The 113,407-nt window shown below is 45.2% G+C and overlaps 2 long non-coding RNA genes across 4 annotated transcripts; both read left to right on the top strand.

The window, feature by feature from the left end:
- Positions 1-1,209: 1,209 nt before the first annotated feature.
- Positions 1,210-23,210, top strand: LOC111092257. Of its 3 annotated transcripts, none has more exons than XR_005377390.1 (6): positions 1,210-1,394; positions 4,250-4,402; positions 4,709-4,869; positions 11,146-11,359; positions 14,913-15,022; positions 23,177-23,210. It is a non-coding gene; the product is annotated as an uncharacterized LOC111092257 (long non-coding RNA). The 3 variants fall into 3 exon arrangements; XR_005377389.1 differs by having other exon boundaries at positions 1,210-1,428; XR_005377391.1 differs by lacking the exon at positions 11,146-11,359 and having other exon boundaries at positions 1,210-1,428.
- An 84-nt stretch (positions 23,211-23,294) lies between these two features.
- LOC119877478 lies at positions 23,295-74,897 on the top strand. Its single transcript, XR_005377891.1, has 4 exons — positions 23,295-23,346; positions 23,840-24,019; positions 66,094-66,383; positions 74,038-74,897. It is a non-coding gene; the product is annotated as an uncharacterized LOC119877478 (long non-coding RNA).
- The last annotated feature ends 38,510 nt before the right edge of the window (positions 74,898-113,407 follow it).

The raw sequence follows: 113,407 nt of genomic DNA, 5'->3' as shown, positions 1-113,407 counted from the left end.
CTCCACGGGGGCAGGGGTTTTTGTTCTGCTTGTTCACTTCTGTGTCCCCAGCACCTGAACGGGGCCAGGTACGTAGTAGGTGTTCTAGCAATGGTTGGTGGCTGAATGAATGAATAGACTGGATTCTCTGGAAGGGCCTGGGCTGGGTCTGTCTTGTTCATCCCCGTTTCTCCAGCACCCAGAGCAGTGCCTGGCTTAGGGTGAACCCTGTGAATGTCGGAGGTGGGGGAGGTGGGGAGGTGAAGGGGGGACACCCAGGGGAGGACGTCAGGCACAGGTTGCCTCAGGTGGGGAGCCCTGGGAGCTCCCCGTTCCCTGGGGACACCCTCCTGCTAACGGACCCCACGTGGCACCGTCTGCCTAACTGTGATGAGCCCATCCAGGCGGCTTCTGGATTCGAGTCCAAGAGAGGAGGATGCTGGGTGGGACGCAGAGAGGGCACGGTTGAGATGGATGGTGAGGAGAGCCTAGGGGCAAAGCTGGAGCGGAGAGAAGCTGCCGAGGGAACAGTTCTGCAGGATTCCCTAGCTCCTGGCGTGAGGGCCCCGGAGGACTTAGTGGGGAGGCAGGGAACACTTACCAAAGCTCAACCCCAGCATGTAAGCTCACCAACAGGAGAGCCCTCGGCTTCCTGGGCTGCATTCCCCTTGTTCACCGAGGTCTGTGTTGCGTTGGGGTTCCCCTGAGGTCCCCAAACTGGGCTTTTCTCATGAGCTTGAAGATCATGTGTAGGTGACGCTTCCCCTTAAGAAAACAAGTTCCTGGGATCCCTGGGTGGCTCAGAGGTTTAGACTGCCTTCTGCCCAGGGCGTGATCCTGGAGACCCGGGGTCGAGTCCCACGTCGGGCTCCCTGCATGGAGCCTGCTTCTCCCTCTGACTGTGTCTCTGCCTCTCTCTCTTTGTGTCTCTCATGAATAAATAAATTTCTAAATAAATAACTAAATAAAAAAGAAAACAAGTTCCTTTGCCTCCAAGGCGTCCAGCTCTTCTAGATTCTGGAAAGCTGGAATGTATTGCAGAGTTTCTCCAGCAGGCAGACCCCATTATTTAGAGAACCCCCACCCCCAGGCCCCGGGGCCTCTCTTGGGGGGTTGGTCTTGCCAAAGGAATCCTTCCTCTGACTCGTCTCTGTGGGTTAGCTCCATGTGCACCTCGTCAGGCCACTGGCGTCTGGATCATGAAACAGTCACGTATGTTTTCCAGGGAGCGGAGGGGGACACATCCACAGGCACGGCTGGGGCCCCGGACTGGAGCTGGAGCTGAGAAGCAGCCTGGACCATAGTCCAGGGAGAGACCCGTGGATGTGGCTCCTGAAGCAGACTCCTTGGCTGCCACGGAACATCTGCCCACATTAGGGGCGTCTTCACCGCCTCTCTCTGCCCCAGCAACGCAGGTATCTCCGATTGAATTAGTGACTCCTGAAGCACGTGAGTAGGAGACCAGGGGAGGGACAGTGTGGAGGGGAAAACAGAAAGATGGGCTGCACCAAGACGTTCGTTGTGGTAACACGGACACGCGGTGGGATAACTCACTGGGATTGCTCTGGGCTTTGTTGATGCTGCCACAGTGGGGTCGGAATGTGCAATCTGCTTTGGCTTTCTGGGTTTTCTTCCTATCCACTCCCTTTCCCCAGAGGTGTCTTCTCGCCTCCAGTGGGGTGAACTGGACTGTATCTCAGGTAGGTCTGCTGGGAAGCTGCAAACGCCTCCCTCCCTCACCTGTGCTCCCAGGCTCCCTTAGCTCCTTGCTACAGGCTCACAGCCATCCCAACCTCTCTGTACTTTACTGTCTCCATCCGAAAAACAGGGACAATAGTACCTACTCTCATGGGGCTATTGTGAGGATTAAATGAACTAACGGGACAGCCCAGGTGGCTCAGCGGTTTAGCGCCGCCTTCGACCCAGGGCGTGATCCTGGAGACCCTGGGAGCAAGTCCCATGTCAGGCTCCCTGCATGGAGCCTGCTTCTCCCTCTGCCTGTGTCCCCACCCCTCTCTCTGTGTCTTTCATGATTAAATAAATAAAATCTTAAAAAATAAAAATAAAAAAATAAATGAACTAACAATCCATACATTCAGATACATATTTATATACCTAAATTTATTTCAAGGAATTGGCTCCTGTGATTTGGGGGCCTGGCACGTCTGACACTGGGGAGCAGGCCAGTAGGCTGGGGACTCAGGCAGGTGCTCATGCCATGGTCTTGAGGCAGAATGTCTCCCCCCGCCCCACCGAGAAACCTGTTTTGTTCTGAAGGCCTTTCAATTGATTAGATGAAACCCACTTACATCATGGAGGATAATCTCCTTTACCTAAAGCCACCTGGTTGTGGATGTTAACCACATCTACAAAACACCTCCACAGCAACATCTAGATCGTTGATTGCCTGAGTCAACTGGGTACTCCAGCCAAGCCAAGCTGACATACACAGCTGGCTGTTAGAGCATGATATCCTTAATCCAGCTAACCTGTCTCCATGCAACCAGGTCCACGGACTGGCTGGGTCTGACCTCTGGGGAAGCTTCCTGCTTACACTGCGATTCCTGAGCGCCTACATGGCTCTTCTCTTTCTTATTTCTCCCATGGGTAGGAGAATTTGGAGGGGGATGTCTTTGGGGTTCTGGAGGGGACAGAAGGGGAGAAGATGGAAGAAAGGGTCTGGTTGCATGATGGCAGCTTGCTTCTCCTTTCTTCCTGTGACCCTGGTTATTAGAGAGAGAAGTCGGGCATTGCCCACTGCCCTGGTGCGTCTTATGCCAGTATTCACATGACTTTCCAAAACTCATTAAGTGTCTGTCTCCTTTGCTGTCTTGAATTACATTAAGCAGCCCCTTTCCTTGCCCCTAGCTCTGTCCAATTTATTTCCCTTGATCACAATAGATGGCGGAAGGCAGGGCTGCCTTATCTTCATGGCTGGTGACTGTCACCCAGCCTGGAGTTTGGTTGGAAGATGGGGTAGTGACTTGCATTTCTCAATCAATTATAAAGTGTCTCCCACCTCCCTCCCCCACAGGCTTGTGGCAAACTCCTTATTATTTGCAGCTTGTCACAGTCTCCCTGGTTGTAAAATTTTATTTTAAAACAGTGTATGCTACATAATATTTACAGAGGAAATTATATACTGTTCGAGATTTGCTTCAAAATAATGCAGGAGGGGGAGGTGGGTGGGATACAATTGAAACCAGATCAGCCATAAATCGATAATTGTTGAAGCTGGGTGGTGGGCACGTGGGGGCTTATTATATTTTCTGTGTACTGTTGAATATGTTTACAATTTTCTGTAGTGAAAAAATTAAAAAGATTTTGAAAAGCCTACATTACTATATGAAATCCTTAAGTATGTTTTCAAATAGTGCTCCTCAAGAATATACTCAAGGTTCCACAGATGTTTGATTAAAATTTCATTTTCTAATATATTCTTAACTCTTTAATACTTGAAACAACAGGATGTAGAAATCTAGAGCTGGGGTTGACACACTCTGCAATGAATCATTTGGCTTTGTGGGCCGTATAGACTCCTGTTGGAGTGCAAAAGCAGTCATGGCATTATGCCAATAAATGTGCATGGATGTGTTCCAATAAAGCTTTATTTGTGAACACCAAAATTTGAATTTTATATGATTTTCACATGTCACTAAATTGTCTTCTTTTGACTTAAAAACATCATTAAAAAACATAAAAAGAGGTGCCTGGGTGGCTCAGTCGGTTGAGTGTCTGAGTTTTGATCTCAGCTCAGGCCTTGATCTCAGGGTCATGAGTTCAAGCCCTGTGCTGGACTCTACACTGGATGCAGAGCCTACTTATAAATAGACAGACTGCTAGATACATACATACATACATACATTCTAAGCTTGTGGGCTTAACAAAAACAAATGGTAGCCTGGATTTGGCTTGTGTGCCATAGTTTGCAGACCATGACATAGATGACAGTTTAACACACTGAAGGTGACCAACAGGTAATTGGCCTTCCAGGGTCAGTTTGTTTTCTTGAACAACCAGGAGAATAAAACTTCTCTCATCCCTGGGTATGATGAGAAAGCAAAATATCCAAGCCAACTACAGCATATATTATTTGAAATAATAAGCTTCTGGCCATGCATCCCTCTTAATAAATTAAGATGTGACAAAAGTATAAAAATAAAAGTCCTTTCCTTATTGCCCAGCCCTGGCGTACTGCCCAGAGGTAATATCTGGGGTTCTTATCCTTGGTGATCCCAAGACTCACCTTTCTATCCTCCTTCCTCCCCAGAAAGCCAGATATACATCAGTGCTGCTTTGGTGATCAAGCAAGAGACATAGATAAGCTGACCACTCCCCTAAACATAAAGAGTTACACACTTTACATTTTGAGGATCAGCCCACCCACTGGCAGATGAATTCTTGCCCTTAGCTGATAAACCAGGTAAGAAGGGGAAGGTTCTATGTCTGAACTGAACTGACAGGTGTCAGTGTTGTTTTAAACAATACGTGATTCATGACACCTGTGAGCAGGATCCCACTAGCGAACCTTGGGCAAACCTTTCTTCCTGCTTAAATTTCCTCACTCTGGCCCTGTTGGGATCCCCAGCTGTGGGGCACTAAGTTATCTGGTTGATCCATGTATCTGATGTCTCCTGTGTTTTGTTTTGTTTTGCTCCCTCTCTACTTTTCGTTTTGGTTTTCTGAGAGTGGACGCTAATTTGACTCTCAGCTTTCTATTTTTTCTTAGGGAATCAAACCAGGTTATTTTTGTTCATGAGATGGTGAAATACATTGAAAGTAGCGAAGGGAAAAAAGCGTGAGAGAGAGAACGCCTGCTGCTTCTGCTGGGATCCTCGCTCGCTGTTCCGGAGTGTTCCATGGAAAGCACTTAGATATTAAGAACAAAGGGTAAGTGGTGTGTGTGTGCTGCATTTTTTTTTTTTTTTTTTTTTAGAACCAGGAGGGAGGAACCTCGGGGAGTAGCTGGTCCAAACCCAAACCTTATAGGTGGGGGAGCCAAGATTCCAAAGGGTGGAAGGCAGAACATAGAGGAGTGTTGTGTGAATGGGGGAGAGATATAGTTTAGGGAGGATGAGCAGGTGAGGAGCTTGAGAAGGGCGGAGCAGGTGCTGCAGGGTGTGTGCTGGATGAGAGGTGAGGGTGACAGGGCCAAGCCAAGATGGTTCTTGAATGCCTAGCTTGAGACATAGCCTCCTCTTGGCGATTAAAAGCTACTGGAAAGTTTAGGTAGAGGGTGTTGGGTTCTATTATGCTTCAGAAAGACCTTTCTGTGGTAGAGGGATGCATGGCCAGAAGCTGGAGGCTGGGGGTCCTAGAGGAGGATGGGAAGGCTGGACAGCAGATTGTTGGTAGTAGAAGAAGGGATGAGAGGACATGGTGGCTTGGGGAAAGGCAGAGCCAGGGCAGGGGGCTTCTGTCCGGATGGGGAGATGAGCGCATCTGAAGGGTGGCATGAAGGAATCTGTGGAGGGGGAGAGACTGGAAGACAGAAGAGTGCTGCCCTGGCGGAGTGAGGCAGTGGGGGTGATGACCCAGGGGTAGGGGAGGAGAGGAGGATTGAGGTGGCAGGGGTTGTCCTTGACAGCTGGGGACCCGGCCTACAGAGGCTGATCTGTGACACCCCTGTTCATAGTTGAAGTTCTGGTGTCAGACGCCCCTGGCCATAGAGGCATTGACCATTGAGAGGATAAGCCAGGTGGAAGAGCTCTGGACCCCTGGGGTTTCTGACTCACCCTCCTTGCTCTTGGAAGGAGGTAGAATCAAGTGGTGCTGGTTACTGTTTAGTGATGGTTGATGTGAGAAAGTGGAAAACCTAATGACCAAAATGAAAAACCCTGCTCACTCGATGTCTGGAAGCATCCTCTCAGCATCCCTGCATTTAATCTGACGGTCCTTGGCCAGGTTCCCTACATGACATGAAATGCCGTATTTATTTCAGACCCTTTCCAATTTCTGACAATTAGTTTCTTGGCCATTAAGCTGGCCTGGAGCAGGAATTCTTTAATGTGCTTATTTATATCTCGTTGGTTACATAAGTTCCCTCGTAAGTAAGTTCTATGATCCCCAAAAGTGTCAGTGTGAAAGCTAAAATGGACTCATCAGTTTCTCAGCCTGTCTTCCTGGAAGGTCAGCCTTGAGGCAAATTGCAGCTTTGTCACCACTGATCTCACGGCCCTTCCACCACTTTTGCCCCATTTTTGAGCACGAGGACCTTAGAATCTTGGGTTATGATATTTGAATCAATTGGAGAGGGGATGTGGGGGCAGTGGAGGGCAGGCCTTCCTGGTGGAAAGGGAGCCCGGATGGACCCCTGGAGAGTCCCCAGAGCCTGGGCCTTCAGAGAGCTTCTGCTTGCAGTCGAGGGGCTGAGACATAGATGGGACAGGCTGAGGGTGGAGGAGTTCCAGTCACGGGAGGATTTTACCTAAGGAGAGGCATGGCCAGGCTTCTCCCAGGATAGAGCATTTCAGCTGCAAGCTGAGGGCGCAGGGAAGGAGGGGCGGCAGGGAGCAGTCCCATTGGAGCGCAGCCAGCTCTCATACCCCCATCAGAGCCAGCTAAGACCAGCTTGGTGATTTCTGAGCCCACTTCAAAGTGAAAAGGAGAAACTTATTCAAAATTTAAGCACAATGGAATATTACTCAGTCATATAAAGGAATGAAATGCTGATGTGTGCCCCAACATGGACAGACCTCATAAGCATTCTCCTAAGTAGAAAAAGCCACACACGAAAGGTCACACATTGTATGATTTCACTCCTGTGAAACATCCAGAACAGGTAAATCCATAGAGACAGGAAGTAGATGGGTGGTTTTTGGGGGCTGGGGGCTATGAGGAATGAGGAGTGACTTAGTGGAAGTGGGGTTTGCATTGGGATGACAAAATGGTTTTGGAGCTAGGTAGAGGTGGTGGGTATACAAGACCATGAATGCCCTAGGTGCCTATATATATATATATACACATACTGTAAAATGATTAATTTTATGTTCTGTGAATTTTACCTCAATAAAAATATATGTTAACATATATTAAAAATATATGTTAATATATTATTTTATAATAATAAAAATATATGTTAACTATTTTTCAAAATAAAAAATAGTGTTATTAATTCTGGTATCACCGAAGCACGAAAAAAAAGAAAAAAAAAAGAGAAAAAGAAACCACCCTTCCCACATTTCAGCCCCAGGTCCAGGGCAAGGGCTGCTGCCTCTGAAGGCAGAGCAGGCCCAGGGGCCAAGTCCAGTCAGTTTTGGCCACTGGCTCGAAGCAGGACCAGCCCATGGATTTGGCTTTTAGGGCCTGGCTGGGAGGCTGCTTGCCTCAGTTTTGGGAGCCCAGACCCTGAACTAAGGATGAGAGATCAGGGATCAAGGTCAGAGGTCTGGGCCACTTAGTTCTGATACTCTGGCTAAGGCAGCCAGAGGTCAGGGTTCAGATGTGGAAGCCAAAGCCACTCAGTTCTGTGATCCAGCAGAGAGGGCCAGGGGCCGGGGATCCAAGTTACTGAATCCTGGGGCTGGGATCCTGGGGATTAGGATGAAGACATCATGTAGGGGACAAGGAGGGGAGAGCATTATCTTGCCCACCCCACCCTCCTAGAGTGATGTTGCATTTCTGACCCAATAGACATAGAAGCAAATTCTTCCAAAAGGCTTAATTCCTTGATAGGGTTCAGATGTTCTTTTATACTTTTTAGATAAACTGTTCTGCTTGTGTGTGTGTGTGTGTGTGTGTGTGTGTGTATGTATGAAGATCTGTTGATTTACAGTAGTAGCTACTATGAATATATAGTAGGTAGCTTGGACATTTTGGATGGATGTCATGAATTACATGCCAGAATTATGTATCATTAACTACTCTGAATTCATGTAGTGTGGAAAGAGAGAGGCTGGTGTTATAGCAGCCTGAAGGATCACAAGGGCAGGCTACGAGCTAAATTATGTAGGCTAAGTCTCTTATTTGATACATTACAGGATTTGAGAGTTGCAGGAAAACATCTCTAACTGCCCTGATGATCTTCCAGCCCAGATGAGACACTTTGCATGAAGGGAGGTCGCTGCTGGTGGTAGTAGATTACTCCAAGGTTAAACACGTCAGTGCCTACAACATTTTTATTTTCTTGCACCTGAAAGATGCCTCTCTTTGGTTTATACCAGCAGGTCCAGTGTTTCCTCTGGGGCTCATTGGTTACCCTTCTGCAGGGAGGTGATGACAGAGATCCTGTCCCTTTTTTTTTTTTAAGAGACAAAGTGAATCTGATTTATTAATGCTCTGCTCATTTGAAAATTTTACAATTTTTAAATTACAAGCATGGATTTAAAAATGCCAGAAGTCATTAGAATTATTCTTTAAGGATTTTTAGGAAGTTGGAAGTATAGCTGTTTTAGGAGTCTTCCTTGTATATTGAGTTTTCTATCTGAATAATGCAGTTTTCTGAGCAAAGAATTCTTGGCCATTTCAAAAGGCCCACCTCCCGGGATACAGGACTATTGATATCAGAGATTTTGAAAACAATCATGGACATACTGAATATTTTGCAACTATTTGCAAATGGGTTTTGGTTTGCATACACTAATATTTTTTTCTTTTTTTATTGTGGTAATATATGCATTACATAAAATTTACCATCTTACCCATTTAAAGTGTACAGTCTAGTGGCATTTGTAATGTTGTACAGGCATCACCAACATCCATTTCCATAACTCTTCTCATCTTGTAAAACTGAAATTATGTCCCCATTAAACAATAACTCTAACCGCCCCTCCACCCCCGCCCTGGCTCTGGCAATCAGCATTTTACTTTCTGTCTCTAGGACTCTGATTACTCCAAGTACTTCATATGAGCAGAATCCTACTGTATTTATCTTTTTGTGACTGGCCTATTTCACTTAGCATAATGTCCTCAAGTTTTGTCCATGTTGTAGCCCATGTCAGAACTTCCTTCCCTTTTAGAGTGAATAATAATCCACTGTGTGCATGAAACCACAATTTGCTAATCCATCTGTCAGTACCTGTCCCTTTTTCTGAAAGCTAAATATCCCCCGTTATCTTGCAAGCTTCTTCATAGCCTGTCCCTCCCTCCTGGTCACACTTCCAAGGAAATTTATTCACATCCATGTTAAGACCTGGTGACCGGATCTCTTTCCCCCCATCCCAGTGCCCCCTGTTCTTCCCCTCTACCCAGGCTCCTTCTCGGGGTGTTGGTCCTCCTTCTTTAGGGCCATTTTGCACAGACTCCCTTCTTCTGATTCTTTAGTCCATGGTGGGGCTTGTTGGTCTCCTAGGAAAATAAAATCCTGCCCTGTATGAGGCATACTGACCTTGATGACTCTGAAAGGGAATAGGTCAGTTATTGGCTGAATTGTAACCCCTGTCCCCAGTTCATATGCTGAAGTTTTAACTCCCAGGACCTCAGAATATGGCTGTATTTGGAGATGGGGTCTTTAACATAATAATTAAGGTAAAATGAGGTCATATGGGTGGGCCTTGATACCCTAGGACTGGTCCTTAAGAGATTAAGACACAGGTATCCACACGCAAGGAGGAAAGTCCACGTGGAGACACAGGGAGAAAGAGTCCATCTGCAAGCAAAGGAGGGAGGCCTCCACAATAATCATCCCTGCTGACACCATGATCTTGGCCTCCTGGTCTCCAAAACTTGGAGGAAGTCACCTTCCGTGGTTTGGGCCACCCGGTCAGGTCAGTGGCAGCTGTAGCACGCTAATCATCAGAACCTCCCCAGCCGGGCTCTCCTCCTCCTCAGAGGGGTCACTCCCTGCACCGCTGCCACCTCCCACCTGCCCAGGAAAGAGAAGGTGACTTCTGACTGGACTGGGGCAGAAAAAAAAACCCCAAACCCCAGAAATCACAGCATGGTGTAAGTTCCCAGCAGGCTACCTGCCCACTGGATAAGTCATGGCAACGGTTTGGCAGTACCCTTTGCTTTTCCAGGAACCTGAATTCTACTTTTAGTGTCTTGTTCATAGATTCTCTCAACCCCCCCTGGACTGTGGGGTTATTGTTCCCAGGTGCCCACAGTGGCAGCTCTGACTTAACTGCTAATTTCTGATGGAAATTGGATTTAATAAAGCTACCAGCAGGGGCATGCTGGTAAATAACATGGATTTGGCCACACTCTAGGAATGCTTCCAGATGCTTGGTGTCCAGGGGTGAGATGATAGCTACCAGACATCACCCCCACGTCAGCACTGGACAGCAGCCCAAGGGGCTGGGTAGGGCCTGACCTCCAGAATGCAGCTAGAAGGAGATAGCTGGGGTGGGTTTCAAGCACCGGCGGCTTGGCATTCCCACCCAGGCAGAGTAGTAGCCACATGGGGTCTTGCATGTGCCCTCATGGGGATCATCTCTCTCCGGTGCCGTACTCTGAAGCTTATTATTCGCTGGATGCCTGCGCTACATTAAGAGCAGAACAAAGTTCATCTTTCTGTGGCTTCATTCTAGATGGTGTCTCGAGACAGGCATTGATTAGAAATTGAGAGAGGCCAGTGCAGAAAGCAAACATGGCCCTCTGATTGGCTGAGTGAGGTCACTGGGAGCAAACAAGGCGGAAGGATGGGTGGTGAGGGGTCTGGAAGCAAGGGTCCCAAGTTGGACCCTTATTACTGATAGCCAGCTTCTTTCCATGCTCACCGCTGTAGGGCAAAACTAATTGTCTTGGTTACAGAGCCTGTTTTCTTACAGGAGCAAAGGGCAGATGTATTAATGTCTGTTTGTGTCAAATTCAGGAGATGGGCAGGAAAGTGAGGGATTCAGATAGCTGGAGGTGGGGATGTTTGACCTGGCTGGGGCTGGTGGATTTCGGGGGTGGCAGGAGGGTCAGCAGTGTGCATATAACTGGGGGTCTCCATCACTCACTCCTCAGGCTGAATGGAGAACAGCTCTTAGCCCACTTTGGGCAGCACAATGAGCACATTGTGCATATTAATGAACACATTCTGAGATTTTGTGCATGTTGAAACCACCTGAGCCAATGCTGCTAACCAGATGAGGGTTGCGGCTGCTGCTGTCATCCCTGGGGCACATTCTGTGGTCTAAGGTCTAAAATTAAGGCACAGTGTGGTGCGCTGTCTTTATATCTGGTAAAACTGGGTGTCTTTGCCTGTCTTGACTGCAAATTCCCCTTTCTACTCTGCTTCCACAGGTAAGGTCCCCTTGCTGAACAACCTTCCTTATCAAGGGGACCGGGTACAGTCCCTGCTTATTCTGGAGTAGCAGATGTCCTTGCCAGATTGTGGAATCATTCAAAGAAGCAAATCACATCTTCATTCTCTTGATAATACAGGCCTGCCTCCTACAGGCCTTGGTGGTTCACTCTGTTCCAGAGTACAATGCCCATGTGGCTTCCCACCTGGGCTGTGAGTATACGTGGTCAACAACTGCTGTCCATCCTGTCTGTCCAGTGTCAAGTGTTGTGTGTTTGGCCATCCATCCCCATCATCCCAGGGTAGGAATATCTCCCCTATAAACAGGGGTGGTTAGAGCATACCCTCTCCCTAGCCATGCCCGACAGCTGTCATGTTAGGCTCTCTGGAGAATGGAACTTGGTTTAATTCACTCAAACTTTTGAGTTGCTCAGACCAGGTGCCAGAGGGCACCGTCCAGTGACAAGCCTTCATGCGCTCACCTCTGAGGTCATTTTCTGACGCTTCTCTGATCCAGGGCACAAGGTCCAGCACCTCAGGAGCTCTGCTAGCAATCCCTAGACCCTCCTCCTCTTTTCTCCTCAGAGGCTCTGATAAAATAAAAGCCCTGGTGGCTGTCTTGGTGGGCCAGCATTCCCATAGTTCAGATGCTTCTTTCCTAGATGAATGAATGAGCAAGAGGGAGTAATAACTGTGTAATAGGGAGTTTGGCTTGTTGCTCCCTAGGGGTGTATATTAGTTATGATGAAAGGCACAGCACAGCAAGCGCTGATGATGCTTTGCCCACATCCCCTACACTCGAGACTCTTGAGCATGCTGATGGCTTCCTATGGCAATTTCCTGCAACTCTGCCTGATGGTTTTTGCTGGCTGTGGAAGCTTCTTTGTACGTGGGACAGGTTGTAATGCTGGGGAAATTACACCCCTGGGAGCAGCACTCAACCAATGATGCATGGAAATTGGTGGGTAGAACTTCAGCATCCTCACCCTTTGGGTGGAATAACTCTAAGGTATGCTCTACATCAGAAATGAACAATAGAGGGCAGCCCGGGTGGCTCAGCGGTTTAGTGCCGCCTTCAGCCCAGGGCGTGGTCCTGGAGATCCAGGATCAAGTCCCACGTCGAGCTCCCTGTATGAGAGTCCCTCTGCCTGTGTCTCTGCCCATTTCTCTCTCTCTCTCTCTCTCTCTCTCTGTCTCTCATGAATAAATAAATGAAATCTTAAAAAAAAAACAACAAAAAAAAGAAATAAGCAATAGAAATATAATATGAGCCATGAATGTGAGCCAAATATGTTTTTTAAGGCAAACAGAAACAGGAAAGATTAATTTTAATATATTTTAACCCAATATATCCAAAATATTGCCATCTCAATACGTAAGTGATATAAAAATCATTAATGAGATATTTTACCACTTTTAATACTAGGTCTTCAATATCCAGTGTGTGTTTTACATCTACTCTACATCTCAGTTTGGACTGGCCACATTTTAAGTCCTCAGTAGCTCCACGTAGTAGAACTGTTGCTCGTGTATTGGCCAGCACAGTTCCCTATCATCTTCTAGGGATTCCCTGGTGGGATTAAGCAAAAATTCCCCACAATGGTAACCTGTTCATTAATGTCACCATGTTCGCTTCCTTCCTTTCCCTATCAATTCCCCAGTCTCCAACTATGAGGTTCCTAAAAGCACCTTCAGAATCAGAATCAGGATCTGCTTTTGTTGATTCCTTCCTAAGATAGGCAGTCATGAGACCAAGGACGCTCCATAGAGTAGCACCAGGACTCCTGGGTGAAAGTACCAGAAGAGTTATTAGAGCAGGGCCAGAGATATTCATTCATTCATTCACTCATTCAGAATTATGTATTGAGTTTTTGTTATTGTGTGTTGTGCTATGCTGGCTACTGTCCAAAAGGGGAGTGGGTATGAAGCTCCTTATTACAAGGGGTGGTCCAGGAAGATTCAGACTGGCTTCTTGGTGGAGCAGTTCCACAGGGACTTTATGAATCAGACTAGGAGTTTGATCACATGCTGTCTGGCATCCTTTCCAGCCTATAGACACTGCCTTCCATGATTCATCTATGCCTCTGAGAAGCTTCGCACGTTGTTAATTGCCCGTCTCCCATGGCACGCTGCTCCCTAAAGCTGCAAATCAAGGTTTTTGTGACATTTATTCTCTAGCAGTGGCTTGTGATTAGGTTGTTGTTCCTAAAAAAGGTTCATCCCTCATCATCTTTGCAATTTCCCTTTGATTTTCTTGTTTGGCAAATTGCGGTTCTCCAGATAAAGACTGGTTTGGAGCCTATTCACTTTCCCCCTTCATTACTTAGCCTGAAAACACACCTAAGCCTCCTGCTGCTGGAAGGGACCTCAGAGACCATCTGGTTCAATATTTTCATTTCAGAGATTGGGGGACTGAGGGCTGGAAAGGGAGAATTGTTTACCCAAAGCCCCATGCTAGAGCAATAGTACAGCTGAGATGGAAGGGAAGTGCCTGAGGTCTCTGTGGTCAATTCCTTTACTCTTGGCCTCAGCCATGCTAGCTGCCATCTATGGGACTGGCCAGGCCCTGGCTAATGTTGCACATTGGGAGGAGGGAACTGGTGTTGTTCATGATGGGAGAGAAGGATTTTAGTCCTGAATCACCCTGAGGCCTCTGGGGGAGGCCACACTGTAGCTAGGACTTGAATCAAAATTCTAGCTCCTCCTCTGGTGGCTGTGGGACTCTAACTGGCTGGATCTCCTGGCCTCTCTGGGCATCAGTTTCTACTTCTGCAAAGTAGCAATGATGACCATAATAACTGTTACCACACTTCGATCTGTTGATAGAGGAGAAATAAATCCCTGTCTCAGTTTGCAGGGTCTGGGCTCTGCTGAAATCAGTGATTTCCTCTCATGCTAACCTGTCCTTTGGTCTCAGGACTCAAGCCTCTTGGACTTTTTCTCAGTCTTTGAAGCATGCTAGAGTTTTTCTGCTCCTGAAGTCTTTGTTTATACTGTTTCTTCTTCTAACAATGCCATTCGAACCACCTTCTCTTTAACTGCTCTATGTTATGGCTTCTCATCCTTTAGATCTTAATTCAAGAATGACCTTAGAGAACACTTCCTGGGCCCCCAGATGATCCCAGGCTCCTTGTTACATCACCATGCCTCTCTCTCTCCCAGTGCATCTGCTTCAGTGCTTCACTGTACTCTTGGTACTCTTGGCATAATTATCTGATTTTTGTCTGCCTCATGTATTAGATTATAAGCTCTGTGAGGGTATACTTAGCATCAGGCTTAGCAGACAGAAGCTGCACAATACATATTTTACTGAAGCTTAAATGTTAAAAGTCCTTTTGAAATATAATTGTTCATCTAATCCTATGAGTTACCTTGTGAGGGAGGGATTCTTATTGTACCTTGTGGCAGAGACAGTGTTGCTTACCAAAGATTCCATTTGTTTTCTTGTATTTCTTGGCTCTTTTGGAGTTAGGCAGAGTCAGGTGACAGTTCTGGCTAGTAAAACATGAGTGGGAGTCACGCATGTCACTTCTGAGGTAGTTAAAAGCCTGCGTTAATTTAGTTCTTCCTTTGCCATATGAATACAGATGCCCATGTTCCAGATGGTTCAGCCACAAGACGGTAGAGACTCAGAACTCCTCACAGGCTTACCTTGGATATTATGAACAAGAAACAAATTTTTGTGGTGTAAAGCCATTAACTTTTGAGCTTTGTTATGCAGCAAAGTTTAGCGGATCTTGACTAATATATTCCTATTTTTTTTCAGGCAAGAAAACTGAGCCTCAGAGAGGGGCGGTGACATGCTCAAAGTCACTGGAACTATGGTCAGAGCTGAGATTTCATCCCTGGTGGTCTTATGGGGCCATGTGGACAAAGGTAAAAATCCATTGAAAACTGTAAACTACTGTGTAAGAAGAGATTTCTAAGATGTTTTTCCAAAGGTCAGGTCTAGGGTTTCCATGCCCCACATTGCGAGGTGGAAGTAAAGATAGATGTCACTGTGGACCTGCTGGTCTGAAGAATTTTGTGCTACTTTCCAAATTTGAGGTTCTTGCTTCATGGAGACTAGTGAGTAGCAGTTGATAGCTATGAACACTTAGGGTGAACACTGGCCTACTTTTCAGCCCTCCCTCCTGTCCCCACCATGGGGCTCTTTTGTCCTAAATTCCGTAAGACCCAAGTTTTTTGGATTAGTTAGTCCAGCTCTTTACTAGCCATTGTGTCCCCTGGACCAGATGCTCAACCAGCAGTCACTCAATCTACATGGTAGCACATTCTGCCTTTCCAAAGCAGACTGGAGGTGAGTCAGACTTTTCTAGCTCTCCATTCTTTTTTCTCCATCCCTGCCTCACTCCTGCCTCTCACAACACAGATGCTAGTCCATCCAAACGCCTCTCAAAAGAAGTGAAGTGCATTCTAGGAAGAGGAAACAGCTTGAGCAAAGGCAGAGAGAGATCAGAGAACTTGGTGCAGCAGAGACAGCAGTTATGAATGAATATTTTTAACTTACCCTGATTCTACAGGGAAGAATTCTGGTCTGCTTGGTCAGTTCCTGAACTTACCTTTGTTTTTAGAATCCAGGGAAAGTTGGAAATGGACAGAAGGCACCAAAGCTGTGAGAGGGTTAAGGTGGTCCACTCAGTGAAGAGTTCATGTGGGAACATACGGAGAGGGTGAGAAATAGAAAAGCCTCATGGTCTGGAGGTTGAGAATGAGTGAAGGAGAGAGAGAGAGAGTTTTGGGGAGATGCTATGTGAAAGATAACGCAGCAGTAAAGAGGAGGTTCTAAAGATGTTTGTAATGTACTAAGAATGCATGTCTCCCTTTGAAATTCTTGGAGAGGCTGAGTAAATGTTTGAAGTACTTTACATTGCTTTTTGGTTGCTGGACTGTTTCTTTCAATAGAACAGTGTGTTGAGACTGGACCAGATGGTTCACATCCATACTCGGGTTACATGACGTTTGGGATTGGACTTGTGAGCAGCCAGTATCAGGATCATGGTTGGGAGTGGTATTCAGGGCAGAGAATATCACTATGTGAAGCTGTAGGGGATGATAAGAGTTTTCAGAGCAGTGCTGAATTTTTTTGTATTCCCGAGGGCATCTAGGTCACCCGAGTCCTGCATGCTACTGTCTTCTTCACCTAGTGATGGTATGTGGAAGTAACAGTAATAATATTTTCTCACATTTACCATGAACTTACCACATACCTGAAAGATTTCTAGGAAGTTTACCTATATTTTCTCTGTAATCCTTACAACTACCCAATGAAGCATGTATTATTATCATCTGCATTTTATAAATGAAGGAATTGTGGCATGGAGAGGGTAAGTGATTTACCCAAGGTTATACCACTTGGAATTGGTGGAGTCTGTATTTGAGCCCAGGTAGTTCAACTCTTAATAACTATGATAAGGTTCAAAGCAATTGTTTTTAAAGGGAGGGAGGCTTTGGAAATCTCTGCAACATTTTTTCCTATTTTTTATTCTCTTTCTTCCTTTCCCCTCCCCTCTCTCTTTTGTAAAGGCCTTACCATAGCATTATGTGAATTTATTGGATTTATAATATGGTTTACAGAGGCAACAGTTTTAGTTAAAGAAAATTGGCTTCCTTTTCAAAATGTCATGTTTCTCATTTTCTCTCAGCATCTTGGGCTTTTTTCAAGCTCCCCTCAGCTTCTAAGTCATTCAGAAGCATGCTTCACAATTAGAATGCTAGAAACCCTCAACCGGCCAATTTAGGTTTTGTGATTTGTTCAATAGGGCACTTAAAATAAACCCAGGAGTTGATTGTGAAGGAGAAGAATGAGTGGGAGCCAGAGTGAAGAGGAAAAGAAGCAAGTGTGAGGTAGTTAGGTGTCCATGGGGAGGAGGGGCTCCATTCTCCATCCATAAATGATTCAACCATCTGTTTACATACCCTTCCAAAGGTACAGATATCCTCATTTCTCTCTACCTATCATCCATCCCTTCATCCATCCATCCACCCAGTTATCCAAACAAATCCCTATATATACTTCATCCATCCATCTTAGCTTTTGGCTTATTCTCAAGTGGAGTGATGCTTATACTAGTTCTCAGGAATCCATCTGGAATGGCTGATCCCTTATGATTTGTTGAATATCCTTTGCATGCCAAGATTGTCCTAGAGAGTTTATTAGCATGAAGTATGTTTGTGCTCTCAACATTCCCAAAAACCCTACAGAAGTGAAGCTCAGAGAGTTAAATATTTTTCCCAAGGTCACACAGCGAATGAGAATCAAAACAGAAACAGGGAAGGTGGCAGGGGGAGGGCTGGGACCTGGCCCAAGTTTTGCTTCTGACATGGACTAGGTTTTGGGGAACTGATTTAGAGAAGATAGGGACATGGGAAGTTCAGTTAAGTGGGATATGCACTAATATCCAGAGGTGTATCAGTCAGCTATTGCTATATAACAAATTCTCACTCCTATCTCCCAGGAGATTTTAAGGACTTAGAGGTTACTTTCTAGGAGTCCAGAAAAAAGGCCAGAATCTCTCCTTGGGCAAAGCTAAATTCTTTACTATATGAGATTAAAGTTTGAGAAGTGTTGTTTAGGAAGTGGGGTAGAAGAGAGGTGGACTCATGTTGCTTTTATCCTTGGGTGTCTTTTCCTTTGGGTAAGCTCAGGAAAAGATGGCATATTAATAGGTTCTTCATCCACGGTTGTTAAATTTCCCCCCTCCTGCTCCTTATTCTCCCCTTCCAAAGCAGAGCCCCTAAACTTATTCTTCTCTATGGACCTCTTCCCACCAACAGTCAGGTGAAACCTATGGACCTCTGTTCAGTAAAAAAAAGGGTTTTAAATGCATAACAAATACACAGGATTCCAAAGGAAATCAATGATATTGAAAGATAGTTATCTAGAGGCCCCTGGGTGGCTCAGACAGTTCAGTGTCTGACTCTTGATCTCAGCTCAGATCTTGATCTCAAGATTGTGAATTGAAGCCCTGCACTGGGCTCCATGCTGGGTGTGGAGCCTACTTAAAAAAGAAAAAAGAAAGTTATCTACATATTAAGAAAACAATTTTATGATAAGTGTTCCTCCTTATTAACACTTTATCAAACCAGTGAAGGGTTTAAAGTAGTGTCAAATGTAAATATATCAAAATATCTGAGATATATAGCAATTTAGGTCATATGAAAAAAATCCATGGGGTTTAATTGGTGAAAGCCCAGGTCCTTCTAATAGTACTGTGGTTTGTTGCCTATATTCATTTTTAAAAAAAGATTTTATTTATTTATTTGAGATAGAATGAGAGAGAGAGAGAGAGAGAGAGCATGAGCATGGGGCAGAGGGAGAGGGAAAAGCAGACTCCCTGCTGATCAGGGAGCCCAACGTGGGGCTCAATCCGAGGACTCTGGGATCATGAACTGAGCAGAAGGCAGATGCTTAACTGACTGAGCCACCCAGGCACCCCTGTTGCCTATATTCATACTAGAAGAAAAGATTAAACTTTAGTCATAGGTTGGTGGGAAAAAAGTAATTTTTTTCCTGCCTAAGTTCACATATCACTGAATTCTATCCATAGACCTGTAGAACCCAGGCAAAGAATCCCTACTTCAAAGTCTTGTATGATATGAACTTATTTTTAGTTGGATGCTGAATGAAAATTCAATTCGTTTTGAGAAACTTTTGAGAAGTTTGCAAGAGTCATCGAGATAATTAGACGTACCCTGGAGTTGCACACAACTTGAACTGAGACTTGGTACACTGGGGACTGGTGGGTTTATGGATAAGTGGGAGGGGGCCTGTTGATGGCCTATAATCTCCTCTTCTGGAAAGTTATATTCTGTGGCATGGCTCAAGGTGGGCATGATTTTCCTATTATCAGTAATGACATTTAAATTTATTCAACCCAAAAGCACTGGCCCATTGCCAGTGTTAGGATGGAAGAAAAATAAATGAAAATTAAGAAAAGCTGAAAGAAAACCAACTGTGCACAGCCTTTGGGAAATCCATTTGTAGCCACCTAGAGTCAGTGAGTCCATCTGGACAAAGCCAAAATTTCCACACTTTTCAAGACAGAAAAAGAATGGACGAGACCCAAGAGCAAAACTAATGTTTTAAGAAAAGGCATTTCCAGCATGACCCACAAAGATTTTGATTATGTTAATCTTTTTTTTTTTTTTTTGCATAATTTTCACTGGCACTGTCAAACCTTCCACTCACAGAAGGGTTTTCCTCTATGTTCCTTTTTAAGGGATATGAAGGCAGACGTTGACTGTCGGATGCGTGCCAGTGCTGTCAGAGCAGAGCATTTCCTCAGGAACTCAGGGGCCAGGAACCCTTTCAATATTTTTTATGTAATTAGCACCAGCCCCTGTCCCGCAGGTGATAGACAGGCTCTAGGGATGGATCCCCTTAGGGATACAGTCAGGATAGAAGCCTAGTGGTGAGGTTGGGGAACATTCTTAGCCAGGCCACTTGAATTGTCAGAAGTTTGACAATACAAAGGTGAGAGAGAGAGAGAGACCTTCCTCTCTGTGCTTAGGCCAACTTGCTGCTTCAAAGCCCACCTGACAGCCTGCAAACTAACATTTGAGTTACTGGAGGCTTCCTGAGAACCCAGGGAATGCAAGAAGCAGGGAGCCCTCTGGGGGATCAAGTCCATGTACACTGCCCTGGTGTAGGGCTGAGTCCAGCATACAGAGCCCCAGGAAGAAATAGAATCAGCATCAGAGGAGAACTGAAAGTGCACATTATTCTTTGAAGGTTGGGTTGTTCTTTAAATGCATTGTGTCCAAGATGGAGCTCAACTCCATAAATATTCTGTCAATGCATCCTACCATCCTACCAATTTCAACTCCTAATTATCTTTGAAATCTATCCACTGCTGGGGCAGCCCGGGTGGCTCAGCGGTTTAGTGCCACCTTCAGCCCAGGGCCTGATCCTGGAGACTGGGGATCGGGTCCCACGTCGGGCTCTCTGCATGGAGTCTGCTTCTCTCTCTGGCTCTCTCTCTCTGTCTCTCTCATGAATAAATAAATTTTTTTTTTTTTTTTTTTTTTAGAAAGTAATCTATCCACTACTCTCCATGTCCTCTAACCACTCCCTAGTTCCAGCCACCACCGTCCTTCTCCAGGAGTGTTGTATCTAAGTAACTGATCTCAGTCTCACTCTGCCCATTGCATTGATTTTCTTGTGAACCTTTATAAGCAAAGGAGAGAAAATGTGTCATTGAGTAGCCACTATAGTTAACTGTAGCGTTAATCAATTCATTTAATATTTGATGAGTACCTTTGATGTCCTACAAGCTCATTTTGGGGGCCTGCCAACCTGGGAGGTGGGGTCACCCTACCTCTGGTGGCATGAAGTTTTAACCTGCAACCATCGCAAAGTTAAGTGTCTCTGTTCTTAGTAAAGGATGATTATCAAAGCTTAATCGTTTTACTTTCTTAGTGTAGTGATGAAATATTTAAAACAAAATGAGGAGTTTGGAAAGTAAGAAAACCAAGAAACTCCCACTGCAAATCAACACACATGAACATGTAATCATATTTGCTTTAAATAATAATGATAATAATAATAATAATAATTTTGAGAGAGAGAGAGAGAGAGAGCGTGTACCTGCATGCGAGTGGGGGTGGGCAGAGGGAAAGGGAAAGAGAATCCCAAGCAGGCTCCTTGCCCAGTGCAGAGCCCAATGCAGGGCTTGATCTCATGACCCTGAGATCACGACCTGACCTGAAATCAAGAGTTGGATGCTTAACTTGCTGAGCCACCCAGGTGCCCCCTGCTCTGAATATTTCTTAAAAAGATCAGTAAAATGCTGTGCTCAGTGCTGCAAGTGCCTCTTTGCCCCTTCTCAATCCTACTCTCCTGTCCTCCAGGTAGCTCCTGTGCTCAGCTGACAGTCTTCCTGTTCATGTTTTAATATCTCTCTTTGCCTTTGTGAATTTAAAAAATTAACATGAGCGATACCATGCTGTAAATATTTGTAGCTTGATTTTTTTATGATTTATTTTTTATTGGTGTTCAATTTGCCTACATACAGAATAACACCTAGTGCTCATCCCATCAAGTGCCCCCCTCAGTGCCCGTCACCCACTCACCCCCACCCCTGCCCTCCTCCCCTTCCACCACCCCTAGTTCGTTTCCCAGAGTTAGGAGTCTTTATGTTCTGTCTCCCTTTCTGATATTTCCCACACATTTCTTCTCCCTTCCCTTATATTCCCTTTCACTATTATTTATATTCCCCAAATGAATGAGAACATATAATGTTTGTCCTTCTCCGATTGACTTACTTCACTCAGCATAATACCCTCCAGTTCCATCCACGTCGAAGCAAATGCTTGATTTAAAAATTTGAACATTAGGGGCACCTGGGTGGCTCAGTCAGTTAAGCATCTGCCTTTGGCTCAAGGTCCTAGGATCTAGCCACCCCCTCTCACCTTGGGCTCCCAGGCTCCCTGTCAGGGAGCCTGCTTCTCCCTCCCTTTGCCCCTCCCCCCACTCATGCTCATTTTCCTTCTCTCAAATGAAAAAATAAAATATTTTTTTAAAGGCCTTATGTATTTATTCATGGGAGAGAGAGAGAGAGAGAGAGGCAGAGACACAGGTAGAGGGAGAGGCAGGCCCCCCACAGAGAGCCGGCTGTGGGACTCAATTCCAGAACTCAAGGATCACGCCCTGAGCAGAAGGCAGATGCTCAACCACTGAGCCATTCAGGTGTCCCTGAGCAAATAAATTCTTAAAAAAATTTTCAGGGCGCCTGGGTAGCTTAGTTAAGCATCTGCCTTTGGCTCAGGTCAGGATCCCAGGGATCCTGGGATTGAGCCCTACCTCAGGCTCCCTGCTCAGCGAGGCGCCTGCTTCTCCCTGTCTCCCTGCTCCTCTCTCTCTCTCAAATGAATAAATAAAACCTTAAAAAAATTCAAATACTGAGCTTTAGAAATTCATCCATGCTGATGACATAGATCAGGTACATACATTTTAACTGCTGTGTAATATTCCAACCTATGAATCAGTCACAGTTTGTCTCCATGTTTCCCTACTGAGGGATATTTAGGTTGTATTATCCATACTTCTGTTTCTGATGACAATGCTGCAGTAAACATCTTTATATCTCTCTCCTTGAGCACAGACACAGAATATTTGTCTTCAGTCTTTACCAGATACTGACAAAGGGCTTTCTAAAGAGGCTATCTTGTTATGTGGCAGAGAAGATCTAGGATTGGGAACCAGGGGACCTCATTCTTTTTTTTTTTTTCAGGGGATCTCATTCTAGTCTAATTCTGGCATCAACTCCCAATTTGATCTCCAGCTTCCCTTTGTTTGGCTTCAGTTTCCCCATTGTTAAGGTCAAGGTCTGGACTAGCAGCTTTCCACAGTTCCTTCCTTCTGAATGGATTAAAAAAAGATTTTTTAAAAGATTTTATTTATTTATTCATGAGAGACAGAGAGAGAGAGGCAGAGACACAGGCAGAGGGAGAAGCAGGCTCCATGTAGGGAGCCCAACGTGGGACTCGATCCCGGGTCTCCAGGATCAGGCCCTGGACTGAAGGTGGCACTAAACCATTGAGCCACCCGGGCTGCCCCCAAGAAAGATGTTTTGTGGAAATATCTGTTCTCATAGAAACAAGAAATGTCCCAGAGGTGGGTTTGCTGTGAGCTCCAGAGAGGGGTTTATCATGGAAGACAGTTGACACTTTGAGCTCCTACCAAGTCGGGCACTTTAGTTTTTCGTTTACTTGACTCAGGAGATTAAATGGCTTGTTCAAGACCACGGGGCTAGGAATGATCAGACTTCACCCAGGAGAGGAGGATTCCAGAGCCTGAGTTCTGTCCATCACACAGGCTGCTTTGGCTTTGCCATAGGACAAGTTCTTCCCCAACACCCATGTCTGGGTTGTGGAAATGGTGCTCTTCTTGGGAGTCAAGGGGCAGGCCTTTGATGCCAAGGGGCCCCTTCCCTGAACCCTGTCCCAGGAAGGGAGAGCTGAGCCTTGCATACATGAGGAGGGTGTAAGAAAGAGTCTTGCTTACCTGTATCCCAATGTTTATAGCAGCAATGTCCACAGCAGCCAAACTGTGGAAGGAGCCTTGGTGTCCATCGAAAGATGAATCGATAAAGATGTGGTCTATGCAGACAATGGAATATTACTCAGCCATAAGAAACGATGAATACCCACCATTTGCTTCAACGTGGATGGATCTAGATGGTATTATGCTGAGTGAAGTAAGTCAATCGGAGAAGGACAAACATTATATGGTCTCATTCATTTGGGGAATATAAAAAATAGTGAAAGGGGATAAAGGGGAAAAGAGAGAAAATGAGTGGGAAATATCAGAGAGGGTGACAGAACATGAGAGACTCCTAACTCTGGGAAATGAACAAGGGGTAGTGGAAGGGGAGGAGGGGGTGACTGGGTGGTGGGCACTGAGGGGGGCACTTGATGGGATGAGCACTGGGTGTTATTCTATATGTTAGCAAATCGAACTCCAACATAAAAATATAGAAAAAAAAGAGTCTTGCTTTGGAGGGAAGAGAAGGAGCAAGTGGCACCGATGCAGAGGCTGAGGACACCACAAAAGCATGAACTCTGAAGGCATTTATCCTCTGACCACAGCCAATGAACCAGTGAGGAACCGGTTTCAATAAGAAACAAATTAAACACGGGCTCCAGTTAATTAGTAAGCACAGCTGCTTGCTTTCCTGCATTCAATTTCAGACTCACATTATGAATTGCCTCCCCGGAGAAACCAACCCCTCCTCCCCCAAAAAAGGCCTCGATCCAATAAACCAACTTTTAACGGAGCAGCATCTTTCAATCGAAGGACGATGGCAACTTATCTCTGGATCCTAGCTTGGTGGTGACACGAATTCTCTGAGCTGCCCAATCTCACTCAAGGTTAGTAATTAAGGCATAATTGAAATGAAATTAATTGCAATAAATGTGTAATTAGCACAGCCATTGATTAAGGGCATTTGAAACACGATCTGTGCATGAGACATTGATTGCCATGCTTTTTTTTTTTTTTTTTTTTTTTGATAAATGTAATTGCAGTGATATCTTCTGTTACTCCAGCAGGTCTTTTTTCTGTAACGCATTTCCATAGGGAGGACTGGCCTTGAAGCCATCTGACTTCCTGACATTCAGAGGTATATATAGAGAATGTTCCTGGCTCCAGCTGTGTTAGGTACAAGCTCTTTTGCCCAGATTTTGCATACAGTCTGTTTCAGGGTGGCCCCCAGGCCCATAGGCATCTTTATTCAAATTAGAGAAAGGCACTCCTTTGGGTAGATCCCAGCCATTCTGGGTGCATAGGTTGGCCAGTGGAGCATGGGCTAGATTTCAGTGCTCACTGTTCCATCCAGCTGGGCACCTTTACACAGAGAACAACTTTTACATCCATACATAGCAGACTTGGTATCCTTCTTCATGTAGGGGGAAACGACAAGGAGGCAGAACCAGACCTTATTGGCTTGAGGCTTGCCTTGTGAGCAAAGGCTACAGGTGACTTCCTCTCCCAAACCACTTTAATTGATTAGATGTTATGCAGAAATGGCCGTCTGACATGCTGGGACTCCAGCAGTAGCCACGAGGGAAGACAATAGGACTGGGCTAGCTAAGGTCTAATGGGGTGGGGCATAATCTGGTCACAGGGCTGAGTGGTGGGCAGGCAGTAGCAGTCACGGGCAGTCTGTCCTAACCACACCATTGGAGGAAACATGTTGACTTTAGGACAATCAGGGTGAACAATGCAGGGGTCAGATGTGGCAGAGGGATGGACAAGACCTGCCGGAGGAGTTGGTGAGTAGTAGGACTATGGTTTCCTGGTCTGGGACAGGGAACCACTGTCCCTGACTGAGTCTGGGACAGTGGGTCCAGGTCTGAGTCAACTGGGAGGGAATATAGTATGTTAGGGAAGCTGATCTGCTCCAGGCCCTACCCCTGGTTGTGGCTGAGCCCAGGCTGGGTGGCAGGGGGCTGAAGGTCATGTCTACTGCTCAGTGATGACCATTCCTCCCCAGCTTTCTGGGTTTGGCTGGTCCTGAGCGATCCTGCGGCCTTCCCTCTGTGAGTGTCAGCTCTTCCTATTGAGGCATTTACTCATTTATTCAACTTTACTTTTTCATTCATACGCCCTGTAAATATTTAGTAGGTGTCTTCTATGCACATGTGCTATGCTAACTGCTAGGAATAAAGTCATGACCTAATCCCTCATGGAGTTCAAGGTTGAATGGGACAGTTGGGCTTTAAATAGTCAGACCTGTAGATTTGTATATCTCCCTAATTGTAAGGTGGAACCGGGTATGCTGGATGCTTTCTCTTTTCCTCTCCAGATCCATACTCTACCTTCCTCCCTCTGTGCCCTGGAGGCTGATCACTGTGGACTTCATCAGTGCTTCTTTGTTCCCTGGCTTTAGAGACTGGGCCAATGGAGGCCTGGCCAGAGACTTGAGGGAGGGAGGGAAAGAGGAAGAAATAAAGGGAGGAAGGGAGGAAGGGAAATGAAGAGGGAGGGAAGTGGGGTATTTATTTCCCCAGATCACTGGGACTTGGCTGTGTTCTTCCTGAATGGCAAGCTCTCCACCCAGCTCTCAGGCTCTGGTACAGCTTCGTTCCCATGAGGCCAAGGGGTATTAATGATGCTCCACTGTTTCTAGCTCTGGAACACTGTGTGAGCCTCTGTTTCCCTTCCCCTTGACCTATCTTTGTCAACGGTCTCTTTTAAACCTTGGGTTACCCAGCCTGACTGTGCCATATGTCTCTCCTGGGGGACCAGCTAGGTTGGTAGAAGTATAAGGGACCATGAGACGGGCCCGTGGGGAGTACTGACTTGATCTGGTGTGCAAGTGCGTGTGTGTTGTGTGTGTGTATGTGCATGCACATGTATATGAAGGAATGCTTCTTTGCAATTAAAACTGAGATCTGTAAGAGGAATAAGGGCTAAGCAGATGTGAGAAAGTGAGAGATAAAAGAAATTTTCCTATAGAGGAAGAGCAAGTGCAAAGGCCCTGAGGTGAGAGGGGAGAGTGAAATATCCTTGAGGCCCAACATGATGCTGAATTCCTGTTGGCATTTGTTGCCTCTTCTGGCCAAGATCAGGAACACCTGTGGTCCTGAGGCTTGCAATGCCTTTTGGACACAAGCCTTTTTGACTTTCAGGGCTATATTCTCTACCTGGTGGCTGGCCTAAGCCCCAGTGGCATGGCCTCGAGCCCTTTTAGCCACTTCTTGCAGTAAGAGAGTCTCTTTCCCGAAGTCTACATGAATCTTTTGCTGTGCTTCTTGGACAAGAGATGAGCTTCTTGCCTCCCTGAGGGGGCCAGTGAACTATGTGAAGTTGACCCCTGGTACCAGACTTCTTTTTTTTTTAAGATTTTATTTATTCATGGGAGGCACACAGAAGAGAGGCAGAGACCTAGCAGAGGGACTCAATCCTGGGACCCTGGGAATCACAACCTGAGCTGAAGGCAGATGCTTAACCACTGAGTCACCTGGGTGTGCCTCGAGCCAGACTCACCTAGAAATGAATCCTCTCTACCTGACCTGCTGCAAGGTAGATACGTCTGAGCCGCATTTTCTCACTTGTAAAATAGGGCTCGTAAAATCTGATTAAACAAGGCATTTTTCAGGTCTCCACTCTGGGCCCAGTTCAGGACTTCAGAAGCTCTGTCCATCTTGTCTATCTCCCAACTTCAGTTTTCATCTTACGTGACCCCTTCCTCCAGGTTTCAGTCAGCTTGCTCCTTCGGAAATGTAGATTCGATCTCCTAAGGCTCCTAATCGTAATTCCTCAGTGGTTCCCCAGAGCTCCTGGTGGTGGGCCATCCAGTACACCGGGAAAGTTTTTATTTTTTAAAATTGTGGTAAAAACACATAGCATGAAATTTACCATCCTAACCATTTTTAAGTGTACAATTTGGTCATGTTAATTATATTTACATTGTTGTGCAATACAAATACAGAATTTTCTCAGCCTGAGAAATCAAAACTGTGCCCATTAAACAACTCTGTACTCCCCCTCCCCAAGCCCTGAGCAGCCACCTTCTACTTTCTGTGTCTGTGAATTTGATTACTTTAGGTACCTTGTGTAAGTGGAAGCATACATACCATGTTTGTGTTTCTGTGGCTTATTTTACTCAACATACCAGCCTCAAGATGGACATGTTCATCTATGTTGGAGCCTATGTCAGAATTTCCTTCCTTTTTTTTTTTTTTAAGTACTTTATAAAAATTTTTTATTTATTTATGATAGTCACAGAGAGAGAGAGAGAGAGAGGCAGAGACCTAGGCAGAGGGAGAAGCAGGCTCCATGCACCAGGAGCCCGACGTGGGATTCGATCCCAGGTCTCCAGGATCGCGCCCTGGGCCAAAGGCAGGCGCTAAACTGCTGCGCCACCCAGGGATTCCCTCCTTCCTTTTTTAAAGCTGAATAATACTCTGTTGTATGTATAGAGCATGTTGTCTTTATCCTTCCATCCATTAGTGGACACTTAGATAGCTTCTGCTTTTTGGCTATTGTGAATAATGCTGCCATGAGCATGGGTGTACAAATCCCTTTTTGAGACCGTGCTTTCCGTTGTTTTGGTTATATACCCACAAGGGGGATTGCTGGGTCATGTGATAGTTCTGTTTTTAATTTTTTGAGGGATCACCATACTGTTGGAAAGGCCTTAAGAAATATGAATGCCTGGATCCACCCTGGAAGATGCTGGCTCAAAAGGTCTAGAGGTAATGTGGGGGGAGGGGGAGGGTAGATTGAGTATCAAGGCCAGAATCTTGATCTTGGCATACAAACTCCTTGATAGTCTACCTTCCAGCCTCTGCCACTGTCTGCTCTTCATACATATACCCAAGAAATACCCATCTGCTTGTTTCCTGGACACAGGAAGACCCTTCATTCCCCCAGGCCTTTGCACATGCTCTACCTTCCAACCAGAGTTCTCTCCCTCTCTTCTGTGCCTGGAACATTTCAGTTCATCTGGCAAATTTCAGCTTGGATATTTGTCACCATCCATTAGGAAAGCCCTTCCCTTCTTGGTCTTAGCTCCTCATGGCCAGCAGCCAAGCTAAGCTGCACAGAGGAGGGAGCAGAACCAGCTAGGTCCTGTAAGGTCCACACAAAAAGCTGTTTCTTCATCCTCATCTGCAGATCTGGAACAAAGTTTGAAACACGTACATATGCCATGGTTGTCATGGTTACTGTAAAGGCATTCTAAATGTAGATGATTACATAATCAGCTGGAATAACTCTTTTGGGAAAAAAAAAGTTTTGACCCTCTTGCAATGAACCCAAAGACTGTGGGTGGTGACTCTACATAGAGTCACTGTGGAATGATGCATTTGGGCCATGGGCAACAATAAGACTTTCCTTCAAAGTACCCCATGCTACTATCCAGGACAAAGATTTCATTCTGCAGATGGCAAAACTGAGGCCCACAGAGGAGAAATGACTTTCTATGAGTTCCACAGAGAGCTAGAACCTGAGCCAGGACAAGGTCCGGGTCACTAGGGGCATGGTGCCATGAAGGCAGGAGTCCCGAACTTCATATGAGGCAGACTTGAATATAAACCATGGTTCTTGGAGCCTTGTTTTTAAACTTGGGCTATCACTTGTATTAGTGTAATGCTGATTGCTATAATAAATAACTTCAAAATCTTAGTGGCTTTTCAACAATAAAAGTTTTGTGTTTTGCTTATGATACAGAACAAATGGGCATTTGATAGATGAGATTCCATGTGATGACTGAGGAATGTAGGCTCCTTTCATCTCTTGGCTCTACCATCTCCAAGAGTCATGAAGAACAGATGACAAAGAGCCTCCCTCTGCCATGTTAACATGGTGACAAGCATGGTGGATCCATAGGACAGAACAAGGGAAAAAGTAATCCTCCAGCCAGGAATATCTGCTAGGATTGCCACATTTTTGAGGTCTATTTATTACTTCAGCCAAATTTAGCCTAGTCTAATAAAAGATTGATAGTCTCTGGGGGCAGAGCAGGGAGATGATTAGCCATCCTGGGGACCTATTAAAACCTTCCACTTCCACATGGCTCCATCCCCCAGAGGCTGCGTTGGAACTCATCTTTTAGAGAGGCCACCAGATATAGAGAAAGATCAGAAACTGGAATCACGCAGACCTGAATTTTTTCTTTGTCTCATGGTTTATTTGCCATGGGATCTTGGGCAAGAACCTCTCTTTCTTTTTTAAATTAATTGATTAATTTTAAAAAGTAGGCTCCACACTTAGTGTGGAGCCCAATGCAGGACCTTGAAGATCAAGACCGGAGCTGAGATCAGAAGTTGGCCACTTAACCAACTGAGCTACCCAGGCACCCCTCAGAGCCTCTGTTTTCTTTATCAAAACAGAGAATAATTAATAATGATGCAAAGATTAAATGAGCTATATAAAGAACAGTATTTGCCCATAGTAAGTGCTCACTAAACATGCACTTTATTATTTTCTTAAAACATTCTTAGAACCCAGGATCTACTGGCCCTTTAAAACTGACCACTTATTCCTCCATACTGTGTTCTCATGTGGGGCATCTTCACCACTTTTTACCCTCATCCTGATAGCTGTGCCTTGGGCATATTCCAGAAGAGAAGCTCTTAGCATCTGCCAGCACTCCAAGTTCTATCTTAGAATGCTATCAACCCCATAGGACAGAGTTGGGTAGAATGGTGGAAAACTCATAGAATCCACAGGGCCAAACCATGCATTGTGTTGGAGGCCATGAGGTGGCTGGAATTTTATTCTAAGTGCAACCCACTGAAAGTTGTTACAATCAGAGTGAATGACTTGACTTACATTTTAAAAGTCATGCTGGTGTGTTTGTCTTTTGTTTGTGTTTTCTTTGGCTTTTCCCCTGCTCCGGAGGGAATGAATTATAGGAGTGCAGAACTCAAAGCAGGGAGATCTGATAGCTTGGGAGTAGTTGGAATGGAGAGAGGTAGACAGATTTAAGAAATATTTAGGAGAGGGAAACAATGAAGCTTGAGGCTGGGAAGTCTTCAGTACACAAGGAGCTGAAAGTGATCAGAGGGCCTATGAAGGATATGGAGGGTATGCAAGAGAGATTTGAAACACGGAACATTGTTATTTTTCAGCAAGATACACAATAGCTGCAGTATCTAAAGGTGCAGTTATAGAAAATTCCACAGAGCTAAAGAGAGATTTAAATCTACAGATAGAAAGCTTTCCTATCTAAATAAGAAAAAAAAAAGCCATCCCATAGTCACTGCTGGGAGAGATTTTAAATTTCAAGGATAAGGAAACAATCTTACAAGTATACTTGGAGGTAAACATTTTAAAAAGAAACAAAGGGAAAAAAAATCAGGCTGACTTGACTGCAAATTTCTTCACAACAATTACATGCAGGAGAAAAGAATCAGAGTCAAAGTTTTGAAGGAAAAGTTACCCCAAGATTTCTGTACCCAGGCAAGAGGTCATTTGTATTGGATGACAATTTAAAAATATTGTTAGGTATGCAAGGATTATACCACCACTTGTATATATTTCTTTTTTGGGGGAGGAGCTGGAAAATGTATTTCAAAATATCAAGGTATGAAGCAAATACTTTAAGAATGGAAAATTGAGGGTATCAGTCGTGGGCAGTAGGAATTGAAAGTTTAAGCCTAGTATAAATATAGTATAGTATAAGCCTAGTATAAATACCTTAAAAAATACCTAAGCCTAGTATAAATACCTTAAAAAAAGATTTTTATTTATTTGAGGAGAGGATGAGAGTAGGGGGAGACTACAAGCAGGGTTCAATCCCATGATTCTGAGGTCATGACCTGAGCCAAAATCAAGAGTCAGATGTTCAACTGACTGAGCCACCCAGGCACACCAGATATGTCTTTAAATGAAAAGCAAACATTATAAAGAACTCCAGAAAGAACGAAATAATAATAGCTAATGGCTACTGCCTACTTCTGTGTGACAGACACTAAGTGCTCTACTTATATTCATTTAATTCTCATATCTTCATGAGGTGGGCACTTTTAGAGACTCTTTTTTAAAAATGAGGAAACTGGATATAAAAAAGTTAAGTCATTTTCCCAAGGTTGTACACACATGGACCCAGGAAATCTGACTCCAGAGCTTATATGACTAATTCTACTCCTTCCTATCTATACTGGAGGGAGAGGGTGATAAAACTAAAAGTAGTAGCTACAGGGTGAATCTTGCAAATCTGTGTAAATAAAGACTAGTATAGGAGGAAGTTCAGGTGGAGATTCCATCAACATACCTTCCTACAACAAATAAATAATAATCTTGAAAGAAAATTTTCTTAAGTTTGTATTATTTGACCTAGGAGGTCTGCCTCTATAATTGTGTCCCAATATATATAAAGGATATTTTGTACAAGGATATTTATTGCAGTGGTTTTTAATACAAAGAAAAGTTTGAAAGCAACACAAATGGCCAAAGATTTATAATTAGTTCAATTCAGTAACTTTTTTTGAATTCAATAAATTACAATGCTGAGCGAATGCCTATGGCATAAAAATATGCAGCCATTCATACTGTAGAGGAAGATCTAGAGACATGTACTAGCATACAGATTCAGACCCAAATTAACAATGAATTAAATAAGATGGAAGTTTCTCCTTCATGTAGTGGTCTAGAGATGGTTAGTCCCAGGCTTGCAGAGGCTCTGCTTCATAAGGTCACAAAGGGACCCAGTCTCCTTCTATCTTGTTGCTCTGCCATCTGTAAAGCATGGTCCAAGGCAGTCCATACTTCATCCTCATTCTCTGAGAAGTAGCTGAAAGTGACAAAAGAGAGCAATGGAGGGCATATCCCCTTCAGTGCAACATTTGGGGATAGTACATGCATCATTTCCACTGGCTAGAACTCGGTCACATGACTCCATCTAGCTGCAAGGGAATCTGAGAAATGTAGTTTAAAAAAATTACTGAAAATCTGAGGTGCCCGGGTGGCTCAGTTGGTTAAGCATCTGCCTTTGGCTCACGTCATGATCCCAGGGTCCTGGGATTGAGCCCCATTCCAGGTTCTCTGCTCAATGGGGAGTCTGCTTCTCCCATTCCTTTTGCCTGCCACTCCCCCTGCTTGTGCTCTGTGTGTCAAATAAATAAATAAAATATTTAAAAGAAATGACTGATAATCATTAAAAAGTTTGGAAGAAAAAAAAAGGAGCTACTGGCTGGCTCAATTGGAAGAGCATGCAACTCTTGATCTTGGGGTCATGAGTTTGAGCCCCATGTTGGGTATGAGATTACTTAAATAAAACTAAAACTTAAAAAAAAAGTTTGGAGGATTCTGTTCATAAAGGGAGAATGGGAGAGTGGATATTGGAGAATAAATATCACCCTTTGACTCAGCACAGAGAACATTTTTACAACATACTAAATGAGAAAAGCAGGAAACAAAACAAGATCAGTGTACCCATATAAACAATCCCCCCCCCCCCCCCTTAAACAGTGGTTATCTTTGAGAGCTGGAATTGTGGATGATTTAAGTTTTCTTCTTTGCGCTTTTATTTTGTTCTCCCAATTTTCTATGAATTAACTCCTGCCCCCCCCTTAATCAGAAAAACTCCCCATATATACATTAAAAGAAGTAATTTAGGAGACAAAGCAGTGTGTTTTTTTGTGTCTGCAGCCACCTCTCCTTTCTTTTCTGACTTGCCTCTGCTGGGCCTCTTTTGTTGGTGGATTTCTCATTTCTCAGGCAAAGGGATGGCATTGTCTATTCTACGCCTCACATAGGAAAGCCCAGAGTGGGTTGTCAGTGAGTTTATTTTAGTGCGAGGCAGGCAGTTTTCTGCCAGGAATACAGCCAGCCTCAAACATGGCCTTCTCCTTTAGGGGCATAATTAAGAGCAGTTCTCTGGTTCTCAGGAAGTAGGAGCTCTAGCACAGAGATGGGCAAGAAAGGGCTGTTCAACAAAGAATGGCTCTGGAGGATGGGGCAGGAACCAGAAAGTAGGAAGTGCTAGGAGGCTTCATGGGCCTCCTGCTTCCTAGAGCCTGAGATGTCGGGGGTTTAAGCAAGACCTGCTTCTCCCTGGGGTCTGGCTTCATTGCCTGATCTTCCTCAGAGTGGGGACAGTCCTGACTCCTCCTCAAAGCTTTGTTGGATTGGTTGTCAGCTTGGCCTTTGGTCTCAAGATTCCACAAACACCAGTGAGGGGCTCCCGTGTGTCAGGCATTGTTCGGGCTGACTGGAGTTTAACATCTAGCCCTGGCTTTTACTAACTGTGTGATTGCAGGCAGCATCCTGCTCCATGCTTCAGTTTCCTCACCTGTAAAGTGGGACCGTACAACCTCTACCTCACAGGATGGATAAGAGGATTCGTTGAGCTGAGGCCTGTGAAGTGCCTAGCATGTGTCTAGTGCAGACAAAGACGCTGGGTTAGTTTGCTGAGACTGTTTTAACAAAGTACCACAGCCTGGGTGGTTTAAATGACAGCAGGTCTCACTGCTCTGGGGGCTGGAAGCCTGAGATCAAGGTGTTGGTAAGGTTGGTTCCTTCTGAGGCTGTGAAGGAGAATCTGCTCCAGGACACTCTCCCTTGGTGTGGAGATAGCTGCCTTCTCCCTGTGGCTCTTCATATTGTCTTTCCTCTGTGCCTGTGTCCAGATGTCCCCTTTTTTTATAAGGACAGCAGTCCTATTGGATTAAGACCCACCTGAAAGGCTTCATCTTAATTGGATTACTTCTGTAAAGATGCTATCTCCAAATAAGATCACATTCTGAGGTAGTAGGGGTTTAGGACTTTGACATTTGAATTTTGGAGGGCAGGACAAATTCAACCTGGAATAAGCATCTCTAGCATCTAGAGCAGAACACTAGAAATATCGGTCATTATTATCACCAGGAGCTTTGTGAGCTTTGACATGTCATCCTGCCCCAGGCCATCTCCAGTTGCCATGGCACTGATTTCCTAGAAGAGAGACGGCAAAGTTTTTCTTGCCTGAGCCACGATGGTGACATTCCTGTCTGTCTCCCAGGGCTCTCTATCCCAGACACGTCAATGCGCCAGTGGTCTCTGGGGTGCCAGGGCCAATCTTGTTCAGCTCCTTCTCCGTCCTTCTGAGTTTGAAACTTCGTTTATTATATTCACTTATTTAGCAACCATTGCTATTATGCTTATGATGTGCCAGACATTATTCTAAGCATTTTGCCAATATTAACTCATTTAATCCTCCTAACAACCTATTATTACCTCCTAGGTAAGGAAACAGAGGCACAGAGAAGTGCCTGAGATTTTATGATTAGCAAGTGGTAGAGCTTGGATTTGAACCTGGGTGGAGTTTTGTTCTGAACAGCTATACACTATGAAAAGGAAGTAATGTGGCAGGACTATAAAGAGAGTCAGAGAAATGTGAACTTGAATTCCAGCTAATGGGTGGTAGAAATTTCCATCAAAGCCTGTTTCATTGATAACTTTTTGGAGAAGAATAGGCTCATCCCCTAATTTTCTTAATCACATTTGGTTTTATCATTCCGGGCCCCAGCTGACTGGGCTGGGGTGGACATGTGACTTAAGGGTGCCTTATCTGATGGCTGGGGCCCGTGACTTGGATGGCCAATCATATTTCACTCTTAGACATTTTGCTAAGAGGCTTGAGCAGTGCAATGAGGAGGGGAGCTGAAACCTTTGGTCAAAAGGCATTGTTGGGCTGGAATGGTCCTTTTAGGTCATGTGCACACCAGGGTTAGAAGGCAGTGGAGCACAAATGTAGACAAATGAAGACTCCTTTCAGAGATGGAGAGAATGGGACAGGACACAGAGAAATACAAAGATTCTTCGTCCTAGAGTAGAGGTTGTCCCCAAGACAGAGAAGCACGTGCACACACACACACACACACACACACACACACACAGAGTTGGTGCTTCTCTACATTGGCAGGTACCTCATCCCTTAAGTTCCTGTGAAAGTTGGCTGCTAATGCCTTATAGTTTTTCCTCTTCCAGAGAAACCCTTGACTTAGTAGCTTCCTAGCCATGTTGGTTAGTTTCCTGACCCCAGCCACCAACTGCCAACGACTGACTCATATAGGCTCCAGAAAATCAGCTTCCTTTACTCAAGAGGGAACCAACTTTGTGTCTCCATTCATGCTCTTGAGTTCCCTGGGAGATCACACTGAAGCTGGTCTCCATCTAAAATGACATCCTTGCTTAGCTTTCTTTTTTACACTTCTTGTCCTGCTCTCTTCTCTCTGTTTCTCCTGAGAGCCCCCTCAATAAGTCACTTGCACAAGAATCCCCATCTCAGGGGCAAGATGAATTCCCAAGAAACAAAGACAGATACCTTGGCTCTCAACCGTTGTCCATAAAATTTGGTTTTGTTGTGTTTCCTATCATAGCATGCTCGGTAATCTACTTAGCATGGGGTCTCTGCTTCTTGCAGGAAAACAAGTCCAAATTATATGAACTTGGTAAAGTTGCTCAACCATTCTTGATTTCACTCAATCAGGAAAATGGTACCCATGATTCTTACAAAGTAGTCTTCCATGCTTGCTTTGGTGATTTAATAAGAAATGCATGTGGCAGATGCCAGCATTGTGATTGGCTTAGAGTAGGCACTCTGTTAATGACTTCGTTTTTCTTTCATAATATTCTCTTCCTCTCTTGTTCAAGTCAATTCAGGGCAAGCACAAAGAGAAATGATATCAGACAAAATATATCATATATCAGTATGACTTTCAAAGCAACATGCAAATGTGAGAGTTCAGAGAGGTATGAGTTTAGAGTCCCAAAGGTCCAAGTTCAAATCTTTAGCCCATTGCTTCTCAAATTATAATGAACATTTAAGTCACCTGGGGATCTTGTTCAGCTACAGACTCTGATTCAGGAGGTCTGGGTGGAGCCAAGATGCTGCCTTATAACAGCTCCACACAATGCCCATGCTACTGGGCTTTGGAATAGCATAACTTGAGTAGCAAAGCTCTAGTCTCTTTTCTGGTTCCAGAGTGATTTTTTTTCTTCTGCAAACAGATGACATGAATGGTAGGCTCTTCCCTTTCTATTTTATTTTGTACATCCTGCAAGATGTGTTTCCTGTCAGTCAGAAGGTCTCAGTGGTTGAGGTTGTTAGTCATAAAGTAGAGCTAAGTGAAAGGCATGTGGAAGCTGGTGAGGGGCACTAGTTTCTGGAGAGGAAGTCAGGGAAGTCTCCTGGGAAGAAATGAGCTGTTAGTCCATCACTCTGTGTAGATATCTCCTGATTCCTACCTTCTTGCTCTTTAAGCAAGGACCACACACTAGAATCCCAGGGCTGCTGTGATGTCTTACCTCCTGTTGCCTACTCTGATCTAGGTGCCCTGCCTTGTGCACAAGACTATCTTCACCTGAGCTCACCATATTCCTTTGGTCATTGCCTTGGGCCTCCTAGCTCCCTATGTCTGCTGTCCCTGATCCAGAGCCCGTTTGGACACTGTGACTATAATGAGAGGTTCAGGCACTTCAAGGTACAAGAAAAAAAATCTGTGTTATTTCCACAACATTTAATGCAATTCCTCCTTTCATTATAATCCTGGCCAAGCCCTTACAAACATTCCCCTTTCCAAACTGAGATTGGTTTTCCTTATTTGTGGCTGCTAGCAGCTTAGGTGAGTTTCCTCCAAATGCTCTTTTTTCCTTTGCCATTCACCATTCTTTGCCCTCTTCTTCCCTCAAGGTTCACAGAGCAAAGGCATTTTCTCAGAAAGGCCACTGTTGGCCTGAATAGGGGGAGGGAAGTCTGCTAGTTGCTAAGCCATCTTCTGTTGGCATACCTGAGAGTTTTCACTTATAGTCTAGAAGTAACTGGACACAGAACAGGCCCTTAATTGATTAATCCTTTCCTTAACCTATGCTGAGAATGCAGATGTGCCACCATGCACACAGCAGTAATCAGACAGGGGTCCTATTCCTAACTTGAAAGTGTTACACTTTCCTTATCCATGGGGGCACCCAACACATACACATGTGTATACATACATGCGTGTGCACACACACATTCTGAGCTTCAACCTCCTGAGTGACCCAGTCTCCCTGTCTTCGGGAGAATGGCCTCTGTCTCAGGCCCAAGGAAAACAAAAGAAATTCCTAGAAACACACCTCATACCTGTTAGCATGGCTATCATCAAAAAGATAAGAAGTAATAAGTGTTGACAAGAATGTGGAGAAAAAGGAACCCTTGTATACTGTTGGTGGGAATTCAAATCAGTATAGCCACTGTGGAAAAACAATGTGGAGGTTCCTCAGAAAATGTTTTCATTATAAGTAGAACTACCATATAATCCAGTAATAATCCCACATCTGGGTATATATCCAAAGAAACTGAAATCAGGATCTTGAAGACTTATCTGCACTTCCAGGTTCATTACATTATTATTCACAATAGCCAAGATACGAAACAACCTAATGTCTGCCAAAGGATGAATGGATAAAGAAGGTGTGAAATTATATATACATACATTATAATGTATGTATATATATTATTATTTAGCCTTATAAAGGTAAGAAATCCTTCCATTCCTGATAACATGGAAGAACCTGGAGGATATTATGCGAAATGAAATGAGCAAGACAGAGAAAGACAAATATTGTATGATCTCATTCATATGTAGAATATAAAATAGCCAAACTCAGATGTGAAAAGTATAATGGTGGTTGCCAAGGGTGAGGAAAGAGGGAAATGGGGAGATGTTGGTCAAACAGTACAAAATTTCAGTTATGTTCTGGAGAGCTAATGTGTGACAATATGACTACACTATATTGTGTACTTGAAATTTGCTAACTAGGTCTTAAGTGGTTTCACCACACACCAAAGAGAAGAAAATGGTAAGCCTGTGAAGTGATGGGTATGTGAATTAGCTTGATTGTGGTGGCTGTTTCACAATGTACACGTATATCAGTACATCAAGTTGTATACCTTAAATATATACAATTTTGTCAAACATACCTCAGTAAAGCTATTAAAAAAAGAGCTAACACACTTTGGAGATTTTTAAAACTAAGATTTTTAAACAATCTTTAAAAAGATTGTATTTATTTATTTGAGAGAGAGAGAGTGAGAGAGCACGAGAAGGGTGGGGAAAGAGCAGAGGAAGAAGGAGAAGCAGGCTCCCTGCTGAGCAGGGGGCCCAATGTGGGGCTTGATCCCAGGACCTCGGGATCAAGACCTGAGCCTAAGGAAGACACTACCAACTGAGCCACCCAGGCTCCCCAGTTTGGGGGCATTTTGAGCACAAATAAAATGCGAGCCACAGGAAAGGTTTAATATCATTGGTCATAAAAGCCAAAATGCTGGGGACTTATTTGATATGGGAGAGAGGACAAGCATCTTCTGAAGGATCTGGCCCCTTGGAGGAAGAGCGCCCTTGATAGGTGGCTGTGAGTTGGAGCTGGGCATGGCGTGCTTATAGACAATTCCATGCACAGCGAGGAGAGGCTCTTGCTTGAAAACTGATGGTGAATACAGACAATGCTCCAATCCCTGTGGAAAATGACTGCACTCAGCTCCCTAAATTCTGTGTTTCTCCATATTTATATATGCTGTTACCCAGTGAATACCTGATTAAGGAATGCAGCTGCCAAATGAATACATTTGTTGCTCATCAAATGGCACCATAAAGCCAGCGATGATCGGGCTTATTAAAAACCTTCTTTCACTCAGTGAAAAATCCCCCACATGTCCCAGCCAGTCTCAATATCGTAGCTAATGAAATGGGTAACCAATACACAAAGAGATGTATTCAAGAGCAAATTAACTGCCTCAGGAATATGCATCATAAAGATTGCAGCCTGGAAAATAAATAGACAGTGTATTGGACAAATTGGCCTCGTGTTTAAGTGTTGATGGGTTGGAAATATTGGTTTAGCTTCTTGATAGAAGCAGGCAGTAAGGGATCCTGGAAGGCAAACATTAGCAATGAAAAATCAGGCTGGGGACCTTCTAATTAGCTAGGACTGGGAAAGGCATGAGGAGTGAGAAACATTTATTGAGCCATTCCTGAGAGCCAGCCAGGCCCCGTGCTGGCCTGTTATGGATGTTGCCACTTAGTCCTTTTGTTGCCCCAAAAGGTAGGAGACCTATGTTTTTGGCTTCACCTGTGACCACATAATGAGATTACACAAAGCGATTTTGTTTTCTCTGTCTGTGCAAACTATTAGCACAAGCTTCTATCGAGTTCTTTAAAAACACTCCCTTTAAATTACCCCTGGATATTTCCAGCTCCCTGGGCCTTTCCTCATGATTAAAAAAAAAAAAAAAAAAAGATTTCCCTTTGTTTCTTCTCCAAATTCTGGTCTTGCTATCCCCCTGCCTACTCTGTCTTGATCCTTCTCTGGGAAGCTTCCGGACCAAAGGACAGCAGCTACCTCAAGGCTGAATGACCATTCCTACTGTGGCTCCTTCTTCAAGAAGGAGGTTGGGTCTGAACACCTTTATCCTAGTCTACAGATGCAGGAAACACACACACAGCTTGAGAAGAAGGCAGTAGTGTGGGTTTGGAGTCACATGGATTTGGGCCATGTGACTGGGGACAGGTTACCTGATTCCCATGAGCCCCTATTGCCCCACAGGAGAGGTAATCATACTGCTTTCCTCAAAGGCCAGTCTGGAGGAACTGATGAAAAAAATGTGCAGAAGATTCTAGAGTCGTGATCTGCTGCATGATTTTCACAGGCCTGCCTTCTTTCAAGAGGAGACAGCCAAGGAGTTAGTTGACGAGAAGGTCACTGCAGCTGTGGAGCCTGTCCACAAGGGACCAAAGAGCCGATTTAATGTGCAGGGAGACTACAAAGACACAACATTGGTAGCTCCCGCTGCTGGAACACACTCCCTCTGCACTTGCTCAGGCAGCCTGTTCATGATAATATCTATTATTTTATATTAATATTTTTAATATTATTGTATTTTATTAGTTTGAGCCTGATATTTGGGATTTTTTAAAGAAAAGCTAGTGAATTGTTCGGCCACATCCCCTGGTCCATTCCAGGCAAGTCGACTGTAATTTTCCATTTCAGGTTAACAGACTCTGAAGGCCTGTAAGGGCTGTCCACCCCATTTGTTGATTGATGCATGTCTTAGATCGGGCTCCCCCAGAAGCAGACAAGGGTGTGCATGCAGGTGGTTTTTCTGGGAGGGGACCTGAAGCGGCAACAAGGAAGCAAGTGGGACAGGGAAGGGAACATACAGGCTGCCTTACTAGGCGGGTTACTGCCCTTGGCCACTGGGGATTTCTGGTGGGCAGTTTAGAACACACAGTGCGGTTATCCCACCTGAGGGGTGACAGGGCTGGGGGTTTATCTGCTAACCTTGACTGGTTGTTGGTTGAAGGCTGTTGCTGGGGACATTTATTCTCCAGCATCTCTAGCCTACACCCAGCAGACAGACACCCAAGGGAGAGATGCAGGTACTTGTATTAGGAATCCTTCACCTCACACAGGAATGATGAAGGCCAGAGGAATGTGGGGAAACACGGATGATGTCTGCACAGACTTAAAAATCTGGGGTCCCTGGGATGGGGGATCCCTGGGTGGCTCAGCAGTTTGGCGCATGCCTTCGGCCCAGGGTGTGATCCTGGAGTCCCGGGATCGAGTCCCACATCGGGCTCCTTGCATGGAGTGTCCTCTGCCTGTGTCTCTGCTTCTCTCCATCTCTCTCTGTGTCTCTCATGAATAAATGAATAAAATCTTTAAAAAAAATCTGGGATCCATAGAACATCCTACATCTGCAATGAAGTGTTTCTGTATTTGTCCATTTTTCTTTCACTCTAGACTATGAGCTATCTGAGGACAGAGACATCTTTTGTTTTCATCCCCACTGTCCTGGCTTGGAACAATGAGTCAGCAAACACCTGCTAACTGGCTGAATGAATGAATGAATTAATGAAGTGATTGAGGGAATAAGTGATTGAAGACTTGAAAATGCAACAGGACAGAGGTTGCAGACTCAAAAGCCTATATGAGCCTAGAGTTCATGAGTCAGAGAGGCAAATAAAGATCCTGCTTTTGAGGAGCTCACAGCCCAGAGGAGGCTGACCTTACTCCATGACAACACAAATGCTAAGGATCAGTGGTATTCCATTACTTCCTGGATATGGAGTTTGGCTACATTTCATAGACTCCCTTGAAATTAGGCAAGATTATGTGGCTGAATTCTGACCAATGGAATGTGGACAGAAGCCATATAGACTGATTCCTAGCATGGTTCATAAAAATTTCCTGTGCAATTCTCAATATTCTCTTTCGTTCATCATCCACTGGATAAATGGGGAGAACTCTCAGCACTGAGAGAAGAATGGAGCCACAAGAGGGAAAGAGCCTGGGTCCCTGAATGACTGTTCAGAGGAGAAATTTCCACAACTCCTAGCTGATCTGTCTTGTATCCTGATGTCATGAAGACTGGGGTTTTTTCTTACATCAGTTCCCTGGACTGAGTGGTGTTCTAAGAGGAGGTGTTGAGCAGAATGCCGTGGGAGCTCCTTGCCTTCTCAGAGGAAGGCTCTCTGCTGGGTGCAGGGCCAGATTCCTACTCAGAGCTCATTAAGGAAGCTGTAGGCTGCCTACTAGGGCAAGACAAGTATGGAGCTGGGGAGTTGGGTAGATCTGCTTCCACATATGCTAAATTACATGCAGTCAAGTGGATTTAGTGATGCTCCTTGAGGAGGACAGAGAGAACAGGCAGCAATACTTGTCCCAAATTGTTGATGAGAGTTGCATTTCTCATCCTCCAGGGATTCTCAGAATGATACATCCCAATGGTGTAGGGTTGATTTTACTCCTTCTGGGATAGCTAGAGGCCATGAGGTACTTGTGGCAAATGGTTCTACTGAGAGCTGCTTTTCTTGCTCACCGTGTGAACAGTTGACAGTGGCACTGAAAAAAAGCAGGCAAAGATCACCGAGTTTGAAGCTCCACCATCAACATCTGTCCAGCCCTGGGAGGCCTGAGACAGAGAGTGTATATTCTCCTCTTGGTGGGTATCTGCTGCTGAACGAAAGGGGAAGTGGCTCAGTCCCCCATCATTTGAGGTGAATGTGTCCAACCTCTTTGCTGTATGTTTACATCACATATAAGTAGGGAAACCTAGAGGAGAATTCAGAGAATATGGTCTTGCTTTCCCCCAAAGATCATATGACAAGATTCAAAATCCAAGTGAGGCTAACTCATAAAACGAAGGCTCTCAGAGCCCTACACATGTATGGGGGCTGGAGAAAAGGTATGGGCATCAGGGCAGTTCTTGAGGGTAGGAAGCAGAGTCACTGTGGTGGGAGATGGACCCCTATAGCTTTCAGTTTCATTGTACTTCTGTTCAAGATTTAAATTCCAGAGAGGGAATCCAGGTATAGAAAGCATGAGACAGCTCAGAGCCCTCCCAGAGACATTTAGTCTTGTTGGACTCCCTAAAATTTCTTAAGAGATGCTCTGTTTCTGCTGATGCTACTGCTGGACGAGAGAAGGTAGTCTTTGCCATTTTCATGACAGTTGTTTTAGTCTCCAGGTATGCTTTTAAACCCCTGATTGTTCCGGACACTCTGGCAACATATTAGTAAAGTACAGCTGTAGTGCACTTCTGAGCAATAGCTGTTAACCGGGCAGACTCAGAGGTGAATTTTCTAGACATAGCATCATTCGGCAGGTCCAGGCTTTAATGCTGCCTGAGGTCTATTTCTGGATGAGGATTGGCTTGGTCCTGTTTGCTTCTTCCCCCAATAGGCAAACATCCTTTAGGGCCTTTTGGTTACAGATTGTGACAGTTCCTTGGCCAGATACCTCAGTGTCTCTTAAAATTAAGTAATCCCTAAAAATAATAATAAAAAATAAAAATGAAGTAATCCCATGGCAGTACATGAGCCTAGGTATAAGAGTGGTCTGGGCAGTGACAGTTCCTGCTCATGGTGGGAAAGGAGGGATTTGCAGGGGTGTGGGTTACCAGGTGATTCTGAGAGGAAGCCTCATATGTGGAAACTCTAAATAATTAGGGATAATAATTTTGGAAGAGCAGCAAAAACCAAACTCTGAACAAAGAGGCACTGGATTAGCTTGCTGAATGCATCAAAAAAAAAAAAAAAAGTCTCAAGATTTTAACTTTTCACCAGGGCCTTCTAACACTTCACTGTTTGGTTATCTGGGCTATGCCATCAGGAGGCAGCAATCTCTCTGTAAACAGACTAATTTCTGCACATGGGTCAAGGTGGAGTTTTCAGAATAGAAAAAAATCAAATCAGAGCAATGATCACCATGGGAGGGAGAAGGTTTTAAAAGGTGATGTTTTACTCCCTCTTTAAATATTCATTAGTGTGATATCCAAGGGCCATTTATCTCTTGAGGCATTTATAAAGTATTTTCAGTGTGTAAGACATTGGAGGGATGGCTTAAAACACAAATAAGGCATGAGCCTTTCTTTCAAAGGAGTTATAAACTAGGGATAGTGATAATAAGCTATATTCATAGGGTGCTGTACGGTTTGCAAGGCATTTTATGGTGAATATTGTGATGGTATTGATTACAGGTGGTATTCAACATTTGGTATTTTTCCTGAGTGCATCAGGAAATTAAAGCTCAGAGACATTAGCAACTTGACCAAGTTCATAGTTCACACAGCTTGTCGGAGAGGGGACTAAATTTGAACTTGGATCCTCAGTCTAAACCTCTTGCCTATTGAGCCAAGGAGATGGACATGCATAGTCAAGTGATATGAAAGATTGTATATTAGAGGAGAGGAAGGAGTCTCAGTGATGCAGGGATTTTCAAAGACAGAGGAGATATACTGGTCAGCTTGGGATCCTCAAGCAATGATAAAATTATGGTTAAGTTGCTCTACATGGAAAAATGGAAACTTTTTTTTTTTTTTTAGATCTCTGGAGGAAAAGGGCAGGCAGCAGGAAGAGGACAAGGGCAGGGAGGTGTAGGAGAGAGAAGCCTCCAAGATGGCTTTTGGCTGGGCACTGTCTGGGATGATAGGAGAGCTGCTGGTCTTTAAAAGGAGCTATACCTAAGTGGAGTTTCAGTTGTTTGGCTGTTTTGTAATATGTGTCTCCTGGCCATGGCCTTACAACATTTTTGGCAAAATGTTCGACATTCTTGCTTTTATCAGTGGAATTTTGGAAATTGAGGATGGGATTGGTTTTACCTATGGATGGACTTGGTATAGAACAAAGATGGCATGTACAGAAGCAGGAATCTAGAGGCTGAGGTGAGCATCCATTCATTCATTCACCCATATTACCCATCCACCCATCCCATATTACCCAACATCCAATGCTGTTCACATGTCCATCTAGCCATTCATCATCCATCCATCATCCATATGTCATCGATCACCCACCCATCTATCTATCCATCCATCCACCCTACCCATTCGCTAACTCATTTATTCAACAAATACTCATTGAGAATCTACCATGTACTTGGCTATGCTCTGGGTACTGGGGATACTGTAATGAACCACACAGACAGATACCCTATTCCCAGAAGCATCCGATCAGTATGAAAGACAGACCATAGTGTAAAGTAACTGAATAGATTACCAAGGTAGTTTCAGACTGTGATAAACACTATGAAGACCATAAAACAGGGTGATGTTATATAACAGTGGCTCTCAAAGTATTGCTCCTAGACTAATAACATTAGCACACCCTGAAAACTTGTGAGAAATATACATTCTCAAGACCCACTCAGACCCATCAAATTAGAAAGTCTGGGGAATGGGGCTTAGCAATCTGTATTTCAAGCCCTCCAGGTGAATCTGATGCATGCTCAAGTTTGAGATCCACTGGTATAGAGATTGACAGTGTGGTTACCTGAGGTAGGGTAGTCATGGAAGTCTTCTCAGAGGAGGTAACATTTGAATTGAGATCTTAGCAACAAGATTTTAGCTATAGAAGCTTAGAGATGTGTGTTCCAGGCAGAGAGAATAACAACTGAAAAGGCCCTGAAATAAGAACAAGGCTGGGGGCCTCAGGGGACTGAAAAAAAAGGAGGGGGCAGTATGGTTGGAGAGTGGTGTACAATCATGCAAATTAATGATGACAGACAGTGCTAGGAACGTTCTGGTTGCTCTTTGGATATTCATTCCCTTTTTTATAGAAATGTGGTCTTTGCGCATTTGCATTGGGAGATACATGTTGGGATTATTTTTTGAAGTAAAAAAATTAATTTAAATCTTACTAGTAATACATACATAAAATTTCCTTATAAATGGGTTTCTTAGCTTCTTTGGAAGCTGCAGGTTGTCTTGGGAAGATCACTGTGGGCTAGGAGGCAAGGGGCTTGGGATCTAATTCTGTCACACTCTGTTCACTGCTCCTTTCTGGGTCTTGTTCCCCATCTCTAGGGTCAGAGAGGAGAGCTGGTCTGTCTCCTGAGTCAGAAGACTGCTGACATCTCCTAGAGGGGCAGTCTAGTTCTTCTGCAGCTCCCTAGCCTCCTTTTCCTCTTCCTGATTTGACCTTGGACGCATGTGCCTAGGGCAGGGCAGGAAGAAAGTCGCAAATGGGTTCCCTTGGAATTACTACCTATGTTCAAATGATGTTTTGGAAATCTGCTTTGAATATACAGTAATGCTGGGAGCTGAAGTCCGTGCTTTTAGTGGCAGTTTCCTTTATAGTTATTGCTCTGCTGCTGAACCCAACAGTTTTATTTCTTGCAAACAGACATGTTATGAAAAGAATAGTAAACAGAGCTGCAAAATCAGGAGCATGGTGGCATTTGGACTTGACTCTGCAAGACTGGGGAAAGACGCAAGGGAAAACACCTGACCTTCTCCAGGGAGGCTGTGAAGTGCAATGGGAAGAACCAGGGGTGCCTCTTTTAACTTGGGTGCATTTTCAGGTCGCTCTGAGCCTCTGTTTCCCCATCTGCAAAATGGGAATGGTACCTTTTATACTGTATTAAGTAAGATGACATGTGCCAGGTGTCTAGTACACAGTAGGTGCTCAGTAAATGTTTGTGCTTGTCTTCCCTCCCTCTGGGAGTAGGGAAATGTCTATCCTCCCTAGGCAGCGGGCAAGACCCTCTTTGCCTACAACTCTCTGGGTTTGTTTGCTTGTGTAGTAATTAGGCACAGCAGCTAAGAGTATCCAAACCTGCAGTGTTATCTTTTCCCCAAGCCGCTTCAGTTGATAGAGGGTTTGGTGGTAGATGACAGCTTGTTTATCCAGGGAGGCTGTAAAATATTCTGTCGAGCGAACACACAGAAAAGCTCATTTGTCTTGTCTTTTGTCTCTACAGCTACATAGTTCAGAAGGGACTCTCTCTTCCTGCCTTACTGACTGCTTGCTCCTCTGAGCATGCTCATAGACCTTCTGCCCATCCCAGACCCCTCCCTCTCACCGTGCTGCCTCCACAAGAGTATCCACCATAATGGCTCTATTGACCATTCCCAACTTAGACTGCTCCCCTGAGCTTTATACTGGATACCACCACCTGGATGTCCACAGGCCTGCCCATTCCCTTCCCACCTCCCACCCATACTCCCACAGCCCTGACCATTCGCTTCCCACCACCTCCCACCCATACACCCATACTCCCACGGCCCTGACCATTCCCTTCCCACTACCTCCCACCCATACATCCATACTCCGACAGCCCTGACCATTCCCTTCCTACCACCTCCCTTCCCATACTTGTTTCTCTCCTCTCTGGGTCTCAGCCTTTTGTAGCATTAGCCACTCACTCTCAAGCCTGAAGCCTGGGAGTCCATGTGGGCATCAATTCTTTCTTGCCACCACATCCCTACTCCCATGGGATCCTGCCCAGATTCTCTCTGAAGTCTCTTTCCTAACTGCCCTTCCACTCAGCTCCAGCCATCATCCTGTGGAGGGCTCCCCTCCTTCCTCATGGCTACAGTCAGGGATCCGGTTCTAGAGCACACACTGGACTGTGTCAGCCCCTGATCCCAGGCCTGCAGTCCTGAGGACAGGTGGAGAGAGGCATGTGTGATCATCCCCAGAGGTGGTGGGTGGGGGGCAGGAAATGAGCTCAAGTTTTTCAGAAAAACAAAGAAACCAAACGAAACATTCTGGCCTTCAATTCTGGTGCCAGCACATATTAGCTGTGTGATTTCTGACAGTATTTAAAATCTCTTTGGAGCCCAATCCCTTCATTTTTGAAAAGGGGCCAATCATTTCTACTTCAAAAAGTTGCTATGAAGTTTAGATGAAACTGTACATGTGGTAGATGGTACAGGTTTGATCAATGTCAGGCTCTTCTCCTGATCCTTCACTTTGAGGAGCACTTTGTAGTTCTCAGAAGCCTTTCTTAGATCATTCATTCATTCATTCATTCATTTGTTCATACATTGATTACGTACCTACTATATGATCTGGGACAGTGCTAGATGATAGGGTGTAGTGGAAACAAGGCAGGCTTAGTCCCATCTTCCCTGGAATTTACATTTTTGGTGGGGGAGACAGACCCAAACTGGTAACAAGTAATATAACATCCGGCAGTGTCAAGGGCATGATGAAAAATCAAGCGAGGTAGGATAGAAGTGATGGGGACTGGAAAGTCCCTGGAGCTGCGATCTGTGGGAGTCAATAAACAAGCCAAAGAAGAATTAAAATAATTTATTGATGGTAATAAGTGCCACGAAGGAAGTGAGCATGGTTATGTGAAGCCACAGGCAGGTTGACCAAATTAAGTACTGGAAGTGGATGGGAAGTGACTCGTATGACAAGTGCCAGACACTCAATGACCCATTCTTTTCCCCAGCAGTTCTCTTTCCTATACCTTTAATTTCCTCCTCCAGTGAGCTCTTCCCAACAGCATTTACACACATCAGGTCCCTTTGTGCTTAGAACACACCTCTCTGCCTCAAACTCCACACCATCCTTCCAGCTATGATCCTACCTCATCCCTTCCAGAGAAAACCTTTCTAAAGATTTGTCTACACTTCCAATATCCACAACCACTTTCTCAGTCCATCCTTCTACTACATCAGTAGGGCTTCTCTCCCTAGAAGGGTTTCAGAGACCACTTTCTCTGAAGTCACCAGGGGCCTCTATGGTCACTGTATCCTTCAAGTTCTCACATCGTGTCTCTTGGCCATATTCAATATCATTCTCTCTCTAGCTCCCAGCTCGCACATCACCTCATCGAGTTTGTTTTGCCCACCTCTTCTCTTTCTCAGGCCTCTTTGCTGACTTCTCTCCCTCTGTTGGTTCCTTAAATATTGAGGTGTCCCAAGACTCCATCCTGGGTCGCTTCTCTTCTCTCCCTATACATTATCCTTGGGTATGGGCTCAAGTCTTCCAGATTCCTATCTTCAGTCCAAGTTGTTCTTAATTCATTCTTGGATGCTTGGACTTGGAAGTCCCGTGGGTGTCTTGAACTCAGCAGTTCTAGATTGGAATTCACCATCATTTTCCTTCACTAACCCTGCTCTTCCAATCTTCCCATGTCAGTGGAATTCACTACTCTCCATCTGTTACACTAGCCAGAGCCTTGGAATTCACCTGTTCCCCTTGAGTCCTCCTTCACCCCCATATCTGCTGGCCATCAGGTCTTTTGGATTCTGCCCACTGTATACTCAGAGGTGTCCCTCTGCCCCCTCCCTAGCTCAGGCCTCCAGCATCTCTTGTCTGGACGACTGCAGAGTCTCCTCCCTGTCCCCATCTTTGTCCCCTCTGATCCACCCTACACACAGCAAGTGACCAGAGCTATCACTCTAACATGCAACCCGATGGTGCTCACTCTCCTGTTTAAAACTCTTCTGTTGCCTGCAGGATAAAAAAACAGACCCCTTGGGCAGCCCAGGTGGCTCATTGGTTTAGCGCCACCTTTAGTCCAGGGCTTGATACTGGAGACCCGGGATTGAGTCCCACGTCGGGCTCCCTGCATGGAACCTGCTTCTCCCTCTGCCTATGTCTCTGCCTCTCTCTCTCTCTCTCTCTCTGTCTCTCATGAATAAATAAATAAAATCTTTTTTAAAAAGCCCCCCCCCCTCCCAAACCAGACCCTTTTCCATTGTACCTAGGCCTTGTGGACTTAGTTGCTACCTCTCTTGCTACCCTCATCCCTGGTCTGTCCTCTCACATCATTTCCAGTCACACTAAGCTCAGCTCGAATTCTTAGACCTACCAGGCTCATTCTCTTGCCTGGGACCATTTCAGTACTCTTCTTTTGCAGCCTCTTCCCATTTGGCTGAACTGAAGGGCCATGGCAGACAAGCCTCTCCAACTCCTCCTCTTATAGATGAGTATCCTGAAGGCCAGAGGGAACAGTGGTTTGCAGAAGGGCATTCAGCAAGTCCAGTGTGCTTCATACTAAGCAGAACGACTCCCCTTTTAGCCCTGATTAGAAGACAATTTCACATCTGCATGGACCCTTCCCTGAAGATTCTGGCTCTTTCTGCTGCTGAAATCAGAAAGATGAACAAGTGGGAAGTTTTTTTGGGAAAGGGTTGGAAATAATGCAGGATCTCTTTGCCTTTGCCTTGAACTTCTGAGGCTGAGGCCCTGGTGTCACATTGGTTTTTTCACACTGCCACTCCAGACCCTTTACAGTTCTGCTTCAGCTTTACCCCTTGACACCTCTAATACAGATCCTCACCTGCAGGCACTCCTGTCTGCTTTCTCTCACTTGAAGTAGCTTGAGTTTCTCAGTGGCTGTTGGCACAACCTGGCTGGGAGTAGGCCTGGCTAATATTTGAAACCGGGAGTATTCATATAAAGTGTCAAATCCTTGAATGCTGGCTGAGCGGAGATGGGGTTGGTACCAGGCCAGGCCACAGACTGGGCTGTTAATCAGGTCATAGACTAAACCCTGACCCTGGCAACAGACTGAACCCTGATCTTGGCTGTAGACTGGATCTTGACCCTGGACCCAGATACAGCTCTGATCCTGCTTGCAGGCTTAGCCTTGATTCTGGTGATGGATTGAGCACTGATCTTCATCTAAGACTGAGCTCTGACTCTGGTCATAGACTGAACCTTGTTACTGGTCCCAGACTAAGCCTGACCTTACTTCTAGACTGAGCCCTGATCTTGGTCCTAGGCTGTGCCCTAACAATGGCCTAAGTCCTAGCTGGTTCACAGACTAGACCTAGTTGAGGGCTCATGGTAAGGGTGTAGCCAACTCAGGGGGAAATCTGTCCCTTTAGAGGAAGGGGCAAGAATGTTTTTTCTTGGGAAGAACAGAACAGGCTCAGGCTTTGGTGCTGTTTTTGAAGGGATTTGAAGGGTCACAAGCCACAAAGGAGCCAGACTCAAAGGACTGCTGCAAAATCACATCTGGCAGAGCTTCCAGCCAGTTTAGCTCCCAAATAATGGGGAGATTATTCCTGCGGATATCTATCAGGCTGAGATTGAGAGCATTTCAATGAGAAGGTGCTTTAATGACTCTTCAAGGATTTGGGGCCTAATGAAGCACACATCAGAGGACAATTTAATCTTTCCCTCATAAAACCCTCCCAATAAGATCAACTTCAGAATCCAAATTCATCCTGACATAAAAATGTGAGATCAAGACAGTCCCGGATCACTGATAATTGTCTGGGGCTAATTGCTGTGATCTTGGGGGAGGGAGGGGCTTGGGAGAAGCCAAGGGAGAGAGTGGGTGTGGTGGAGGGCATCCAGGGACGTGTGAGGCTGTCCCCTGCAAGGCCCCTGGAAGGAGGACAGTGACAGTGGAAGATAAGATAGAATAGGTAAGTGTGGGCCTGTGGAAGGTCCTGTTTCCTGTGTCCTGCAAAGTGACCCTTTCTCCGTAAATCCCTCTCCACGTGAGCTAGTGGTCAGCAGATATCCCACAACCACCTGACCACCAGGGAGTCATGAAGGGGTCAGGTAACCCCTGCTTCCAAGCCATAAATGAAATAGAGGTTATGAGAGCTGCTAGGGAGAAAACCAAAACGAGGCTGTGATGGAATGAACCAGGCATGTGTGGAGTGAGTCATCACCCTCGGAACTGGCTCTCCAACTCTCTGAGGGTAGAAGCAGGGCACTGTGAGCACAGGCTCCTCTTCTTCCTTCCTACACCTTGCTGCTAGCTGGGACCTCACACATCATCAGGCCCAGCCCACCACAGAAGCAGCATCACGTTTCTTCTTTCAAATGCTGAATTTTGCCCATGTCTTTGGTTGCAGAGATTTTCTTTCAGAAATGGGATTTGACTTGAACAAACAGAGCCCAGCCATTGATTTCAAAACGTTTTGTAATATGGAAACATATTTTATTATAATTAGGTGGTAAAAAACTAGAAGCTATGACAAGCAAACTCAATCAAGTCCTGGTCAGTGCATAATATAATCATTTACACTAAATTTACATCCATAATGTACTATGGAGCCAGAGAATTGTATGAGATAAAGTAATGGCACCCTCCTCTCATTTTCTCTCTCTACTAAAGAAGACAGCATTTGTAAGTAAGACACAGACACCTCGATGAAAAAAATTAACAGATTTTACTATACAATTTTTTTTAATGGAAAAACCTTCTATATGGTGAAACACAGAGTCAGAGTTAAAAGAAAGCAGAGAGTAGGAGGGAACGGTTGCAGGATATTCAACCAAGAAGTACTGCACCAAACATATGAAGAATTTCTACAGATATGTAACAAAAACACAAAGATGCCATAGATCCCAGGTCAACGGGATGGCCAGGTAATTTCTAGAAGAAAATGACTATAGTGATGGCCTTGGAGGTGAGTTGGTTAGATCTCCCTTCAAGAGAACTTTTGATTAGGAGAGAAAAAGCTGATTGACAGCCTTAAGCTAGAGGGTCTTTGGATCCACCGTGGTGGACATGCTGGGCCATGCTTCCTGTAGGCTATTCCCAGCCAGTGACAGAGCATGGTGGGATCCTGGAACAAGGCCACCTTGGAAACTCACCACTAGTCTGCTTGAGGCTTTCTCAGAGCAGCACTGTGATTTGAGAGTCATCCTGCACCATCCTCCTTCCCCGTTTCCTTTCAGATGTGGCAGCCTTATCTGTGGTCTGAAGGCTCTCTTGTCTCCCCCTGCTCCCCATTTCCCTATGTCCTCCCATGACATTTCCCCCACTAAGGCTCTTGTTTGTTCAATCCTGTCTTGGCATCTGCTTCTCAGAGGACCCCAACTTATACAATGATAGACCCAAATATAAATAATTAATTGAATTATTATATTGTATACCTGAAACTACTCGAACACTGTAGGCTAATTATACTAGAATTTTAAAAAATGCTATTCAGCCTTACTTATAATGAAAGTAGCACAAATTGTGATGTGATACTATTTGCCACATATCAAACTGATGAATATTTTTATTTTTAAAAAAGATTTATTTATTTATTTATTTATTTATTTATTTATTTATTTATTTATTTATTTTAGAGAGAGAGATGACACGAGGGGTGGGGCGGGCAGAGGAAGAGGGAGAGAAATCCTCAAGTATGCTCCTTGCTGAGCATGGAGCCTGATTCAGGGCTTGATCCCAGGACCCTGAGATGATGCCTTGAGTCAAAACCGAGAGCCAGACACCCAGCCGACTGAGCCGCCCAGATACCCTTATTTTTTATGTTTCTAAAGAAATTTTTGTGCCCAGTGTAGGGCTCAAACTCAGGACCTGATCTCAAGAGTTGCATACACTATTGCCTGAGTCAGCCAGGTGCCCCTGACAAATATTCTTAAGAGGTTATTAATTCCTTATTTAGTGAGGGCGGAACAAAATGAACCTCTTTTTCATACTGTGCTGGTGCCAGAGTATAAAGTATACATATTAACTGATTCAGCATTTCACTTCTAGGAATTGCCTCTCTAGGATATTGCATATGTGTACAAAAATGTACACACACGGTGGCATTATTTACATGAGTCAGAAACTGGAAAATAACCTAAATGTGTATTAATTAGGAACATTTACATCAGTTATGCAGCACCCACACAATATAATTTCCAGCTGTTTGAAAGAAAGTGGTCAAGTATATGACATGGAAAGAAAAGATGTTTGTGATGCCAAGTTTAGTAGAGAAAAAGAAAGCAGAACCGAAGAATGTATTGTGTAATGCTCTTTGAATAGAAAACCCCTTCATTAAATGAGTTTGTGTGCATACAAATTGGTGAATTGGTGCAAACATCTGGAGAAGTAGACACTGAATTGCTAAGATCATTTGTCTTTGGGGAGGAGGGTGGGATTGGGTTTAACTATTAAAGGGGCCCTTACTTTTTGCTCTATTTCCTTCTTTATTGTTTACATGTTTCAGAGTGAGCATGGATTATTATTTTGTAATTAAGATGAATAATGCATAAGAAGGAAAGGAGACCCCAGAGTGTAACTGCGAAAATGAGGATTGACCCCTTTGGGAGGCTGTGTCCATGTTCCAATCAGTCTGTTCACAGGGCTTGGACTCTCCTGGGAATGGCCTTTTAGTGGCTGTTAACAGTTTAAGAATCTTGCTCTTATTCCTGTCTTTATCCTTTAAAATTACTTTTTTCTTTTTAAAATTTATTATTTTTATTACTTATTATTTATTTTTAAAAAAGTTTTATTTATCTATTAGAGAGCAAGCACAAGCAGGGAGAGCAGCAGAGGGAGAGAGAGAAGCAGATTCTCACTGAGCAGGGAGCCCAATGAGGGACTTGGTCCCAGAACCCTGAGTCTGTGACCTGAGTTGAAGGCAGACACTTAACCGACTGAGCCACCCAGGCTCCCCCTCCTTTAAAATTACTTTTATAAAACTGTTAGCAGGAAGTGGCATGGCTCACCTTAGTCCTGGCCTGATGAACCACACCTGACTCTAAATGTCTTCTGTTACTTACTCTTCAAAAACCTGTGCTTCTCCCACCTTTCAATCCTATTGCTGAAGATATTGTAGGGACACATCCAAGCTCTCTGGCCTCAGTTTTCCCATCTATGTTGGAAAACATTGGATTAAATGGCCTTGGTCTCTGGCTAATGTTTTAGGGTTCTGAGGTACTGATACAGAGCTGCCATCCTTGGCACATTCTGGACAGCCAAGGTATCAGAGAAGCCCAGCCACCGTCCTCAGTCTGACCTTCAACCAGTTCTTCCAGCTCCTCTCACAGCCCCCATCATTCAGCGGTAGCCACCTGGCTGGGTGAATGTGTCTCTCTGTCTACACCCTCCCCCGACCCTGTCCAGTTGCCCATACCACCCACAGTTCAAGGTCCCATACTGAATCTCTCATGATCTCCTCTGATCAGCTTGTTTGGATTCCCAGTACATTTTTTTTTTCTCTAGGTTGTATGGTCTGCAGAAGCCAAATAGCCACTTTGCCTGGCTTCCAGTATGATCAAGCACTCTGTACAGACTGAGGGGAAAAGACCCTGAACTGACACAGTTATGGACTCCTAAGCTCTGAGACAGACCCAAAATATTAGGGTCTCCCAAGCGGTACAACCTTGAATATTTCCCTTACATCTGTACTCTCTAACAAAGACAACTTTGTCCTTGGCTCCTATTACAGCAGTCTGTGAAAAGATACTTTTGTGAATATGATAATCATGTGAAAAAGTTGCTGTTTTCACGTCATGAACAAACGAATGCAAACCCAGTGAGCTAGGTGATTTGGCAATTGTTTTCCTTGAAATAATTGCTGTGTTTTGTATTTGGTGAGCCAGTCCTTCTGAAGCCTCACTCTCTTGCACTCTTTGCAAGAAGAATTTTTTTGTTCCTTTTCTTTTCTAAATACTTCTGTTTCTGAGTCTTTCTTTGACAGATGGGATAGCTTAATACATTAATTCGTGTTGTGTTCTTCCATTCCCTATTCGAAGGTGAAGAGGCTTTTGTCTTTTCCTGCTAAGGAAGGTTTGTGTTGTAGGATGAAAGAAGTTGCCTGAAGAAGGGTCTCTTTACTGATTTTGTTATTTTGAAAACCTAGGCTCACTGAATACATGGAAGTTATCAAAGTGAGGAGGGAGAGAGGCCTTTACTGGAGATAAAGTAGAGCCAAGTGGACAGAACTAGGGGGTGGGTGTGTAGGAAGAGAGAGAGGAAGAGAGAGAGAGAGAATTCCCAAAGCCCCAGAAAGACATGGTGTTTGGGGTTCTGTAAGGAGGGAATTCCTGGAGGTAGCAGGATCAAGAGGGGATGACTATGAGGGAGTTTTAAGGAGGCTGGGTCCCTGGCATTGGAGACTTCAGTCTGGGCACTTGCTTGAGCCCAGCTTGACATGGAGGCAGCCTTGCTACCTGTCAACAAGGAACCCCAAGGACTTGGATGATATCCCTAACTAAGGCAGCCAGTGTGGACCTACGCCCCTGAACATCCCCAACGTGGGCTCTATGTAAGATCCTTGGGACCATCATAGGATCCTGGAGGACAAGAAGGGAATCCCAAGTATTAATTTCCTGCTGGCTCTGTAAGCTGAGACTTGAGATAGGTTTAGAGAAAATGAAATCATTGTAACATTTGTTGCCTTTCTGAGCTTAACACCCACAACTACTTCTTCCAGTATTTAGCACCATCTGTCTTGTATTATCCCCCTACCTGTGCTTTACCCGCTCCCCTCCCCGCCGCAACTTCTTGCCCCCTCGCAATCTGCCACCTTCAGGATACCCTTTTGTTTGTCTGTCCTGCTCCTGATGGTAGGACCCGCCTTCATATTCTAAATTGTCCATCATGGGCCTTGTACCCAGTAGGTGTTCAAGAAATGTTTATCAAAAAGAACTAAGTTGCACTGAATTGTATGTAACCCACCCCCAGTCTCCCAGCCCTACTTCCTGCTTTGTGTCTGGTTTGTCTTCAACACATAGTTTGTAGAATGGAGGAAGATGAATGGGGTATTCCAAGGTGACCACTTTGGAGGACACAAGATGAACCTGAATGCGTAAGTTCGGGTGTGTTTGTTCAAAGGTGTGTTAGTGACCTGGTTTAGTCACAGGAGACTGGAGAGCAAGGAGCCTGTGCATCTGTGAAACAAGCCATTTTATGCCAACCCTTGCATAGGAGCCGGTGCTGCTTGATCAATTAACCTCACGCCCTTGTCTTCCATCTGTGCTTGGATGGAGATGCGCAGCTCTGCTGTGAGCGCAGAAGGTAATATCCATCCTTCGAATGGGCCGCATGTGCGTGGGTAATTGATGGGTTTCTGGGATCCAGAGAGAGAGAGGGAGAGCAAGAGAGGGAGAGAGATCTGAAATCAATTGCTTGCTGTCTGCACAAAGTGGTCAGCCCCACCCGCTGCTTGGGAGGAGATGGGGATCAGCTGTGGCCTCTTGCAAGGGACACCAGCCAGCCAGACGAACTGGGCCTGCCAAGGGCTGTTGGGAGAGCTTGTCATCTACCCTCAGCCTCTGCTCCCCACTCCTGGCGAAGAATGAGTTCTGATTTGTGCCTAGGGCCACCCAGACACCTGTCGAGTGGTAAAAACAAGCTGTTTTAAAAGATGCTATCTGGCTAGCATTAGTATGCTAGCCTCCATCTGAATTATGTTTTAAAGTTGTTTTTAAATAAATGAGGTTATTGGCTACCTGAGTCCATCGTACTATGACACATCATTGAGCAACCTTATGGGTAGGTTCTGGAATCACACTGCCTGGGTTCATATCCTGGCTCCTCCGCTTGTCAACTGTGAGCTCTTGGGCTTGCTTAGTCTCTCTGGGACTCAATTTCTGCATCTGTAAACTGGGAATAATATTAATACTTAACTCATAGACCCTTGTAGAGGGTTAATTGGGATCTTCCATGGGATGATGTTTGCTCAATGCTGATTGCTCTGTTAGACTCAGTGGGAATGTTGATGTGTTGAGTAGATAGATGATTCTGGAGATGTTTGGTCTCTGCTTATTAAAGTGTCTGTCTCCTTCCCTAGACTAACAGCTCCACGAGGGTTATAACTGTGGCTGTCTTGTTTACTGTGGGAGTCTTAGAATTTGGCATTGGGCTTGGTTCAGAGAAGGCACTCAATAACTATCTGTTTCAGGGAGAAGAGAAAAAAGATGATATGGTCATGAGCCAGGGAGGGCTGGGGCAGCCCAGTGGGCTTGGGGTGATACAAACTAGGTAAATGTATCTGGCCATGGCTATGCTGGAGTGAAACCTTGGAACAGGGTGCAAGGGGCCAGGCAGAGACATGGTGTGTAGACAGGTGATCTGGAAGCTTTCTCATGACTGGCACTCTGAGTTGGATGTGTGGGCAATAGGCCCAGACCAGCTCAGTATAAGCATCTGTTCGGCTGGGGCTGAGTAGCTTCATGAATTGTGGGCAGGTCCGTGGCAGACTGGAAACAGTATCTGCTACAGGAAGCACCAACTACCAAGTGACCAGTGAGGGTTTCTGGAAATTAATACCAGTTTTGAAGTCATACAAATATGGGTACAGATCCCATTCTCACCTTTGTGCCCTGGGCAAATTATTTAACTCCTAAATCTCAATCTCCTCACCTACAGGAGAGGAACTATCATGCCAACCCCATGTGATAGACCATTGAAGTGCAGAAATACACGTAAAATGTCTAGTGCAGTGCATAGTAGATGCTTAATAAACACTGGTTTCCCTCCCCTACCCTTTTGCAGATCATTGAAGAGGCAATAACTTATTTTTTTTTGGTTCCATTTGAAAGAAACAAAGTACTTTGCAGATGCCTTTATTTGGTGAGTGATGTACCCACAAATTCGCCGTGGGAATTCAGTGATTATTTTTGAGTATGTGGAGTTTTTAGGTTCCTGCAGCTTCTTTGACTAGAAAGGAAAGCCGACACCAGCTTCTGACAGTCCCTGTAATTACCTTCCAGTGAATCAAGCTGAGGTTTATCTTTGTGCCTGAGGTTGGTGTGGGCTTTGCTACCCCTCACCCTCCACACCCACATTTGAAGGTGGCAGCTAATTATGATTTATGGCGCTGTCTGCTTGAGACTGGCCTGCCTGCTTGGGGTTGGGCGGTATAGGTGGCCCTCTCCCCTGTCAGACAGCAGTCAGGAGATTCAGAGATGGCATGGCACCCATTATCGAATGGCCCAGCAACTTTATTATTAAAAATAAATAAAGTCTAGGGATCTGCACTAATGCTGGGCTGCTGACAACCTATAATTCTCACGGCAGTGGCAAGATGTATTTTTCTTTCAGAGTTTTGTTAAGAAGTGATTTTCAAGGGGGTGCTATGTACACCAAGGCTGTGAATCAAAGATATCTTTTTTACTCAGGGTGGGGGGCAGAGAAGGGAGTCCAGACAGTCTCAATAACTAATGGAGCTGTGTGTGTACTAAGGTTGTTAACACTTCTCAGACCAACAAGGGATTCTAAATACCAGCTCTCTGACCTCCAAGAGAGTCTGTCCATCCACCCATCTATTGAACCATGGATCTGTCCATTCATTGATCCATCTACCCATCCATTCATCCACCATGATTCCAACAAGTATTTATCAAATACCTTTCTCAAGATTCTGGAGTTAATAGTAATAAGAACATGAACAACAACAGCTGATGCATTCAGGGGCAGATAATATGGTGTGCTAACTAGAGGCCAGGCTCTGGGCTACGCACTTTATTTGATCTTCTCAACAACTTTTTGAGCTAGGAACCACTATTATCATCGTTTTACAGATGAGGAAAGAGACACTTATTATGGCTATGTGACTTATCAATCTAATACATGGTAAATCCAGGAGTAAAATCCAGTCAAATTGATTCCAGAGTCCATGCTCTTACCCACAAAACCCCACCAGCTCCCAGTGTCTCCCTTTGGTCTGGACTACACCTCACAAGTCAGCACCTATGGTACGAGTTAATAGATATTGCCTTAGTTTGTCACTGGAAACTCCATATCTGCTTTAGGCTCCTTTTTTTTTTTTAAGATTTTATTTATTCATGAGAGACAGAGAGAGAGGCAGAGACACAGGCAGAGGGAGAAGCAGGCTCCTCTCAGGGAGCCCAATGTGGGACTCAGTCCTGGAACCCCGGGATCACGCCCTGAGCCAAAGACAGACACTCAATTGCTGAGCCACCCAGGCATCCCCTTTAGGCTCCTTTTGATAAATTCAATGGGCTTCAGAGTGGGATTTCATGAACATTTTCTCATTCTGTGACAAAAACATTGCTAATAGTAATAATTATAGTAACCATAATAATGTATTGGGTTATTGCCTTTTTATAGGTAAGCTCTTGTCTAAGTGCTTTATGAGTAGCAACTGCTTTCATCCTCACATCAACCCTATGATGTTTCTTCATTAACTCCCCATGATTGCTTTTATTTTATAGGTGAGGAAACTGAGGCATAAGAAGTCTAAGCAATTTGCCATTTTTCTGTTAAGTCTTCCTGTGACACTTGGGAATGCACTTGGCTGCAAATAATGGAAAAAATTATCACTGGCTTAAAGGATTATTACTATTATTATTATTATTATTATTAATTTCACAAAACAAGGAGTCTAGAGATAGAGAGTCCAAGGCTAATATGGAAAACCTAAGATGCCATTAAGGACTCAGGTTTGGATTTTCATTCCTCTATTCTTAACGTGTTGGTGCTTTTGTTGTTGAACATGTTACCTATGGTTGTAAGGTGGCTGTTCTATTTCTATTCTTATCTTTGAGTTCTCAGCCAGAAAGAAGGGGGAGATATGAAAGCAAAAGCTTTCCCAGAAATTCTCAGTAAATTTCCATTATATTTCATTGGACAGAACTCTGTCACAGGTCCACCTTGAGCTAGAAGAGAGGCCAGGAAATTGAGTTGCCCTCACCTACTTACCTTACCAGAGTAAGGCAAGAAATAAAGGGTTGGGGTTGGGTATTGGATGACCTAAACTCTGGTGTCCACCACATTCCCTCACTGATTTTTGTTGTTATCATTGGGTCTCCTTATTATCTTTTAATCTACAATTTTTCCTTACATTCTTTTTATTTTTCATGACATTGTTTTGAAGAGCCCAGACTCGTTGTCTTATAAAACATTTTGCATTGTTTCCTCTGTATTGCTCAAACTTTTTTTTTTAGAGATTTTATTATTCATGAGAGACACACAGAGAGAGGCAGAGATACAGGCAGAGGGAGAAGCAGACTTCCCGTGGGGAGCCTGATGCGGGACTCGATCCTGGTACTCCAGGATCACGCCCTGAGCCAAAAGCAAACATTCAACTGCTGAGCCATCCAGGCATCCCTGTATTGCTCAAATTGTAAAAAAAGAAGTTGAGATATAATTCACACATCATAGAGTTCACTGTTTAAAAAAATGTGTGGTTCAGGAAAACAAATGGAAGTTTCTCAAAAAAATTAAATGTGGAATTACCATATGATCCAGAATTCCTGCCTCTGAGTATATATCTCAGACTACTGAAAGTAGGGACTTAAACAGATATCTGTAAAAAGTTGTTCATAACAGCATTATTCATAATAGTCAAGATGTGGAAACAACCCAAATGTCCACTGATGGATGACAGGATAAACAAAATGTGGTATAGCCACACAATGGAATATTGTTCAGCCTTAAAAAGGGAGGAAATTCTGACACTTGCTACAACATGGGTGAACCTTGAAGACATCATGTTAAGTGGGATAAACCAGATACAAAAGGACAAATATTGTATGATTGCAATCATACAAGGTCAAATACCTAGAATGGTCAAATTCATAGAGCTAGAAAGGTAAAATGGTGGTTCCTAGGGGCAACTTTTAAGAACCAGGAGCTTTTTACCAACAAAGTCTGAATTTCTTGTGTTTCTTAAAAAACTAGAAGACCTGGGCTTAGTGGGTCAATGTTCCCATGGGAGACAAGGGGCTGGAGGCCAGTAGTGATTATTGCCTTTAGCCAGAACACTTGCTCTGTGGTTTACCATAGTCCTCACTACTCCCTATTGTGAACCCTGCTTGCTTCACATGTTTATATCACCTGTGGGCATCTGAGTTTGCAACACCTGGTTTGACCCAAGTATTGGCAATAGTAGACTGCTGAGTTTCAGAGGCTGGAAGCATGAAGACCACTTGAGGTATTGTTGAATAGTTCAAGGCTTGGACTTGGGTTGAGGCTGTGGGGGTGGAGAGGAAAAGGTAGACATGAAGGAGATTCCAATTGTGATAAGTCATTATCTGGAAACCAATAGACCAGAGTGGTCACAGGATGAGCCCAAGGTCATTTAAGCTTTGGAGCCTGGATAGGGAGAGTGATAAGGGTTTGCGGGGATAAGGCATTGGAAGGCAGGGAAACTGGAAGAGTGTGAGGGAACATGGCATTGGGACCTAATCCTAATTCTCCATCCCTACCCCAAAGAAAACCCCTTCCAAGGCTACGCTAGCTTTGTTCATTTCTGAGAGCTGTACAGTTAGGCTCAGCAGGATTCCTTCATGTTCTCCTCAGGTGTCCTGGACCTTTGCAAATGCTTAGGTCACCAAGAGTGATGCCAGGAATCTTAGACCTTTCCACAGCTTCAATTGTTGTGTTGCAACCCAGACAAGCCAGTCCTCTTCGAATTTCTTCTCTGCCATGTCCACCTGGGCAGATGCCAAGAGGCTCAGGTGTGGCTCGGGGGCTGAGTTTTGGCTCCTGTCCACAGCGCCACTCACTGCAGGTTTCCCTGCCAGCACTGCCTTACCATCCCTGGGAGCGGGTCCATTGCTTACAGTTGAGGGGATTTTCCTTCTGTTATTTCCTTCATTATTGCTTCTCTTCCATCTGTCCTTTTCACTCTTTCTAGAATTCCAAATGGGAGCTTATGGAGCCTCCAGGACTCATTCTGTATTTCTCTGCTCTTGTCTCATCATATTTATCTTTTCGTCCCTTTCTTCTGAGTTTGGGGGAAACTGCTCACACTGATCTTCCAAATGACTAATCTGGATTTTGGCAGTTTCCAATCCATTGTTTGGCCTCTACTACATTGAGATATTTGGATTATCATATTTGCTTTTCCTACTGAAAGCATTTTCTGATTTTGGAACTTTTATTTCATAGATACAATCTTTGTTTTGTTTAGTCTTGTTTTTGTTTTATGTTGGAACAGTCTTAGATTTACAATAAAGGTGCAAAGATATTACAGTGAGTTCCCATAGACCCTTCGCCCAGATTTCCCCAGTGTTAACATCTTGTGATGTGTTTCTGGATCTTATTGCATATATTTAAGAGAGATTTCCTAAAGGTTTCTCAAGTGCAGATGCAAGAAAACATTTGGAGAGATTCTGCAGAATTGGGATGTTGTTGTTTTTTTTACCACAAAATATTTTCTTACAGTAAATGATATTTCTTTATTTTCTTATTCTTTGAGAGATTTATGTTTGCCCAAGACTGAGATGGATTCTCTGAGCTATTGCAAGGGTCTCTCTCTGCTCAAATATTTCCCAAAGAGAGGCAGTCTAGTTGTGTGTGTGTGTGTGTGTGTGTGTGTGTGTGGTAGGGTGGAGGCATGTAAAGGGGTGCCCTCTCAGCTGGGTGGATCCTTCCCTATGTTCATATTAGTTTGACATTAGCTAAGACAACAGCCCTCATTCCTAATGGGCTCTGCTGCTCTAATGCCCCTCTGTGGCAATGGTCCCACTCGATTTGACCCACCACCCACACGTTCAGAATGTTTGGGTTAACTCTGCTTAGTTCGGGTCTCCCCAGATCCCAAGATAAAAATTTAAATGCAATTAGTTTATTGGAGGGGTGATAGCAGGACACATCTGACACAGGGAGTGAGGAGGTGAGCCAGGGAAGGAAAGGCATCCAGTACAAGGTGCATAATTAGGCAGGCTACCTCCAGGGCCACCTGTGGCTCATTCCCAGTAGGGAACTCTGGGAGCCAGTGGAGAGCATGTGCCTCAGATTTATCCTGTCTGAGAAGTGAGGGAGCTGGGGTATTTTTGCAAAGCCTACTTCCAGGGGCTTGCTACTTCTGGTTCACTTCACATAGAGTTGGCTCTGTGGTCAGAGAGAGTCCTCAGACAAAACATGACAGGTGCTGGCAGTTGGAAGTCAGGCTGGCATCCAGGGAAATAAGTGCTGATGTGAATCTGGGCCTGAGATTACCTGGGCTCTGTGCTTCCTCTACACTTCTTGCTGTCCCCAAGCCTCTCAAAAACTTATGATTTGCCCCTTGCCAAATGTCTCACATCTCACCTTTTTCTCTGGCCCCTCACTCTCTGAGCTTTCCTTTTTTTTTTTTTTTCTTTCTTCTTTTTATGGTGGGAGGATAAAGCCAGTACCCTGGTCTAGCAGAGATCTATACTGCCTGTTTTCTGGATGGGCTCTTTCCTTGCCTATTTTGAATTGTGAGTGGGCCAGTATTCTCCTCAATCTGGTGCCACCTACACTACATCCCATGGACATTCCATATGATTTTGGCTTGTTGAGAACACCCATCCTCGCTTTCTAACATGGAGATAGATTCTTCCCTTTGGTCAGATTTTTAGATTTCTTTATTCATTTCTAGGGATTTAAATTTGTAGGTTCAAATTGGCATCTCAAATTGCAAGTATGACTTATTCCCAAAAGGTCTTCTGAACACATTATCTTGGGGGCATTTGAACTTATGTGTATTTAATTTAATAACAGTTATAAAAAATGGCAGAAAGAAGCAGCTGCATTATTCACTTGGTTCAAAGACCATTTGTGTTTCCCCAACATTAACTTCCTGTACTTAAACTGACAAACCCCAGATAAATGCAATAATTTCTTCACATTTCACCACGATCAGCTCTTTACTTCTAACAGCAACAATTGCATTTCTCATTAACTTGTCCACTGCTGATCCTCGGAGTGTTTGAATCTTAAAAAAAAAATTGTAAGAAACTGTCACAGCTCCTGTAAGAGACTGAAGAAGTAAAGAAATAAGCTATTGTGGTTTTCTCTTGGAGAGAAGGATGCTTCTCGGGTCTGGAGCCAAAATTTCATCCTGTCTTCCTTCTCTGTCGTTGGTGCTAAATCTCACATAAGCTATTTGTAGTTGAGGTTGCTCAGGCGTGCGATGGGCAGAGTAGGGCGGCTTTCGTGGGAAGCTTGAGAGAAGATTGTGGGTTCTAGAAGGTCTGGAGTGCAAAGAGGGAAGCTGGGATTTAAAATCAAGAGTGTGGAATGACTTCATATGATTTCACATGACTTTAGCATCGTCGGTGAAGTTGTGGTCAGAAAGAGTGTTCGCCTAGTTTTATACCAGAGTGGAAAGTTGCCACTTTTTGAATGTTTTCAAAAGTGGCTGGCAGTTGGCCAAACCCATTTCCACTTCTTTCTGGGCACATAGCTAGGTCACGTTTCCCAACTTCTCTTGAAGGTGAGTGTGGCCCTGAAGCTTATTCTGGTTGATGGAATGTGGATGGAGTGATGGGTGTCACTTCCAGGACATGCCCATAGAAGCCTCCCAGCTGTGTCCTCCATACTCATTCCATTACTGCCATATGGGAAGCGTGGAGGTCTTGGAAGCTACATGATGAAGCTGGCCCCTCTCCACCAGAGAAAAGGAGCCTGGGTCCCTGAATCATCACTTGGAGGAGAGCCATCAGCCGATCCAAAACACCTCTTTAATCTTTATGTGAAGAGAAATAAATTTATATTGGGTCTGAGCTACTATGTATAAATATTTTACAGCAGTTAATATTATCTTGACTAATACACCCAGGGTCTGGAGGCAGGCCAGAGAGCACTAGGATTAGAGTCTTTGCTCTTCCTCTCAGTCTGAGTCTGCTTCTTGAGACATCCAAGCTGGGATAGTTGGTATGAGGAATGATCTGACAAAGCCTGTGTTAAGGTGGGACTTTGGAACCAGATCACCTGCTTCCCAGCTGGCAATGAGGATTGCATCCCTCATGGGAGGTCAGGTGCAGAGTGCTCCTGACATCAGTAGCAGGGGAAATGTAAAAAATTTCACCAGTGGTGACTTGGGATGCTTTGAGGACAGGGAAACACTGAGTGATACAAGGTATTGGTAATTTGAGAAGTGGGGGCACAAGGTCTCTATAAACTCAGAGGAATCAGACAGCTATTGCTAAGCTCAGTTGACACAGTGGAAAAAGATAAGGGAAGACTATGAGTGATTAACAGGCAATTGAAAATGAAGTATGAAAGCCAGAGGCCCTCGTCGGTAATAGGGGAAGGAGCTCTCATCTTCTGAAGGCTGAGGGCAGAGAAAGCCGAGGCCAGGCCCTGGACTTCATCTTGAGAGTAAAAGAAGATATATTTCCAACCTAGTTCCATCTACTAGGCTGTGGTGAGGGCCCTGGTTGGGGAAGAATAGGACCGTGGCACATGTGACAGAGACATTCAATTCGATGTATCCCTAATCTTGAGTCCCAGATTCCCTGAATCATCTGAGTGTGCGTAAGTGGCCACTAGCCCTTCCCCTGTGTCTGAAGGTGATGCAGAGGCCTCTCTCCTGCAAGGCCTCCTGCTTATCCAGGGATCTGCCCCTCCATCCTCTTGGCCAGAGGCCACACCAAGGTTAGATCTCAACAGGCCTGGTGAGGGGGGGAAAGGGGGAAATACTCCAAGGCCATTGAAGGACCTGGTTGCCTCCACCCCTAGTAGGCTCCACTAGTAGGAGACCTGCTAGTGCAACGTGGGACCGAGTGCTAGCAGGCTGGGTCCAGGGAGAGAACTGGGGACAAGCGGCTATCCAGTTGGGAGCACTCTCCTGGGACATGGGAGTTAGTGCCGTGGTGCGGGCCCTGAGAACTGTGAAAGCATGCTGCCAGTAGGGCTTCTAGAAGTATGAGAAAAGCCATGTGGGCTGTGGGAAGTGCTCTGCTTGCTGTCCAGATTCCCATGCAAGACTGAAAGCTTTCCTCCCCTACGGGTGCTGCTGGCTCTTAGCTGTCAGCTGTTGGTCCTCTGCAGAACTGCATGGGCTGGAAGGAGCCACTTGTCTCTAGGCCATGGCTCCTGACATGCGTACATGGAAGCCTGGCCCTCTTCCCTTGCTTGGGACAACTCTGAAGGGCCAACTTAGGGTGGAGTGCCCTGTCGAGTCAGCTGATGCTTTTGTCACTGGGCAGCTTCTTTTCTGCCCAATCCTGCTGCCTTCCACAGGGAGCGATCCCAGGAGCATTTGCTGGCCTCTGTCTGAGTCTGCTTCCTGGGGACTCAAACTGCTACAGCTTCTTGGGAAAGTCTCTTGGTGTAGGCTAACCTAATGTTTCTGGTATATCCAACATCTCTGCCCTTCCTCTAGTGCTGAAACAGATCTCTGGTGCGAGAGCCTTGCATGAAGAAAGACGTATCCTTAAACCCTGGAGAGATGTCCACACCTTGGAAGTCTCAAGGGGACCCAAATCAACCAAGGGAATGCCAGATTCATGTCCATTCTGGAGCCTATGCTCATTGAGTGGAAGGTTGCCAGAGGTGGTCTGAAGTCATGCTGATGCTGATCACAGACCTAATAATCCTCTATCCGTACGTCCATGCACCCACCTACGAATCCCTGCATCCATCTGTGTCTCTTCATTCTAAGCACACTTACTGGTGAGTGCTGTGCAGAAGGCTCAGTGCTCAGCACTGGGAATTAGGAGATGAGTAGGACTCAGAGCCTGTCCTCAAAGATCTCATTGTCAGGGGAGGAGACAGGCACAGTCACAGTGCCAAGGTGACATGATAAGGGTTATTCTGGGAGCCTGGAAGACAGAGGAATCACACTCTCTGTGTCTTCCCAGAGGAAGGGATGGCTGAACCTATCTCTGAAGGGTGAATAGGAGTTTTATAGGTTGGGAAATGGAAGGCCAGTGGTGCTTCTGCCAGAAATGGCACCTTCAAAGCCAAAGAAGAAAGATGGATTTCCTGGCAGGACATTAGGACATGGTAAGGCAGACAGGTTGCTGGAAGGGTGAGCAGGAGAGTATAAGGCTGAGCTGTTAGAATTTTATCCTGTGCAAAGTCGGGGCCAGAGCTGACTTTTGGAGGATGGGGCAAGGGAGTTCAACACAATATAAAGAATGGACAATGAGAAGTTGAGGACCAGGCTACTGGGGCTGGTGAGGTAAGGTATAGATGGGCAGGAAAGAGAGGAAAGACAAGGGATGTGTTCAGGGGACAGAACCTGACAGAGAGCTTGGTTATGCCACTCGTGCAGGTGAGAGAGAGGGTCAAGGCTGGGGTTCTTTTGGTTTCTTTCTTGGGAGTCCAAGGACATGATTACATGAGAAACAGGAGACAGTGAGGGTCTAACCCTTCTGGAAATACTGTTGTTTGTTCCTCTTGGAGGGGAGTGCACAATGGACCTCAGCACGCTCTGAACACTTTATGGGAGATGGGCCCTCTCACCTACCTTGTCTTAGCACCGTGCTTGTGTTTATGTGGCCCTACATAAAATTAGACATTTTGGATGTTCTGATCATGCTGTGCATCCACTTTAATGTCGCATCTTGTTTGAACCCAGTGTGGGACTGGTATTTTTCCTTCGTGAATTCCATTGTTAGATTTGGCCCACCACCCAACCTGGCAAGATCTTCCTAAAGCCTGATTCTGTCATTCAACGAGTGTGGGAGAAAATTAATCCTAGCAGTTCAAGGCTGAATCCGAGGATCTTGAGCAACTCTTCATCCCCTTTTAGAACAGCTTGACTGCTCAAGGTTGGGGTGGGTGGGGAGCACACAGGGGACCACTGAGGTAAATGTCTTGTTCTGTAACAATTCTGTGAAAAGTTGGATTTTTATGTGTGTGTGATATAGAATCAAAGCCTAACAGAAGACAGGGGGCAGGGGGAAGAGAAGAGGAAGAGAGAGAGGGGAAGAGAGAGAGGGGAAGAGAGAGAGAGAGAGGGGGAGGGAAGAGACAGAGACAGAGAGGAAGAGAGATGAAGCAGGTCAGGTAAGACGCCCAGCCCCCAATCAGTGTTCACTCATCATTTATCTCAAGTTCTGAGCAAAGATTCAGGTCAGTGGTCATTTTCCAGACCAGTTCTTGTTGCCTCAGCCTCCGTGGGGCCTGCTCTCCCTTCATTCGAGCCAACACTCACTGCTGTTTCCACCTTAGGGGCTCTGTGCCGGGCCTGGGGCTCCCAGGTGAATCCAGCCAGTGCCTGCCATTTCAGAGCTCCCAGGCAGGTGGGAGAGGCACCTGCTGAGTCAGAGCTCTGACTCTGCCACCCCCCTGCTATATTATGGGAGCCCAGCCCCCAGAGAAGTGGGGTCCAGGGAGAAGCTGGGCAGACCAGGCACTGACTTCCTGTGGACCTCTTGTATTTTGAGCCTCAGTTTCACCAGCAATGAAATGGAAATAATCTGTACTTCATATATGCAAGGGGATTAAACCAGATACTGGAGATGAGCAAGGGAGCACCCAGATGCATGTGTGCAGAGGATGGGGGTGGGCGGCGGGAGACAGGCCTGCCAGAGTCCTATCAACACAAGGGTTCTAGCAGCCCCTGGGGAGATGCGTTCCAGATCCACAAGTCTGGCTTGGAGGTAGTGGACAAAACCAGAGGGGAACTTCTGAGCCCAATACAGTATCTACCACTAAGCAGGTCCCTGGTCCTGCTTGGGTAGGCCCATGAGTCTCCGAAGCTTTCTGGAAAAGTTGCTCTACTAAGACCACCAGGAAATTTATGAGTCTGTAAGTTTCATGCCAACAGCTCCTACGAAGAAAGGAGATGATCCTTTCCACAGATGAAGCCCCCTCCCCATGTCAGATGCCCCACAGAGCCAGGTGGAGCCACAGAAGCTCTTGGCATGACTGTAGCCAGCCTGTAACCAGAAAAGGGGATTGGCAGAAATGGTGGGACAGCCAAGAGCATCCTCCAGGGATTCTTTTTTTTTTTTTTTTTTCTCCAGGGATTCTGGGAAAGGTTCTGGAGGAAGTCAAGATGTGTGGGGCTCTGCAGGGGCGTGGCCAGGGAGTCAGAGCAAGATGTGAGACTTGATGTTCTGTGGATCTTTTTGAGATCTGTGGATTTTTTTTAATTGTAATAAAATACATATAAACACGATCATTTTAAAGTGCAAATCGGTGGCGTTAAGTACATACACAATGTTGTACAACCATACCACTATCTAGTTCCAAAACATTTTCATCAGCTCAAATGGAAACCCCATTAGCAATCACTTCCCCCTCCCACCCCTAGCCCCTGGCAACCACTAATCTGCTTTCTGCCTTGATGGCTTTGCTTTTTCTGGACATTTCATATCAATGGAATCATGCATATATGGCCTTTGTCGGCTGGCTTCTTCCATTTGACATCATGTTTTTGAGGCTCATCCATGCTGTAGCATGAATCGGGACTCCGTTCCTCTTTGATCTCCTGCAGCACAGAGCCCTGTACACCAGACACCCAGATAAAAATCAATTCTACTCCTTTTCCGCTTTTCCAAATTTACATGCCCCTGTGGAGCTCCAGGTTCCTCTCAAAGTGAAGGGAAGTGCCCCTGGGCCAGAGCTGGCACCTAGTAGGTGCCCAGGAGTTATGAAGTTGTGCTGTACATGGAGGCCCGTGTGAAATTCCGGGGCTCTGGGCTGGCACTAGCCGCCAGCGCTGCCAGGGGGCAGCACGTTCCCATGCAGCCCGCGCTCCCAGAAGCTGCTGCTCAGGAAGCTGCCTGGCTCCCTGCACACTCACCGCATTTCCATCATGCATGTTTCAGATGTTCTGCTCCAGCCAAACAAATTGTCTGGGCTTAATTTCTGAGAAATCATTGTCAAGAATTGCTGAACCAGTTTAATTCTAAAGCACATATTTATACGGGGCTTCAGAATTCACATCCCTGCACACCATTGCAAATGGAAGAGAGAGAAAGTTTAATCAGGAATAAGATTAGGTCTGAGCAGGGAGGGTGGCGGGGGGGTAGCTAAAGCGGGAAGGCGTGGATTTAGTGAACATCACTTGGGCAGCCAGGGCTAAGGGTCGGGACTTTCCTGGGGCTTAGATCCATGGACAAGCTAGTTTGAAAAAATGATGTATAAGAGGAACCCACGGCTGTGTGTGTCATGAGACATCCAGAGCTTCAGGGTGAAGTGGCCTGTTTCATTCCTGCTGACTGGCCCCGGCCACCAGCAGATGCCAGCCTGCCACCTTCTCCAGCTGCTGCCCAATGGGGAACACCCTGTTTTGGTCTCCCCTGCCCTGCCCAGGTGGCTGCCCTCAGCTCAGGTTGAAGGGGGCAGATAGGGTTGGTCACATGGCAGGAGGCAGATGGAGCCTCTGCCCTAGAAGAAAGAAGTCAGGGAGATGCTTGCTAATAGAGGCTCCATGCCCCCACTGTACTGGCTCATCTCCCTCAGCTGCAGAAGGTCGGTGCGTGCAGCACATCCCCAGGGAGGTATCAGCACACCTTATAGTGAGGCCCGGGGGGACAGAGCCACTCTGCCCCAGATTCAGGATGGAGGGCACAGGATGAAGAGGAGGAAGGATTGGGTTTAGAAATAGCAGAGCTTCTAGCCAGACTCACTGTGTGATCTTGGCAAGTCTCTGCTCCTCCCTGGGCCTCAGTGTTCTCATCTGTAAAATGAGTGTGTTGGACCCATTCAGCTTCAGAGACAAACGTGACTGAGCAGCTTTTGTATGCCAGACCCTGTGCTAAGTACTCACACTTTCACGATGTTGTTGAACTTTTAAAACAGACCCCCAGGGAGGCATTAGGGTCCCTATTTTACAAATGAGGTAGTGAGGACTGAGAGAGAGATGTTAAGGAATGGTAGGAGCTGTGGGCCTCACATGGCCATCTGCGGTCCTGAGGCAGCCCGGCTCTGACCCCCAGGTCTCCAAGCATACACCATGTAGCCCCCCCCCCCCTCCAGGTATGTATCCTGCCCATAGGAACCACGGAATGAAGCAGATCTGGGCCATGAAGACCCGTGGGCACCATGACTTCAAAAGGGTCATCTCAGAAGGAAATCTTTACTACTGGTCACCTTTATTCACAGTGCCTGGTGCAAAGTTATCAAACTTTTAAGGAAAAGAAAGAATAAATCTACCTTGTACTCTTTGACACACAAGGCAGTAGAGCTTTAGGAACAGAGGCTTTTGGATTTAGAGAGGCCTCTGTGAAAATCTCAGCTCTGCCTCTGATGGGCAGTGTGGCCTTGAACAGATTGTCCAGCCTCTCTGTGCTTGAGCTTTCTCCTCTGTGAAACAGAGACGATAATAAATGATTTCACCACTTTATAGGAATTTGGTGGGATAGTGTCAGAAAACTGGTATTTTAAGGCACATATCACTGAGTGGGAAGTCAGGTTTGTACCTGATACACATTAAAATCGGTAACACTTGTAACAGCCTGTCTTGAAGACACCAGAACCTAAGTGCTGGGGATGGGTAGGTGGGGAGTTTGCAGTGCGTGTAATTCATTCTGGACTTTTCAAGGCATTGGTCAGAGGAATGAAGAGTGGGCTCCCTCGTTCTGCTCAGCAACCTTCAACTTTATTTATTAAGCCTGGCTTTGTGTTTAATCTTTCCTTTTGTGGCGACACAGCAAAACACCATAATTTTCTAATACTATACGGTGCCAACATCTTGGAGGATTTCAGGACAGATCCTAATAGCCAGCAATCTCTGCATTGTAACAGTCAGATGCAAGAATCCTTGAAAGGCATGCAGCTCTCTAAAGCTGAGAACTGAAGCAGTTTTTCTCTAAACATTTATTACAAATACAAGCATTATTTGTATTCAGCACAGACCAAAGAGAGGCTAAGCAGTTGGTCCTTTTTATTGCATTTGAAATCTGGCCTGATCTGGCAACCCTTTTTAGAATCACACACTGAATAAAGTTCCCAAGATGTGTGGGGAAGTGTGACAGTTTCTGTTTGTAGCATGGGTTTGTGGGGTGTGGGGGTGTCTGCCTGCATGGGCTAGGCACATGGGTCTCCAGGGAGCCAGCAGGCTGCAAGCATACCTCACTCTCAGTTGATATTGAAGGTGAGATTGAGAATAAGGATTGCTGCATGAATGTTTATTTTTCACCAAATTAAAAGGTCTCCAAGGTCAAATAAATACAACTGTCAGAAACTCAATTCCAAACAGCTTTTTTTTTTTTTTTTTTTAAGTGAATTGGTGGGCTCTTGGAGGTAGAAGTCCATGGTCTGGCTTCAGACATGACTTGATCTAGAGGAGTCTCAGGTTAGATTTCCTAGAAGCAGAGCTTGCAATGGAGATTCCTACGCATGGGATTTATTGAGGGAGTACTCTCAGGAAGAATGGCAAGGGAGTGAATCTATAGGCAAGACCTGAGCCAATGAAGAATGTGGAGTCTAGCTGCAGCTTGATCCTATGAAGAGTTCTAGAGTATGAATACCATCTCAGAATGGTCCCATTCTCAGGCAAGATGCTTGGCCTTTTATACTCCCCTTTTATATTAGCCAGGCATTGGCTCTGGGCGACCTCTGGAATGGGGAGCATAATAACCTCCTGAGAATTTCTAGGCAAAGTGAGCCTCTTTGGTTAAGGGCAATGCTATAAATAAAGATTCAAGTATGAGCTATTAGCAATTTTTGTCAACATCTACGATGGATGCACTGCTCTGGTAGAGGGGTTCTGACCAATAGACAATGACACAGGTCTTACCTCTCTCCCCATTTCTTTCTTTTTTTTTTTAAAGATTTTATTTATTTATTCATGAGAGAGACATAGGCAGAGGGAGGAGAAGCAGGCTCCATGCAAGGAGCCTGATGTGGGACTTGATCCCGGAACCCCTGGATCACACCCTGAACCGAAGGCAGAAGCTCAACCACTGAGCCACCCAGGCATCCCTCTCACCCCATTTCTAAGGTCTGCTTCTTGGCTCCATTCTCCAGTAGGGTGGGGACAAGATGATCACGGAAGACCTTAAGCTATGTCTTTCAGGGAGCTTATAAAGGAAAGAGGCCTGATCTCTGTTGATGTCAAACATTAAGTTTCCTGGACTAGCCCTGCATAATTTCTTGCTCACTCTCTGGTGGGAGTTGGCCGTAATTAACCTCACGGTAAGGCTCCCCACAGTGGGTTTATATTTCTAGAAGAGAGGGATGCTGAGTAGGGAAAAAATAGCAGTGGTCCAGAGCTGGGCTCTGAAATCCCACTTTAAGTCAGAAGGACATTTGAGATGGAGCGGACAGCATGTGCACAGCTGTAGGGTGTTACATGGTGCCACACATTTGGAGGAGTAGAGGTAGACTAGGTTGAAGGAAGGAGGCAGGTTGGGAGCCAGCAGATGGGGAGGACTGAGGTGAGTAGGTGGGCTCCATGGACTAATGGAGGAGTGTAAACTTTATCCTAAAAATTATGGGTTTGGTTTGAGGTCTTTCAGAGTCTCTACTGGAGTCTTCCTCTTAGGCTATTCTTCCCCCAGGGTCTGGTATCAAGCCACGAGTAAGGCTAGAGATTGTGGGCTCAAACCCAGCCAGTATTGATATCGGGGATTCATTCCAGGGGCACAATTCAAGAGCAGGGCTGCTGGGCAGTGATCACGTGAATTGGGGGGTTTGTGGGCATCACCTATGACATTTGAGGCCATCGTCCATTTTGAACATGATCCCAGTCCTGAGATGGGGTGGGAGGATGTTGACCAAGCCTGAGCAGCTGGTCCCAAATGGACTGGGATCAAAGGCAGCTTTGTCGTAAGGGGAATCTACTGATCTCTTCAGGGAAACTGAGGCAGGAACTCAGTTGTGAGTGTCAATAGCAGGGAGCAGTTGAAGATTACAGCTCTCCTCAGGGAACAAGTTCGGATTCCAATCCCCCTTCCATGGGAAGCCGAAGTTGCCAGGTGTCAAGAAGGGAGATACATTAGTTGAGCTTATTTGTGCTGCGATAACAAATGACCCTAATCACTCTAGTAACCTAATACAAGTGTTTTCTCCTTCTGGATACCCTGGTTCCTTCCACCTTGCGGCTCCACCATTCCCCAGCGTCAGCGACCAGGGGAAAAACCACATCTGTTTCTTAACTGCCTGCCCCAGTGAGAGGCACAAATCACTTTTGCTCATCCTCGATTGGGGAGAACTGGTCACATGACCTCACTTAACTGCAAGGGTAACTGGGAAATGTAGTTCCTGGCTGGGCTGTGCTCCTGAGAGAGACTCCAAACCATGGAAGGGGAGGTGCATTCTGATGAACAGCTGGCGGTCCCTGCCGTAGGGACCCAGCAGACACTCCATCCTCGGGAGGCCTCCATGAGTACGGCTGGCAGTGACATCGTGTCTTTGCTCTCCCCAGAAGCACCTGTCCCTGTTGCAAGTCAGCCCCTAAAATGGTCCGAATGGATTTGAACTTTTGCCAACCCAACAGTCTGTGGAATTGGACCAAGGAGATACGGACTCAGTGAAACATGGAGCCTTGCAAAGTACACAGGAAAAATAAACGAATGCATGAAATGGCAATTTCCTGAGTGGGACCTGGGTTCCGGGGAAAGCTTCTGAGCACACAGGGCTGGAGATAAAGCTGGTTTCTCTCCTGTAGCCTCTGTTTGTGCTTAGGCTGTGTTTGATCATCTCGATTTGTTTGGAATCAAGGACCTTCTCCACCCATTTATCCCTGGCCTTCTCCTGGATCTGCAATGAGAGTGTGTGTAAAGCTGAATTCATAGCCTGAGGACATTCTCTCAGCAGCTCCTTGTAATGATCTAAATATAGACACCTCACCTCCGGTGCAGAGCGAGGAGGAGAGAGACAGCTTTGCAGACTTGCTGCCGCATCCTCAGATTTGAGACCCGTACTTTGTGTGATCCTGCTGAGTCACAGGTCTTTTAGTACTGTTCCTCCATCTGTAAAATGGGAACAGCTGCTGTTTCCGGGACGAAAACAGGTAAGAAGTCCAAAGGATTTTTGCGAACTGTAAAGTGCTGCAGTAACATTAGGGTTTGAGGACAGGGTCCCTGGGGAGTACCAAACACAGGCTCTGGATCCAGGCTGTATGAATTCACGTCCCATTTCCGCCACTTCCTGTGACTTGGGCAAGTGACTGCACATCTCTGTACCCCAGTTTCTCATTTATACAATGAGTTAATAATAGTTTCTGTCTCATGAGGGTGTTGTGGGGTCAAGTGAGCTAACAGATGTAAAGATCTCAGCACCTTGCCTGGCCTATAGCTCCTGCTCAGTAAACACTGGTGCCTCTTGCTGCTGCACACATGCCTCTGATTTTCTGCTCACTGTCTTTCTCCTTTTGTTTCATCTGAGTGCAATGCCTCCCCCAACCCCATCTCTGTGGGTATGGTTCCTACCCACCCTTTTGAGGCTCAGCAACAATGCCTACTCCTCTGGGAATCCTGCCCTGATCCCAGAGTGACAGGAGGCACCGATCCAGGGAGTGCTGGTGCTTCCAGCAGTCCTGCAACAAGGCGAAACTGCCTGCTGTCACCATGAGACACTGTCCTTCGGTGTCTGAAATTCCTGCAAATCATTTATCTTCTAGGATGCTTGGGTACAAGTCTGCTCTCTCTTACTAGACAGGGAGATCTTCAAGGGCACGGTGGGTTAGTGGGAGATATGCTTGCTGCTATAACAAATAAGTCCCAATATTTTCGCAGTTGAACACATCCCAATTTTATTGTCCCAGACCAGCACAGGGCATCTCATAGGAGTGCCAAAATATGTTTTGAAGGAATGAAAAGAATGAACAAAGAAATGGCCACAAAGGTGTCCTTAGGAGAGAAGACCTTTTTCGAACTTTATAACAGCCATGGGAAAGATATTTGCTGAGCAACTCCCATGAGCTCAGAGTCAGGGGAGGGTGGGAATGAGGATGGAGGCCAAGAGGGTCCAGGCTCCCAGTCTAGCAAGGTGGTCGAGAGGAAAGAGGTCTGCCATGGGTCAGCTGGGTCACAGGCCTTAGCTTCTGTCATTCTTATTCATTCTGCAATCTTTAGAGGCTATAGCAGTCACTTTGGTGCCCAGCGTCACATCCCCTTGGCTCACTTTGGATTTCTGCCACAGGCATGGACGGTCCCATGCACACCACCAGCCCCTGACCCCAGGGCCCCCTGCTCATCTTTCCCTTTTCCTGCTTCAGCTGTAGAACCCCAGTCCACATACAGGTGCAGTCCTGAATGTGGAGGACTCAGCCAGTGCTGATGGGAAACTGGTGGATAGATGCCTGACATCCTTCCCACGGACAGTTCCGGGAGGCACCCTGGACCCTTCCTAGAGTCTCTGGCAGAACTGAGCCCTATGGCCTCCAGCACCGACCTGGAAACATGCCCTTTATTAGTTCTCCCTCCTCTGTGACTTGCTGTCCTGCTCCCTGGGATTGCCTCCCCAGTGAACACTTGTACGCACGTTCTTGTGTCAGGCCCTGCTTTCAGGGGCCCAAACAGGTCTCCTGCACTCTCCAGATGAGCAGATTGGGGCTCTGGGAGGTTATTTGCCCAGGGCCACACAGCTGGTGAGAGGCTAAGCTAGGATGGAAATCCAGGTGTGTCTGATCCAAATCTGGGCGCTTTTTCTCCCCCACAAGACTAATCACAGAAATAATTGTGTGTGAAAACGTTGGGAGTAATGTGCTAACACAAGAGGTAAAAACTGAAACTGCTGTTCTGGAAATGTTTCTGCTTCCTTTCATAGGCACACAGATACACATGTGCTGCAAACATGAGGGAGATGGGAAGAGGAGAAGAGATGGGGGAGGGAAGGAGGGAGGGAGAAAGGGAGAGGCGGGAGGAGGGGGCAAGGGGAAGGGAGGAGAAGGAAGGGGGAGGAGGGAGGGAGAGTCACAGAGAGCAAGAAATCAGGAAAAAAAGCACAGAGAGGCAGCAAGAGGTCTTGTCCATTTATAAACCTCTCCCACCTCTACTAATCTTCATTTTTTGAAGCAGATAAAATGAAAGGCAAGTAAAACAAGCAGTTCCTTCAGCAGGTCTGTTAAGTTGGTTCATTCCCACTTCTCAAATATACGTTTGTTCCCAGAGATTCTGTTACCACGCTTCTTTTTTGGGGGGTGCCAGGGTGGGGATACAGAGAATAGAATCACGTGTTCCCTGTGCCGGGTATGAGTATCATCATTGCCTTTTTAAAACTATTTATTATAGAACAATTTATACAGAACATGAAAAAAAAAAACCTGTGAAAATAATAGTACAATAAACCCTCATCAGCCCATCACTCAGTTTTACAATTACTGAGCAGAAAAAACTCTGCCTATAATAACTCAACCATCATAACAGTTTTATCCTGTGGGTACTATTCTTACCCCCATTTGGCAGATGAGGAAGCTGAGACCTGAGAGATGAAGGCACCTTCCTAGCGTTATCCAGGCAGCTGAACTCTAGTGTTCATGCTCTTAGCTTCCAGGCTACCCGAGGCTAGCGTTCTGGACATATTGTGGCTTTTACACTCCGGGGTGGGCTGCTGATCACTTCAGGACCCTTAGTAATATGTGACATATCTGTGCATTTGCTCAAAATAGAATCTAGATGCTGATACTCAAAGTATGATCCTCAGGCTAGCAGTCGCAGCATTGCCTGGGACAAATACAGAATCGCAGGCCCAGCCCAGACCTCCTGAGTCAGAGTCTCTGGGGGTGGAGTCCCGCACACAGTCTGTATTTCCACAAGCCCTCCCTATGATTCTGCTGCAAAGCATTTGTTTCCAGGATTTTGCTTCCTTCCAGAGTGCTCTTCTGCTTTGCAAGCCAGCCTGGGAATGGCCTCTCTCTCCCTACTTCCCTCTTCTAGCTGCATGCTCCATGGTTATTTAGACACTCCATGTCTGGTGTCCTGCATATGACACTAAGCCTCTGAAACACCATCTTTATGACCATACAATACTGCCCTGCGTCCAGTAAATTGTCCGCACCCCGGTGCTCTGTGTAGACTCTGCCCACGTGTACTGCAAGCTTCTTGAGGTGGTGTCGTGAGTCTTGTAAAGCAGGCTTCCAGGGTCTTCCTGGCCTGCCATCTCACGCCACTGTGATTTACATATGCAGGTGTGAGGGGCAGCACCTGTTAGAGATATACACCAGGCAGGTTTTACTTTTGCACCATAAAAATGGATAAATCTGCCACCCATAAAAGCGTATTTATTGCTAAGAGTTCATTATATATGCATGAAAAACCAACTAATTTAACTTCCTGGCAGTAACTTCCTGCCTGAGACTGGATTCAGGATTGGAATTCAGGTTTAGGCGGTGGGCGCTGAGGTGAGCTTGAGACGCAGAAGCTACAGCCAATGCAAAGTATCCGGAGGTCCCAGGGTGGGTTGCAAGTCTGGCTTGATATGGCTAGTCTGGTGGCTCTAGACAAGTCTAGCCTCTCAGCCCATTTCTCACCTGTAAAATGGGTCTGATCATGCCTACTCCCTAAAATTATTACAGTGATTAGAATAAGACCATTTTCCATCAAACCAAGGCACTGACCATTAACTGCAAGATGCACTTTTATTTTGTGCATTACTAAGGAGGAAAAAACGCTGCCAACTAGATTCCATTAGAATTTTTGTTTTATACTTATTGAAGAGATCCCTGGGTGGCGCAGCGGTTTGGCGCCTGCCTTTGGCCCAGGGCGCGATCCTGAAGACCCGGGATCGAATCCCACCTCAGGCTCCCGGTGCATGGAGCCTGCTTCTCCCTCTGCCTGTGTCTCTGCCTCCCTCTCTCTCTCTGTGTGTGACTATCATAAATAAAAATAAATAAATAAATAAATAAAAAATAAAAATATACTTATTGAAAGATCTCTTTGAAACTCAGGTAGATGTAGATTCCATCGTATATCATATGTTTGTATACATTAAAAATAAAATATAAGCAAAATAAATTGGTGAAGCTATTCCTAAAACATTTCTACCTGCAGAGTTCAATTTCTCTGAATCACCTTTTGACTCAGTCTTTGATGTCTGTATTTTTCCATATAATCTTGTCCTCTGTGCTACCTAAGAGGGTTCATGATGCAGTGATTCTTGGAAGAGTGCTTTCAACTCTGCCCCCAGGATTTTTTTTTCCCCCAAACTGCCCATTCTGCAAGTTTTGATGCTAGGATTTCTAGCATTTACTGGGAGGTGTTATGAGAAGGTTTGCCAAAAAGAGCCAGGACTCGTTTGTTCCTCAAATGGCTGTGTATTAGTCCTGGTTCTCTAGAGAAACAAAACAAATAGGATATCTCTATCCATCTAAATGGATGAATTTACTATAGGAATTGGCTCGTGTGGTTATAGAGGCAGAGAAGTCCCAAGATCTGTCTTTTGTAAGATGGAGAAGCAGGAATTCAGTCCAGTTCCCAAGACCTGAAACTTGGAGGGCCAAGGTCTAAATCCCAGTGTGAGTCTAATGGGTGGAGAACCAGGAACACCCATGTCCAAGGGCAGGAGAAAATGGATGTCTTGGCCCAAGCAGAAAGCAAAGTCCTCCGTCTTCCATCTTTCGTTCTAGTCAAGCCACCCGTGGAATGGGTGCATTGCACCTGCACTGGGGAGGTGTGCTGGTGCCTGCCTGGCCTGGCTGCCAGAGGCTGCCGGACACAGCCCCCTTTCAGAGACGTCAGGCTGGGAAAAGAAGGCACGTGGAGAATGAATCAAATGTGAAAGATGTAGCTCACCTGGCAGGGAGTCTGGCCCAGAGGAAGGGAGAGGAAACTGACCTGCCGGGCTGTATTAGTCCTCTTGGCCTGACATAAGAGAATGCCACAGCCTGTGGAGGCTTGAACAGCTTCTCTTCTCACAGTTCAGTTCTGGGGACTAGTGGTCAGGGTGTGGGGAGCACTGGTTCATCTGCGGCCCCTCCCCATGTCTTCCCATGTACTTCCTTCTATATTGAGGTGGTGTCGTGAGTCTTGTAAAGCAGGCTTCCAGGGTCTTCTAGGACACCCTGTGTCCTAACCTCTTCTTATAAACATACCAGTCATGTTGGGTTAGGGTCCACCCTTATGACCTCATTTTAACTTAATTACCTCTTTAAAAAACTGACCTCCAAATAATAGTCACATTTTGAGGTCCTGGGGCTCTCAGGACTTCAACATAGGAGTTATGAGTGTGTGTGTGTGTGTGTGTGCGCGCGTGCAGGTGTGCATATACCAACTCAGTCCCTAACACAGGCCTAGGGTGAGTGTGTTGCAAAAACAGGGTCTCCTTTCAGCGGAGTAGTGATCAGATTGGGTAGGCAGTTTATTTGCATTTTGCTGATTAGGAAACTGCGGCTCTAAGAGATTAAGGCTGCACAGTTAGTAGTAAGGAGAGCTGACTTTTAAATCCAGGAGAGGTCCATGCTGTGCCTTCCTGTGAGTTTCTCAAGTGGGACTGCACATTATGGAGCTGGAGAGGGTGTCAGGCCTGGCAAATTTGGGGGTGGGGGGCTGGGGAAGAGGAGGGGGCCTGATTTTCCAATTGCTCCCCTCTCCCACTGCATTACTCAGAGTTCTTTTTTTTTTTTTAATTAAGATTTTATTTGTTTATTTATGAGAGACACACAGAGAGAGGCAGAGACACAGGCAGGAGAAGCAGGCTCCATGCAGGGAGCCCGATGTGGGACTCGATCCTGGGTCTCTAGGATCACACCCTGAGCTGAAGGCGGTGCTAAACCACTGGGCCACCCGGCTGCCCACTCAGAGTTCTTCCAATAGCCTATTGACCTCCTTGTAAATTTTGATTTGAAGAAAAAGTGGCTGAACAGAAAAGTTGGAACATGCCTGCATCACATAGTGTATTGGTTTCCCAGGGCTGACATATAAATTACCACAAACTAGGTGGCTTAACACAGAAATTTATGTGCTCGTAGCTCTGGAGGCTGGAAGTCAGAAATCAAGGTGTTGGCTGGAGCCTGCGCTCTCTAAAGGCCCTAGGGAAGGATCTTTCCTTGCTTCTTCCCAGCTTTTGGTGCTTGTCAGTGTGCTTTGGGTTGTCAACGCATCCCTCCAATCTCTGTCTCTGTCCAGTGTTCAGGCTTCAGAGCCTTCTCCCTCTGTGTGGGCATCTCCTTCTCTCTGATAAGGCCACCATTCTTATTGAATTTAGGGACCCCTTAATCCAAAGTGAACTTATCTGGACTAATTATGTCTGCAAAGATCTTGTTTCCATATAAGGTCACATTCCCTGGTACCTGGGGTTAGTACTTCACTTTATCTTTTTTGGGGACACAATTCAAACAGTTACACATGACACAGGTAAGTAAGAGCCTGTATTAGAGTGGAAGCTCCTAGGACAGATGGGGGACTTTCAGGCAGAGCCCAAAGATGATGGATGGAATCTGAGAGTGGTCAAAGGGTCAAGGATGATGCAACGGGGTCCAAGGGATAAAGTGGGATGACTTTACTTTTGGGGCGGAATGTGTAGAAGCTGCCACTTGATGAGATAGTTGGGTCTGAGCTGCCCTCTCTCTGTCTTTGCTTATTGCTCTGAACTGTTCACTCACTCCCAAACCCCTAAGACCCAAAGTCTGACAGGGAGAAGGCAGGGTGGATGGTGGTTGGTAAACACCAGGACCACCCTCTCACTTGTCTCCTTGCTGGTGAGGCAGAAGGACTTTGAAGTCAGCAGGGGGCTTTGCTTTGAACCTGAGGCATCACAGAGTTTAATTCATTTATAGTCCTTGGTGGGGGGCTTCCAAAAATACCTTATCCTTAAGCAGTTTTCATTATGGATATTAGTTGCTCAAACCTTGACTAATTCAGGTTAACTTAGATCCCAATGGAATTTTTTGGTTTTTTTTTTTCCTCCTGGCATCCTCTGAAGTCAGGCCAAACAGAAATTCAGAAAGAGGATGTGTGCCCCACACTTCTCCCAGCATTATATCAGAACGGCCCTGGGAGTGTATTAATAGCCTGGAGTCATGGTACAAATGGTTATTTATATGTGTAGGTGATGGCTACAGTACACCCTCCAGTAATTATTCACAATTAACAAGCACTTCAGTAAATGAACAAAATCTGTTCTTAATCCATTGAGGCAGCAATTCTTTATCCGGGACTCATGTACCCGAAACTTCTGGTTAACCAGCCCTCCCACACAGCTCCAGAACAAAGCTAATTAGAGATTATAATCATGACCTTCAGGCTCCTTCCAGAGCCTGAAGGGTACTTAAGTCATCGATAAAATATAATATGTTCAGTAGAGTGTCGGTTGACAAGCATAATACAGTTGAAAATTGGGCACCTGTATATACCTATTAACTCTCAGCTAACTAGGAAAGTGAGGGGCTTTTGTATACCAACCTCCTGCCATGGAGAGTTGGGCTGTAGGAGTCCCAGGGTGTCCTGGGGCAAAGAGTAAGAAGTGGCTGCTCTCTCCTGCTTGTCCATTCTAAGTTGTCGTCCTTGACTCAGGATCCCTGTGTGAATGCAGTTCATGGGGAGTCTGGAATGCCTGAACTGGAGGAGACCTCCAAAGAGGATCCCACTAAATTCTTACATGTTGAGTGAGGAGACTGAGCCCAGGGAGGTTGCTGGAGATGCTCTACTTTGCCCAGAGCCCTGGCTCCTAGACCACCTGTGTTCTCTCCGTTACATCATGGTGCATTTGACATATAATTCAATAACTGTATTGATCATCTGTGGGAATGTGTGGGTTGGTTTTATGGCCAAAGACAGGATCCAGAAGACAGATCCTGTCATTTTTTTTTATGACAAAGAACATTAACTACAACCTTATGTGTTGGCCGAGTCTAGATCCTTGAGGATAAATGTGCAATGTGTGAAATTTCTGCCCATCTGTGTGATATGGTGTACATTTCTACTACTCTTTCCTTCTTTTACTACCTCCATTCAGTCTGTTAGCAGTCCTGCCAACACTACCTTTGGAACGTATTTGAAATCTGACTTCTTCTGACCATTCCACAGCTAAAGCCCTGGCCAGCCACTGTCTTCTCTCACCAGGATGACTTCCATAGCCTCTATTAGAATCTCTACTTCCATGTGTCTCATCACACTTAGAGTGCAGTACAACTCCTTACCAGGGCCTTAAGACCTGGCAGGACTTAACCCCTGCCAACCTCTCTGACCTTATCCTCTACCACTCTACACTCACTCTGTTCCTGTCACACTGGGCTTGTTAAGCCTCATATCTGCCAAATAAATTCCTGCCACAGGACCTTTGCACAAGCTATTTTCTCTATCTGGAATGCTTTTCACTCAGATGGCTTCTTGGCTCATTCTTCAATTTTATTCAGACCTGTGCCCAAATATCACTCCTTTAGAGAGGCTTTCCCAACTGCCACGTGCATAATAATGCTTCCATCCTTTCCTCTTGTATTTCCTTATGCTGCTTTAGTTTGTAAAAACACTTAACACTGCTTTAGTATAAATATCAATATTATTTATAAACATTTGCTTGTTTCTCTATTATTTGTCTATCTGACCTGCTAGAATTTAGGCTTTGTGAAGCCAGAATTAAATTAGCTCTCCCTTGCTTACAACAGTGCCTGGCACATGGTGGGATCTCAGTGAATAATTGTTGAAAAATAAACAGTCTAGAAATTTAGAACTAATAAAAGAGTTCAGTAAGGTGTCTGGTTACAAAAAAAGAAATCTTGGGAAAAAAAAAATCCCAAACCCTAGGAATTTCCATAACCAAAAGGTGCAGTATTTACATGAAATAAATGCCGGCATGTCACAGATGCATATGAAGGCCTACTTAAATAAATGGAGAGGCACATTATGTTTTTGGAAGACTTAATATTGTAAATAAAATAATTTTCCCCAAATTAGTTAATAAATTGAATGCAGTTTCAATCCAATACCCTTAGGAATTCATTGTGTAACTTGACAAAATTATTTAAAAACTCATCTGGAAAGATAAATAGGGGGAAATAGTCAAGGAAGTTTTGGAAAAATAATAAAAATGATAAGGAGATTTCAATTCAATGTCCAGATTCTAATATGTATCATAAAATTGGAATGATAATATATTACTGGAGCAGGAATACACCAAACTATCAGTGAAATAGAATAGCAAGTCCAGAAAGAGAAAAAAATGGTAGGTTAGAATGTACTGTAAAATTTGAATTATGATCCATGTAATAAATACTAATGAGTCTATACAAACACAAATAATTATACTTACTGAGGGAGAAGGAATAGCTCTTCCTTGGAGAGGACTTTCAATTAATAAATGTAGAAGGAATGATGGAAGTAGAAAATTGCCAGTAGGCAAACTTGGCAGTAATAATTATTGTAGGTAAGTACCATTGATCAGGATGCTCAAATTAGTGAGCCAGAGTATGATGAGAAACAGGATATTTGCATGATCCCAAAGCATTTCCCCATAAAGTACTCATTTATTACTAAGAGAAAAAATAGTAACATGACAGTGAAGAATTGGCAGCACCACCTTACCCAAATGATCAAACTAATCACATGTGGTGAGACACATCAACATCATGTACCACCTGATATGATGCATGAGAAGGGTACATCACTTCTGTGCCCAAAACGCATGGCCTCAATCTAATCATGAGAAAATATCAAGCAAACCCAAACTAACAGATACTCTACAAAACAGTCGGACAGTATCCTTCAGAAATATCAAGATCATAAAAGAAAAAAAACTCCAAAGAACCCTCAGATTGAAGATCACTAAATGCAACATAGAATCTTGGCTTGGGTCCTGGGCTAGAAAAATGATATCTGTGGAAAACTGGTGAAAATCAAATGAGGCCCAAAGAGTACTTAATAGTATTGTATGAATGTTAATTTTTTTGGTTTCAATAATTACATTATGGTTACATAAATTTCTAACATTAGGGGAGACTCAATGAAGGATATATGGGAATTCTTGATTCTATTTTTGTAAATTTTCTGAAAGTTTAAAATTATTTCAAATTCAAAACTAAAAAATAGTTTAGGGGCACCTGGGCGACTCAATTGGTTAAGTGTCTGATTCTTGATTTTGGCTCAGGTCACGATCCCAGAGTCCTGAGACTGAGCCCCGCATCAAGCCCTGTGTGGTGCCTCTGCTGTTGGTGGGGAGTCTGCTTGAAGATTGTCTCCCTCTGTCCCTCATCCTCCCTCAAATAAGTAAATAAATCTTAAAAAAAAAAGTTTAAGAACAAAGTAGGGGAAGTAATGGATTATTCAGCCAATGATGGTGAGACAATTAGCTAACCATTTGGAGAGACCATTTTTACTGTATGTATATTATATGTTTTATTTATAAAAATGTAATTTATACCATATACCAAAATAAATCCCATGTGGATTAAACTAAGCAAGAAATAAAGATAGAAGTTACATATTCATGGGGCACCTGGCTGGCTCAGTTGGAGGAGCATGCAACTCTTGATCTCGGGGTTTTGAGCTTGAGCCCCATGTTAGGTGTAGAGATTACTTAAAATAAATATACATTTTTTATTTTTTTATTTATTTATGATAGTCACACAGAGAGAGAGAGAGAGGCAGAGACACAGGCAGAGGGAGAAGCAGGCTCCATGCACCGGGAGCCCGACGTGGGATTCGATCCCGGGTCTCCAGGATCGCGCCCTGGGCCAAAGGCAGGCGCCAAACCGCTGCGCCACCCAGGGATCCCGAATATACATTTTTTAAAAAAGAAAGTTACATCTTCTCTTTAAAGCAAAATAAGAGAAATTAAGTTTAGATGAAGTAATGTTAGAAAATGAATGTCTCATTTATGCTCAATAGTCAGAAATCAGTTAAATCTATGCTACTGTTTTAATTAATTTACATTTATAGTTTAATATATTTATATATTTTTTAAGACTTAGACTTTTATAAAAAAATTAAGTTATTGCCCATACCTTTCTAATTATCCCACTGTGGGAAATCCTGGTCAGTTTTCAGAGGAAAGTCAGAGAGTCCTGCAGAGAAACTCTACCATAAACTGGCTGTGACCCTGCATCTATGTTTAGACATTAGTTAATGAATTAGATTAATATTTGTTGAGTTATTACCATGTGCCAGTCATAGCATTAGGTTTCCTATTCTGTGTTATGCTTTTAGTCTCAATTAAATCACTTCTAAACTAGAGATTACAGTGTCTGCCTCCTAAGGCTAATGAGAGGTAATAAGATGACATATGGAAGCTCTCAGAAGAAAGCCTGGTGTGTTGGAGGTATTCACTTGATGTCGCTCTTCCTGTACCCATAAATTAGACATGACTTCACTTGTAAGTAAGAGACCATGCACAATCACCCGAATCATAAAAACATCACATTGCAAGAAGATAATGGTGGTTATAAAAGCATAGGCTCTAGAATCAGGCTAGGTTCAAATTCCATCTCTTCTACATCCGAGCTGTGTGACCCTGAGCCAGTTACTCAAGTTGTCTGTGCTGCAGTGGTCCATCTACAAAATGGGGATAATAAGAGGATAGATCTCATGAGAGAGTCATGAAGAGTCAGTTAGCTAAGATTTGAAATGCATTTCACCTGATACCTAATAAGTGACACATAAAAATTTGCTGAGTTGAATACAAATTATACCTGGCCTTTCAAAATAGACCATGAGAACAAGCAAGCATCACTTTACTCTCTGTATTAAGATTGAGATGTTTGGTATCATTTTCAGCTCTGTTAAGGCCTGCCCGGCTCCTGGGAATCAGCCCATGCCTTTTGCCCTGGGCCTGGAGATCCAAAGCCTCATTCACACAGAAATTTTCCAAGTGATGCAATGGGCCAGAGAAGGGAGAGGGAGGAGAAGGAGCAGAGGGCTCTGCAATCACATTAGAATTGTAGCAAATACAAGCAAGTGATTTCAGACAGATTTGCTAATGAATTATTAACCTTAGCGCTGTGACAGTATATCTGCTGAGTAAATCATGTTGGGCTAAATAACTCGAATTTACTTATAACTAAGAAGGAAACAAGTGACTACTCCTCAGTTGTAGAAAAACAATTCCCCATAGATCATGAAGTCTTTCACAAAGATGGTAACAGATTGCTTTCCTGTGGAGAAGAGAGATTGCCCGGCAGCAAGAGGAGCTCCTGGGGAGCTCTGGGGGACTGTAGGACACACGTGATTCAGACCCAAGGTTTATAGTCAGCTGGTTTCCCTGATATAGCAAGCCTCCTGGGGTCTGTTCTGATTGCTCCTGCCCATGTCATATTTGCTATTTAATATTTTTAATATTCCTTCTGTTTGGGACAATTACTTGATTGTGAGGCTGTCTCCATGCCCCAGTAGATAATTAGTTGAAATTCAAGAGGCAATATTTCTTTTATTCAAGAAATAAAAGTTGTTTGCTTTGTCAGATTCCCTTCCTAGAGCACTAAGTGACCACTTGGCTTCTTTGACCCAAGATGGTGACCATATCTTAACTTCTCTTTCTTTTTTTTTTTTTTTTGCACGGTTGGTTCAGAATGCACGAATGCATGTTCTTACTTCTGTAAGAAGTTAGGGTAAATTGGTGCCTGGCTATCTCCTTAAGCAATAAAGATGTTATAGTGACTGTGCCTTTCTAAAAAAAAGAATTACGAGTGAGGGCAGCCCTGGTGGCTCAGCGGTATAGCGCCGCCTTCAGCCCAGGGTGTGATCCTGGAGACCCAGGATCGAGTCCCACATCGGGCTCCCTGCATGGAGCCTGCTTCTCCCTCTGCCTGTGTCTCTGCCTCTCTCTCTCTCTCTCTCTCTCTGTGTGTGTGTCTCTCATGCATAAATAAATAAAATATTAAAAAATAAAAATAAAATAAAAATTACGAGTGAAAAAATTACTAAGCCATACAAAAAGGGATCGTCAAGATTCGGGTTTTGGGGAGTATAGAGAAGGCAGTAGCTCTCTTTGTAATTGTGAAGACAATGTGAGGGATGAGCCAGATCTCAAAGTTTGGAGGGTATGAAGTGAAGAGAAGGGGCAGGAATAGCAAAAATTAAATCTTTGAAGAATCTTTGCTTTATGAATAGAGTAAGTCTGGCAGATGTGTCAGAGGTCTCAGGAGTTGGTCTCTTCTCAATCTTCCACAAAATATGTTTAAGGAAAGTTTAATAAAGGAGCTGTTTAAAAGGTGGGAGGCAGAGTTTAGGGAAAACAGTAGGAGATAGTATAGCATTCATGAGCCAGCAACTGTGGGGACCCCCTTCTCACCCCAGGCCTGAAGGAGCAAGGGGAGGAAGTGATTGTTAGAACCTGAAGAGTAATTTTGGCTGGTTTAGGCTTACAACCCACCCCCAGAATCAATGATCAATGATAACTGGGAAATCATGGTAATTGGTAAGTACCCCAGCTCCCCTTCCCCTCACATGGGATGGCTGAAACATATTCTATACTGGTTTTCAGTGGAGCTTAAACCCATATGGCAGGTGATTTGATAACAAGCCCTTTATTGGTTGTCTGTCACAAAAAGGGAAAGCAAGGGTTAAATCCCTGGAGCGGGGAGCACTGTGGACAAGGCCACCAGGCAGGAGTTGTGGCCTTCAGTTAAAAGATGCAGCCCACAGAACCCTGGGTGGCTCAATGGTTGAGCATCTGCCTTTGGCTCAGGGTGTGATCCCGGGGTCCTGGGATCAAGTCCCACATTGGGCTCCCCGCAGAGAGCCTGCTTCTCCCCCTGCCTATGTCTCTGCCTCTCTTTCTGTGTCTCTCATAAATAAATAAGTAACATTTTACACACACAAAAAGATGCAGCCAAGGGGCACCTGGGTAGCTCAATTAAGCATCTGACTTGATTTCGGGTCAGGACATGATCTCAGGGTCCTGGAATCAGGCCTCACGTCTGGCTCTGCGCTCAGCTCAGAGTCTGCTTGTCCCTCTCCCTCTGCTCCCTGCCCCCACTTGCTCTCTCTCTCTGAAATAAAATAAAAATAAATCTTAAAAAAATGCATCCAATTCACAGTGCCTGAAGAGGGAGGGAGCTGGGGGAACGATGATAGGAGAACCCCAACCTCACACTCGAGTGTTGGCATCTCTTCTCCTGAGTGTGTCCTCTGAAGTCAGAGAAGCCTGTGCTCACAGGTAGGACAAAGCCGTGGAGAGTGAACATTACTCATTGACTGGGAGGCTCCTGCTGATCTTCACCTCTTGACGCTCACAGCCTTGTGTAATCCCTTCCTTGAGTTCTCAAGTGGGTCTCAACTTACATATGGAAGAAGTGATGGACATCATGTCTACGATGAGGCTATACCAAGGCTGTGGTTTCCGGCTTGCTTTCGCCCTCATTGTGAGGGAAGCCAGATGTCATGTTGTGAGCTGTCCTGTGGAGGGGTCCACATGGCAAGGAACTGAGGGAAACCTCTGGCCAAACCCAGGGAGGAGCTGAATCCTACCAACAACCATGCAAGAGACCTCAAGGGTGGATGCTTCCCCAGCTGAGTCTTTCAAGGAGACCACAGCCCTGGCTGACAGCTTGACTGTAGCCTCACAAGACACCTCAAGCCAGAGGCACCCAGTGACACTGTGCCTGGATTTCTGATCCCCAGAAACTGTAAGACAATAAATGTGTATTATTTTTAAGCTGCTAAGTTTGGGGGCAATTTGGCACACCAAAGTAGATGACTAACATACTGTTTCTCTTCCCTACTTTCCTAAAGGAGTATTTTCTCCTTTCCCCAAATACACTGCTTGCTCAGGTCTGTTTCTGGGGGCTGACCAAACTAAGACAACACACAAAGAAATGGAAGGAGGCTTGGAGAGAGGGTGAGAGGAAGGAATGTCTGGAAGTCCTGCTCTGGGCTGGCAACACTGGATTCTGAGTCTAGTGCTGAAAGCACCACTTCTCACTGGGGGAGTTTTTGGGGGAAGCACCAGAGTGAGTGCTGGGTTCAAGGACAGAGAACCCGACTTTGAGCTTTCACTCTCTCAGTTCTGGAATGGCAGTTAAGGTATTTAATGCTCAGGGGCTAACTTTTCTCAGCTGAAGAGCTCCAACAACCAACTCAAGTGGATGGGGGTTAAATGAGCTTAAAGCCGGTGACTTCGGAAACATGTGTCTTCCTGCAAATGTGAGTCATCATTATGGGCAAAGTGGCCATGGGTTCCCCAATCACTGATCACGTGACTGCCTGTGTGACCCTTGAATGGCACGTGACTTTGAAGCTGAGTCACTGGGCGTCTGGGCCCATGGACTTGTGAGCAAGTCCTCTTCTCTGCCTGGAATGACTGCTGAGTGCTCGGAGGGGAGATGAGCAAGCAGGAGCACAGCCCGCCCCAGCGCGAGCCCGCGCCTGCCGCTCTCTCAAACAGAAGTATTGTGTCCCAAGGTCTTTTAAAAATAATCCTATTTTGAGATGTTTATATATGAACCAGGGAAAGAATGAGAGTATTATGCCCATAATGGAAAGTGCTCGTAAACAAAAAGGTGCCATTTACCGTCCATTTCCAAGGACGGGCTGCAGGCTGCTGCGACTGGAGCTAGGTCTGGGTGTGGTTTGATTCCATGGATGGATTTTGCTGGCAGGTTTCGTTGGGCCTGTCAGTCAGGCTTGCTGGGGGAAGGAGTGTGCTTTGTCCTGAAGACTCCAGTTTGCAGGGTTCTGGGCGCTTCTCTGCAGCACTGCTTATCTCCCTTGTCCTTGGGGCCTGACTTCTTCCAGTGGATGGAAGATACACTTTAAGAAAATCACTTTTTCTTTGTAATCAAGGCTTATAACATGTTTCTTTGGATTCTTCAGCATCCCTTTTAATCCTCGTTAGGAGCCTATGGGGCAGGGGTGGGGATGGGTTTGAGTGTAGCATGTAACCACACACCCATGCACACACATCACAGGTCACCCTCTATTATTGCCTAGTTGGATCGGTCACCATAAACATCATCTCAGGGCACCCCTGTCCAGTACGTCCCCATTACTGTGTGAAGTGTGTACTGGGGAAGGCACTCTGAGAGGGAGGATAAATACAGTTGTGTTGAGTGCTGAGAAGGAAACAGGGAAATGTGATCAAATCGAGGAAGGAGTTTCTGGAGGTAGGGACGCTAACTCTTCTGGTCATCTTGAAGATTCTACGATATGTGAAGGTATATTTGGTTAGATTGTGGGTTCTGGGAACAGATGAAAAAATGGAGATTCCAATCTGGTTTTAGGGCACCTCATGCCATGCTTGGTTGTGTTGGCTATTAACGGCCAGTCCTGATCTGGGCATATACAGTGAGTGCTGTGCAAATGGCACTGGACTTAGAACCAGAAGAATTATACTCAAGCCAGTTCTTTGCTCACTAGCTTGGTGATCTTGAGAAAGGAAGAAAGCTAGTGAAGCCTCAGTTTCTCTACCTGAAAAATGTGGATATGACCCCCTCCCTGACTATCTCCTCAAAAAAAAAAAAAAGTCCACATATTGTGGCTGACACTTTCCAAAGCAAGGTGACATTGGGAGAAGGCATGGTTGAGCATATACAGGAGATTGTTGGATTTAAGGTGGCTCTGCTCTTCTGGGGAGCTGTTTTCCCTACCCCACTGGAGAGCAACTGGAGTAACCCCATTTGGTTGTCTGAAATACGACACATGAGGGCTTCCTGTCTGAAATACGACACAGGAGGGCATCTTGTGACCTGGAGGAGACTTTTCCTCCCCTAACAACTTCAAGAGGCCTTCTACAAAGCAGAATGGAGTTGGCATTGGTTAGTGCAAATGTCGCTCCCCACCTCTGATTATCTTTCCTCTCCAGGCTGACCAAAGGCCCAGCCCCATTCATCACTCCAAACTATAGGCTGGTGGCCTGAGTGCTATGTGGAAAAATATACAGGACTAAAGGAGGCTGAAATGCCATGGATTCAGAGATGGCTACTTCCTCCTAGGTAGAGTCAGAAGAGCGGCTGAGGAGTTCACAGGCAAGGAGACAGGGTTGCATCATGCCCTAGACCATGGTCTCTAGAACTGGCAGCCCGGATTCAGCCCCAGCTTATCAGCTCTGTGACCTTGAGTAAATTCTTTAATTTTGTTGAGACTCAACTGTAAAATGGGCACAATAATGGTGCCTACCTCACTGCTGTGATATGATCTGTGGATGGTGCTGTAGCAGTTGCACTGAGGCCCTTCTGCGATTCTCTTGACCCTATTATTCGCTTAGGTTTTCCTGGCAGTTTGAGCATGCCCACAGCCTCCTTCCTCAAGCACCCTGTGATTCTCTGCGCAAGGGCTTCTCTAGCTACACAAAGGTGCTTAACCCCTAACATGGGGCATTTGGAAGTGCCAAGGAGTTAATGCCTTAGGAGGGACTCATAGCCAGTGAGGGATTCAAGTTGGTGGATAAACCTCACTATCCAGTGGATGATTCCCAGGTGTGTAACATAGTTTCCCAGAGTGTCCCCCAGTGTGGACCGAATCCCAGTGGCTTTCAGAGATAGTGACCTATTTATTATTGCATGTTTTATTGGCTTTCCTCCCTTCCCTGCCTCTTTCCTTACTCTCTCACTGTGTTTCCTGGAATCACCTCCCAAATAAACTACCTGCACCCAAATTCTTGACTCAGGGCCTGCTGCGGGCAAACCCAACAAAGACAGGCTTGGTGCCAAGCCTGGCACTTTGTAAGTACTCTGCAAGCAGTACTTACTATTGGACTGTTATTATTCCTACTACCACCCGGGACGGCATCCCTGTGACCTCTAGGGGATGCCCTGTCCCCTCTGCAGTCTGGGCCCAGTTTCGGAGAGCATGAGCTCTGGCTGTGAGTTAGAGGGTCGCTGGCCAAGAGCATCACTCCCTTCCTGAGTTCAGCTTCAGCCCCCACCCATCACATCTCAGGGAGCTCAGTCGGCATTGGCAAGAGTGTGTGGATTTCTGCTGGACATAGCTCAGTCCCAGGGCTAAGAGAATCTACCAGTGGCTTAACTGGCTAAACTTGTTTCTTCCTCTGTACAGTGGGGTACTTAGGAGCCTAGGGTTGTTGTCTTAATTGGCTTGGGCTGGATGGCTTATAAACAACAGACACTTATTTCTCACAGTTCTGGAGGTTGGACACCCAAGATCAGCATGAGGCGGGCATGGTCAGGTTCCAGTGAGGACCCTCTTCGGGTGCAGACTTCAGACTTCTCACTTGTCCTCACATGGTGGAAGGGGCAAGAGAGCTCTCTGGGACCTCTTTTATAAGGGCACTGATCTCATTCAGGAAGGCTCTACCCCTGTGACCCAGGTACCTCTTAAAGGCCCCACTTCCTAACCCTGTCACATGGCAGGTTAGGATTTCAACCTATGAATTCTGAGGAGATGCAAACACTCAGTTCATTAGCAGTTGTTGAGGTGATTAAAGGAGGAAGTGCCTATGAAGTGCTCTTTACAATGCCTGGCATGGAGGGAGGACCCAAAAATGGTGGCCAGAGATTTTTCTCTAGACCCAGCTCTCACCACAAGGTCTGGAAAACTGAGGCTCAGAGAATGACTTATCAGGACTTTTAAACATGCAGTCCCACCTGTCATGGGCTGTAGGGTGGGTGGAGTGGAAGGGTCTGAGTAGGACCCAAATGACAGCCAGGCTCCTTGTCGAGTTTCTGGCAGTGACAGCATTCACTGATCAAATATTTATCAGACCCGACAGTGTGCCCATAGCACTGTGCCAAGATGAAAATGACACACATCTGGCCCCAGGAAGCTCACAGCCAAGCATCGGGCTGTGAACCAAATGATGGTGCTGGTGCATATAGAATGTGTGCTACGTGAAGGATGTTTTTGGACCTGAGGAAGAAGCTGATTTGGAAGTCTTCAGCTCTCTGCCTTCTTCTTTGATAGCTAAATAGTCATAGTAATCATGAACATTTGTTGATGAGGCCGGCACCGTCTTGAGCACTTTATATGCATTAATGCAGTTGATCATATCCTGGTATGGTTCCTGTAAGTATGGACTATTATTGTGACCTTGTTTTGTAAAGAAGGAACTGAGTTCCAGAGAGGTCACAGAGTTTGCCCAGAGTCACATAATCACAGGAACATGGAGGAGCTGGTCATCTGAACTTCCAGAGGTTCCTCTGGGGGTTTTGTGCAACTTTAGTTAATGATGCTTTGGTTAATTTTGGCCCCGTGACTCTTTCCTGAGCTTTGGTAAGTTGCAAGTTCTGGGTTTGGGCTGAATCAGTTAGATGTGCAAGCCCACCTGGAGGCAGCTCTATCCTGGTTTCTGGGGGCCCCATCCTGGCTTCTAAGTGTGAGGATTTATCATGGCTTCTCAAGGCGTTACTGACCACCCAGCCATTGACATCCTACAGATAGAGAGTTTTGAATCTTTTCAGGGTCACAGATTATGTTAGACACTGTTTTGGCACCTTGCCAAGAGCCCTTTACTTACCCATCTCCCAGATGTGGGGAGTGTTGGCTGCTAATCGCTCACAGCTGCCCCCTATTCAAGGTTGCCATATTTAGCAAATAAGAATATTTCATTTTATCTGGCAACTGTACCTCTTCTCCAGACAATTGTCCTTGATTGATGGGAGCAACCTATAGCCAATGACTGATATGGGGGTCCAAACATCTTGCTCTTTGCCATTGGATGATGACAGCTCTGTGGTCCAGTTTATGGTCCAGAGCCCCCTGTAGATCAGGCCAGGGTTCAGCATGGCCTGAGGTCACATTCTTGCTGGGCTCTTGTCCCTTTCTCTCCTTAGAAGTCGCCCAAGAACCACTGCTCAGTAACTCACCCATTCTAAATCCTTGTTTCAGGCTTTTTTCTAGGGAAACCTGATCCCCTGAAAACATGACAAAAACTCTAGATCTTCTCAAAAAAAGCACAGATGCACCTACATACTAACAGTGCCACATGATTTTTGGAAATGACCTTGAAGGGAGCTCCCCACTTCCTGTGAGTCCCAGACCTCTATCTCACCCTCTCGAAGCTGACTGCCAGTGTGACTGGCAGCCACTGGCATAGGATGAGGGTTAGCATGAAGTTAGCACTGAAAACTATAAGCAGGTTTTTTTAAAGCCTATATAATTTCCATTTATTTGCAGAAAGTCTATGTGGAAATCAAAACATATCCAGGGAGAGGAAGTTGTCAGCTGAATGTCATGATAAGAAATAATAGTTGAGAGGACATCAAAGAAACACAAGTCTGATCAAGTCATCTCCCTGTTTAAAACCATTCAAAGGCTTCCCACTGCTGTCCTGATAAAGACCAAAGTCCTTGACAAGTGTCTCAAGGCTCTCCATGGATGGGTCCCTTCACCATGTCAGTTTTATCACTAATCACTCTCCCAATTGATCTCCATGCTGTAGTTACTCTGGTCTCTCCCAGTCCTTCTGACTTTGTCCTTTCCGGGCCTTTGCACATGTCTTGCTCCTCTATTACCTAATCATTTTTTAAAAGCAGCTCTTCCTGACTTCCCAGATAGATCGATACCCTCTACTTCATACTATATACATCTTATACTTCTTTCATGTTAGTTACCTATTACTATGTAATAAATTGCTCCAAATTTAGCAGTTCAAAAAAAAAAAAACCCAAACATTTATATCTCACAGTTTCTATGAGTTAGTCATTTGGGAGTAACTTAGTTGGTGGTTTGGGTTCAGGGGTCTCCTGAGTTTATAGTCAAGTTTTTAGCCAGGACTAAATAATCATCTGAAGGCTCAAATGGAGATGGGGAATCTACTTCCAAGATCAGTCACATGATTGCTTGGAAGGCTTTAATACCTCCCCAAATGGGTACTCCCTCCATCAGCTGGCTTCCCCAGAGCAAGTGATAAGAGAAAGAGAGAGAGAGAGTGAGTGAGAGTGCACAGATGCTAGCATGGTGGTGGGGGGCAGTGAGGAGGGGCAAGAGGGAGAGGGAGAGAGAATCTTAAGCAGGCTGCATGCCCAGTATGGAGCCCGATGTGGGGCTTGATCTCACCACCCTCAGATCATGATCTGAGCTGAAATTAAGAGTTGGACACTTAACTGACTGAGCTACCCAGGGGCTCTTGTAGACATTATTTTTAAAACCACCTTAGTCACTTATCACAGTTGCAGATTTACCTTTAATTTGTGTGACTACTTGATCAAAAATCTGTGTGGCTGCACTATTCCAGAAGTCTTCCTACCCCAACCCCCTCCATTTCTCATCCTTCTATTCCAGTGCCCAGCATAGAGGTGGCACTGAGTAAATATTTATTTAATAATGGAATGACCTTATTTATTATTTTTTGTTAGTATACTTCAAGAAAAATCTCTGGTAAGGAAGCCACGATCAGTGTTTAGTAGCATACCATTGTGACTCAGAGCACACATGAAAATTCCTGCAATTGGACTTTCAAGTTCAGTTTGAGGGTGAGGCATAGAGTCTGGAGCCCATAATTTTTTTTTTTTTTTTAGCTCTTCATTCATTTTGCAAATGTTTATGAGCACTTATCTTGTGCTAGAAAGAGTTCCAGGTACTGAGGATGCAGATTAACAGGATGCAGAATGGTTTTATAAATTAAGACATCCACGTATTAATGTATAAAGCAGCCCAAGGCTTTTGAATAATCTTCAAACATGAAAGACAACAGGCAGCTGTATTAGAAACAGACCCCTTGATATTGTATTTGCAGAAGCTGTTTTATCAGCCCAGCATGTCCCCCAAGTGAACGGAGTATTTACATTTAATTCCAAAGTGGTTGTGCCAACATCAGTCCTCTGGTTCTTCTACTTTTGGTCACTGTTTGCAAATGTACAAAAGGTTTTGTCAAAGGAGCTGGATAAAGATGGAAAGAGAATGGCATTATTATATGACTAGCAGAGATCTCAGAGTGGTTGGTGCTGAGAAACAGTCAAGGCGAGGTCACAGGGGCGTTCGCGGAGACCGAGGATAATGTGAAGAAATGGAATTGGGAAAAATGAAACAGCAGCAAAAATGGGCTTTGGCTGAAATGAGTGCAGTGTGGTGAGAGGCCTGGTCCCCGCTCTGCGCCGGGGAGCCTCACCCCCCTTTCCTGAGCCTCTGTGTCCTTGTTCATAAAATACATGCATTGGATCAGACCAGAGGGTTTAAAACTTTTTTTGTGTTAGCTTTTTTTTTTTTTTTTATTGCACTTACAACCTAACCCCCAGATATTCTCTAAGCCTTTCTTCTTAGAAAATGAAGGGTAGGTGGCTGGATCCCATGCTGTTGCTGCCTCCTTCGTGTTACCTTGTCCTTACCAAATATTCCACTGAGTTCTAGCTGCCAGCACATGCTTCCCACCTCCATATGCCCAGGGCTTTCCCTGGCTGCCAGAGTCCATTTGCCACCTAGCTGGTAAGTTGGAAGTTCTAGCAAATTAACACCTCCCCCATCACCACCACCAACCAGCCTCAACACATGGCCATAGGGAGCTAGGGTATTTCTACCCCAGATCCCTCACTCCTCAGGTGGTGTGTGATGTGAACTGGCTCCCAGAGTTTCTCTGGTGCCGGCCTCTGGCTGCTTTCCCTTCTCTTTCTCACTTCCTCACTCCCCTGCTGGTGATTCCTGGGACTGCCTCCCAAATATGAGACTTGCACTTAGACCCTTGTCTCAGGCTCAGCTTCCCAGGACAGAGGCCCAAACTAAGACAGGGACTCACAGCAGAAAAAAACCCCTCTTCCTCCCCACTTCCTCATGGCCTCAAACACCCTTTGCAGAGCAACGTGGCCCCAGAGCAGTTTGCCAACCGATGGGCTTAAAAAGAGGGTCTCTGTTTCCTTATGACTGTGGGGTTCAGAAAAAGTAGCATGTCTCTGCGTTAGCAGAATGTGGTGTGTTACAAGCAACTTTATGCTAGTGTTTTTGGGTGAAAAGGACCAGGAGGTGCTTTATGATTCCAAAGTCAAATTATGCTTCGACTTTGTAGAAGGGTTATTATGAGCTAGTTTTCTCTTTTGCTCACTTGCTTTATGGACTGAGGAAATGAATCTGTGCCAATTGGCAGATCCTTCGGCCCCGAATAGGTTAGGGACAATGACGCTTGAATGGTTTCTGGATTGATATAGTCCCCCTTTTGACTGGTGAGTCTCTTTCTGAATCTTTTTCTAACCTTCACGCAGAGGAGAAAGTGGGGGTGGTGGTGGAAATCAGACCCTCTAGGCGTTTCTCCTCCATAACTGGGGAGGGGAACAAGAAGCCCAAGTGTGGTGCTCACTGTGGTGTCTTGTGCACCCCCCACCCTGCCCCACTGCCCTTACCACTTCAGGGCACAGCAGCCTGACGTCCAGCTGTCTGCTGCCACTTTGCTGCCTTCCAGGAAATTCACACTCCTTGGGAATGGCCCTCAGGTCAGGATTAATGGGACTTGGGATACAAATACCCCAGCTGCCTTGTTTCCGTGGAAGGAAAACCCCGGTGTGTGTCCCACATCCTTTCCCAGAGCTCCCCTGAAATTCGGCTCTGGTTGCCAAATTACACAGTGACAACACGCCTGATAACGCGCCCTTTATTGGCTGCCTCACCTTCCCTGTCTGCCTTCCCCATGCCTCTACTGGTACTTTCTGTACCTCCCCCCAAAACATTCCAGCTGCTCAAGTCTTTGTCTGAATCTGCTTCTGGGAAAACCCAAACTTTAAAAAAAAAAAGAAAAAAAGCTTCCCAGACAAGTGCTGAGTAGTTTCTGCTTATTTCTTGTTTGTCCCTGGGAGCCTATTTTGTAGGTCACGATATTAATTGATGAGAGGAAGTTGATGAGAGGAAGCTGTTGGGTGCCTCTGGGATGGGCACCCAGGCTTTGTGAGAGCTGCCCCTGGGAGAGCACCATGGACTGGAAGTACAGCTTAAAGACCATGTGTCCTCCCTCCATGACTACTGCCTCAATGCCAGACCCACTTCTCTTGTTTAACTCCCACCCCCGGGGTGGCTCCCAGGGAATCCCTGGGTTATCTGTGGTCTCTGCCACCACACTCTCCTGTCCTTTATGTTCCAGCAATAGAAGACTACTTGGAGTTTCCCTACACCTCATTTCCCCATCCCTTTCATGCCTGCTTTGGTTTAGTGTTCCCCTGCTTCTCTTGCCCTTTCGTACTTTTCTCTTAGCAGAATCCTCTTCCTTCTTTAAGATCCAGTCTAAGGGTCTCTTCCTCTATGAAGTCTTCCTTGGCTTTATTTTCATGCCTCCCCTGGCCCCCCAGCATCTCTGCCTTATAGCATCCTCACACACTGTGCTGAAAGCAGGCACCTGCTTCCCCACCAGATGGTGAGCTCCTTGAAAACCTAGCTTGTGTCCTATTCAAAGAGCCTAGAACACTATAGGCGCTGGATATAAGCTGAGCTCCCCAGAAGCAGATCCTGAGACAGGTATTTCTTTGCAAGTGATTTATTAAGGAACTGTTCCCAGGAGAAATCAGTAAGGGGGTCGGAGGAGTGGGCCAGGGAAGGATCTAAAATGAATTTCAGGCAAAAGTCCATGGAGGAGAGCTTTCCTCCTGGTCCCATAGGCAGTGCTGGAGCAGAAGTCACATCCACATAGTTGTCCTGAGAACTGGGCTTTTCCTCTCCTACACCAGCGAGTCACTCACTGACTGAGGTCTACTCCAGGGAGACATAAACACCTGCGTCCATACACTACATCTCCGTGTGTGTGTCCATGTGCTAAGTGGTTCCAGGAGCCCGAAGATAGACCTCCAGAAGTCACAGATATGGGCCATCAGAGGCAAAGGCCAGAGAATGATCCCCTACAGAACTCCAGGGCAGAGTCCCACAGACAAGGTAACGGGGTGAGAGAACTAGACTGAGCTCCAAGAGTGTCCACTAGAGGGCTCCCGCATGTCACAGGGTTGGGTGGTCATGCCACCTGTGTGGGTGGCTCTTTGGCACCTCAAATCCCACTCATCCTGTGGTCCATTAGCCACATCCTCTCCACTTCCATTCTTCCTGAGCTCTCTGGGTGCTTGGCTCTGACACATGCTCTACCTCTAGGGTCACCCTTGGTCTCCACTATTATCTTCATAAATTCACCCTTCATACATTTATTCAATTCTTTCAATTCTTCTATCAAAATCTTTTCCAAAGTCATTCCATTTTTCCCCATAATCATTACCTTGCTGCTACATCACCAGAGCCTAGTATGATTATTATTTTACATATTGAATGAATGAGTGGATGAATGAGTGGATGAATGAGTGATAGAGAGCCCAATCTTCTGAAGGAAGTTCAGCCTCCCTAGCCTGGTGTGCAGTTTTTCCAGGCGCTGACCCCCTGATCCCACCCCTTTTCTTAGATCTTACGAATTTCTAAATACACATACTACTGAATGGCAAAACGAACCACTCATTCTTTCATAATATAACTCACATTCTGGCCATCTCACCTTTGTTCTGCTCTTTGCACTTAAAAAGCCCAATTTCTCATCTCTACCTGTAAAAATTCTGCTCATTTTCTAGGGCCATCTTCCCAATCTTCTTTGAACTTCTGACATTTAATTTGTTCCTTTCCTAGGGAACTGCTAGAACATAGTTTTGGTATCACCATCTTTATTTTTTTAAGATTTTATTTATTTATTTGAGAGATAGAGACAAAGGGAGTGAGAGAGAGAGAGAGAGAGAGAGAGAGCATTAGCAGTGGGGAGAGGTAGAGGGAGAAGCTGACTCCCTGCTGAGCGGGAAGCCTGATGCAGGGCTCGATCCCAGGACCCTGAGATCATGACCTGAGCCAGATACGAATGCTTAACCGACAGAGCCACCCAGGCACCCCCTGGGATTGCCATCTTTCAAGACAATGTGTGCTACCATATCAAGAGTTGTATGTTACACTGTATGTCAAGTAACTGGAATTTAAATAAAAGCCTAAAAAAATGCTTTAGAAAAGAGTTATATGCATGGTTAGCATTAGATATTCAACAAATATTTTGGATTGCCCTCATTTGTGGGCACATAGAGGACTGTGTTTTTCTATCCCCTTGAACTACGTTGTGACCATGTAACTTGTTTTGGGCAGTGAAATCTGAGCAGAGTTACCTGTGTTGCTTCTGGATGGGATCTTTAAGAGCCAGTGTGGGACTGTCCACCTCCCTTCTTCCTGCTTTAGCAACCATTGAAGGACAGAGATAGAACCTCCCTCAGCCTGGGCCCCTGAGGGAGGACAATGTAGACTGGAGGTCCTAGTATTTCTACAACAGATAGGTATCATTAGCAAGAAATGAACTTTTATTGTTTCAAATCTCTGAGACTTGGGGGTTGTTGCTACACAGCCTAACTTAGCCTCTCAGAGTCTAGCAGTTGTCTTCCTGAGAAAGAGCCTCAAGGTGTATATATTGAATGAAGCAAACTAAGAGACTCTATTTCTTGACTGAAGTCACCACCATTCTATAGCTGAGATGATGGACTGAACGCATTAAAAGACTGAATTCACACAGATGGAGTTAAGTGAGGCATTGGATAATGTCCGTTACATTTTCATTGCAGATGGCCAATGAGGTCGTTACAGATTGGAATCGAAAGAATGTCCTCCACACACTATTTTTCTTTCCTCCCTCCGTCCCTCCTCCCCCTCTCTCTCCCATTTCACTCCCTTCCTCCTTCCCTCCCCACTTTATTTTTTTTTTTAACTTAGTTCTATCTTTTGGTTGAGCATGAAAATCTTGTATTAGAAGCAGGAAAGAAACCAGCCACATGATTTTTAATTTTTTAAAGGCATGAATAAAGAACAGAAAACCTTGCCATAAGAAAAATAAATTTGTATTTGGAAACATTAATCTTTAGACCAGCAGAGGCGGTTTTGATCAGATCTTCTATTCCTCAATTTTTCATCCTCTATATCTCAAATTTCACCCCAAAAGCAAAAGGGATAAGCTTTCTAATGACAAAATAAATCTAATATTAAATTTTTTGCATCTTGCCTGTCTCACTTTCTGGGGATTATTTCCTACCATAATGGTCCAGGATCTTTGAAATATCTTTAGGAAAAATTTTTTTCATCAGTGCCTGCAACAAATGAATCACACAGACAATTTGCTACAATGGGCTTTTCTTTTTGTGCAAAGGCAAGAAATCCTGAGTGAGGAAGCTCAGACTTCACCAACCTCCTGGTTCTGAAATTACTCATCCAGACATGAAACAAAATTGAAAAATCGGAGAGATCTAGTTTGAAGGAAAAAGAATGGTTGATGGCTTGGGAACCAAGTAAGTAAGTACTCATTTTGCTTTTGTGCCATTGGATGAAGATGCTTGGATCAAAAGAGGACTTGGAAACGTCAAGAAATTGACAAGCAGGGCTAAAAGACGCAGAGAACGTGTTTATCATACCAAAAAAAAAAAAAAAAAGCATACATCTGGAGTGTCAGCAGTGGTACTCAGCCCAAAGAGCCTCTTGCCATAACAAACTCATTGACAAGAACTGTCATTGACTCTGCTTTATCTTCCGTGTGCTACTAAAAGGGCGCATTCCAAGTGCATCCTACGTAAATTGAGGTTTGCTTCCTGACCTGGGAGATCAATTCTCTGTCAAAGAGAGCTGGCTGATGGATCACCGTGTGGCTGCCACTGCATTGAAAATCACATCAAATACCTTCTCAAACACACGTCTGAATTACATGCTGGATCTCCAAGAGGAGGTTATACATGAATCCACGTAGCTCACCAACTTGCATGTCTTACGAAATCGAGTAAATGAGGCTGTGGTGCTCAGTGGTTTGGGTTGTTCTCCCAGCCAGAGGCAGTAGAGTGTCAGGGTTAATTGTATAGATTTTGGAGCTTGGTGGCTGGATTTGAGCCAGAATCTATCTGCCTCTTACTAGCTCTGTGACCTTGGGCAAATTACTTAACCTCTCTGTTTCAGTTTTCCTTGGCTGCCAAATAAGGGCAATAATAGGGTATCTCCTTCCTTCCCTCCCAGGGCAGTATCTTCATCTTTGTTCCTCAGGAGCAGACCTTGAGACATGGATTTAAGAGCAAGAATTTAATTGGGAGGTGAAGGTAGATGAAGGAAAGGAGATGAAAGAAGACAGGAAAGAGAATGGCCAATGCAGTGAGTCACTGAGCAAGTCACCCTAGTGAGGGACCCGAACCTAATCCTGCTGGGGAGCCCTGGGAGACTGTGAAACAGGCATGTGAGTGGAAAACATGCTCTGGAGGGATGGAGGACCTGGGATGTTCACCTGCTAATGCCCATTTATTGTTCACGGAGGGCCTCTCTCTCGTGGGTGACATGCACGCATGTACACACGCAAGGGAGTGGGGTGGTGTTCATTCCCTGCCATCTCTGGCTTGCCCTGCCAGCTGTAAAGGGGGCTCCATCAGGAAGAGAAACCCCTCAGGCAAAGCAGTTGAAGTCAGTGCAGGCTGAAGAAGTAAGGGGGAAGCGGTAGGTGCAGGGTGACAGACACTTTTGAAGATTAAATGAGTTAATTATTGTGAAATGCTTAGCGAGGTTCCTGGCAGTCCTCAAAGAGCATGATTAGCACTGAAGCTAGCAGAAGCTAGCCGCGTTGTTCTTTGGGATGACTTCTTATCTCAGGGTAGATTATTATTTTTTTGTATTTTGTTTTTTGCTTTGGGACAAAGAATCATGATCAGAACAGAGCTTGGTACTCTAACCATGGCCAAATGTATTACAGGTTTTCTTGAAGATGACTGTGTAAATCTGAACTGGGTTTACCCATTGGACAGAGCTGCCTCCATCAGTGGGGGGTATTATCACATCAGGGCCTGTGTGACAAATACCTGTCAGTCCACTAGAGTTGCTGGTACATGATCGGCACCTCATTCAGTCCTGCAGGCCACAACCCAGCTGTGGTGTGCCGCAGAAACAAATAGGCCCCCTACTTTTAGTGGCTTAATGGGCATTAACATGTGTGTAATCTCTCCCCTCCATTGGGCCTCTGCTGAAGGTAGACCCTAGGCTGGATGGCAGTCAGCACTGTATCCTTAGTGCCTAGTACAGGACACTGTGCAGAGAGGGGTGCAATGAGCAGTGAGTGAATGAACAAACCACCAGATTGATCCCCTTAGTATCATCCCCTAAGTTTGCAGATTCACCTTCATTTGAAATATTGGCTTCCTCTCACTTACGGTCTGCTCAGCTCCTTGAAGCTTATCTTCCTCTCTGGAGTCAGAAATAACTCCTCACCTCTAACTTCTTAGACACTTTGTGTCTCCACAGCACATCACATTGTGCCTGGCAGTATGATAATTTGTGTATGCGTCAGACCTTGTCACCCTTCCCTCAAATGCCTCTGATGGCTTCCAGGCACATTTAGGGTACTCTGCATGTTCTGACCTGGCCTATGAGACTGTGCTCTAACGTGTGAGTCTCTCCCTGGGGATCTCATCACTTTCTCTTCTCCTACCCTTCTTCAGCCACCGTGGTCTCATAGCTGTTCCCTATATGTGTCATGCCTGGTTCTGCCTCAGGCCCTTGGCATCTGTTCTTCCTTATGACTTAAATCCACCTTCTGCCTTCAGATCACTTGCTCCATTAACTCAGATCACTGCTGAAATCTGAAATGTCATCACCTCAGAAAGTTCTTTCCCAGCCAATGTATCTTAAAAAGCATACCTACCACCGCATTAATCTGCTTTATATTTTTTTTCCATGTTATACATTTATTTGGTTGTCCTGATTGCCCCTTTTACCCACAAAAATCCAAACTCTTTGAGGTCAGGGACTTTGTTATATTTAGTAAGGTATTTTAAGGTCCCACCACAGTAATTGGCACTTATTAAGACCTCACTAAATATTTGTTCAATAATAGCACAAGAATTATTGTCCCATTTTAGATGTGGGGTAACTGAATCCTACAGAATTGAAAAGAGTTGTATAATGTAACATACGTTTTTTATCTATATATCATTGTATCACATTTACTACACACAGACACTTTAGTCTTTATAACAGTGAATTTGTTTATCTATAGGGAGACTGAGGCGTAGAAAAGTTACTCTAACTTGCCCAAGGTCATGCAGCCAGGGGGCAGCAGAGCCAGGATTCAAACCAGATAATCTAGCTCCAGGGTCCATGCTCTTCACCTCTGTGCTATGCTCTGGGAAATAGGCAAGAAGGCACTCTCTATGGGTTGTTGGGAGGACCTGTCCACAGGAACACACTGAAAGCTTTTTGTCAGTTGTTCCAATGCCAACATTATGGGATCTCCAACACTAAAATCCGGTCACCAGCTAGGGGTGAGTGTTGGGAGCTATGTTGGAGGTGAGGAAAGCCATTAAGCCCACACAGGCACATGCTTGAGGAGATAATCTCATCACTGTGTCTACAGAGAGGGCATAAACAGAGGCTTGGGCATGATTTACCATGTCAAAAGTGGATAATGTCTCTGCTTCCAGAATATTCTGATGTCATCATCCAAATAGGTCCATCAGTGGGCTACCACCTAGGCAAGGCATCCTTGCCCTAGCAAACTCCTTGAAGGCAATACACGGGGCCACAGGTGTATGTGAGATGCTCAGTAAACACTGAGTGAACAGGAGTGACTTTTTTCCATCCAACAGCAGACATTTATTTAGGGACACACCCATCTCCTTGACAGGTCTCATGTTGTCCCACTACCAATCTCTCCCTATCCTAATCTAATCTACCCCACACAAGTGTCTGTTTTCTCAACTTCAAATATGATAAGCCCTTCCATGCTCATAAAATTTACCTGGACTTTCATTGTCTCAGGAAAAATCCGATGGGTCTATATTTTTAAAAAATTCTCATATTGCTTTAGAATGTCAACACTCAACAGAGGCCCAGGGACTAGCTATAGTATCCCCCTCTATTTTTCCCCTGCTAATTTTACAGAGTTCTGATAAGGGGAAGGCAATTAGCCAAGGATGCAGTGGGTCAGTGGTGGGAGCAGACCTGAAACTGGGTATCTTATTGGCCAGTCCAATAGCCCATTCTTTATGAGCACTGCAGAGCTTAAAAATGTAACTACAAAGTCACCGAGAGCAGCTTTCTGTTGGAAGGCAGTTGAATTTTCCCCTCCCCTGTCATGGTAACCACTTCCATACAGTTTTATCCTTCTTTGGCCTCTGATCCTTAAGCTAGATAATTAATCAGGCTTTTGAATAATTAAAATTATTTAAAAATTCCTTTGTATCTGTGAAATTCGCACCAATAATTACTGCCTTATCAAGAGCCTGATCCTGCAGACTGGGATACTTTTCCAACAGATAGGAAGTATTTTCACTTGAGGCTTCAGGATTCAGAAGTTGGGGGAAGGAGAGTTTGTTATGTGAGCCAGTCTCTTTGAAGATGAATAGCACCAACTCTTGACTCTGCAATAGCCACAGAATCCCCTTTCATTCTTAGATTTCCTAACAAGATACAGCATATCTCCTTCTTTGCTTTCAGAGCCTGCTGTAAAATATGATCATTAGTTAAAATATAGGACTGGCTTCTCCAAACTGGATTCTGCACTGGGGCCTTGCTGAGCCTGGCTTCCAAATCTCACATCCACTTTTCAATAAATAAACTCTAGTGGCAGCAAAGTGAATGACAGTGCTTGCTCTTCTGCTCTTCTTGAGTTACTTACCTGGTCACTCCTGATCCAGCTAATCCCTAGTGCTGAGCCTAAGATGCAACATTCCGTCCCTGGCATTCCACAACATCTTCATCATACTCCCAGATGGGTTTTTTGAAACTCAGATCCAGGATGCCTAAGGCTGACAACTTCATGCTGGATTCAGGATGCTTTATGAAAATCTGGTGGATATTCCCAGCAAGTAGAGTCAATAGAAGGACCAAATACCCGACCTGGGCCTGTTAAATACTTCATGACCAAGAACAGGGCCAGTTATAGATCTGGGAGGAGAATAATAATACAGCTGTAGCCAACTGGGGGTGGTATTCATGGGGTTGTACAAGGGAGACATTATTGTATCATAGTTAAGAACACATTTTCTAGAGTCAGACAATCTGGGGATTGTGTTTTCCTAGGCCTCTAGTTCTTTTGGTTCGGTTGGGTTTGTCCAGAAGCAAAGAAGTATCCTCCTTGGCTTCAGCTTCCCCTGGACACATCTGCAGTGGTTCAAATTTCCATGCATTACTATACTCTGAGGCTTCCAGTACCGTCGTCCCTCCATTGTCAGGGTAGGAGTAGCTTCTTGCTCTCGTTTATTTCTGAGTTAGCTTTTTGGGCTCTCAGTTTCCTCATCCATCACCTCTGTAGCCAAATTCCTAAATTAAATTCCCTCTGTTGTAAATACTTGAAGCAGCTTCTGTTTTCCTGGTTACTGATCAACCATTGTATGGTTAGGTAAGCCAGCACATGTCCTCTCTGGCTTAAGTGAATTTGAGATGAGCCTCTCTCACAACCTAGAGAGTCTAGACTCGCACAGGAGTTAACAGGAAAAAAAGAATGGCTATGAGATCTTGAGCACTTACTATATGCCTGGCACTGTGCTCAGTGCTTGGTTTGCATTATAGAATTCATGAACTAGGAATTACGATCCTTATTTTATAGATGAAGAAGTGAAGACCCAGATACTTTGATTTTATCCCCACCAGATTTCTTTACCTGGAAATGCAGTGAAAACCAGCTGCTTTTTTAAATAAGGAAGAGATCCCTATAGGTATGTCAAGGCTCAGGGGTGGCAGGACAAGAAAGGAGTTGAGGAATAACCAGAGGGAGGTCTAGGTGTTGTTTCTTGACCCAGCCTAGAATCCTAACGTGCTTCTCCCAGTCGGAGTATAATGAGTAAAGAGAGCTCCGTGTATACGAGCTACAGGCATCTCCAGTAACTGATTCAAGTTCTTGCTGCTAATTGTGCACACGTTTGGCTAAAGGTAGTAAATAGGAATCATTCACATGTCCTTAGAGACTGAGACACCATTCGGTATTCATGGCAAATATATCACTGAGCTTCATAAGAGAATCATTTTAAAACAAAGCTTGGTCAGCTGTTTAATAATTTACTGATAGTGACAGCAGGGAGAATATCTAATAACCAGTGAGATTGACTTTCAAATAGAAAATAAATTCATGTTAGAAGAGTTACAGGAGAAGGAAGAGGGGAAGGAGGGGGAAGCATTACTAGCAGTAAGGCAGTATTTAACATTTGTCAATTCCTGATTTTTTTTTTTCTGAATCCTATCAGAGGGAGATCTGATTATTGAGAGGTCACAAAATTCCATACATTTATATTTTAAAACATTCCTGGCTCCTTAGTGTTCTTCTCACAGGAAACAAGAATTATAGAGATATCTGGTCTCTCAGAGCAGAGGCCCTGGCCCCAACTGAGCACCAGGGAGTATCTACCTTTGTGAATCTGGGGACTTTTTTTGGGCTACATCATCTCTGTTATCACCTGTCAGTTCCTTGTGGAATAGGTAGGGCCCAAAAAACTCAAAAAGCAAAAGCTTCAAAAAACAAAATCAACCCAAATTATAATGGTACATTCTTCTACTCTAGGGAGAACCTAGATGGGAACTTACTGCAGAGGATCTGGCTTCTGGGTAAATGGAATTTATTTTTGTTTACTGGCAAAGCCCTCCTGAAATGTCTGTAAAATGAAAAGGGTTTAGAGATGGTTGGGCTTGGAGTTTCCTGCTCCTTCCAACATTCTTGGTCGACATTTGGGAGTCACAATTATAGCGAATTTAAAAGGAATTTAAAAGGAATTTGAAAGGGTCGAGGGAAGCTTGAGAGGAAAGCACAACTTAAAGCCAGTACCCATCCTGAACCACCAACCCTCCTCGTGCCCTAGTTCCTCGCCGGTACATCGGGAATAATGAGAACTGTAGGGCGGATCCTGCACTGGGGGTTTTTAGCTGTGGGCTTGGCTCACGGTAAATGCAAGTTCAAACATTTCAGAAGGGCAGAAGCAAAACCAAAGTGGAAAATCTTTGAGATGATCCATTTGTAAGCTTCAGTGGGAGACAGTGATGAATGGTATTTTTGGGTAAAGGAGTACCTCTGCCCCCTGTCCTTCGGCCCCCTCCCCAATGCACCGGGCACACTCTGTCCTCAAACCAATCCCTAAATTTGCCACTCTGGAGACAGGCTTCCAGAGAAGACAAATGATTTCTGTGTTCCCAGGTGGTATTTTCCATGGCTTTTACATTCCAAGATTGTCCCCTCCATTCTTCACGTTCATTTCAACAAACTCACTCTCATTCTGCCTTGAGTTATTAGCATTTTTTTTTTTTAGCTTCTAGAAGTAATGATTTATCAACGTTTTATTTGATGTGAGAATGGCTTGAATAAATGTGCGCAGTCTGGCCTGTCACGCCAATGAACAATCTCCATGCGCTCGGGAGTCTTCTGCTATTATCCAGCTCGGTTTGTTCCAAGAGTGGTGAGGAGATTCTGGGGGCTGAAGTCTGTGGCTCTTGTTTTGGGTGAAATCTCTGTGTAGTGGAGTAAAATATTTCTTCAACAGTTGTTATTTTCTAAAACCTAAGGAACTAGTATTTATCCCACTGGATTGGCTATGGAGTAGTTGGCTGGTTGAAAATGTTCTAAGGCTAACGCTTATGCTTTAGTACAGAGGAAGGGCAGGTTGTGTAATCATCACAGGGTCTCCGTGGGTAGGAGGGATTGAATGGAGTGTCAGACGGAGTGGAGGGGTGGGTTAAGCAGAGAGCAGACCCTGGGTAAGTAGTTAGGTTTACAGACCACTTATTAAAGGGGCTTATGAACATTGTGACTTATACGTGAGGTGGATAGAGGTTACTTGACTGCCCAAGGTCCTTTAGAGAAAACACTTCCTCCCCACTCCATTTGGTCTTCTTGGGGCTGTCAGTTACTGGTGACCATTCCCTATATGGAGGGGTGGACAAATGACTGAGACTGGCCAAATACAGTACTCCCCTCCTCATCACTTCCTTGGCCAAATCAATTGTTTCAGGAAATGGATGTGACCCAGATCAGCCAAATGGTATCTTCACTAGAATTTGGCAGGGGTGTTGGAGAAGGCTTTTTTTTCCCTTTTTTTCTTCTTCTGAGGGTGCTAAGCCATGAGAGTTATATATGGAGTGGTCATTGCCCAACTTTCCTGACCACCCACTGAAAGAAGCACAGCTGAGAGATGGAGAGACAGAGAGGCAATTGAATGCCTGGATGCAGATGTGCCTGAAGGTACTTATGAATTGCTCACCTAAATAAGCCACCAGATACCTTCCCCCCCCCTCATGTAAGCTTGTTTAAGCTACATATGTCATTTGTAAAAAATGATGGCTAAAATACAATGTATGGATATGTTCTAGCCTCGGTATTCATCCTCTAAGCCTTACAGGTGTCATAGACACAAAAATGGGCAAGATGCAGAGCCAGCCTCAGTAGGCTCAGAGTTGTACCTGGAGGTTTTCAACTTCTCTTGTTCCTAACACTGCATCAGCCTTTCACAAACTTAATGTGCCTGAGAATTGCCTGGTGTGCAAATTAAAAAATCAAACTCCTCAGCCTCCACCTCTAGGGATTCTGACTCAGTTGTATGTAAAATGAATGAACACCTGGCGTGGGTGTGTCCTGTGGGGCCCGTGTTGAGAAATGTACTGTCCACTTCCCCCCCTCTCATCCAGGATCATCTCTCCTTCTGTGCAGGGATTCCCCGAGATGGGCAGGGTGGTGGGGCATCTTTATAAGAATGTCTGAGAATATTAAGGAGGTAGAGCTCTGTGTAGCTCCCACTCTAAATCCACCCCCCTCAAATTTCTTAGATGATTCCTATCTCACCCACCCAGGGGTAGGGAAACTCCAAGTGAGTAGCCCTTACAGTGGTTCTTAGTGGAAATACTGGGGAGATTTTAAAAAATATTGTTACCCGGTTCCTGCTCAAATAACTCAGTGGCTGAGGGCGGGGCCCCAGGTGATGCTAACACACAGAAGGGTTGAGAACCACTGCAGCAGAAACCCAGGCCTGTCTGTGTAGCAGGAGCCCAGGAACAACCGGGCTCTGGAATCTGCCCACAAAGGCCCTCTGGCCAACCTGCCTTTGGTGCAACGTCCCAAGGCTGGACTCTAGTGGCCAAAGTTCTGTTACTGTCAAGGGCCTTGTTTTGATGGTGGGTGGGAAGTCCATAGTTACTTCTCAAAATACAGTAATAACAAGTCAATGAAAATAAAATACCCAGTCCATATAATCATAAAACATAAGCAAAGAAATAATATCCCTAAGGGAGGGCTAAGTGGAGAAACACAAAATTTTATTAAGAATCAAGGATTCTGAGGAATCCAGTTCTGGAAACCTGAGGTCTGAAGGAAGTTTTAAAAATTTCTTTCAAAAATGAGACACTCTTTCTGTACCATTTCTGTTTCAAAACTTTTGGTGCCTTTTTTTTTTTTCCTCAGAAGTCCAGCATCTGTTGTTCCTGGGACTTGGGCCCCACCTGGAGGAGGCTCTGTGCTGTGAGCAGACAGCCCAGTAAAGCCTCCAGAGCTTTCCTTCTGCATCTTTTCTTGCGGCAACAGGCCCCTGACTGCTCCGAGCCTGGGCCAGGTGCTTCCAGTGATCTGACCATAGTTTCACTGTTACTGCTTTTGTGTTGGCCTGGCCTGGGTTACCCTGTTACGACCTTCCTGGAGACTCCCCTTGGCAGTCTGATAAAAAAGAAAATTTCCAAGCTCCCCCCTCAAGTGTTGGGTTCCTCTTTTCTGGGGTGACTGAGTATTCTGAGCTATTAACAAGGGCTCCAGGTGGTTCCCAGGATCAGGGACAGTTGGGAAATGTCACCCTGACACATCTCACTTTGGGCGCTTGTGAGCCTTGATCTGGCTCTTGTGATGAGTTGACTCACTCATACATATTGACAGGGCAGTGAGCCTCCTGTTGGAAAACTACTTGTCCTGAGCTCCTCTTTTGACCCCAGTCTCCACCAGCTTGCTGTATGCATGCTAGGGCTTGGCTTTGAGGGTATAGGGGTGTGTAAGACAGTCCTAGAAGCTTCAGATGCTGCCACCCTCATGGAGAAGGCAGTTCTGCTAACTAACGGCGCTGTGGGAACAGAGCCAATGAATTCTTCCCTGCCCACTACAAAATTGCCCAAAGCTGAGCACTGAAGATTTTGGAGGCCTGGCTAGGGATAAGGGAGGGTAAGCATTTTGAATTTGGCATTCTAGAGAGAGGGAATGATACAGGCAAAGGCCCCATGGGGTGAGGGGTCCAGCGCGGCTGGAGTATAGGGTATATGTCATGGAGTTGGGACAGAGGGAGCCCCTGCTCCCAAGACCTTGGCTCTTTTGGTCCATCCCAACCTCTCTGAATGTGCAGACTCCTTCATAATTCTGAGCAGTCCCTACCTCCCAGAATGCCCTTTTTTCTTTCTCTACCTGGTAAGGATTCCATACAGGGCAGGTTTTCGGGGAATTAAAGATGGGATGGACTGAGAAAGGCAGGCTGGGCCCACCCAGTGAAAGGTCTTGTTGGCCCTGGACTTTACTCAGGGCAATGAGGGCATTGTAAAGGGTGTGAAGCTGGTGAGGGGCAAGCCTGTGGAGTGACAGTGTTCTTGAACAATAGCTCTGGCTGCCGTGTGTTTGGTGAGGTTGGGGGATGAGACTGGAGGGGAGAGGGGCTGGCTGAAGTTTGAGCCAATCTTGCTGCAGGGCAGATGTGGAGAAGCAACAGGTTCACCCCACCTCGGACTGGCAAGTCTGCCCTACCTGGATCCTCTTGAACCTGAGTCTGGAGTCAGGGATGAATAAAGGGGCTGAGAGCCCAGGGACCTTAGTGCTCATGTGCAATGCCAGGGCATGGTGGCTTTTCTCTTGTTTCCTCAAAGAACCACTTTGCTGGAAGGAAGAAGTAAAGGCTGGGGCCGTATCTCAATCATGATTGATGTCCATCATTCAAACCTTGACACTAACGTCCCTGTCTCCAGTGGGTTGGTGTGAGGTCCCTGCATGGGCTGACTGTGGGCTCCTATGGATGGGGTCATTGTTTCTTGGCACCCCATTGCTCAGCATGAGGCTGGATGCAGGTCAGAGACAAAACATCCATGGTGGGTACCTGGCACACATCATTTAATTTTGCTTTGTATGTTTTTTGTTTTTGTTTATTTAACTAAAAGAAACAGCCATTTGGCAGATCCCACTTAGGCAAAGAGAGATGTGGTCCTCGCATTAAATCCAGGCGTCCCAAGCACCAAGGTCTACTTGCCAATAGTCTGGACCGTGTGCTGGTGTTTTGGCCCAGGGACGAAGCAGCTGGCTCTGCATGCTGTGTTGCCGACCAGGTGTCTGTAATAGTTGGCCTGGAATCAAGGCTGGTGTGGTATGTTAATCCAAGATTTGCGAGTAGGAAAGAAAGGAAAGGAAATGATCTCTTGAGTGGGCCAGGTCCTATTCTAGATGTTTTCACATCCATTAACTCACGTAATTCTCACTCAGCTCAGTGAGGTGGGAATAATCACCCCAATTTCACAGACAGGGAAACAAAACTGGGGAGGGAGAGAGTCTAGTTCGTGGTCACCTGGGTGGTAAATGGAGGCGTGGGGAATGTGGGCAGGTGCAAGGCCTCGCCCAAATGAAGGGTGTTACCAAAATACAGCATGTCCAAGAAGAGGAACCAGATGGTGGGAGATTGGGACTCATACAAGCAGCAGCAGCACGCAGGGAATCAAGAATGCTTACCTAGAGCACACCAACGTCCAAATGAGTCACCTGGAAGTGTATCCAGGTTCTTCCCTGTGTGTTCCCAGAGAGAGGAGCCAACGGTGAAGGGGAGGGAATTACAGAGTGCAGAGTTGCAGTGTTAGTTCAGCACAAGGGAAATCTTTCTAACCACCAGGCCTCAAGGTGAAAACGATTCCTTCGTGAAGTTCTGCTTTTGGACAAGCAATATTATTGGATAATGCATGTTTTCACAGAACAAAATGGTTGGATCATGAGGTTACACTTGAAAACTACTTATGGTTTCTAAGTCACATTCGGGTTATTTAGATTTGCGGGTCTTGACAGACAGCATTAATGCATATTAATATTTGTGCCATAAAACACTATTCAAGCCAGAACTACTGGCTCTG

This window comes from Canis lupus, chromosome 24 (assembly GCF_011100685.1).
Source record: "Canis lupus familiaris isolate Mischka breed German Shepherd chromosome 24, alternate assembly UU_Cfam_GSD_1.0, whole genome shotgun sequence".
NCBI lineage: Eukaryota > Metazoa > Chordata > Mammalia > Carnivora > Canidae > Canis > Canis lupus.
This window is presented reverse-complemented; position numbering and strand designations above follow the sequence as displayed.